Source organism: Apteryx mantelli, chromosome 15 (assembly GCF_036417845.1).
Source record: "Apteryx mantelli isolate bAptMan1 chromosome 15, bAptMan1.hap1, whole genome shotgun sequence".
Taxonomy (NCBI): Eukaryota; Metazoa; Chordata; class Aves; order Apterygiformes; family Apterygidae; genus Apteryx; species Apteryx mantelli.
Window position 1 is genome coordinate 4,412,298 of NC_089992.1, and position 110,173 is coordinate 4,522,470.

The following is a 110,173-nucleotide window of genomic DNA, read 5'->3' on the forward strand; positions in this document are numbered from 1 at the left end:
GAGCAAAAGAGTTAAATGCTTCAGTCCAGGCTGTTTGGGGAAACATGTGGCATAGGCAGAGCAGAATTCAGCTCCATGATCTTAGCTCATTCTCACTGGCTCCACTACTTTTGCTTTCAAAGAAGCAAAAGCTTTTTTTTTTTTTAAATGTACTATGGTTTAAAAAAAAAAGTAAATTCATATAGAATAAGTACGCTTTCTTACTCCACACTTATACCAACATACGGAAAGACTGTATAATCTCATTTGTCAACAGCTTGTAAATCAATTTTTTTAAAGTAATAGCATCAATCATTAATTTTTTTAAACTTAACAAGTGAACACTCAATCAGGAAATATGATACATAAACAGGAAAAGTCTTTAACAAAGCATTTAGTAAATACACTAGTCAAAGCCTGGTCAGTCTGTTAGTAACTAGCATCAGCAGTTCTAAACACAACTATTGTCTTGTACGACTTATGTACACCCAATGATGCTTGAATACTTTGCTGCTGGGCAACAGAAAACATCTTTTCCACTACCTTTTAGCAGCAATAGTTAAGTCTTTATTCCAGTTTCCTTCCTCTCCAACTTTTTGGGGTGCAAAAACTTATTGCAATTTTTGTTTGTACATCACTCTCAAGACTGGAAACACTTGCTTCCAGTTCCCACTTGTGTGCCAGGAATATTCAGATATATCCTCCTTACTCCACTTTAGTATTAGTAAATGGACCCAAAACAGACTTATCTACAATATCCGACCTCTGTTTGGTCCATTTTTGTATTTCATTTGGCATAGGAACTTGAGAAGGAAGGGTATACCTTTTAGACCTTAAAGTGGCCGTACTGGAATCCAAACAGGGAAGAAAGAAATATTCACAGCTAAAGACTAGTTTGTTCCCTCCCTTCTGCGGTCCAGCTCTAAGACTGAGTTTTATTCCCTGATTTACTGGTACAAATCCCATTACAATCTGTGAGACATGTGAACTCCTATCCGGGGTGGCAAATCTGAGTACCAACTGCGTTACCAGAGTCGCAAGCACTGGAGAAGGGAAAAGGAGTAGAAGAGACAAACATTGAGAGAAAGTGTGTAAAGTGATATTATGTTATTAAAACATCACATCAGAAATAAACAGAACATAAACCAAAAAAAAAGGTTTTAACCAGCTTGAACTTTTTTTTTTTTTTTTTAAGTTTCAAATTGACCCAAAGCAAAAACTTACATTACAAAGGAAGAACAAAATACATTATGATATCGGTAACACAGAGTTGCATGGAAGCTAGATTTGTGGGCAGGTTGTAAATTGCTCTTGTCACAATGACATTGTGGGCTCTGGACAGATTTAACTGAGAGAGTTAGGATCCAAAATTTTTCATCTAGTCCAGGTCCACCCTGGTAACATGCTACATATTCTCTTTGCTTCAGGGTATGCGTCTGACAAGTCTGTCCAGATGGGTTCTCTTACTATTGCCAACTAGAGCCAGAAAACTAAATTTTCCACATGATCCCAAGGAAGCCAGAGTTATTCCAAGCATGAGTGATAATGAATTTAAAAAAATCCCAAAAAACAAAAACAAAAAACACTCAAGAGCTTTTCAAACTAACAAGCATTGTCTATAATGTAAATAGTTTAGAAATATGGTAATTAAATAATCTAAAAAACACTCTTACTCTGCTGTACATTTATAAACATAAATATTTACAAAAACTTTCTGCTTTGTTTTAAAGGATGAGGTTTGCAGTTTGTTAATGATCAGAGTCTTTTACTCATATTGTTTCTTTGGTGTATTTGCCAATTTTTAAGGTTTATTACAAGTGTTCAACTGTGAATTTTAAGGTAATGGAACTAGGCTACATAACAAATTTATATTATGCACTTATCATTCCACATTCTAGTCCAAACGAAAAAAAGTTGAGTTTGTTTTTCAAAGTATTTGTGCACAATATTCAAAATAAAGAAAATGACCAAATTCCCCATTACTGAAGTTTGGGTAGGATTAATGATGAATAAACTCTTGCACTTCACTCCCTCGAGCACAGGGGTAACTCGGAACAGCCAACAGCTCAGAGCTACGCGTGTGCTGTAGTGCTTTGCTGAATCAAGGTCGGAGAAACCAACTACAAGAGATGGTTTAGCTTCGTAAGAAAGGATGAGGGCTTCCCCCTGCCTTAGGGAGGGGAAAGAGGATGGGATGGAAATGAATTTAAAAGAACGGCTTTTTACTGGCCTGAAATGCATGTGTGCTCCCTTTAGATGTCAGTTACTCAAAAGAAATATCCAAAAAACAAACCTCAAACAATAAATAATGGAATTACACGTTTCTTCATTAAATAGCATTTTTGTTACCAACAAAGTCTTCCATAATTTTCTTCAGTCACAGCAACAGACAGAACAAATAATTTGCCTTAATATAGGTTGCAACTAAAATATACTCTAGATTACCTTAGAAAATATTACTGTAAAAATTCAGTGGGGAAGGACATTGGTTTAGACCAACTTACAAATGTAGTGAACAATATTAAGGATTAAAAAAAACAACAACAACAACAACAACAACAACAAAAAAAAACAGAAACAGAAACAAGAAACCCACAACATTAAGGTTCTGATTTCATTTCACAAAACTGAAGACTCAAGCTTAAAACTTGCCAGTCAACTCTTCACTTTTGTCATCGTGTCTCAGTACCGCCGAGGTTTAAAGATCTTAACGGCTGATGCTTCCTGCTTCGATAAAAGCTGGCAGACACCATCACGCACGCATGCTCTCACGCACCTTCCCCACGCTCTCGGCTTGCTGCCTCTACAGTGCTACCACCATTACGCACGACCTGGAGGAAGCACTGTAAAGACGGGAGCTCTGCCGCCCGGGGTGACCGACGCACGGGCTGCACGGTGTTAGGAGCGGACGTACTGGCTTCCTACGTGCTGCTGTGACATTAACTTCTGGTCACTGCTGAAGCTGGCTGGGCTTGAACCGATATGAGTTGGAGATAAAAAGGTTCAATATCCCATTACCAATCCTCTGAGCCAGCAATCTCCAAAATCACTATTGTTTGGAAACCTGATGCAACGTCAGGCACAATAGGAAGAGCGAATCCTCCTCGCTTGCCACAGCTCCAGTGTATCCATTACTAGTGATAAGATTTGTGTTTGAGGAACTGCAATCCAGGGTTATAAAAAATTAAAAGGAATTAGTATCGTTAAATAATATGAGTATACTTGCTTCCCTTTTTCATACTTTTAATATTAAATATTTTGAAAGTGACAGTGTTAAAATTAAAAGCCACCACCGTTCCTTTCATCTCACCGCTGCCGTTGATACAACTGGTACAAAAGCACTCTTGATATTAGAGAGGCTCTTGAGGAGCCAGTAGGATGGCAAAACAAATGTAAAAGACAGTGGCAAGAACCTTACGACGAATCCACAATCCCTTGAAAATTAGGAGAGGGAAACAATTGCAGATTTTGGCCCACTTTTTTCATGGCAAGAACGGTGTTTTTATCATTGGAAACAAAACTCTTTAACAGATCTTTTTAATACCTATTATGAAAAACACATTCAGTAGCCAAATTTCAGTACTGCTTGCAGTTGCTGCTTTCAGATTAATAAGAAACCACTTACTGTTTGCAAAATTTAAAATTTTAATATGAAGGGGACTTTTCTTGTTAGTGCACATAAAAGATGAAAATTAGTAAGTTATGTGCACTTTCCACTCTCTAACCTGAAGCAAATTGAATTTCTGAAGGGGGAAAAAACCATCACTGCCTTTAAAGTAAAAGGGTTTAGGCCAATTTCTTTTTTTTTCTTTTCTTTTTTTTCCAAATGGACACAATTTGTCAGAGAACCCGTAGATAAAATTTCAACTAAAAGTGAAATAAAGCAGGCTATACATTCATGAAATTCCGGGATTAATAATGAACAGCAATTGCTGCATCATTATAGCAATATCATATCAACACTACAGTGAGGCAGCAGTTCCTATTCTTACAAATAATGTACTGAGACTAAATGAGGAATAGTGTGTGGGGGGGAATCACACATAAAGGGAAAATACATCAGAAAGATTATTGCACAGGAGGCACTGTATGAGAAACAGAATACATTGGCTTCAAAAATCTAAATTTGTGTACTCTTAAGTTAATGTAAAAAATACAGAGGCTATGCCTCTGTGTAGTGTACTGTCACTGTTAAAAATAGACTTACAAACAGCCGCCCATTTTATAGGGAATGTCAGGAAAGCAGAGGGCCCAAATTTTATCGGCATCCAAACTACAGTATTTAGGAAGAGAATAATACAAAAAGAGTCAAGGCTTACGCCTATGAATTGAACAGGGTACCTGCATTTGTTTTAAATTTCCAAGTGACATTTGAATGGTACTCCAGGACATGTTGTTTACCAACTCTACCCTCTATCCTGCAAAAACATACAGCCAGGCAGAGACTTACAGCTACAAGAGCCTCAACATGGCCCTGAAGATCTTCCTATAGGTATCCTTTTGCAGGACTGGTGCCTTGGTTTCCAGACTTTATTTTGTTTAACAATTGCTCAGCCTGCCAATTCGAACCAATCACTTCCCTTGAAAGGCTATTTTCCATCTCCACTGCAAGTCTGCACACTTAATTTGAAAACAAACAAACAAAAAACCAACAGCAATTTTTAAAATGTAATATTGTATAGAAAGCTTGGACCTTGTAAACTTGGACCAAGAAACCAAAAATTAAGACCTTCTAGCATGTGGTATAAAAAACCCAAGGAAGTGTATACCTGCCTTCTGACTTCACAGAAAAATCAGAACTTGCATAGGATATACTTTGTGCAAGGCAACAAGCCTCTTAAGTATCTGGAATATAACTAATCTTGCTCAGAGTTCTTCTCTTCATGGATATCAGATATCATCAAATTTGTGTTTTAAGTAGTCTTTCATGACCTTGGCAATGGGTAGTTCATCAAGTAGTTTTAGGTTTTGAAGGCCTATACACTGACGAATTTTAATTCGGCATAGATCTTGCAAGTTTCTGGGTTGTCCTGAAAAGACAAAAGGAACACATAAAAGTAAAATGATCACATTTTAAACATAATTCAAGAGAGCATTTACTTATTGAAATCACAGATGTTTTTTGCTTTCTTGGAGGAAGAGGGCAAGGGCACAGGCAGAGGAAAAATTAAAAAAGTGGGGTGCAAGTTAGTAGCTTTCTAACAAACAATAATTCAACAAAATCAAGGGATGAATCCTAAAAATGTTGACACTTATATGCAAAGAATTTTACTGACATCAGTGTAAAGTGACATTACTCATGTAAGGAGTTACGTTCATTACATTCACAGGAGGAAGCAACATGTGCTCAAGTGTTTGTAAAACAAAGGCCTAGAATAGAGTAGCTACTTTACATAACTTTTTGTGCATTTTTTTCTCTCCCTTTATCACCTGCGAAAAAGCAAACTCAGCCTTGACTCTTTTAAAACATTAAGGCAAAAATTTCTACATTCAACTGTAACAGGAAGAGGTAGTCTCCTTTGAGAGCAAGGCTTACAAGAGTCATCCAAGGATCCAGGGGCAGAGTTAAAGATTACTTTGTTTTTTTCCCCCCTCTCACCTCCTTCTAATGAAAAGGCAAGGACCTTGGATGCAGCCACAACCTTGTCGAACAGAAAGAGTTGAAAATATGAGTTAACCACTGTTCACCGAGGAAACACTTTTCTGATATTGCATGAACTTAAGGTCAAAAATGGTCCCCCATGCCACGTAGCATAATAAAGGCTAATCTAGCCTTGTCTCAGAAAGCAGCCAGTAATGGATCCCAAGGAAGGAGGAGGGGAAAAAAAGAAAAAAACCCAGAACAACAGACATTGAGAAATCCTGTCCCAATACATCCTTCTAGCTTTCAGCACCGGTGGCTTTGGGCCTTCCTAAACCAGCGACTGCACACAGATCAATGTCTTTACTAGCCATGAATGCGTGCCCTCTGCAAATCTGCCCAATGTTTTCTGCACCCATTCATACTTTCAGTATCCAAAACATCCTGTGGCAACAAATTTCACAATATAATTAGGCGTTGGCCGGAAAACTACAAAGTACTTGTATTTATTTTAGATCTCCTTCCTGATCGCTTCACCAAGTGCCTAGCATTCTTCGAGTTACGAGGCCTAATGAAGAATCGTTCTCACGCCAGTCCTGACTTTACATACCTTTACATTATTCGCCTTCTGCCACTCCTGCCTGGTACCTCTTTTCAAAGCTGAAGACTTTAGTCTATTTAATCTCGTCCTACGGAAGCCACTCCAAAACCGGGACCAAGCTAGCTGCCCTCCTTCATGCTTGTCCTCATCCTACGGTATCTTTATGGAGGTTATACCGATATCACGCAGCGCATGTGCTAGTCAGTGTTTTGATCATTACCTTGTGTGTGTCATGGTCTAAACCTGAAAAATGGGCCTAAACAGTTATGTCACCAGATGACTGCGCGAGTGGAAACAACGCAATGAATGGTGTAGGTGCTTTGGCCGATACCAATATAATCCGTCGCCAATGGAGCAGGTTGCTGCAATCTTTTACTATCTACGTAGTTGTTAATGGCAAAAGATACCGCTTGCTTTTGAGAAGGAAGGCATGGGGATTTAACCGAGCTGACTGTCCGAATCCATCATTTTCTTTAAAAAGGTGGACGAAACAACAAAAGCGAATTTAAGTAACTCAGGTGGCCGTTTCCAATTTGATTTCCCGAGCCGCCACCCATTAAACAAGACATTTGCAAAACAGGAAACACCTTCGCCACCGCGCACGTGGGTTTTACGGCGAGGAGCCTGACGATGCTCTTGGCTCAGCGGGCGGCAAAGCGATGAGCGGAGAGGGAAGGGCTCCACGCGGTGCCCGCACCAGGCTGCCCGCGGGCACGGCCCCGGCAAGCCGTCCCGCCGGCCCCGGAGCTTCCCCCGGGAAGCAGCTGCCCTTCTACCACCGAAGCAGACAGCAACACGACGAGTTTATTAGACGATCCTGGTTAGAGCAAAGGCATTATGAAATTGTTTCCTGTTTTCTGCTTCGGAAATGTCCCTATAGTGAGTTCCCTTTTTTCCCTGTGTAGGTTTTCCTATAGAAATGGACTGGCAGACCTGTATATGCTTGCATTTATCCTAAACACTAATTATCTGTGGTAAGCTGGCAGAGGTAATGCATGAAATTAGTTTTAGTCTGTTTTCAAAGAAATTAGATTTGAAATTAAATAGCATGAAAAATGGAGTTTCCTTCATATCAGCTTATAATACTTTTATGATATTTATCACCAGAGTATCTAAACGTCAAATTCTTTTTAATTACATACTTCAGCCATGATGTTGTAACTTTGAATACTGATGATAAATTACTTAGTCCACTGGTGTTTTTTTTCTTAGCAAAATTTTGTTTCACCTGAAGGAATGAATTTCTACAATTCAGTAGACAACTGAACGTTCAAGTTCCAGCTACAGAAAAGTCACTTTTGGTAAGAAATCAAACAGAGGAATCTTAGGATGACAAAGAAATAGTTCTGATACTTTCAAACGTGAATGAAAGCAAGGTTCAGAAGGGAAACACCTTTTTAAAAGGTAATTGCAAACGTCAGTGTTAGAGGCTACAGAGGACTATAAATCTGTATGTACATTTTACGTATTAGAGTACACAGTAATACAGCTATGAGACAATGATTTCTGGTTTCAGAAACGAACGTCTTTAATTAACAGCCTATGTTTTGTGTGGGAGTAAAACAGAACAGACAACTTAAAATACCCAGACGAAATTGGTCATCGGTTAATTCAAAAAGACCTGATTATCAAATGTATGACATTTTCCCCTGATAAGCCTAAAAATATTTCCTGGGAATGTGCTAACAATGAACATTTCCAGTGTTAAGCACCAGTTGCTACATCTAGTGGCTGTTAGTGTCTTAGGTCATGCCTTGCAAATTCCAGGGTTATTAATGCATTTGTGATTTATTAGAAACGGTGTCTAGAGCACTTACTCATTCTTGGTTGCATCTGAATGAAAAAGAAAAAAAAATAAAGGATTACAGACCAATGTCAGTGAACCTTAGTTTGGCAAATGAAAAATGTTATTAGTAACTTGGCAAAGTAAGACAAGTTAAATGATGAATAAAGTTCTGTCTAAAAACGATTAGGAAGTAACAACTTTGGGTTACATCCTGCATCACAAGTTTGGAAAGATGTTTAAGCAAATAAGCTAGAGAAGAAAGGAATTAAGAAAATAGCGCAAAAGGTAAGATTGACCAAATTACCACCGTTGTGCAACATGGCAACACAAAAATAGTTCTAGTACTTATCCAATGTCAAAGGGACACCTCAGTTACCGCAATGCTGTCATGCTGGAGCGGTTAGTTTTTTGTCGGATTTTTATATAACTCTGGTTACAACTACGGCAGCAAACACTGGCAGTTGCTGGAAAGCTGCAGGTTAGCTAACGTGCTCGCCTGAACAAGTTAGATGCTTCAGTATATTTATTTTGCAAGCTTTATAGCAATAATCAAATAAATTAGAAGTATTAATTACTGGAACAGAAAAGGAGATCTCTATATTTCATCTGTGTCTTCCACAGCTACGGCATGTGCCATAATGGAAAGCACAAAGCCCCACCAAAACACTTTTTGTGTATAGTTTTCCAAACATGACAGAACAGTTTCTTCCCTACAGAAGAAATTATGTGAGAAAAAAAAAAATATATATATAAAATAAAGAGGGCTATTGCTTTCCAATTTTATTCTCTCTACAAGCAGCAGACTCAAATATGTATGAAATCTAACATTTTCCTAACTCAGTTCAACAGATCACAAAACAATTTCCAGAACTTCTTTCCTTAAATAATCTTAAATAATTCAAAGCAATTATTTCCTTCAATAACAAAATAAACTTTTTCCCTATTATTTTTAATAGATTGGCCTTTCCTGTTAAAACAAGGGGAAAAATAATGTGTTTTAACTGCGAGAAATTGTTACAATTAATCCTGCATTTCCACTCACTACTTTATCCCTTCTCCTTTTTCAATTTTAAGATTTTCTGCTATTTTCTTTGGCAGTTTGTTGTTCTATCCCAAGGACAGAGAGGCTGTTTCAAACAGAGCTAGTCTCTGTTTAAGCCCCAGGTTCAGTCACGGAAGTTAGAAGTCACGGTACTGCTCATTATATCCTACAATAATTTACCACCAGGCTCAATTTTAACATAGTTAAACTTGGGCCTTTTTTTTAAATAGTAGAGCACAAACAATTTCTCTAACATCTGTACGCATTAGTTACAAGAGTTGGAAGGGACGAGGTAAACAGTAATCTTCAAAGCTCTTTAAAAAAAAATCACGGAGTAAAAGGTTCCCGATTTTTGCTGTAGAACATTGCAATAGTTTATTTCCAGCCCTCCTACATGATAAACCAGCCAAGTTTTTCTTTTAAAACGTGCACGTAAGAGCTGTAAATAGAGGAACGCTGACAGCTTTGTAAAGGGGATGTTTACAAAACAAGGCAAGTCCAATTTGCACCGAACGGGATCGCTGGAAGTTTTTATTTTTGTGAATGCCGTACCGTTAAGTTTCATCTCACATCAGTCCACTGAACACTAATTAGATGGATGCGATTGGAATCTCTCCCCAGCATATTATTTATTCGCCAGGAGCACACAGATTTTAGGAGATTTTTTTCCTAGTGATCAAGATCTGAGGAAATCGCATCTCAGACTTCAGGCAAAAGAGACACTGATGAGAACCGAGGGGAATACACGGCTTTGTGACGGCCACGCTGCAAAACGATATGCCATTCAGAGCACTTTTAATTAAAACTTGAAAAACGCTAGGCTTCTTTAACAAACGCTAGTAATTCTTGCCTTGTATTTGTGTAATTTGCACTTACCAGAGATCTTTCGGATGAAACACCCTATTTTTCTAGGGAGGGCACACTACTGAACAGGGACACGTGCACAGGAATACTCACACAATTCCTCCACGGACACGGTCCTCAAGAGCACAATACTTGAGCTCACCCAACAATTTTATATTTAAGGATCATTAAGGCATAATATTTAGAGCTAGCCCCTCTGAAAACAAAGATGTTTAAGGATGGTCTCACTCACTTTTAAGAAAAAGGGATCCAAATATTGTAAGAGTACAGTGAGGGAACCCCCAACCACTGTCCTCCACTAGAAGATATGAGGACATCTGCACAAAGCAAAGAAATCATGGACTGACCTGTTCTGTTACCCAAGAGAAAACTTAAGAGTAACTGAAATTAATGTGTTCATAGGCTGTTGGACAATTCTCTCCCTAATGTTTTGTTCCACTTACTTAAAAAAACATCCTTATAAAAGCTAACAAGCAGCGTCATTGGCTTCCCATGGATAGGCAATTTCTGAAGAAGTTAGAAAATAAAAAAAGAAATGTCAGTTTTATATTTGGGAATCCGCCCACAGTTTTCTTTGCAATATTAATACATTTCTTTAGAAACAGCTTACAGCAGTATTTCTCAAACTGAGCCTCTGATTCCCCTGAGAATTGTGAAAGGCTGAAAACAGCAGCAAGAAACCATTTAGTAGTTTCTTTTTAGCTACAAAGGAAACTTAAATAAAAGTTTTGTGAAACATTAAAAAAAAAAATTTTGAAACCAGGCTGACTTATAGCTGGCAACAGCTCAGTTCCTCTAGGACACAGGAATAAATATTTCCTCTACAGCTAACTAAGAATCCAGTTTTATTCCACAACTGTGGAGGAACTGAGCTGCTGCCGGAAACCGAAGTTAGTTAAGAATTCACTGGTTTTGGGGGTAAAAAGGGTCAGGGAGACCAGAGAAGTTCAAAAGGGGGTCATAATCACACACACACACACGATGTAAAGAACTAACTTATCAACTGGAACCTCGCATTCAAAAAGCCACCAGCATGGGCTAACACACACTCCACCAGCCGAGCAAGACGCTGATGAAGTTGCATGATTGAACAGGGTCACGCTGAAAGGCTGCAAGCACCTAGCACACTGCTGCTGCGGAGCTGAGGAGGAATTCAGTCCTTCAGTTCAGCCAGAGCAGGTCCTCAACAGTTTAAAGACTCCAGTTTCTTGTACCCTAGTTTTTTTTTTTTTTAAAAAAACAAGAGCTAAATAACTACCAAAAGTATTTGGTTTTGCAGCATTCTAAATGCCAGAAAAAACCACTACCAAGAATCTATAGGTCTGAAGTATAAACTCAGTCCTGCATGTCATATTCATATATATGTTTTTATATTTACATAAAAAACAGGCATAACTCAGAGAGATTGCGGGTTCAGTACCAGACCACCGCCATAAAGCAAATACCGCAATAAAGTGAGTCACACGAATTTTTTGGTTTCCTAGCGCATATAAAAGTTATGCTTACACTATACTGCAGTCTGTTAAGTGTGCAATAGCACTACATCTAAAAGAACAATGTACAAAATGTGACACAGAGACACAAAGTGAGCACAGGCTGCTGGAAAAATGGCACTGATAGACTTGCTTGACGCAGGGCTGCCAAAAACCTTCAATTTGTTAAAAAAAAAAAAAAAGCAGTATCTGCAAAGCACAATAAAGTGAAGCGCAAGAAAACAAGGCATGCCTGTAAATATATATATACACACACATATGTACGGACTACTCCTGGTCCTGCCACAGTCAAAATACTAGAAATTTTTGAAACTACAACTATGCACTGTGAAACTGAACAGACTCCTTGAACTAGTAACTGGTTCAACAGGAGAAAGGTATCTTTTAATCCTTTTTTAAAATGGATATCATACCAGCCGTTTTCAAAGTTCTAGCTTAATTTTGTGTTCAGTACGCCTCTGCTAGAATAGTTCAAATTGAAGTATGCTTTCATTGCTTTTTGAAAAAATAATTCTCCAGAATTTAACTTTGTTAAATTTCAATTTCTGGCACAGAAAATATATACCAAGGAGGAGTGGGTTTTGGACTGAAAATTGATATATAGAAAAGCAGAATGCCAGTAAATCACAATGTTAGGTATAATGGGTGTATTTGGCAATAAAATTAAGATCTGAATATGATAAACTATATGCCTGCACCAGATTTTAATATTTTGCAACTTATCTATAAATTTAGTCTTGGCTGAATTCGCACAGCAGTTTCAAAGAGAGCTTCAATAGCCTAATGCTTACCTATTTTTATGAGATAGTAAGTAAAGTGGCCTGAAATTTATGCCTGAACTGGTAGGCGAATGTAAAGAAAGGCTTAAGCCACATTGTTACACTACTTTCATGTTATAACATAGAGTACAGCATAAATGTGTGAATAGTGCCTTTCACCCAGGGGGGGACACCATACCTGACACACAGTAATATAAATTTTATTTTACATAGGCCTCTTGAAGGAACTATTCTAAGATATACATCTAGACGTATAAAAAGGATTCAACTATTCAATAGTCAACTGCAGTTTGCTTTGCTAGCTACATTTTTAGTATCACACTAGGTTTAGCCAGGTAATTGTGACTTAATCACAGTCAGACAGCGCTTTGAAAGTTATCTTCCCTTTTTCTTGAAAGAAAGGAATCGGGTTAGGTCCGTTCCCTGAAAAGAGAATTTGAACCAACTTTGTTTGAAAGGTATCAAAAACTACACTGGTCTTTAAGAAATAATTACGTGAAATCAGCAGAAAGTAATCATGATTTAAGCAACATTTGTGCATCACTGAATGAGCTAAAATTAAATTTATAAGTTAACTGTGCTACCCTAATTTCCTGCATAACACTGGATGACAAAGCAGATCACATTTATTAGTGCAATATTTCCAGCAGCACCAAAAGCAGCAATCAAAACTTCTAATTCCAGTAAATTTCTTCTGTAGTGTAGCAAACATGAAGATACCGTTTCCTCAGCAATTATCCACACAGTGAATTAAACAGATCGCTACATATTTTATTATGACATTTTTGTATTCATAAAAGTTTAAACTATGCAAAGACTCTTTTTAAAATGCTCTTCCAGTAAAGAAATCCTAGTGAAAAGTTATCTTTATTTAGCACAGACATCAAGACAAAGAAAGTATATGGGTTTCCATACTGGACTTTTGTCTAATTTTTGCTGCACTTTGATAGTGCTTTATAAGTGCTCTAAACATAAATTAAAATCTCTCGTCCAAGCCAATGATTTGCTCTTTGGAAAATACAAAACTGAATGCAGATGAAATACCTGTATTTCATTTACCTGCTCATTTGGGGACCTTTAGATCTCATTCCAGATCTAAAGTTAGTTGTCTTTGATACCTGCTAACGTACACGCCGTATTACACTACCGTGGCCATATCCATTTACTTAGTTATCTGCCTCCACAGAGCAGCAACTTGCACAGCCAGTTATAGGCTCTCTTCTCAGCTACGTTATCTGAACAGCGATTAAATTAAATGAAGCTATGGGGAGGGATTCAAAGGTTCAAGATTTTTCAAGATCATAATTGAATTTTTAATATGTTAAAGTTTAAATTTTAAAGTACTTTCCTAATACTTAAGATTTTTATTACCTGCAATATTCTCTTTATTATTATTATTATTATAATATTCTCAAATCCTGTTCAACCTCAACTTAAACCTTTCCATCCAGGACTGTAATCCCAAATGTAATTCTCTAGATACATTCACTGCCAAAAAAAAAAAAAAAAAAAAAGTATGTGTGTGTATATGTCTATATAAATACACACACACACATATGCATCTGTATTTTAATTTTACATTAATTTATTCCAAGCTTAACCCACTGACATCCCTGAAGAGGCAAGTCTACATCCCGTATCTTAAGCCTCTGACAGTCTGGGTCGCAAGCGAATTGTCACTGCTTCTTTGCACAACTGAAACGTCACACCAAAGGGCTCCAAAACGACTCTTTATTAGACAATTTTGGCTACCATGGTGGCTACCAATAAATATCTTTGAAGTGGGAAAGCATAAGCCGTATTACATGAAAAGGAAAAGGAAGGTGATTAATAAAGTCATTAAGCACTCATCTTCAAAACTGCTATTTCATGGAGAAACATTAGTCAGCTTTTGTGTTGGGGGGGAGCAAAGGAGGGGCAGAGAAGAGCGACTGCCTAAACACTGAGTCAACAGCAGACTCACGATGAAAAACTTCACTTTCCTAATTTCCAACTTCGTGCTTTAATACTGAGAGGCAACTACAGACTAACTTCGTTCCTACTAGAATTAAGAGTTAAAAAAAAAAAAAAAAAAACCTCTCTGCCTGTAACCAGGAAGAGTATCAGACGCTTTCCCTCAGGGTCAAAGAACAAAATCTCCAACATGCCAATCTTCTTATAGACTTACGGAGTCAGTATTAAGCGTTTCTGAGAGCCTGGTTTCTTGCCTGTTCCTCAGAACGGGGGACTAGACTAAGATTGTGGTTATTGCCCATTACAGCATCTACCAGAGAGCCAAATGCTTTAAAGCAAAGCGTTTCATATATGCTGGCTTTTGTGGACTTGAAACTGTACAAATATGTTATTTGGGGATAAAAATAATAGCAACTTTATCTTACATATAGACTGCTAAATACTATTTCTTTTATCTGAAGCGCACAACTGCTTTCTTTTGAAGACACATACCAGTTTGATACCTTTCATAATTTACATACACTAAGCCTAAAAAATTGAGTCTACTGCAAGTAAATACTGGTTTCTGTTTTATTATCAGAGATACCTTTTCTAAACTCTGAATGCATATATAAAAACTTACAGCTATGGATTTCAACATTAAGCATTTAGTCTAACGCTCAAATAAACAAACGAAAAACTCCCTTTCAAGCCCTAAAATCAGGGCACTGTTACCAACCACAAGAGATAATTCCAGTACGACTACCACTCGAAAAGTTTTGTAGAAGTTTTTCCAGGAAATACACAATGCAATAGTCTCAGAAATAATTTTCTCCCCTAGCGTGCCACAGTGTAAGATTTCAAAACTCCTCTGTACATCATCTGAGCTAGCTGGGAACTCCGCTATCAAAACTCCAGCCGAGTCTTTCCCTGCGTCCTTTCTCCATCGTCTCACGGAAGAGATTATTTATGAAAACAGTGGAAGACAGTATTTGGAGATTTATAATAAGGGCATCAGTCTGTTTATAGCTGTTGTAAACTGTATATGAATATTAATTTTGCTCAGAAGCACAAAGCTGAAGTGTTTTTGTCAGCATCAGACATTCCTCCTTTCCCACTTCTCCCTCCTTTCCACGCACAGAAATATAAGCCTTCAGCACAAAATTGGGATAGTTCCAAGATTATAATATTGGCCACAAATTGAATCTACAAAAGAAGTTTCTGTAGATCTAGCAGAATTTGCTTATTACTTTAATGAAATCATAACTTTAAACCCTTAAAATATGGAATCTGCAATCTAAAAATACGTTAGACTACCAACTTCTGACTTTCTGAATTAGTCTTTAGATATCACAAAAAATCTCTGAAGCAATCTAACCCTTCAGGTTTACAGATAAGTTTTAAGACTGAAATATTGCAAGTCTCGGTACTATATCATCGATCAATAACCCTGACTTTGCTATTATATAATATGAAGATGAAAGCAGGAAAAAATGTGTTCGAATACGAAGGGGCAGGGGAGATTCTATAAAACCAATTAGTTGCTTGTATTTCTTACTATATACTTCCTCAGTTACAAAAATTCTCTTGGGATTTCAGATATACTCAAAAACAACAACACAAGTCAGGAAGACAAGAATCAAATTCCAAATGCTTGTTTGTGTCAGATACTGCCAGATCTCAGCTGATTTGTTCCTCCACCACCCTCACTAAATTTCACGTTCTTTGTAGAATATATAGGGTACTTACCACACTAAAGATAAAAACAAAAAAAAGGAAGGGGGCAGAGGGGAAGCACAGACCAAATACCCTGTTCTTCTCTATAATTCAAAGATAATCCTCGTAGGATGATACATTATTGGGACAGCTTAATATGCTCGAATGAGCAAACTCCTGCTAACTGCTAATCACCAAGTCCTAAATGCTTTAAGCAATACTATAACTATGAAGCACTTTATTATAGCACTGCATGTGCAACGAAAGAGTAAAAGAAAACTTTCAGTACGTCTAATATACCAGAAAGTGACAATCAAAACTGAACAGAACATCAGTAGCCTCTATGTTCTCAGCTGTTAAATATCAGAAGTAATGAAAAGTTCAATTCTCTCTCATATCAGAGATACCAACAAAATCAAATCAAAGCTACCCAGCCTATGAATCCCCAACAAGTTGCATGAATAAAAAATGCCCATTTTGTTGTCTGGTTCGAGGAGAGAGAAGGCGAGATAACATGGGAGAACATAAAGCAGCAAAAGCTCTTTTTTCCTCTAGTCACAGTGCCAGATGAAACAGCCCCCAACTGCAAAGTAGTGGCATGGCACTAACAAGAAAAAGACCTTAAAAAACAAACAATCCCCCCCCACACACACACTCTTGTGCTAAGACCGTTAATAAAACTAGATTTTACAGTCCATTTTTTTGTTTAAATGGATGCTTCCTGTGGATATTTAAACAAAACGAATTTAAATGACATATACTTAACATTAGCACCTTTGCTGAGTAGGACAGCAAGAGATTCCCGGTACCACTATCTCTTCACTTTCCCAATAACTTTATAGTGCATTTAAATAGCCTCAAGGGGCAAAGAGGAAACATTTTCTCTGGGACTAAACTCAAAGAAGGCTTTAAGAGGACATTGTGTCCTGTGATTAACTTTTCTTACATACATACTTGTCACTTCCTGTAAGAAATCCAGACAGGGTCGGCTACTTCCAGAAATACTTATTGAAACAGCCAGTGGGGTCTGTCCTTCATAGTTCCTTGTGTTAGTGTCTGCTCCATAATTATACAACATTTGTGCACAAAGCACATCATCTCTAAGAGCAGACAAGTGTAAGGGTGTCTGTCCGTCTTCCAAGCGACCCAAGTTTGTATCCGCCCCTCTCTGAAGGAACATTCGGCAGTAAGAGTGATTGCTTTTGATCACAGCGTATCGTAACAGGAAACCATTTTGAATGTCGATGTTGGCATTGTGATCCAGAAGGATTTTCACGCAGCTTGACCTCTCTCGGATAATGGCCAGCTGAAGCGGCGTAGTACCTTTATCACTGAGCGGATCAACCTCAGCCTTGAACTCCAACAGGAGTCTGACAAATGAGTCTCTGCCGTAGTGGGCTGCTACATGGAGGGGAGTCCAACCATCGTTGCTTTTTGCATTAATAATGTCACTTCTATATTCAGACTCCAACATCAAGCGTGCAATCCTCGCTCGGCCATGCATGGCTGCATAATGCAGAGCAGTGAAGCCTCCAATTAAGTCCTTAACAGTGGGATCAGCTAAAGTTAAAAAGAAAAGAAAAAAAAAAAAATTAGAAGATGTTACTGTAATCTGGTTCTGCAAAAAAAATAATCAAATGGTTGAATGTTATTATTTCCAGGCATAACATTACACAGGTTTTTTTTAACACTTCAAACAAATTCTTGCTTTCACAAACAAAAATATTTTTAAGGAAAGTTAAATTACATTTAAGAAATAATTACACAAAAAAGCTTTTGTTTTTTGTTTTTTCTTCAAATGCATGTTTGCATTTGACTAATAGTTTTCCACATCATCTTAGCACTCTTCAGCTAACTACTCAAACCTCTCTGTCCATCCAGTTTTCCTTCAGCTCTACAATATTACATTTCTTTCTCAGTGTTCAATTTTTTGCTTTATTTTCCCTTGTGCTGCTTCTTGGTCTTAAAAAGAAGCATGTGTAGCAACATCTGCTGTCCCAAATTGCGGATGTTTTGTGGTCTGGCAGGATTGTATTGTTTTTAGGGTGTAATACTGTATTAGGTAAAATGTTTCTCTGTGGTCTGCAGGATTTCCAAAGCATGTAGGATATATGTTATTTTAGATTATCTTGATAAAGTCTGTTTTTATAGATGACAAATCTGTTCTGAATTTATAGTTTTATAAAAATTTAAGATTTTACAAGAACGTAAGCATCCCATTATGGAAAGAGTCAGGAGACGTTAGTAAAGAATACAAGTGATTAGACAGATTTTATTTTCCAAAACAGCACACAAATTCAGTGCGCTTTATGAGTTTAAAAAATAAAACAACCAAGCCAATTTATTTAAGTCAATCCGCTCAGTACACCCAGATTTCTAAAGGAAGCGACTGTTCACGTTTGCCACGTTAACTACCGAAGGAAAGGTGCCTGCCTCATTACCATTTCTCAGCTATAGAGCAAGCCAGGCCGAAAGGTTTCTCCTTCCACCGTGCGCAGATGTCGCCTGTGGGATGGTAAAAGGGGAGCATACTACAGTTTGGATGTTCGAGGCACTTTCCCAACTTAAGTCTACTAGGTGGTAAAGAGAGATATTACCCGCACAAGAGATTAGCCTGAAGTCAACACACGTTCAACATGCCGGTATACCTATCGGAAAAACTGGTGAGGTCTGTCCTTCACGACTCCTTGTGCAAGTGTCTGATGTATAATTATACATTTGTGCACAAAGCACATCATCTCTAAGAGCGGACAAGTGTAACGCTGTCCATCCATCTTTTTCATAACCTTGACAGACCTGTCCTTGCATTCTGGCATTGAATTCCCTCATCTATACATACTGCATTTTAAAGAAAAGCAGGGCTGGTCAGGGGGGAGAATAGGACATTGAGACTACTCAAGTTAAAAACAAACTTGGCTGAAGGCTATAAACACCCAGTGATCAGATACATCACTTGAGAGGAACACTTGGTCTGCTCTACTATATAGAAAGGGCAGAATTTTTTGTTCAGTTGCCAACATATTTCCAAAGTGCAGGGGGAGACCAATTCCCATCTTAAAATTCTGGCCTACTGTGAATTAAGTTCAAAGTATAATATTAATTGCAAGCTAGTTTAGTCTAGAGGTCTGAATATGTAAAGATTTTATTGCAGAACAGTAAGAAAGGGCTTCCCAATATAGATCTCCTGTGACCATATCTGGAAAATGCACTGAGATAGAGGCCTTACCAAAATAAAAGGACGGGCAAGAAAGTTCTGAGTACAGCTGCAAAAGTCATCCAGCAACTTTAAGGATTTTTTTTTAAATTTTAAATAAAGACTGAGGAAAAAACCACAAACCAAGACAGCCTGGCTACACAATTAAAACAGCATTCAGAGAAATAAAATCGGAGAACTGCCTCTAGTAAATAAATAGAGTAGGTACCTAGAAATAATGAGAGAAAAACTAAGGAAAGTTTAGACCCCTAGTGGCAACAGCCTTCCTGTCTTCTATGAAAGGCAGCAGAAGTTTCAGCACTCTGCAAAGTTACACCTCAACTGAGTGAAAATAATTGCTGAACGTTGGTAGGAAGATGAAGTCAGTGACTGAAAAGCTGGTTCCTGAGCTGCACTATGATGAGGTCCAAAACACAGCAGAGAATCAGAAAACCCACGAAGCCACTGAAGACTAAGGGGAGTATTTCAAAGTGATGAGAGCCGCTCTCAGGGTCTGTTTCTTCCCACTGCTCAGACTATTCTAGGCTGCTTCCTGATTGGTGATACATACCTTAAGTGAGAAGCACAAACATGAAAATTAAGATGCAGAAGGGTGATGCATTTTGGAAACTAGAATTAGTGAGAAAGGTGGACATAATGGAAAGGAGATAGCACCAGTGAGGGCCGTTTACCACCCCAAAAAAGTTTAAGTTTTGACAACCACCGTTTCATGCTGTGCCTCCTCTCTTCTGTGCTGCATAGGGCATGCACGTCAACCATTCCTACCCTCCAACTGAAGTACAGGCCACTGCTGCTATCTTGTTTAGTCTACACCATTTCCAAATTGAATTAGATATGGCCCAACATTTGCATGCATGTATTTTTGATACAAATTTTTGTATTTTAGCTCACAAAACAAAGATGCCCTTTCCCTGTGGTCTAAAGTAGCTTTCCCTGCCTTCCCTCCTCACAAAATTGGATTGCTTTTGATGACAACGGTCAACCAAAAAAACCCCCCAAATCATATAAGTGATAAGTGTCTCAAGAACAGCAGGAAAAAAAACCTTCAGTTGGGAAAAAAAGCAACAGAAATAACAAAACTTCCAAAAGCAAGTCTGGAAACAAAACCTCATGAAAAAATATTGCAATTTCTGTTAGGATTATGGGCTTCTAGTGAGCTAATGGTACCAGTCACCTCCTCAATTAGGCAAGTAATTTAAACAAGACCAAAACATTGTCCGATACTGTTCAGTAAATGTTTTGCTGCCATCTCCTGGACAAACTATTTTTAATTGCACAGGCACATCTAGCAAAAGTTGAACCTGCATTATGTTGCACACAATTTCCATCTTTTCAGTCCCTATGATGTTAGTAAAAGTATGCTACAAAGCTGATATTGCCTTAAGAACTTGGGATTTTTTTCTTGACTTCAGTATTTGCTTCATATCATGAAAAAACTCACTACTCCTGGAACACAAGCAAGGTAGAAACAAATTTGGAAAAAAATTCTCTTGCTTACCTTCCAGAATCTGCAGAGGGGGAAAAAAAAGTAGCTGTTACTAGTATATTTAACTAGGAAGGTATGAAGCCAGCAGTTTTCAGCATTTCTTTATCTTGCCTCCAGCCTGACTGTCAAGCAATTATAGTTATTCCTTCTCAAGCTTCCCATTAATTTGGGGATAACAAAACCTAGAAATACGAACAACTGCATTTGGTCACTTCTAATATTCTTAAAGATTAGGTATAATAAAGTGACATAAACCTTGAACTGCTGCATCAGTTTTCAAGGACACCAAATAACTGCTATTGATCTCAAATGAGACAGAATTTGCAACTTTGAATGATATGCAGATTATCTCATTTCACGTTAAAGTTAGGCATCTAAGCTAGTCAATTAAACTCAACCGTTAATGAGAACGAGACTCTTAATCCTCTAATCTAGAGGATACATAGATTCCTAGATTTCGGTCTAAAATTTTAGAGTTTTAATTTACTGTTAAGTGGGACAGACTTTCCCTTCTTCCATGCTACCTTCTTTAGGTCATTCTATCATAGTCTAATTTGAGAAGCCAAGAAAGCAACGCTTCTAGCTCTATAAAGTATGTCTATTATGTCAAGCTGACTCCCCCACTAGGGTTTAATCATGACCTCAAGGTTTAGAAACATGGCTACACACACTTCTTGTTTTGAATTTTCTAGGACAACATTGATGCAAAAGACCTCCAGGAAAGCATTACTGCTGAGGCACAAAAACACTTCATGGGCTGGCTTAGGGGGAGAAGCATTTCCCATTCTCTAGCTTCTCCTGGATTCTGCATGATCTTGCTAAAATTTAGACATCTTGCAGTCAAGACTAAAAATAAATACAAACCTCTATTTGGATACTTCCTTCTCTTACTCTTTCTTCAATTTCTAGGAGCTTTTGTGAATTATTCCTTCATTTTAATACAAGGAACTGGAAACTGTCCTGCTCTGTTAGTGTTAAGATGATTTCACCAAGGGACAAGTAACAGCTGCACACTTTCAAGCCTCTAGTTGGTCCTAACCTTAACAGTGATGGCAGGAATGTGGATTAATAAAATCTATTTTTTGTCCTGCATTGGGCTGTCTAGCTCAATATGTGATTTTAAAAGCAAAAAGTACTTCAGAGAAAAAAAGCTTGTTAGGCCAGAATTCTAGATTTCCCAAAACCATGTCCCTATTTTTGCACTGTTCTCCTAAATTTGAGTTTTGTGACACTAGATATTCTTATGGAGGGGAAGAGCTAATTTCATAGAATCGTTACTCTATTAAAATAAGACACATTCAAAAAAGTCTAATTTATTCTTTCCTACGAAAATTAAGTTTCTACATGATTCTGTTCAAGTTTCTGCATTTCATCACTTGCTAAGGAGGACTCCTCATCTGACCCATTATCTCTATATCTGGTTGTTGTTTCTGCTGGCTCCATCCTTAAATTTGGACTAGCTATATTATGCATTTTCCCCATCTATCTGTATCTCCCTCTTGTTTAACAGATAATAAAAAGCTTGCTCCTGTTCTGTCCTCTCCAGTCAGTTCAGCCAGCCTGTGTGCACAAGCCTGTCCCATGGCTCTTCCTTCACTGGTGAGCAATGATGGAAGAGAAGAGTGAAAGAAAAACCAGGAGGCAGCCTGGTCATAACTCCCCATAAAGTTACCTTTGATTTCCAGGTCAACGATCAGATCCTTTCTCAGCCTACATTAGCCAAACTCCATCTCAACCCCATTATCATTCAAGACTATGTCAGTAGTGTTCAGTGTCCCAGATCTGAGGCACAGCACTTTTCTCTCAGCAGCAGCCCAGCATGGTTTTCCTCCCTCCTGTACTATGAAAATATTTCCAGCTCTGCTAAACTTCATCATCGATCTAGTTGGCCACAACTATCACGAGTCCCCATCCTTCCCACTAACGCCTCGGTCCCTTCTTCTTCAGTGCTTCGTCCACTTCCCCTCACTATCTCTTATTACAAATATATACAGCCAGTTCAGTACTCTGTTTATCATAAGATTCACACCAGAAAATGACTTTGTCCTTCACCGCAATATCATTTTAGTCTGCATGGATTAGCGCCCAGTATCAAACTAATCCACTTCCTGAGTGGGAGGAAGGTGAAAAATTGTGTGAAGAAAAGTAGACACAGACTTCTCGGTAATGAGGTAGGCATGATTAAATTTACCTTTAACAGTCAGCTCATTCACTGCTTAACAGCTCATTTGTGACATTATTATTTTTTAAATACTCGTTATCTTTTATGCCTCTGTTTTGAGGGAAAACAAGGCAAGGCACAAAACAGTGCCAACTTTCTGAAGCAAGGCTCAGCTAAAGAAAAGCTGCTGTAGATGACTAACCCTCACACTATTTGTTACTCAACTTTCTAGTCCTGGTGATTAAATTCCATGTTGCTTCCAGAACAAGGATGTTTCACTACAAGCATTTCTCACCAAGCATCCGATTCAGTCGGTATTTCATTTAGGAGAGAGAGTAACAACAACAAAAATAGAAACAAAACAAAATGCTAAGCCAGCGGCTATCTAATATTAAAACTTATATAACAAAAAAAATTTTGAGATTTACTTTTTTTTTTGGAGATCATCTTCAAGTTTACAGAGTTTAAAACAACTTATTTCCAGATTTACAGCCTAAAAATGTAAAATAATGAAACTGAAGACTTGGGATTACCTACATATATGACATTTAAAAAATAGAATTTAAAGTTATTTATTTATTTGTGCAATCTGGTAGCTTCCTCTCCCTCCCCCTCACCCAAATAATGACATGGGGGGCTGCCAATGTAATATGGTTAGAAAACTGTAGTAGGTATATGAACAGAGCCCAGTTGTTCAGGCTGTATTTCACTATTACTCTGAAGTAACGTACCACTAATGGTACAAATACAACAGCCTACTAGTGCCACCCGGCTTTAAGTATGATCTATACGTCTAACAAACAATGCAATACAAATGAGGGGCCTGTACAGCCTCAGGTATAAATAAAGCATCAAAAAGAGAACTCGAATAGTTTGCTTGGGACTGAAAACATCTTACTTCATAATTTATCAACTTAGCTGACAGGAACAGTGCTAGACTACAAAATGCTGTTCTCTTAAGAACTCTACTCAGAATGTGGAGAACCTTTCCCAATTTGTTTTCCATCCCTAGTGACAGATTAAAAGTTTAAGATTACCAATTTCCAAAACTTTAGGTGATCTTGTAAAAAGCTACAGCAAAAAGCAATTTTGACTCTAGCATTTGAGGGGGAATAACCATCAGATGAAGGACTATACCACTTAAACTGACAAAATTCAATCAGTTCTTCAAACAAAGTGTCACTGTTCCTGATGGATGCAGGAGAGGCATAAACTCAACTGGACTAGCTGACACTAAAATCTTAGCACAAAGAGTACCGTCTTCAAAGTTTAGCAGACTGTGTTAAAGCCTACATGGAAGCTTAGTCTTTAATCTGACTTGTTGACTTGTTTGAAAATTATGAAACAATCTTCCCTAGGATTTCAATTTGAGGACTTGCCTTCTTCTAATAATCCCCCTAACAGTGAAGGAAGGCCTATAGTGAGCGCATCTAAGTTTATAATGAGCTCTTCTGCCCTACTTTTATAATGCTTATTCATTCTTACAACAGTTCCTAGCCAATTCTGAAAAAAAATTTTAAGGTATTAAGATACAAAGCTAATCTATTACCTCATTCACAGAGCATGCAATAGATGGAAACAGAAATGAAGCATCACTCCAAAGCAAGAAAAGAGGAGGAAAAAAGAAAATCAGAAGTAGTCTGGCACTTAACTGGTGCTGGAAAGGCATACAATAGAAATTGAGATAGAAAGCTGCAAGATGGGTATCAAGATTTTTCTCTAATCTACTTACCTCCATGTTCAAGAAAAACACGGACACATCTCTCTTTCCCTCTTGCTGCAGAGAAATGAAGCAAGGTCCAGCCATTGGCATCTCGACCATTTGGAGAATATCCTTGCTCCAGCATCTTGCGCACGGTGTGAACATCGCCAGCAGCAACTGCAGCCTGAATCTGCAACTCTTCCTGTAGTTCAGGGTTTCTCCGACAGTGATGGTGTAACATCCTAGCTGAATCTGGCTTTTACAGAAGCGTCATGAGGTCATACTAGTCACCTTGAATCAATATAAAACATGAATAAATTAGCACAGGGACAAGGAAAAGAGGTATCTAGAAAGAGTCAATACTGGTGAAAAGCAATGCTAGGATTTACTCTCCATATGCAGAACAAAGCCATCTTATGTATAGGATAAGAATTATAGACTATCTCACTACTGCTAGCAAAAACATAGCACATGGTTCAAATCACTGAACTGCAAGAAAAAAGGGACGCATACACATTATAAATAGAAAACACTTTCTTCTGAAATGACAGCATCAACAAACAGTACGCTGTTAAAGCAACCTGAGTAATAAGCAAAATGAAAAATCCCCACAACCCAACTTTCATTTAAGATCACAGCATGGTTATTATCACTAACTCCAGAGATATTGGCTAAAGAGATTATCTAAACTGTTAAATGAAACAGTGCTGCCTTGCTGGAGCAACTGGACGATGATATTCTTTTCTAGAGTTTTTTCTAGAAATGTATCACCTTAAGCTAAAACGAAAATATTTTCATCTGACTAATATAACTTTTTCTTGCGACACACTGCACAGGAATATTAGTAACATTAACATTCAAACTAAAAACTTTATTTTAAGCTACAGTCTAATGCCTGTATTTTGGCTTGTGGAATTCTTTACTGGCACATAAACACTGTAAAGGACCTTTATAATCCAAGGATAAGACACAAAAATGATCCTATCTGAGACCTGAGAAAACACAGGTGCAGTTAAATACAGCCCTCTCAAACACTATGAGCACATATACCAGAACAATTCAATTTATAATTACCTTGATACAGTATATGAGAGAGCTGGGCCAAAAGGCTATCTAAAATAGCCATTGTAAAAGAGCCTAGACACCAGCATATTTTGGGAAAGAAATAAGTACTATACTCCATGCTCTGTTTGAAAAGTATTCATCTTCAGTTCTACTTGCTACCCAGCTGGGGACAAGAAAAAAATACAAGTATTTAGGGACTCGTTCGCAGTACACAAAGTCTGTCAAACGTTCGCATTTTCACATACGTTATGTATCACATCCCATTAACAGGTATTCCTAGAATGGAAAGGAGTATCAGAAGAAAGTGGATAAACACTAGGTATTAGAAAGGGAATGCTGAGCAGTAGAAATCTCGGAAAATATTCAGAAACTATTGCAATGGATATTAACACACAACTTCAAGATAAAAAGGGGGAAAAAAAATCTGTTTAGAAAGGACTCCTGCAAAGTTAATTAAGTTACTCTTACTGGTACAAGGAAAAATTCTAAAGACAAAAATGAATTTTGAACTATCTTTAAAATTTACAGCAACCCTGTTTTATTAGGATGTCAACCCACACCATCATCTAACCCTTCATTTATGTAAATATAAGGATTTCCAGATCCTCATGATTCATAGGTCATTCAAAAGACATTGCAATCAGCTCCCCATATCCCACTGGGCACTTGTTTTCCTCTGATCCAGATATACATGCAAACAAGAGAAAAGTGAAAACATCAATCACTGCCGTCCTTTCGGATAAAGGCTTGGATCAGTCACTCAAATAACTTTGCCATGGGCCCAACCAGGTTATAAATGTGCTGCTTGCAGAGATATAAACTCAGAAGTAACAGGTAGCTACAATGACCCTACTTACACAGTGAATATGGAAATTACATACAGAAAATGCCTGTTTTTGACATTTATAAATGCTTCAAGATACCATGTATGGCAACAGTCACCATTTCAGCATGTGGTTATGAAACATTTTCTAGCTCAATAGGTTACATACAGCTTAGGAACTGGCTTTGTTTTGTTTTATAATAAGGATTCCATTATCTGGTACTGGAAGAAAAGAGGCTTTGCAAAACCAGCACCTGCTTACTCAATAGGTCAGCTTTTGCAGCATATCCAAAATCAAACTTGATTAATCAGATAACAATGGAAGTATTTCTATTGACTCTAATAAGCTTTTGCTAAGCCCTTTCTAAACTTCAATTAGCACTTCAGAACATGCTCACCTGTGAGACAGTGAGTTGGATTTGATCTGGATCCCACTGGTAATGGTACCGTTAATGAAATTCCAACCATACGGCCAAGATCTTCCTTTGGATTTACAGGTGAAGACTGATAGTAAAACGTGCCTGATAATAAATATGGGCCATGAGAAGATCCCTCAAAAAACAGAGCATGCCTCTTTGGCCCTACTTTCTGAATGTGTAGAAAAGCAAGATATGAAAACTTTTCCCTCAAACTGAGAACATCTGATAAAAATGAAATATTCCTTGTAAAGGAATAATACTTGCAGGATCTCATACTATCTTGAAAGTGAAGGTCAAACTAGTTACTGAAAATACTACAGAAAGAGATAGGCTGACTGAACAGACCAGGAGAGAAGAAATGGTGTTTCTCATTAAGGGGCCAGCAGTATCCCCCAAAAGTATCTATGAAGACAGTTGGTTAAGGGAAAGCGAAGTTCTTTATATCACACTTCTCAGCTGGTGGGTATATTTGTAATGCAGCATTATAAAAAGTTGGCATTGGCCCCATATGTTGCATGTGACTAGCAGAGTTTATTCAAATTAGCTAGTACTGAAGTATGTAAGTACAAAAACATACAAAACAGAAGACAAAGTCAGGCATAAGCAGCTCCTTTTATCATTTGTGGAGTTTCTCAAAATATCTATTCTATCTCACCCCCATGGCAAGCAATGAAACTCAAATTACAAGAATATTTAACTGTAATGTTGAAGGTTTCAGGATAGTTCTAGACACATACCAGCTTTGAAAACATTTTCACTTCTGCTCCACAGTTCATTTAAAATTCCCGTTTGCAGATTCCCATTTACAGCACCAGTCTTTGGAGACGGAAAAGACTACTGGAAGTCATTAGCCATTTGGCACTTAATAGTTAATGTTTTGCAACTATAATCAATCTCATTCAGAACACAGTATGTGTTTGGATTGCTACATTTTGGCTTTCTCCATCCAAGCAAAAAAATAAAATAAAATGAAGACAAGAAAAATGTACCCAGACATTCTTGGTTATAATGACAATAGCACCATGAAAATAAAGGACAACTACTGAACGGATTTTGCAAGTACAACAGGATAAATTCAATGTGTTCCTGCATTACCTTATAGGAGGTTGTCACTTTGTGATATATGTCCCACTCTTCATTGCCTTCATTATTCATAATCTTGTGTGCCCATGTGTGTCAAACAACCTGCTACCCCTTAAAAAGAATGATATTTCTTATTAGGTGCAAAGAATAAAAGTGAGAGTTTTCTAGTTTTATCTTGAAACTACGCTACAATTCTACATTATAATGCAGTTATGCCAGAAAAGACTCTAAAGCGTGTTTTCTTTCATTATTAGACAGTCCTCCAGAGGTTGGGGGGGTGGGAGAGGCAGGGGGGTGCTGGCGACAGACAAGGAAAAGGCCGCAGAGAATATGTAATGGAAGAAAAGAGAAACTAAAGATGTACTATATCACTGAAGTAAACCTTGAAGAACCCTTCTTCCAGGTTTTCACATATCTTTTCCTGCCATGGAACAAGAATGGATGCAAAGGTTACAGCAGACATTTCTGCCTGACTGCTAACATCTCCGTGTGGGAGCCAGACTCCAGGAAAAATGTAGACGATCCATTTGGTTCCTCCGAAACCATTTTTGTTTCTCTATCATATCTATGTTTCTTTATTTAAAGAATAAAACTTGAGAACACAGAACACTGCCTTCCCTGTCCTTCACCTGGACTTCTCTAGTGCCACCATATAGTCTTCTCTCCCTCACACAACAAACCAACCTAACATACACCGCGTTTTACAAACAGGCAAACATACTTTCACAAAACAAGCAATACCTTCACCTCAAAAATCTTCACCCCTTTCTTCATATATAATACTTTCCCTTTTACCCCTAAGTTTAGTAAATGGCTGTTACAATCCCTATCCAGCTTCTTCCTTCAGATAAGAAGAGCTAATCCTCCTTCTCTGTCATCTATAGTTAACAATATCAGCCCCATCGTCAGACCATTCCTCACAGCACTTTTGAGGGCCTGTGCTAATTAATATTATTCATTAATTCTTTGTATAACTCTTCTATCTGACCTTTCTTTGGCTGCAAGCTCTTTGGGACAAGAACACTTTCAAGCGTGTGTGTACAATGCTGAACACAAAGGGAACTTAGACCATCACTAGGCACTGCAATAATATAATAAATAATAAAAGCATTAATTACTTCATCGTATAGCAGATCATACAAGAACAACTCTGACTTGTTTCTTCTGTAAATGAGTTGTACCAGAATAGTTACAAGAACTACGCAGCTTTTAGCTTAAGTGAAAATTTCTGTCACTTAACGCAACATAAAATCTTGCCTTCCCGATGATAGCTCAGAGAAGAGGATGAAAAAAGCACTCTTCATCCCTCTTATGCACGTTTTCAAGAGCTTTGCTTCCCAAGATAAAACATACAAGGTCTGCAGATATGCTCACAGCCCTGCACAAAATTGCACTGCCATGACCTCATTTGATCACATTTCTAGCCTTGTTTTTTGCATAGACGATCGGTCGTTAGTTCACCTTTTTTTTAATTTTTGCATGATTTTCACTTAAAAACCCACACATTTTTTATTAGCTGATGCAAATTAGAATTGCACTGACTTCACAGACTACAGACAAGGTAACAGATTGCTCCACTAAAAAAGTAACAAGCTTTTTTTCCCCCCAAAGGAAAATTAGCTGCATATGGCAAGAGTAAGATCTGCAACTTTAATAAAAAGAAGTTATATTTTTAGTGAAAGTAAAGTCACTTACTGAAAGACTAGACAAAGTTTACTTAAAATACTAATAATTGTAGTAGAAGTAGCACATCAACTAAAAATATAAGACAAACAGCTTCATTACCTATTGATAATGTCTCATGTTGTCAAAGAGATCTGAGACTTTTCTACATCAATGTGTTCCTTCATTAAACAATTCACTGCAAACATGTGGAAAATTAATTCTGACGTATCTATGTTTTTACTTTAAAGATAGTTCAAGGTTGGCGCTAAAAGCAAGACCTTATAATATAGTATTTTGTTCATTCAGATGGCCTGATAGACCTCAAACCTGGGCCGTAAGGTTACACATTCAAGAGGAGAATAAGGACCTTATCTTACTGATGTCAACCTAATGCCATACAACAGTGAAAGTGTACCATTACACAGGACATTTAATAGCTAGCACAAACCTCATCAATGTAGATCCTAATTGTCTGTGGTTGAGATGAAGTATTCTAAGACACTGGAGGAGAGAGGAAGGGGGGGGGAAAGCCCTGTGGACTAAGGATAATCACATTAGTGTTCGCTATCCCCGCAACCCACTTCTCTCACTCAATTCAAAACTCAAACAAGCTGAACGTGTTCTCACTCAAATGGCATTTTAAAAATGGTCAGCGTGTATTCAACAAGAAGTCTAAATGCAACCATCATCTTCATATGTTGCTTAACTTCCTATTTGCGAAGCTCTTCACAGAGTAAGGCAACACATCATGTTATTATTTGTGTTCCCATATCACAGTAATAAAGTTTGCAAATAACACATGAAATCGCAAAATTTCACAGAGCCTTATAACCCTGAATATATTTTCCAGTAGGTGCTCAACACTACCTCCCAGACAGGCATCAAGCAAAGTATGCCTTATCTATCCACATGGCTGAGATGAAGATTATCAAGCAACACCTGTGTATCGCTGGGTCTGAAAGCAATGAGTGAACAGTGCATGAATCCCCCAAAACATCACAGAGGAACTTGTACTTCAAAGGAAAGAAACCATCACTAAGAAGTCATTAAAAGATACACGCACACTTCTCATGACAGCACCTGTAATGCCATCTTGCAGCTTGGACAAATTTAACTTAAAATAAGTACAATCTAAAACTACTACATCAACAGCAGTTGCTTATGATACTGTATGATGCTGTCTAGTGTTGTTATATACTAATAAGCAGCTTCTCTTACATTCTGCAGGTGGCTGCAACTCAAGTCTAGAGGTATCGCTTTACCAACTATTATCCATTTCACAGAGATGTTGTGAGGTCTGATTTTTGGGCCTGATACAGAATAAGTGAAGTTACACAGCTCAGATAACTTTAGGTCTGCAAACCTGGAGAACAACAGAAGAGACCTTGCCTTCGGAAAGCGCTGGTAATGCATCAGCTATTAACCGCTCTCAAAAATTCCTACCCGTACACTAACAACTTGAACCGCAAGTAGAGCCCAATGAAGGAAATACTGTAAATCCTTCCAAATCAAGGACCTCAATGTACTGCTAAAGCAAGGCCCTATGGATCTTTTTCAATAAAGAACATGGCATTAGTTTTGCAGAGCTACAACTATCCTTCCTCAAAGTCTATACTGACAAACTGTACAGAACTTGTGGTCTGCAGCGTGCTTTGAGATCCTCGTGTACCAAGCATAAGACAATCTCTCTTAAGTTACAGTGGTGCTGTTATTAAGTTTCAAAGAATGATGCAGTATAAGTAAGATGAAAAATTTGTCTTAAAAGTAAGCAACAATTCAGAGCAAGTGCTAGTATATAAGATTTACATAATTTAACATGACTTGCTACCGTTAAAGCATACAAGCACCAACACTTCATTGAACAACAGCAGCAGAAAAAATGCCTAGTTCAAACCTTATTAAAGCAATCACTTCAGTCCTAAAAGTCATAACACAACTGATGAACAAATGAGTGCTGTTTATAAAGCTCATTTCATTCAACAGTCTCCAGAAGACTTAAATTTGCTCTGTTTTTTTTTTTTTTTTTAAAATACCCTAAAAGAGTCTGAGAGGACAAAATTCATTAGATGACTTCAGTGGATAAAGCAACATTTTTTCACTCTGATAGTATCATTCTGTAAGCAAATCCTGGAACAACAGAAAACAGTCTCTCAGTCAGCACATTTTCTTTAAGGGTTTAGAAATCACTATAAGAAGAAAAAAAAAAAACAATAAAATGAGCATATAGACTGAAGATCATAAAGTCTGGATGTGCAACTTTATCTAAGGGGATACTTGCAACATGCTGCATTTTTTCCAGAGAGGAAGAGCAGGCCTTCAGCACATCGTTTACCTTCGTTCCTTGTTTTGACCATGTATAAATTTCTGCCAGAAGGTAATTCCCCCATTTCTGTGAACTCAGTTTCAGTCTCTGCATCTGGATCAAACTTCACTGCATTGGCATTTCACATTAAGAAGCTTCACAAATCAAATGAAAATTGCAATTCATTCTGTGAATAAATCCTAAACATCCCAGGGCTTATCAGCACCAGAGGTATCCTGTTTGAGTAGCTACATTAATGCAAGCCCCTATGTTAGGTGCACTGAATGGGCTGTAAAGAAAGTGTTACAATAAACCAATTTCATATGAAACAGGTGTGGCATAATTGCATTGAAAAGTTTGTACTAATGCACTATTATATTATATTGTTACCAAAAATCCCTCCTGCAATTACACTGGACACGTTCACACGTTCCAGTGTTACACGTGTTTTTATAGTAAGCTATCAACATAACAAAAATATTTCTTCACTGTATTTTTAAAATGTATCTCAAAGTTTGTTGCACTTGTGTTACTGGGGAATGTTTATTTAATCCTTGAAGTTTAACAGCTACTCTTCACCACACCTAAAGATACCTATATTAGAAAAATGATCCATCCTTGACCAAGGTTGTTGGCAACAGGTACTGCTCTTCCCCTGCAACTAATGCTAAAAAATAATTTATTGCTGACAATGAAAAACGTTATGCTACAGTCAATGACATCTCTGAAAACGTGACAAAGACAAGTAGGATATATATTGAGGATATATTTGCCAAAATAACACAGGCTCATCTACATTTAAAATGGATTAAAATGTATTCAGTACAGACTTTACATGAAAAGGATGAGCAGAAACTCCATTATTTGGAGCGTACTAACAGTAGGATGCAAAAAAAGACTGATAGACATCTTTTTCCCCCTCCTTGCTCTCTTTCTTTCTAAAGCCCATCTCTGTATCTTCTTACCACGTAGAACAGGCAATTCGCCCTATGAATTTTTCTTCTTCTGAAACCTAGCCTTTCTCCTTTTAGCAGTAGCATTCAATTTTTGATGCCACCTTTCCTATTTTTCCTTACATATCAAACAGTATTATCTTCTTCTGCGATTTCAACACAAAAAGCCAGCACTTGTAAGCAAACACCCACCCAATTAAATGAGTTTCAATTTTTGCAGCTCAGTTACAACACAATGCAAAAAGCCTGACACATGCAAAAGTTAGATATACCTAAATCAACATAACGTAATTACCATGACCTACCCCAATAATGATTTTAGAATCTGAGCAGCTACCAGAAGTCATGTGTCGTACCCATAAGTCAGTGAAAAGGCTTTAAGAAAATATGCTTTTAACTACTCAGAGTGAAGTCATTTTAAATGACATTCCTGAAACGAGGAGCCACACACACAAAAAAAAAAATTACGTAGCAGATCATAATGAAAATAATGTTTGCAGATTAAATTTAGAAAATGAACAGAACAAGAAGAGACAGGAACAGAACTTCAACTGGGCTTTAAAGCTTTTCAATTTTTAAAGCGCAATAGCAAGTAGGTTTAAGAGAACAAAGAAATCTAATACTACCTATTCAAATCTATCAAAAACATTCACAACACGAGGCCCCAAACCCAGCCAAACCACACATCTAGGATGATTTTGGAGAGTCTACGTGAATTATCACCTTTTTTTTTTTTTTTTGAGCGCTGCTTTCTCTCTTCTGTTTTATTTTGTTCTTTGGAGTCACAATATTTAATTCTCCTTTAAGGCAGCTTAAACCTAAAAAAAAAAAAAGAAAGAAAGAAAAAAGAAAGAAAAAAAGGTGCACTGAGCCACATAATGACATTAGAAAGAGAAATGGAAAGCAAAAACAGTTAATACCAAAGCAATGACAGGCTGGAAGAAGAAAATTCTTCAAAATTTAGGACGGAAAGGGTTATTTACCCAAGCGGGGACCTCAATTTGAGAACAGGAGCGCTCTCTCAGGACACCGAGGAGCCGGAGGGACCCCAGCAGCAGCACCGCCAGCCCTGTCCAGCCCAGTCGCAGGGGAACCGAAGTGAAGGCAAGTATTAAAGAAGGGGACGGGAAGTAACCCGCAAAGCAGCGCTGCCGGGAGACGCAATCGCTCCCTCGCAACGGCAGATGCCTCCGGACCCGTCCAACGCCCGGGAGGAGCCGGTCGCGCCCCAGCGCGGGGCTCCGAGGCCTGGCGGGCGCCGAGCCGAGCCGAGCCCGGGGCCGGCGGGGGCCGGAGGGGCTCGCGGCTCCCCCCGCCCGGCGGCAGAGCGCCGGGGGCGGGCGGGGGGCCCTTCCTCCCCCCCCCGGGAGCACGGCGGGGGCAGGCCCGGGGGGGGGGGGGAGGAAAGGGAGCAGCCCGGCCGCCCCCCGCCGCCGCGGGGGCAGGGGGCTGAGCGCCCCGTCCGTGAGGGGGCGGCGGGGGCGAGGCTCCCGCGGCGGGGAGCGGAGCGGAGCCGGCCCCGGCGGTGCCCCCCACCCCCGCGGAGGGGCGGCCCGGGAGCGGCGAGGCGAGGCCCCGCGGCGGGCCAGGGGGTCGCTCCCCCCCACACCCCCCCCCCCGCCGGGGAGGCTCGGGGCGGACGGGCCCCCCCCACCCCCCCATGGCCGTTACCTGTCTGCCGCCGGGGGGGCAGGGGGGGACGGCGCGCGCCCGCTGCGCAGCCGCCCCCCGCGCTGTCGGCGGCGGCGGCGGGGCGGGGGGAGCGGCGGAGCCGGGCGCGGAGGGGGCCGAGCCGTGTGGGGACACTTTGCACCGAGCCGCCCCCCGCGGCTCGCGGCGGGGTCGGCGGGCAGGGACTGACCTCCGCCGCGGCCAATGGGCCGCCGCCGCTCCGGTCCCGCCCCCGGCCGTGCGCCGCCGCCGCGCCGGGTTGGGCGCCGGGCTGACGGCGGCTCCGCCCAGCTCCCCTCCCCCTTGCCGTAAAGGCGCCGGGGAGGGGGAGGGTTTTGCGACAGGGAAAAGCGGGGGGGAAAGGCGCCGGCTGTAGCGGCGCCGACGTTTAGACGGAGGAGAATTGGGCCTTACCGCGCCCTGTCTCCAGAGGGCGGGTGACTCGGAGCGGTTGCCTAGCAGCGGGGAGAACGGGGTGGGGGGGACCCGTATGCGCGGCGGCGGCGGCTCGGGGTGACTAAGCGGGGCCGCGCGCTGCCAGGTGAGGGGAGGGGAGGGGGAGCGGGGGGCGGAGCCGGGGCGGGGGCTGCGGCGGGCCGAGCTGAGGGGGCGCGAGGCGAGGCCGAGGCGGACCGAGCCGAGCTGAGCTGAGGGGGCGCGAGGCTGAGGCGAGCCGAGCCGGGCCTGGAGGCTGCGGGGGAGCCGCTGAGGGGAGCAGCGGTGCAGGGAGCTCCGGGGATCCCCGGGTTGGCGGGGCCGCCCGGCCGAGGGGGAGCAGGGAGCGGGCCTGCGGACCGCGGCTCCGGTCCCAGCGCCGAGCCGGGCGCTGCCTCCCGGGCAGCTGCCCCGCTCTCGCCTCCTTCCCCTGCCGGGCTGCAGAGCGGCCTTGAGCCAAACGTTTCTGCTCCTAGCGCCCCGGAGGCCCCGGTGTGAGGTGTAGAGGAAGGGCCCGGTGCAATCGGATCGGGCCCCTCTGGGCCTGTCCGCTGTGGCGGGCGAAGGTGCCCGCTCGAGAGCGGGTTAAGCCCCGAGCGTGTCTGAGGTAACTGGCTGGGAACGGACAGCTCGCGGGAGAGGTTGTTTGCAACCTCTGGAAGCAAGTTACATTTTAGAGGCGGTTACAGTATTTCAGCACTGGTTGGAAGCATGTTCTTTAATGAGAGATGAACCTACAAAGTCACTGCAGGTACAAGTAGGTTGAAGTATGTTTTTTTCTGTTATTCACCCGCTGCGTCATAAGGAGATCCGGAGCCTCCAGGCTCATATCCATTAAGTCGTGCACCATGACTGCATTCTCTGTTTTTATTTTATGGTGATAGTTTTTCTCCCAGTTGCTATTTATGTGATAACATTTAATAGGATATACAGCAGGGAAAGACTAATGCAGTATAGGGATTTGACAAGAGTTTCCTCTACCAATGCCTGTTCTTCACCGATATCTTCGAGTAATCATAGTGTGTTATTGTAAGCCATTCATATTATTAAAAAATAAAAAAGTAAAGGTAACAGTAGCATGATATTTCAAAACTGTTATTTTTTTTTCCAGCCAAACCAATGATTTCTGTGACTTCATGCTGAATTTTAAGCATCCTACCCTGGAGAAATACACTGATTTTAGAATTCTGTTTTAGGATATTCTGGGGGCATTTGCAACCACTTCAGTTGTTTGGTTTATGTTGATCCTTAAACCTTATAAGCTTCAGCTGCCATCTGAGCTTTCATTTCTGTTCCTTTATTTCCTTTTCTATCAAATTTCTTCTCTCCTTCCTCTGTCTGCAGCTCCACATGACTTTGTTTTTGATTTTAAAGCCTAGCTAAAATAGTCATGGAAATAATATATAACAGAATATTTATTCTGTTTTTACTGTATAATTATCCCCCCTGCCTGATCTGTCTGTATCTAAGCTCTTTAGAACTGTTCCCTGTTGTTTATGCAAGTGTCTGGCGCTGTGGGGCCTCATCTTAATTGATTTTTAGATGCTGTCATGAATAACACAAATAAATAATACAAGTAAGGGTTGGAGTTTGTCATTTCTTGTTTATGGATATGATTGCTTTTTTTTTTACTCTTCAGCTTTGTGCTTTTCACTGTGCTCTCTCTTACCATGTCTGAAGCAAATTTAGTCATCTGACATTTCCCCCCTCTTTCAACTAAATGTCTTTAATTAGTAAATTTAATTAGTAAATTCCTATAAACAAAACAACCCCCACTCCCAGCTTGGTAGTAGATAAAGATAATGCTTTTCTTTTTATTAAAAGGGTTCCGGGTAGATAATGTGTTAAAACTGTCCTGAAAAGACTGATATTACAGACTAGCATTACTCTTAATACAGCTGAAAAAGAGACCTTGGTAATCTTAAGTATATTCTTTTTGTCTTCTGGTGAGATCTGATATCTGTCTAGCCACTTTTATAATGACCGAAAATTTGTAGGTGCTTAGGTACTCACACTTGAAAGTAAAGAGGGATTTAAATTCTTGATAGATTTTCATTTTAAGCTATCCGGAGTGTTCTCATACTATTGAAAAATGTTCAATTGACTTTGTGATCAAAGTTTTGGGTTTTTTTTGTTTTGGGTTTTTTTTTTTTTTTTTTGTTTTCTAAATATGGTTAAATATTTTTACTGGCTTCCAACGCTTTGGTTTTTTTTAAGTAATTTCTAATTTTAAATTTCTTAGTCACTCGCCCCTTGAGCCCAGGCCCATGGTGTTGTTGGTCTTGTGCATATCTAAAAATCTATTCTGGGTTACAAGATTTAGGGGCTCAGGATGAGAGTTCTGCAGGTGTAGATGTGAAGGAGTTCTGGTAGGTGTTTTCTTCAGTGCTCCTTACTAAATTAAGAGCCCAGTTCTTCCCTCCAGTGTATTCATGTTGCTCGCCTTGTATGTCTATGTGCAGCAGAATACAAGATTTGTTCTTTAGTCTCCATTTGTTTTTTCTTGAGATGTGTTGCCCTACCCAGTCGTAGTGGAGCAATAAACACTGCCTGTTCAAATAAAAATTTTCAGTTCAATTTTCCAGCTTCATGCCTATTTTTGGAGGAATCACACAAAGGAAATGAGGCTTAGGAAGCTGTAACTATGTAAAGGTAGAGGAAGGTTTGATCAAAATTCTCTTACAGTGTTTCAGATGAAGTCCCTAATAGTAGCCATTCTTGTTTGCATTAGGCTCAGCAAATCAGTCTTAGTTTCAGTAGTATCATACTTGGAACTATAAACTTCTTCACTACATGGTTATTCTTGTAAAGTTAAGTCATTTAAATGTCCCACTGGGGCAAAATTTTATGTGACTGTTAGTTTATCACTCTTGCTGTTTAAAAACATAGTGAATGTGTATTTTCAAATTATGTTTAATAAGGGTAGTATTAATTCTAAAAATGTGCGTAGTTCTTTTGTATCTTCCTGCTTATCTATTAAGTTCAGTAACAGTGGAATATTTATTTCTAGGTAACTTAGAAGAGAAGTGCCTGATAGTGCTTCTGTTTCTCTTATGGATAAAAATAACTTTGAAACAAATTTGCAGTGACCAGAAATAATCAGTGAAGACATAACACATTCTCCAGAATATTTGTTGTTCTCATAATGAAGATCTCTCTGCTACAGCAGATGTATAAGGATGTACTGGTAGGCATTCCACTAGCAAAGGAGAGTCATCATTATACCTCTTTCCTCAATCTGAGTATTGAGCAGTCACCAGAAAGAGATGAATTGTGCAATCAGATGCATCTGCCATCTGCTAATAGTGGTATTAGGAACCATCAGGACCCTGATATTTCAGACGCTGTTGTCCCTGTAACAGATGATGTATCTAATAACTTTGCAAACATGAACTCCTCATTGTGTCCACGAGAAGTGATGCTGCTTCAGTTAACCTTGATCAAGATGATGGTGGCAAAAGTACAGTCCCAGGAAATTGAATTCAATACAAGACAGAAGTACTGTGATATCTTTGTCCTTCTTCTGAAGGAGACAAAAATTGACTCAAAACTGGTAAGCTTTTACAAACTTTTGAAAGATTTTTATGAAAAGAAAAAAGGGAATATAACATAGGTACTTTGTTCTTTTCACATGTCTGCAGATTTGTCTGTTCAGTAGTGCTGATCAGCTGTTATCTCACATGGCATCAAAAAGTTTAGCATCTCTTGTGTATTTCCAACTGAAGGAAGAGGTGAGTATGATTAAAACCTTCCACAGCTTAGCAACAATGAGTTAGTGAATGTGTGCCTTCAAGTTCTTTCATTTAACTCTAGAGCCAGCTTTTTGTAGTGCTTATATGGCGCAAAAGCAGGGACTACATGACTACAGTAAAATCTATAAGTACTTCTTAAGATGTGCGTTCCGCAAGTAGACCCGTGGAGCAACATCGGGACTGTTCCTTTCCTGCATGTGTTGCCTGCATGTCTGTTATGCTCTAACTTCCTGAAAGGCAGATCTACGCTCTGCTGGTGTTCAGCGTACTGTATATGTCAGTTCGCTCAATGTCATGCAGTTTTGTTGAGCTGTCTTTCAACCCAGCATCAGGAACAAGGTGAAAGCTATAGAAGATAATAGTATATGGTAGTTTTCCCTTAAAGAGTATCTCAAGGGGTTTGAGGTCAGAAATGATAGATAGGAAGGATATGTAATAAATATTCCAAGAGACTTTTTCAAGTGTGTTAGGAGATGCACGAAGTTAAGAGAATGTGTAGAAAGAAGGGAGGTCAGACGTGTAGTGGGAGTAAAGTTTGGAATGTGAGGAGGAATGTTTTTTCTAAATAAAGATCTGGAGTTGAGGAAACTATTTTAAGGGGAAAAACGTGTCTGAGACACAAAAAAACCCATTCTTTTTAAGCTTGCAATATGGATATTGCCAAAAACCAATAAGCTATATTATCAGTATGTTTACAGTTAATTGAACTGTTAGGTGATGCAGTGATAACAATAGGCAATAACCTATTTAAAGTTAATCAAATACTTTTCTGTATTTTGTTGACTGAATATTCCAATTATTTACTGTTTTTTCTACTTGTTGTGTATTAATGAATATGTATTGCAGGTACCATAGTACCTTCTCTGAACAGGGATTTCTTTCAGAATCATGTTTGTAACATTTCTTGCAAAGTTGTGAGGGACTGTGAATTATTAACTTATTGTGTCTCTACAGTACTATCAGGTTTTGAGGCAGGTCACATGACCCTAGCAGGTTTGTTTTTTCTTTTTTGGAAAATACAGATAAATTCTGTTACCTGGTTATTTGACTTCATGTCTGTAAATACAGTTCTACATACTTAAAAGTATGAGGATATTTTTTTCCACCTGTTTCACTCTATGCCTGTGTTTACATTTTTTAAAATCTACAGTTTTAAATGATTGTATTGTGGCTGAATTTAATTTGCACAATTGTAAAGTGTACATGATTATTTTTGAACTTTTTTTTAGAATGCATTAAATGTCACCTGGCTCACCTTTAGTTTGAAGATTCTGTCAGAATTCCCTATGAATACTCAAATAGCAGAATGTCTGTGGACTCTTACAGCTATTATCAGGGATGTTTTGAAAGACAAAGTTTTGCCTAAAGCAGGTACTGTAGCGAATTTATGATGCTATCAATATACGAGTGCCCACTAGGGGGAGGAATGTTACTTATAATCTCCTCCAGAGCAGCTTGTCTGAAAATATCGATGACACTGGGTTATTTTCTTGGTTGAAAAGAGGGGGGCAAAGTACTACTAAAAATGTAGTGTTTTTAACATGCTTAAAAACTGAAAATAATCACAATGAGCTGTTTGCTGCTTATCTAATGAGGATATTTTAAGTGATATAGCTGACTGTGCTGTACTTCAGCAAGTGCAACTCTGTGTAACGTTTTTCTTGTTGCTGTAGGTATCTTGAAGAAGTTGCTGGCTCCTCTTGATGCTGTGCTTGAAGGATTTTATAATTCCATTTTGTGCCATCATTTTGACAGTCACCACTATACTTCACCTTATTCTGAAGCTGCAAACAATTTGATCAGTTTCATAGATCTGCTTGAAGCTCTTTTGGCTTCCAGAATTGAATTAGAATTACCACTGAGATGCCAGAGAGTATTATTTTTGAAGGTTTCTTATGTCCTGAATCTCATTAGCTCATCAGTTCATTATTTATTCAAGAAGAAGTTCATTATGCTCCTTAAAAAATGCGTCCTTTACAAATCTAGAGAAGATCCTGTAAGTGGATCACTGTTCTTACAAAAGCCGTATTTATATGAGGATATGCTTGCACTGAGTAATGGTGTTCTGCAAGGTGTGAATTTGACTTGGCTTAATCAGATCCCTCTCAGTGGAAAAGTGAGCTACTTTGGAGGCAGTGAACCTCATCCTGGAGATAATACTCACAGTGGTCCTGACCAAACCCTTCTCAGAGCCCTAAGTCTAGTTGTGCTTAAAGCACTGGAATTCAAGTTTCAGAACTCTGCTACAGAAGCTGAAGTCAAAGGTAATGGTCTTTTTGTTTTGTTCATCAAGCAGCAAGAGTCTTAAAGCCTTCAGATTTCTAGGTACAGCTCATTAAAACTGTAAATAGAATTAAGCTGAATTAGAAGTTATTAGTATGAAGAAATTGATTTTCTAAAAATTAAATGAACTGAATGTTAGAGAATATGGGGGGAGGAGGGAACCCACACAGAAAACCTGCTACCGCTGTCACTATGTGACCTGCTTATTAGTTGTCTCCTTGCCTTTGATCCTAGCCTTAGCCTAGGGATATGGGGGTTTGAAACAGCTGCATTTGGGATTGAAAACCTTTCTTTTTGAGAATACTTGCAAATATGTGAAATAGATGAGCCAACTTGAGGAAATCGGACTCCTCTCCAGCTGGGAAAGAAGAGAGCCCATAGAATAAACATCTGCTCTATCTGTGGATGGAGAACTACAGGAAGGGCAGGTAACGCTCTCCTGTTTTCTAATGTGGATGCAGACCTTTAAAGTACCATTATGCCTTTATCTTGATTGAACGTACTAGGCACTACTGTCAGACAAATAATGTAATAGAGCAGAAAATAGCAATGGTGGAAAAGAGAAAAATAACGAACCTGTGAAGTAAAAGACAGGAAAATTATGGGAGTTTGCAGAGGACAGTGTTGTTCTTTAACCTCACTTATAATAGGCCTAGTCCTATAGATTAATAGGTGCTAGGCATTCTTTTCATACTTGCTCAACCTGAGTGTGTTTATTCCACTGAACAGATGAGTTAGATTATTAGAAGAGCAGATCAGTGTCTTGTGCTAGGGCTATGCCACAAGGCAGGCAGGGAGGGCAGGGGAATGCTGTGTAATTTGTGTTGCTGACGGGAGAGAAAGCATTGCTGTGTCACTGGAGCCAGGTTGTAGTCAGCCTGCTCATATGCTGTAATGGAGTGCTGGGGTGAGACCGTCCTCTTCTGCTTGTGAGATACTCCTGGAATTGCATCTTCCCACCTGCCTTTTTGCCTCTCGGAGGTATATGATATGCATCTTCTGACTCTAAGCCATGTGAACGTGCAAATTGTATGATCAAAGCAGCTTGCTGTCCCTGGATTACAGACTTCATGGCAAAAATGGAAAGGTGGCTCTGAAATAGTGTTTCTAGTCAAATACAAGTGAGAATGTGTGCTCCTTACTGTCAACCAGTTGTCAGTGTGGTGAAAAGTCAAAGTTTACTTTTTTTTTTTTTTAACAGAGATGAAATCTGACAGTATTGTAAAAGTACTGGGGCATTTTTTACAAGTTCTAAGTGTAAATGTTATTCTACTTTTTATATTTCTACATTCTGTAGAAAGCATAAAATCCTTTTTTTTTTTTTTTTTTTTCCATCTGACTGTGCAAAAGAGCTACAGAATTCTGCAAGACAGTTTCTGATGCTTTTTCCAGATTTTGGAAGATGTCGTATTTGTGATTCCGGTTGCATTCTTAGAGTTTTTAAGTATTTGTAGAGAGTATTTTCCTTACAGTCCACCTTCTGAAAATGTCTAGAGACTCTGAGATACTCTAAGAACAAGTGAATAGAATAAATGTAGCCTAAAACTATTTTTGACACCTATATAAAAAAAAAAAAAAAATCTGTCTTAAAGAAAAAGTCTCTTTTTTTTCCAGATTCATGCCACAAGCATTTTTTTTTATTAGATTCAAATACCATAACCATCACAAGGAATTTCAAGTTGAAAGTAATGGTGCTTCTATTTCAGTGACATTGAATGAAGTGGTTAGAACAAGCACCAGAATGCTTTAATATGCTAACTTGCCTTCCGGGAAGCTGGTTGATCCTATCTTTTTTTATTAATATGGATTAGAGTGGCTTAACTTTAATTCATTTCAATTTTGAGAGTAATTTCCAAATAGCTTTGATATACAGGAAAGAATTTCAGTCTGAATAGTAACTATTAATAACTAAGATAATTTGCTGTTTGTATGTCTTAGCTAAGAGGAAAAGCAAATCTTAAAATCAAACATTCAGGCAAACCACATAATGCTGGTTTTGTAAGTAAAATTGATTCCCATGTTGCAAGAAGTCTTGTAAAAGCATTAATCACTGTTTATATAAACCATGCAGCTTTGCTCTTCAAGCCATGGTATCCTTCCAGCAGCATGAGAATTCTTGCCTAAGGTGTACCTTCTGGGTAAAGATGTATGTTACTGGTTTTTCTCCTGTCTTCTAAATGTTGAATATATGCTACATTGCATGAAAAACTGGTACCTAAGTTCAGGCATGCAGAATCTTTTTACAGTATGCCATTAGTATTGAGGAGGTAAGTTTCCTGACTTACAGGAAACAGTCTATGTCTCAATTATGCGACCTAACTTTCCAGAGTAAACCACTGCACTAAAATGGCCTAAGTTTTGAGGTGGTTTTCGCATTCAGGAGTGCAATGTTTAGAGTGTGGGAAATCTGTACTGAAGATTTGCAGGAAAAACAGTGCATATATTACCTTGAGGTCAGTAAATTCAGTACTTTTAGCAAGGATTTTGTACCATCACATGAATGTACCTTTACTCCAAGCTAATATGTACTTGAGAAATGTACATGACTGGGTATCATTCATGAAGATTTTATTTTATAAAGAATAGGTTTGATTATGTTACAAGCTTGATACTTTGTTTTGTTGTAGGAATGACAGTTTGTTCCCAGAGACTAAAAATCACTGCAGCTGATTATTTACAGTGAAACATGCAGTAGGGGTTTTAGCTTCAACCCCATTAAAACATTAAAATTGTATTGTTCTTTCATGTGGGAAGGACTGAGACGAAATCTCACCAAAGTGCTCATATTGAATCGTTAAATCTGTGGCTTTGACTTAATTACAATTCACTTGTCTTTAGTTTGCCATGTACCAATGAAGCTACCTAACCAAGAAGCTAAAGAAAAGTAGAAACCCCAGCTGTGTAGGTATATGTAAACTTTTACAGGCTTCCTTTATCTACAGATTTTTGAAAGTGTAATCTTGTTCATTAGGCTGCGATGTTAGGTTTAAGAGGATTCACCCTATTGCACTCAAAAGTTTTTGGTCCTCTCTGATTACTTTTCCTTGAACTCCAAGTGGGATGAGTGACTGGCATCCAAGAATATTACTTTATGAATAGCCTGTATCCATAAGTTTTATATTTGTATTTGCAAAAAAAAAAAAGGGAAAAAAAGTGCTATACCTAATGAGTGAACTCATTTTCTGCAGGATATATGACAGTTAACAATGGCATGTAAACATTGATACATTTAAGAGTTACAAAAAATAGCCATAACATTGAACTTAAGGTTAGGTAACTCTTCATGGCTTTCTGCAAAATATTTCTTAATTTCTTTGGTATCAAGAAGCAAGAACTAGTCCGTAAAATTTGATGCTGTGTTATTTCAGTTGAGCTGTGAAATAAGTATATTCAGTGTTATGCATTGTTAAATTTAAAAAGTGTGTATGTTTAGTAACAAAAAACTATAACAAAATTTAGTTACTTTTTTTTTTCCTCCCCCCTTCCTGTTTTCAGGAGAGTTTCAGAGTTCCATGTCCCAACTGTTGGCGTTCTGGAGGAGTCATCTGACATCTTCCTCACGTTCTCACCCAGTTGTACATCACTGTGAATGGCTTTCCTTGATTTTCATAGAGCAAGATGATGATATGTGGGAAGCTGCTAAAGCATTGTTACTCATTTATTTAAAATTTGATAGGTTAGTATACCTTTTATTTGACAGGACTATGAAGAATAATTCAGTAAGGTTGTTGTGAAATACATAATAATATTTTTATTGATGACTTTGCTTAAAGAAGGTATATTTTTAATAATTTTAAAAGACTCAAAACTATGTAGTAGTGTTTGGTGTAAGAGCTGTTAACTTTTCTGATAATTTGATTAAGTATTTTGGATTGAAGTGAGAGAGTTGTGCAACAGTTTCCTGTCAAGTACTTTATCGTATCTTGTAATCCAGAATAATTGATTTCGCAGATCTAAAATAGTGATTATACACAGGTAAAAGGCAAGACTGTTTTCTTTCAACATTGAGAGTTTGAGAAGAATGCAATATTATAACTAAACTTCAAGAATTCAGGGACTTGTGGCATAGTAGCCCTCTAAGGATTGGACCCATGTTAATTCCAGATATTTGATTAAAAAAAAAAAACACAACCCCCCCCTTGACATTACTAACATCTGAAACATGGTGTTTATGAGTTTGTCATGGACATTCGCTGCTTCACTGCTGTTTAAATTCTCGTACAAGATATTATCCTACTTTATAAGAGCTCAAGCTCTTATCCCTCAAGCTTCAAATTTAAAGATATTGCAAATAGTATCTTAGATATATAAAATTCTTTTTAGGCACATAAATTCAAGTAGGCCACTTTTTCCAGTAGGCTTAGCATCCTGAAAGTTAGTCTGTGTTTAGGTTTACAAAAATGTTAAACAATTCATATGTTGTAAGTAACTTTGCTCGTTCCAGAATGCATCCTGAGGAGGAGTACAATTTAAGGAAGCCTGCTTTAAGTGCTCTGGCTTCCTAAACTCTCTGATCTCACACCTGCCTGAATTCTTTCTCACTCTCATATCAAAACTTTATTTTCTTTTTGGTGTTTACTTTTCAGCAAAATCAGATGTGCCTGGTGGGATTTCAAACTGCTACATACCATAGGCAGGAACAAATTTCAAAACTGTGGGTCTTGCATAGAAAGCCCTTCTAACAAAACAAGTTCCTCTGTTTTCATTCCAGTAGGTGCTTTTCTGCAGATTTTGTTGACTTAAAAATATTTATCTGGAAATGTATCACTGTAAAAACAGTTAATTGCAGCAGGATCTGATATGCATGCTGCTAAAATCTGTGTTTGAGAACACCAAAAAAGATCAGTAGTAATGTTTTCCAAAAATACCTATTTTTAAACAACTCAAGACTTTCATTGAATTTAATCTATTTCACTAACTACTTTTCAGGTTACGACATGATGCTGCTGATAGCTTAAGCCTAAAAGAGGAGGAAACATGGAACTTCCTTACGCATGCAAGTGGCTATAATCCCCACTGTATCTTTTTATTTTTCCTAAAAAATATTGCATTTGATTCCACAGTTCTTCTAGATTTTTTAATTTCATCGGAAACTTGTTTTCTGGAGTATTTGGTAAGGTATTTAAAACTTCTTAGAGAAGACTGGCACCATTTTGTCAATGTCTGTAACCATTTTGATATGAAACATGGTGCTTTTCAATCCATTTCTTCTGACAAGCCACCCCATCAAGGAAAACAAAACTATATGACTGATGCGAGTTCGCAGAATGCTTGTTGTGAACCAGATCTGCAGACTCCATCTTCGGCTTCTTCTCACAATTGCTTAGTATTTACAGCAGAGCAAGGTGATAATGATGTTGCAGAGTCCAAGCAGTCTAACTCATTGCTGTGCACTGATAGTACATCTCTGCTGGGTTCTCTTCAAAGCCTTGTTAATTATGACAGCTCAGAAGATTCTGAATTAGAGTCAGTTGGAAAAGAGTGCTTGGTAAACACAAAGCAGATGCCTTTAAATTACGAGAGCGAGGCAAAGATAAGGGAAGCTGTTTGCAGCTGCGTAGATGATAAACGAAATGCCCTGAAATCTGAAGTGTTGCCTCTGAAACAAAAGGGATCTAATACCTCATCCTTCCTGGCTTGTACGGTGTCTTCAGATAACGTCATTCCCCTAAGAATAATGCTTTACAAATCAACAGCATGTTTGGAAGAACTGCAAATAGCTATTTTGAGGTTGCAGAGAAGAAATCTTTTCCCTTATAATCCATCTGCATTGTTGAAGCTACTGAGTCACATTGAGAAGATCAGTAAGAACATGAATCCACAGTAAGACAAAAAAGTGTTCTTGAGATTTCTTACTAGTATACAAGGGAATGTTCTCATAAGAGAAATGAATTTTAAAACTCGTGCATTTTGGACCTATCATGTATTTGAATTGAACAGGATAAACTTGTTTTTGTTGACACCTTAAAAAGATCTTAAAATCTGCAGTTGCATTCAATGACCTGATCCCGTTACCTTAGAGTCCTAGGCTTATTCACGGTATGTATGTCACTGTACTGTATATAAAGATGAATTGTTACGTATTAAAAATCTGATAATAAATGATTAATCTGAAAGTATATCAGCAGTATACGATATTTAAAGTGATGTCAGTTATACCTAGTGTCATTCTAATGCATGAATTCACTGCCAGATTGGTAGTGATTTATGTATTCCAGTGCAGTGTTACTGCAACACTTAAATGCTTTGAGGTTGAGCCAAATAAAACCTTTTAGTCAGGGACAATTCTTTGTTTTGTGTTTAAGCTTTGTGTTCTGCGTCAGTGCTCTGGCCTAAATGGACACACAGGGCTACTCTCACAACTGCTAAAAACAGGTGTCTTTTCTTGGCTGAAATGGTTAATTGATGTCTAGGATATATGTTTTAGCATTTACTGTTTACCTGATTTAATCAGCGGTGCTACCATTTCACTGAAAGTTGGATTTAGTGTTTCTTAAATATTTTATAGTATATTCCTTTAATTAAAAAGAAAGGTAGATGTTGGACATAAAGCATTACAATGCTCTATGAAATCTAAAATCAAGCTTGGGTAACATGGAAGTGAAATTCCAGCAAAATATCTCACTTCCATTACACATTCTGTATGAAGGGATATTTATTTAAAAAAAGCATGTTAAATTAGAAATAACTCAAATTAAATGTTTGCAGTGCAGTAAGATGAATGTTGAACTTAAACTTTTACACTTACATCCTTTATTAGAGCTAGTTTTAATTACCTGAAAAGTAAGTGCCTAAGACAGCGCCTGGGGAGAGTTAGTTTGGAACAGGATCCAAAACAGTGGAAGCCACCTAATACTGGTACACTTAACATGCAGCTTGTAATGATCTTACAGGGGTTAGGCAATGGGAAAATATTAATGGCAGGGGGGATTACTCTAAATTCCCAGACCTCCTCAGAACTGTAAGGAAGCAGTTTTCCTCTTCTTAAGATGCTCTCCTGAAGTTAAGTGCTCTATTGTCTCAGAGAACTAAGTTGTATCTTCCTTTTAAAATAGGTATTTAGTGTAAAAATTAAAACAGATATTGAGTAAGACAAACAGTCTTTGGAGTAGTTGATCCCCACATCTCTGTGGCCGTCTGCTAGATCAGTCCTGAGCTCTGAACTAGTGAATGGATGGATGTGGTGGATGGGGGAGAAGACTAGGTGGAGTTTATAGAATAATTTAGCTGGAAATTAGGGTGCTCTCCTGAGATACTTTGTGGAGAAAAACTCTAGTGTAGAATTACAGTATCCTTAGACATTTCTGGTTCCTACTTGCATGTGTTGCAAAACAAGCTGTGTCCATCAGCCATGTCCTTTCAAGTGGGGGACCGGAAAAAACTGAAATTGCTGTGAGAATTACACAAAGGCCAACAATGCAGCAAATGTGAAATTCTTGACCAATTTTTTTTAAGTCTTTGTCTTCTCAGGAAAGAACCTAGTGCTAGGTCATCTTCAACAGGATATCGGTCCCTCTAAAGAACTGTTTCTTCACCTAAGTTACAAACATCCAGCAGTATGATGCTAGCATTTTTTGTAATTCTGTATCATGAAATGATGAGGAGGGGGGGGGAATTCTTGATGGCTGAGTCACCAAAGGGATTTTCTTTAAGTTTTACCAAGAAAATGTTTATATTTTGCAGTTCTCTGGATAGAAGAGAGTAAGATATTGATACTATGAGAGTCTTCTACTAATGTAATCAAACAACTTTGACAATATCTTCTAATGTGCAAGTGTTACAAATTGTTGAGGTTTATTTTCATACACTTGTTAAACCAGTGCTTGTAGCCCCAAGGATCAACAATGCAGCTATTTTATTTTATTTTTTTAAATCCTGTATTATTTAAATTGTTGGAAATGAATTTAAAAACTCTCTTTTGAACTACATGGTTGACTGATTGTTAATTGCTAGTGTTCCAGCCAGAATATTTTGTGTCTTGGTTTACTGCATCCTAAGAAAGGAATAGCACATGGGAGTCTTATTTGAGCAAATTAGTAGCACTGTATTTGGAATGGAAAGGGTGAACTATGAAAGTCAAGCCTCAGATACAGTTCTTTTTATTAACATTTTGTGATTACATGCATAAGGCTTAACAAGGATAATTTAAGGACAAAACAGACTAGGAATCTGCATTAAAATGCTGACAAAACTGCAATCAAATGAATTCTTCACCAAAGCATGCATGCCTCTGTGTGCCTCTAGATATAAGATGATTCTTAACTACTGTTGTAGAAGCTTATTAATAAACTGTATGTTCAATATTTAAATGAAATGCAGCAGGAAAAAGCTTACAACAACATGAAAGAGTTAACATAATTGTGGTATTTATAACCCTCAATTGTTAAATGTGTGAGAGAAATTGCTTAGAAGGTGGTCGCCAGGTAATGTCAGTATCATTTCCTGGAGTCTTTTCCTAAGGCATAATTGAAGCCTATTAATGATCCTGGTTTTGCACCTTAGCAAAGCAGTGGTAGCTTGCCCAACAGTAGTGTGTGTTAATGTTCATTCACTGCTTTCCTATCCATTGACTTTACACTTCTAGTATTACTACTGATATCCCCTTTTTATGCAATTGTCCTCTTCCGTTTTGTTATTGAGAATCTGGGCCATAAAGTATTGCATTTCCTAATTCTTACTGAAATTCAGAGGAATCAAGTTTTGAAGCAATAATTAAAAGATGTGTTCAAGTGTGAGTATTCCTGATTCAGTCCTGCAATGCTGTTCATGCACAATAAGTATTTATAATATAAATGTTTGCTTTATTCAATATCAGGTATGTATTCTCCAATTATGACGGAAAGCAATATTAATTAGAAATAAAGTTGTCCTTATCCAAAACACTATGGATTACAAATCAGGTCATATCTTCTAGGCAAGCAAGGTTTTGAGCAGAAAGCTTTGCAAGATATTTTAAATGGATTATTTCATCTCTTTTCTGTAGGGGAAGATTGATATATACAGAGAAGACATGAACCCATGTGAAAAAGAGAAGCTTAGCTTCTAAGCTAGTGATGGCAAGATTGAGTTCTGATAGTGATAGTGCTGTCTTTTTTTTTTTTTTTTTTTTTTGAATGTGTTTCTTCATTCATGTTGGAATGATTCATTTTCAAATATTTGTTTCTAAGGTGCAGAAAGTATCAGAATATCAAGGTCTTTACCTCAGTCTTGAAACAGTTCCAAATGGCATGCAGATGCGTCCCAGTGGTAGTGAAAAGAATTCAGAATACATATTATTATTATTGATACAATTTTGATCTATTTGATCAAATTAGATCTAATTGTCAGATGATAGATTCTTGCTAGTCTTACTAGTTGTATGAGTATCATGATAAAATATGCAAATACCTCTCTACTTTTTTTCTCAGTGAATGCATATTTGACTACGATTTGATTCATTGTCTGCCACTGAGTTAATCGGCTCGAAGAAATGACTAGGTACTAACAGACAGTGTAGTTAGGACATTGATCTGTGGCTCCCCAGATTAATTTAAACTTTTTTTCTTTCTTTTTGTGTGAAAGAAAACAAAAGAAACCCTTGGTGGGTTTTTTTTTTTTGACTCCTCTGCAGGTGCCATCATATGCAACAGCTCTGATCCCAGAAATTTAAGATTTGATACAGTCTAACAGACTAGCTGAGGATGTTTTCTCTACTGAGTTAGTTAACTATTACTTAGAAGCTCAGGTGAAAACTCGCATCCAATGTGTGGATTCACAGGAATTTAATATATGTATTTAGCTGATGGGGAAAAAAAAGAAGTTGTGAATGTTTCTGTTGGGTTTCGTTCTAATATTTTTTCACTGAAAATTTCTTTTATATAAATGTTGCCCTTTCCAGTCATATGTGAAATTAATTATTTGGGTCAAATATATGTCTCCATTATCTAGTTATGTTTAATTGTCATCTGATTGGGTGTTATGCTGCAAGTAAGGAGCGTTTACCTTTGGAATTTTTCCTAATGAGATGTAGAGACTACGATTTTTGTTTGGCTGGCTGGTTGTTTTTCCTTTTTGCAGCATTCAGATCTGAGATACCTCAAGGAAAAAGTGCTATGAGAATGCGGTGATAATTGAAAGGTCACTGGGCAGCTTTGATCAGGAGGGTATGGTTAGCTTGTTGTTTACTATGCAATATCTTTAATCTTGTAATAGAATCCTACGTAGGTGGTGAGTTCTACCTAACAAATGCTCTTCAAAAAAGTAGGTAGAAACCCCATTCTCCTATTTTATTATCTGGAGCAGCCCCAAATTTGCTCCAGTCAAACTAAAGATATTTTTTGCAATTTAGTGCAACAGTGAAGAAACTGTGGATTGAGGCAAAAGAGGTGTTCCCGCCAATTACAGTGCCGGTAACGTAATAGGTATTAGCCAAGTGATATATGAATCAGCTCGCTCTAGGCTTTCCTAATTGGCAAAATGTTCCTAAATCTTCTGCTTGGTTCATTCTCATGGTTCAGATGTGGGAAAGTGTTGAGATATTTTAAAACAAGGGCAAAGCCTTACTACGGCCTTCCTGAAATAATCCTTCATGTTTAATATTCCTTTGGGGCTTCAGTTTATTGAATACTGCTCCCTGTTTTACAATAGGACTGAAGAAATGTAATAGCTACAAAAAAACAATACTTCAAAACAAAACAACAAAAAACCCTACATGAACAAAAGCAAATCTTTCAATCCAAATCACTTTGGGAGAAAACTAGAACTGGATCCAAATATTGGTCATGTGTTCTTTTATTGCAATTTTATGGATTATGATGAAAGTTTCCATATGCTCAGAAGGAGTTGTGGAAATTAAGGAAAAAAGTCTGTCCAGAGCTATTATGTACATAGCCACTGTCTCTGGTTTAGGAAGTCTTTGAGCCCCAGACTACTGAAGGCTTGGGGTGTGTCAGCAATTACCATATTGTGCTTACCCTGTTCTTGTACTCTTCCATAGCCATCTGCTATTAGATGCCTTCAGAGACACGATATGGGGTGAGATTAGACTCTGATCCAGCTTTGACATGTCTGTTCTTTTTGCTTTGGTTGCTGTTTGCTGCAAGCAGGAAAAGAAGTCTAATGAGCTTCTCTGCAGAGTCAAATTGTTGGGGCTCCTAACTTGTACATGGCACTCCTTTCTCCCTTTCCAGTAACATTAACATGTCCTACCATCAAAATACTGAGTAGTCCCAACATCTTTGGATGCTGTTACTTATTATTTGAAACTTGGGGAAGCTGGTGGTGAATGACTTTCAGCCTTATTCCTTAGTCATAGAATTTTAAAAAATCACTTTGGGTTAAGTAAAATTAACATGTTTTTATGGTATCTGTGACCAAACACACATTCAGTTTGTGTAAGTTCCCTCTATTTTAGGAATTTCAAGAATTCCAATTTATATCATCTGGGGAATTGGGACTCTTTCTGTAAAGCATGCAGTTGATTGAGGCAGGAAATATTCCTGAGGGTGGTCAGTTAAAAGGGGAAACCTTTCCCCAACTTTATTTTAAAGCCCATACCTCATTTAAAAATGCATCGAAAAATATTGGTGCAAAGTGATGTATTTGGGGTTTTCTTCTGCACGGTCGGCAGGCGCAGCATCCTCCCATGCATGTCTAGAGCAATGTAAGTTGAGACAAATTCACGTACTGCAACGAAATACCATGTGACTTAGAACATTTCTTCATCTACTGTGTTGAAACAGGCACAAGGGAAGGCGCTCAGCCTTACTGCTCCTGCGTTTCACTGACTGGATACATATGACATCAGGATCGCCTTCAGTCAGAAATCTTGAAGTACGGCTTTGCTGGGTGGGTCTCTGAAGAATTTGAAAGAGTTCTGGAGATAGGGCGTGTTTACCTTGACAAAGTAGTGAGCGTAGTACTTCTTCCCTGCTAATGTGCTTACATTCTGTTTGACTGCAACATCATAAAGGTAGGAATTTCTTTTTCTTGTTTATATTTTTTTTCCTTTTTTTTTTATTTTTAATACGTGGGGTTATGGTTTGAATTGTTAGCGTGTGCTCATCTCTAACGTCTGTTTTATAAGGGAAAGTTTGAGCAACTCTCCTAATAGTCTTAGGATAAGGAATTCTAACAAGTTAGGCATTTGGAACAGGTGCTCGTGAGATTTTATATATTGCCACTAATTATTCCAACCCACGAGAGCTGCTTTCTATTTTAGAGAAGTACGGGTTACAGTAGTAGTTTTTGCTTCTCCTTTTTTACCTCTTGTATCATCATTCTAGAAAGTGTTTCTAAGAATACTTAATTTTGAATGAGAAGGGCGGAAAATATTAACAGGAAAAATGATGTTAGTTAATAATGTAAATGTGTTTTCATTAAAAAAAAAACATTTAATTTAAATTGCTTGAAAAAGCGGGTTCAAATTTTATTCTTTAAAATGCTATGAAAAATCCGTTCCATATGAAAGTCAGTTTAACAGTATAATACATGACTTACTTGCTGAAGATCTGAAGCAAATACTGCTATGAATAATGCACTTTAAACAAGCTGCCACACATGCTTCTTTCAAAGTAATGCTGTAACAGTCAAGTGGAGGAACTCCATGCTTTTTTTCCTCTTATTTTTGTAATGTATACCTATTTTTAGTTAACTTCCTAGCTTGGCTCAAATCTTTGGCGGGGTGACACCACTGGTGAAGAAGTTACACTGGTACACGTTAGCTGAAGATATATTTCTCGCATTTGTTAGGATATGAAGGGGATGCCAAACAGAAGCTGAAATAATGAAATAGCAGTTATATTCTGGCTCCTCCTCTAGCTGGTTTTGTGGGCTGAAAATGTGTGAGCAGGTTAAATTGCAAAGGATGGGATAACCGACAGGAGGAGAACTAGGAACTGTGATGCACAAGAGGCTTAGTTTAATTTCTTGTTTGGGGTGGTGGTGAAATCATTAAAGGCAATGTACTAGTTTGAGCCACCGTGTGTACATGATAGCCAAAGACCTTCACTGTCTGCCCGACTCTGTTTCAGGAGGTAAATAAGACAATTTGCAGAGTGCAACTGCACCACCTCGTCTCGTTCCCTACCTCTCAAGGGCTAATTTAAAACATCGAGTCGTCCACAGTGCAGGCGACGCAGTCAGCATCTTTGCCTTTGCACCCTCAGGCCTGCTGTCCAGTTCCACATATTCTGCTCCCTTCCCATGTTTTGTGGCACTGCTGTACTCATTACTGCTAATAACGTGCTTATTCTTGATGATGCAAGTGTGTGAGTAATGAGATGTTCCCTTTCCTGAGAAGCTTGTAGTTCAACGAGGCAAAGCGAGGAGACTGGGGGCGCAGGGACATTACAGTGCAGTCACCTAAAGTACTCTGTAACACCAACGCTTGCTGTTCTTTATGTATGTTTAACTAGAGGGTCATAGGAAGGAAACATGAAATGGCATAGAAAAGGCAGCAGCAAGAAAGAGCTTGTAGCTACCTTCCATCCTCGATGGAGTTGGCTTCTGGTGTGTCTCACCGCCACCTCCACCTAAAACTCTCCCCTCTTTGCTCTTCACACGTGTGATCTGACGGAAGCCTCTTGCTGAATCTGGCTCTCGTCTCTGAAAGAAAAGCACCTGCCACCTTATTTCCAGTGTTTTCTTTCACATCACAAATCTGGGGTCCATCTACCTCTAGTCTGTTTTTTGGGATGCTTGCCTATGTCAGGCCTTGCTCCCTGGTGTGTGCCTCGTGCAGTCAGCACGCTGGACACTGTGTGCCTGTACTCTCCTGTAGTCTTTTCTCCCCTGGCGTATGAGCAGATGATTCAAGCAGTCTTGTACCTCTGCTAAAATCCCCTTTATGTAACTTAGCATTTTAAAAAGTCAGACCTCAAGTGTTTATTTCAACTAAAATTTTGGTAAATTACAAAAAATAATCATTTCTGTATGTTTTCCTCAAGGTGTTACTGGGGTGGGAGGGGGTCATGCTTGACAAAAAACAAAAACAAAAAAAACCCAGATTTTTGTTACATTCTGACAAGTTCTACTAGCAAGTTCTTGAAGCAACTGGTGTTGCCCCTCTTGGTCTGCTCAAACCTCTTATGAGTTAAGCATCTACCTATGAACCTGTACTTTTGATAGGGCATTTCTTCATACAAATGAGGTTTTATTACTTCAAGATTATTGCAGAGATTTGAATTTTTATCCAACTCGATCAATGTTACAGATTTAAAGCTTAAAAGCAGACATAGTTTGCAGTGTAACAGTACAGTGAAAGAACTAGTTTTCACTTCCCTCAACTGCCTGTTATCAGCTAAACAAATTTTAGACACTTCAAAATAATTCACCTTTAAGTAGAGAAGGTATTGAAAACTTCACCCAGAAAATGAATTCTTTCAAACAGTTCTCTATTTTTTTCTTCTTTCTCCCCACCCCTTTAGAACAGGGGAAAATATAATAAAACTCACTTGCCACCTTAATTGAGGGTTACTGCAAAGCACTATTTTAACATGCTACAATATAGAAACCAAGTTACAAGGTAATATGATAGAATAGTAAAAGACATAAAATATTCTAATTGCCTTATAACCAAGCACTTATAACTGTTTACAGTTGAGATTTGTACACACTGGTGAGTAAACTTGAAGTTAAAGGTCTCATACCAGTCTTAATTTAACTCTTTTTTTTATGTATAGAGTATTTCAGAGTGTTTCACCATAAGAACCTCTAAGTCTGACAGCTCTTTTATTCTGTGGTACCACTGGTTGTGTGCGTAGACTTGATAAGATTCCTTACATGCTGTGGCTCAGGCTGTGTGAAATATAACTGGAATCCTTGTTTCACATTTGAAAAAAAAGGATTAGAAAAGATGGGCAAGATGCAGAATGATTCTAGTATCAACCCAATATTCTTCATTTCAATGCTTTCCTTGAAACCACAATTCAAATTCTGTATGCCGGTCAACTGTGAAACACAATTCAGTCAAATGCAAAAAACTGTGCCAAGAAGCAGAAATCAGCAACGTCTCCGAGAGGCAGATAGCTAGAAGTAACAGTTAGTGCTTCTAACGGGCAGGTACCTAGAACGAACAAGTGATATCTGAGTGGATTTTTTTGGATGGGAGAAGAGGGTGGAGGACAGGGTTGCCCTTATTGCCTCAGGGGCTAATAACTTTTTAGCATAAAAAATTGCCAGTGGAGAAACTAACCTGGGATCACGTCCTGTGATCCTATGAGCGATCCTATGATCGCTCGTAAACTTGCAAGTTTGTATGTCCTGTCTGTACATATAAAGCAGCTGTTGTATCTTTGAAAGGCTCCGTGGCACAGTGTCAGCTGTCGGCACTTGTACGGATACTAACCCATTAGCAAGTTAGGGTTTGCACATGTGAGCTCTTTGAATTTTGTTAAAACCCACTTTTCTCCAGTATTGGGTTTTTTTTTTTTTTTTAAGATATCTCTTAGCTAATGCTTCTGCTATTCTCAGTAGGAAAAAAGTTGCAAAACTGTTAACAAGGAAGTGTGTGCTCTGCATCTTTTTCACCTAATACATGGGATTCTTTAAGCACTGTGCTATCTAGTATTAGCAGAGCACAAATCTGCTGCTTGAAGCTTGTGTGTTAATTCATGCGTTTGTTGCTTACTCTTAAACGAAAACAAAACATGTGATACAGTGGATCAGGACCTTATTAACTCTTTCAGACCACTTTGCTTTAATGTTGATGACTAACAGCCTGAAATAGCCTTGCTATCTCTTTTGATATCTGAGAGTCTTGATTTTTCCCCACAGTTAGTGCACCAGCTTTACTACTTCTGTCACATGATAAGAGAAATAGGAGAGATGTTATTCTTGCTTTTTGCTGATTTTATTCTTTTCCTGTTGCACCTCCAGAATCACACCCAGTAGACAGTCTAATAAGATGCTTAAAGAAATGAATACTTTTCACGTGCATGTTTGTGTTAGTGATCTACTGGGTTTTCCAATTTATTCAACAGATCAGGAAAGGAGGTCCTCATAACACATCCTTCAAATCTGGATATTGCCTTCTCTTAGTTCTGGTCTTGCAAGTTAGGTTTTTGCAAGCAAGATTTTGAGTTTTCTGAACTTTTACACAGGAGCAAAATTAAAGCTTTTCCTCTGTATTTTTTTATTCATTCCCCAGACTGTAGTAGACAGAAATTCTACTTCAAAGCAGCTTCTGACTTTGCTTTTCAAAATCTAACCACTTAGTTATGTCAAACAAAAATTTGTTCTTTGCTTAACAGCATTAAAAATTCTAGGTTAAATTTTTTTTAACTGAATATGTCAGGATCCAGGGAACAGAGCTTTAAAATAGACTTCACTTTGGTACTCCCCAATTGTGTAGGCTTTGATTTTAATTATAAGGGATGCAATTCCTGAACTAATCATTCCTGATTTTCCTGTTTTGCCCTAGCCAATTTAAAACTAGATTAGACAGGTTGCAGAAGAGATTCTTCCGTAGCAAGGAGGTGATTACATTTCCTTATCTGGAGTGTTTAATTTTCAGGATGCAGGGGGACTTTCCAGTTTTGTAAAACATCTTTATTTTATTGTTAGACTGGCTTTTAGGTACTTTTAGAGCAATGGCAAAGATTCCAGTTTTATGGATGAAAATAACATTGACAGTGTTTGCATATGGACGTGAACCCGGGAAGAAGCAGCAGGTTTTTTTTCACGCTGGGTTCAGCAGAATACGGGTCACTTGGCTGCTGTGTGAACCTGACACGTAGCTGCTTCCACAGCTGCGTTAGGAGCTCTAAGAAAAACGCCCTGCGCTAAGCAGTGGCAGCAATAGGAGAGGAGGTTCACGCCAGGCAGGCTTTCAAGTTTCTTGTCAGAGCTGGTCCCAAATCAGGAGAGACTGGGTCTTCGCAGCCGCGGCCAATTCGCTGGAAGCAGCGTGTGCGCGGGGAGGATGACAGCTGGCGATGAAGGGAGACAAACTAAAGCGGTCGCCCTTCTTTGGCACCCAGCGTCGATGGCGTGATCCCAGTGCTGGAACCGATGGCCGCCAGCTGGGGTTACGCTGGATGTATTGTAACAAGCTCCTGACTAAAGTAAGGGCATGTGTGCTCTGGTTTTACGCGGAGGTACTGGGGATCTGAGCCCGAGTCCTGAGCGCTGCAGTCCTGGCACTTGCTCTTCGGGGTGAAAGTTGCTGGGCAACATAAAATGAGCCTGTTGCAAAATACACTTCCACACTTCCCTTAAGTGAGTCATAAGAAACTGGTTCTCCCATTTCCCAACAAGATTCCAGGCACTATCTGAGGAAATGCCTGTCTGCACCATGCTGCCTGCAGCCCCTGTTCCTGGGTGGCAGAAGGGACAGCTGAAGGAAAGACTTCTGCCTATTTACTAGGCCCGTGACAAGAGCATCTATGGTGGATGCCTCCGCTGTCCGTCTCGCACTATGGGTATTTAGAAGAGGTTTTCTCAGTCAGTGTGAGATTATATAGCCAAGCTGTGCTGGAGGCTTGCTGGTCATTCTAAGCAGTTAGCATTTAACAAGCTGCCGGGTGTCTTTGGGTTAAAAACAAAATTAAACAGTGTAGACAAACATAATTTAAAATATGTCTAAGTGCTTGAGACTGGTCTACATGTAATGTGGCAGAACCATATGCCACCCTGATGAAAGAAAGCCTTTTTTTCTTCAGAAAACATCCTGTGCAAACAATAATGGGGAAATTTTCTCTCCTGTGGTGCTGGCAAGGTGCCTTTAATCTGATGCGGTCTGGGAGCCGAGATCGCTCTCTGGCCACTCAGCCTCTGCCTGCTAAATTGGCGTGGATGGGGGGTTCAGGGGGTCCGAGAAGTCCCTCTGCCACGATTGTGCAGGCAGCTGGTGACGGGAAGGCAGTATCGAGTGGCACCGCTGATGGCCCAGGTCAGTGTGTCCAGGTCAAATCACAGCTGTGTGATCAGCAGAGAGGAGGAGAGATCAGCAAAAGCAGCTATGGCTTTTCTAACAGACTTTAAAGCTTGCTAGGGACAAATGAGCAGTGTGCGCTCTAGCCATCTCTTTTTTTTTCCCCCATTCTCTGCCCTCTCATTTCACAACTCACACAGTCATTGTTTAGGGCTAAAAGGATTCAAAGCAAATGATTTAAATTGGAGCAATCAAGTGCTAATGTGGAGAAGCTGATAATGAGGATTAGCATTTGGGGCAGTGGTTGCTGTAGATGTGCTGAGCAAGCCATAGGGCTGGATTACTTGTTTTGGTGATGCTGAGGGAGCTTTGAAACAACCTGTTGGGCAATAGGGATGGGGATAATAGATGGGATCATCCTTGAAAGTGTCACTTAGTTCCGATATTAATTTTAATCAAGATTTCTAGAGAGTAGCAAGTATGTAGCTATGGAGAAGGAGATGATAAATAAAGCTTAGTACTGAGCTATTCCTAATTGCCTCTAGCAGCACTTTCTGCGATGGAGACTTCTGTCAGGCGTCATCTTCCTTTTAACACAGGAAGAAAATACACAGTGTGTGTGCACGCTCCAGGAGGCTTTTCTTAGCGAGCTGGAAGGGCCACAACTGTGGCCTAAGAACTAAAGATCCCTGCTTGTATATGATGTATGCTATGAAATAGTACTTATGGAGTTTCTATATGTTTCAGGATCTCCTGATTTGAGGAGGAATAAGTGTTTGATCACACAGCCACAGCTGTGGAGTGCTTAGGAGCACAGAGGGTAGAAGCAGAAACTGTAAAATGCTCAGTCTGCTGCTGCCCGAGTGTGTTTGGAGGGATCCCCTCACCTTCCAGGCGCTCCAGGAACATCCTCTTGAGACCTGCCAAAGCCGAAAGGAGACAGGAGAACATTCCCAGTACGAAACAGCCTCGTTGATGGCGATCTCCATGACTGCTGAGAGGAACAGCCTGATTTGCTGCAGCAGAAACATGGGTAGGATGTAGGGTAAACAGCCAGTTTAAGGGTAATGAAACATAAGAACAGGCTGCAGACAGACATTGTGGACTCTCTTTCATCAACAGTTTTCTAAGAATAACTTGGACAGCATCCATCAGGGACGGTCTGATCCCCTGTGCGCCGGGTGAGAGCCGGTAGAAACACAGGGGCCTCGACAAGAGGCAGCGTCAAAGAGCCCTGCTTTCCATGACTGCGTTAGGTGTCTGCCAGGAGGGATTTCCGCTGAAATCTGTGGGCCCTGGATCAGATCCCAAGACCCAGAATTCCTTTCAGTTTTAAGATTAAGCATGTGCTTACATGCTTTGCTTAATAGAGGTAGGTCAATGAATTCATCAATGACCTACAAGGGCAGTCTTTGCTAACAGCACTGCAGTAGGCATTCAGGCACTGAAGGAAAAGATGAATTGGTTAGATCCCAAGGATTTATATTCATATTTATACTACTGGGTGTTGCCAGTGCTGGAGTATGCTGCGTCTATATATAATCACAAGCCATCCCTCCATAGGCTGACTGTTAGAGATCTTTACACTGTGTTATAATAGGCTGGCCATTTTTATTACAGCTATGGTTTGTGATAGTTTGCAATGCACAGTCTGGTTTATTTATATATATATATGTACATGTGTGCGTGTGTATACACACACAAATGCACACACAGATTTATATATATATAAAAAAATGTGCTACACACACACGCACATAAATATAAATAAATAAAAAGAAGCACCGCTGTGTAATGAGCGTCTCCTCCTGGTCTTCTAAGGCAGTATGTCTGCAAGTCTTTGTCTGACCTAAAATGTCATGTTTCAAAGCCCTGCTTCATTATCATGGCGCCTGCGAGCTGTAGTTAAGGGTCTGTGAGCAGCCCCATTATAAATCCTGACTTCCAGGAGTTTATAATTCAGCAGTAAAAAATCGCTCTAGGCCAAAACTTGGCATAAAAAGTCTCAGTGCAAGAACAATTGTGATTTCTCCCTCCTTTATTTTTGCATTTGCTTATACACACACACACAGTCCATTCAGTAGGTTTTATTGTCCCCTTTTAGCATTTAAAAAGATTAAATGGCCGAGTTATTAATATCCCAATACTGACTACTGTGTACGGCCAGTAAATTGATTTAAAGTGTCTGTTAACGCAGCTCTGGCTGGTGGATATAAAGTCACCGTTTCACAAACCTGCTGTGAGGCCTCGGCGGAGCCCCGCTCCTCTATGGGAACAGCCCGGTGTGGACTGCAGGGATTGCTCGTAGCTCATGATTAAACGCAGACTTCGGAGCGGGCTGGGTCTGCGTCCGCAATCCTGTGCGAGTGCACTAAGCAGGGTGTCCTGATCCCCTGCGGGTGACAAGCGGGAATGCAGACAAAACCAAATTGTGGCTCTTGCTCAGTTTGGAGAGATCTCTAGGACTTTCTGGAAGTGTGAGAAGACTTGACCTACCATCCGCCCTCAGCAGGGTTTAATCTTATCATTCGATCCTGTACTACTGTAAGCTCTCCCTATGGGAAAGTCTGACACTGGGAGGAGGCTTGGTTGAAATTCTCCCAGCTTAACTGTTTTCTCATTGAAAAGTAGGCTTTGGTGAAATCGGGTATTTCCTTGTAATTTTTCTGCTTTATAGGAAACTTCACTAAGGAAAAAAAGTTATTTCAACTTATTTCCAGAAAAATTACTTATTTCAACCTTATGGAAAACATTATATTGACTTCTATTTTTATTTTATTTTAAAATATTTTTATGGGGTATATAATATGTTTGTTCTGTAAAGTCTTTACAACTAAATGAGGGATAGTAGAAAGCTCTAAATACATCATATAAAATGTAAAAGTTGAAAATGAGACTTTTTTATAAGAATGAAATGTTTTGATGTAAGTGAGATTTTTTTTTTTCCCTCCAAGAATTGATTTTAGACATTTTGTTCTGGCCTAGGGCTTGGCCACACTTAAATCACAGTAGTTCCTGGAAATCCCCATGTAAATTCACTGTGCACTGTAATTTTTATATGCTTGTGCACAGTGGTGTTTGCAAAATCAGGATCAAGGTATTACTGCTAGCCTATTAAGCAGGGGTAACTTAGCAGCAAAATAATGTCTTCGTTATCACAGGACCGAGCGAGGGGGTGCCTTCTCATCTCTTTTCCACCCTCCTCCCCTAATATCTAATTTAGAAACAGAAAACTCAACACATAAGTTAGAAATCAAGTCTCTTGATTATCTTCTTTGTATTTATATGATAGATTATTAATGATTGTTATAAAAGATTTGACCAGCTACTAAATCTAGTGTGAATGACTGCATCCCAGCCGTGGAGCCAGACCTCCCCTGGGTGCTTTTTGCCAGCTCTGTCTCCCACTAGGGTTTTTTCTGAGTAGCTGGGAGATGCGAGGAGGAAGAAGCTCTGGTGGCCCTCACCCTTCGCTTGCCACAGCAAAGGACTTGCCTCTGCGTACGGTGCATGGGAAAGGGCTTCAGATAACGTGAATTGACAGCACTGCAGATTTCAAAGGTTCTGCATCAGTTTATACCAGCGCAAGACTTAGCTCTATGATTTTCTCTTCCCCTGGATTATAATCCCACCTGCATGCTCGAGCCAAGGGGTTTCCAGCTTCCTGCAATCGAGCCACAACTCCACACCTCCGTGGGTTCTTCCCTGGCGCTGCTGCTACTCATTCCTTGTTCCTGAGCTATGTGGCCAAGTCTATTCAGCTTCAGATGACTAATTCTGGAGACACCTGGACATCTCTCCTCTACAGCCGCTGCGGTTTGTCTGCCGGGAATGTAATGCAGAGGGCCTCTGTTGGACCGGCAGTACTAACGCAACCCACGTGTGCCCGGAGAGCTTATTCTCTGGGGACCAAAGCCTTGGCTGAATATTCTGTAATTTGCTTGTACCTTATCTGTAGGAAGTGTCCTACCAGCTTGTAAGCACTGTTATACATAACAAGATTCAGTGTATTTTATTGCATGCATTTTCTTTTTAATATGGCAGGAATAACTTTCAGTTATCTTTCTATTTGCTTAGCATGGCGCACATATTAAAGACACTCAACAGCTGGTTCTGGTGGGAGAATATCTGGATGCCTGTCAATGTCTCATGGGCACATTTTGTAGACCGTGATGGCCTTGTCTTTCCAAGACCACATCAATTATATGCCACAATACCATATGCTTTTGTGTTGCTGATTATTCGATTTTTCAGTGAAAGGTAAGAAACATGCATGCAATTTTATGCTACTGTTAATTCTCATTAATGCTAAAAATATTTGAAAATCAAGATATCTTTAAATCAGTAGTCAGATGTTTTCATAAGGAAGGATTAGCTGGTAGTTAGCTAAAAAGATCTAGTACTGATAATGTGGTGGGTGAAAAATTCGGAAATATTTTCATTATTAGGAACATGTGGCTGTGGTCCAGTCTGCAAAGAAAACATTCCTATCAGGGTTTTTTGGACCAGCATTTTGATACTTCTAATTCTCTGTTTTTACTAGAGAGATAATTCTTCTAAAAACACCTGGTTGTCCTTTTGCTTTGCCCTTTTGGTGGAAGGGTAGAGTTATTTATCCTCCAAGCCAAACTTCTCCTTTCAGTAGGTGCTCTCCCAGAACATTTGTGTGAGGCTGATAAATCCCAAGTGTGCAACTGTCGCAAATCTCAGCACACTGGAGGGATCTCAAAGTTTAATGTGAACGTTTTAGGCAGCTCTAGTAATCCTCATTCCTTTTTTCTCAGTTTGGCACTGAAAGATAGATTGCTTTGCTTCTGCAGCTGGAATCTTATGGGACAGGCAGAGGTTGGCTCCACAGAAGAAGGCTACACACACGAACGTTTTCAGTGCTTTGACTTGTTTATTATTGCTTGACTTTTTTTTTTTCTGCTCTAAAGAATGTGATTAGTGTGTTTTTATAATTATTTCAGGGTAGAATGAGGAAATTTGGAATGTCGTAAGTTGGACACAGTTAAGACAGAACCAGAGAAGATCATTCATGTTAGAGCTCAAAAGTAATCTGGATCATATGCTTGCAACCATTCGCAGTGTCTCCTGAGTAAACGCTTGCCCAGCTGTGTCTCCCTGCACTGCTGTCGGAAATCGCCTGTGTGCGTAATTAGCCCGTACACCTGGCCTGCCATGAATTTGCCCGTGAATGAGGAAAAGTGACCGCTGCTCTGAGTAATGAGGAATCAATTGCAGATATCAGCAGGAACGAGGGGGCTTTTTCAGGAGAGCCTGCCCAAGAGGAAGAGCAGCAGTTAACCTGCTCTGCAGCTCTTCGCGGCAGGCAGCGGAGAGAGAACGAGAGCCTTGGAGGAGGCCGGAGGAGGTGCCGCATGCTGGAGGCTGCCAGCAGGACCTGGTTTTCCTGGCAGCCGCAGTCCTGTGAAGCAATGTGCTAAATGACACTCTGCCAGTAGGAGGAAGTATCCCGGTAGCAATCCTTCAGCTCACATGGAGAGAGCATCTGTTCTTACTTCGCTCTCCCTTAACTATTGCCCAGCTCCAGTCTGCCTCTGAGAAATGCGAGGGCCCAAAAATCGGGCTCTATTCTTTTGTTTTGTAGCGTTTTAGGACCACACATTTAAGTGCTTGGGTTTGCTTTTTGCAAAACTGCTAATATCTATGGTTCCTTATTGAGACTAGCTAGGAAGCGGTTCCTTTCTGTCACAGTGCACAGTTTTACGTATCCTATGGCCGATTTAAATGTTTCAGACTTGTTTTCTTCATATCCCAACATGAGAATAGTTGAGATCTTATAACTGTGTTGCATTTTTAAAGTTTTTCCTCCTATGTCTTTTCAGATATATTGCTGTACCTCTAGCAAAAGCCTTAGGTATAAAGAATGTAAGACGTGTGAAGCCACAGCCTAATCCCGTTTTAGAGAGTTATTTCCGGGAGTGCACAAAACATCCATCCCAAGTAAGGATTTTCATTCTTCTAAAGTAGTTCTGGGTTTGGAAAATCCCACATCTCACTGTTTCAATCAGCCATCAGCAATGACATCATGGGATGAGTTCCAGCTGATTGACAGATAACTTAATTTATTTGGGTTTATGTTGCTGTCCTGCTGACAGGGTGTATGGCATCCAAAATAGAAAAAATATATTTTTAAGATGTTTAATTTTCTGGCGTGCTGTTCTAGGTTATACTGTTAATATTATTTCCAGTGAAGATCAGTGCTCCATCTATAACTCATTCTGCCTGGAGAAAACATAGTTGACATCTGTTGTTGGAAAGTGATACCATATTTATTGCAAGCAATAATATTGGCACACTGGAATGGAGGCCTTCTGGTCTGTCATATTGCTGCTTACTTAATCCTGGCTTACGTGAGAAAGAAAAGCAAACAATCTTTCCATTACCTTGCTGTTGATTTTTAAATTTGAACCAAAAAAAAAAAAAAAAGTCAACATTTACCATCTCAGAAAATGAAGCAACCTGACTGTTGATGGGAAACAGATACCATGGTGCGAACGCACTCTCAAAAAGTTCACTTACGTAACTAAAAATACCAAGCAATTACAGCATTCCTACACAGTTTTGGGGAAGAAATATGTGCTTTCTAATAATGAGGGATTTTGACTTTTGCATGGGACTTCTGCTTTCCGTCTCTCTCCCTGACATGCTCCTCCTGCGACTTTGGCCTGACGCCGTCAGGAGGAGGTGGACTCGTGTCCGCGAGCGAGCTCCTCTCTACCTGGGCAAGTCTCCCGGTCTCTGTTTTGTGTCCTCCTCCTGCATGAGGGCAGCCGGGTGACGCCTGGTGCCCGAGTGGACGTGCAGCACTTCTTGCCCTGCCTGTAAAACGACTGAGCCTGCCTCCTTGAGGTGTCCCGCTCAGAGGACTCGTCGTGGTGAAGGTGGTCCTACTGTCACCCGCGATTTGCACCCTAGCCTTTGGGGAAGGAGCTTCCCCGGGGCGCTCTGAGCCCTGCGCAGACCGTGTCCTCTGCCTCTCCCGACAGAGGAGCCGGAGGAAGCTGAGGGGCAACCGCTGCAGCCCTGATTTCTTTTCAGGTGCCAAAAGGAGGCAGTCTGGGTCTTCCCTCAGAAACACTAGCTAATGTGCCCCGTATCACACACTAGCGCTCCCCTTACTTCCAGGCCAGTGTCCCACCTGCAAGACTCATTTAAATACAGTTTAATAATTAATTTTAATTAGGTGAGACATTACACACTCAATGCCAATGTGTAATACATGGCACGACACAAAATCCTCCCCAGCTAAATCTCTTGCTTAGCAGTAAAAGTTGCATCTTTGAAGTGATCAGAAGTCACCAGAAAGAAAATAGCACAGTTTCTAGACCTGTACATTTCATGCCTGCTCTATTTATCAAAATTAATGTATGTCATGAAAATCCATGACTTCTGTGAATGTCACTTGAAAATTAAAGCAGGAAGCCTGCAAGGTGAACCCTCACAGATAGTTAATGTTAGTAATATTGTAAAGTTCAGACCTCACAACAGTGTGAAGCTGATCTATGAAATACAAAATAAATGAAGATGAGGTCTGGGTAGATGTTGTTGCTAACATTATTCCTTTTTTTGCAGTCAGAGATTCAAGGTCTGGCCAAGAAGTGTAACTGTACAGTCCATTTGGTGGAAAAGTGGTTCAGGAGACGGCGAAACCTTGAGATCCCAACGGTGCTTCGGAAATTCCAGGAGGCTTTGTAAGAGGAGACAGCTTCTTTTTTGTTTGTTGTGGGTTTGTTGGTTTTGGAAAAAAATGATCAAGGTCCTTGGGTGCCTGAGATGAGCTGCCCTTCCAGAGGAGCTCAATTCCACAAAGCTGAGTCTATCCAACTGGGGTTTTTGATTTTGTGCATATATAAGCAGATTGAAAGGAGCTACTAACATTTCTCTAAATGCAGTAACTTCAAGTATTAGGTTAACAGTTTCTTCTCTTTCTTAAAGATGAAAAAAACTCTCCAAAGTATTTCACTGTTTTCTTCACTGTGCAATAGTGGACTTAATTGTAGGATCCTGCTGTGCAGCACTTAATGAAAATATGCAGAGCACAGGAAAACATTTTTCAGTGTGCCAAGATTTGTAGGGGAATAAAAATGCTTATTCACCCTTGTTCAATATGTATCCGTGCTGTCATCTTGGGATGCTAGTATGCATGCAGCAGTTGGTTCAAGAGCAGGAATCATGGCATCCTAATTAAATGGTAGAGGGCCCAGCTTGGACACTGGGTAGCCATATGGAACATAAACTCAAATACGCTAATGTGAAAGGGCCATTCAACAATTGTGAATGATTATAATGAATATTTAAAATGTTTCAAAACCTCCCGCATATGATCAAAAACCAGAAAAGCATTCAAGAGTCTGATTTTTTCATAAGTGTTTGAGAACTTCCTTGTACTTGCACATTTTACTATTTAACTATTCCAGCATTATCCAAAACCTCGTACAAACCCCAAATCCTAAACTGGACAGGATTTTACTGATAAAAACTTTTAACTTGATACAGCTCATCACTTTTGGAAGCTGAAATAAACTGAACCAACATAAAACATCTTCCTAATGTCCTGTATATTTGGGTTTTGACTAACATAACTATACTGGCAAAAATTTCCATGGTTATAATATTTTACCTCTTTTAGTGTAGGTTGTTTTAAGCACAGGAATGAGGGTTGAAAGTACAGCCCCAAAGCTCCAAGTTGAGTAGTTCATCAAGGTTATTTTCAGTGTGAATCAATGCAGTAATGATTTTGTGATGTCCTCTATTGGGCATAAATCCAGTTGATAGCTATAGCTGTGACACTCTGAAGCCTAACTGAGTTGAGTGAACCGTCTTGGCAAACTGACATCCCTGGAGGTTTTTGCTATTGTTTTTTGGATCAGTTAACCTTGTTTTGCAAGCGACAGTAAGATTTCCTGCTATCCTTACATGACCTGCCTGCCATGGATGCATGGCTCTAGTCATACGTGGTAAAGACTGAAATTAAAACTTGCTTGGCAGCTTGAGTGAGAATGAAGCGAGCAGGTTTCTCTTGTGCAATTTGTGAACCTTGGTCTGCTCTTTGTCAGTGAGTTTAATTGGATATAATTCTCAAGGCACCAAATGAGGAACAGAGTTATTCCACTTTAGTAGTCAATGTTATGAGCATTATGACATTTTGAAAGCCTGGAATCTCCAGCATCTCTTTTCTGAATCACAAGGAAAATCTGATGAGCCAGATCTAAAGCATACTTCAGCTATTACTGCTCTCAGTTAAGCAACATTGGGGTTTGGAAAGTCGTTTGCATGAAACCTTCCCTGCCTTAAAAGACTTACCAGCCTTTAACTCCATCCACTAAATTCTTTTTGTTAGACTCAATTCAACAGAAAAGATTCCTGAAACTAAATTAGAAGAATCCTTCTACATAGTTGTTGTTCAATACCCTCCCTAGTGGACACGTTCAGAGATTAAAAGTCATTTGTCAGGTAAAATTTGGTGAGTTTGGGTGAATTTTGCTTCGAGTTTTGTTCACCAGATTCATAAAGAAGCTCGGCTAAATGCAAAATGAGATCGTGCTCTGGCAGACTTGCATGTATAATGAGTTCATCTGAAGTCAATTAAGCACCTGGTGTTTATTGCTAGGCACGGTCAATATATCTTTGCGGGGCTGGGAACTAATGGTTCAGCCTTGTAAGGTGCCCTATGTTTTTGATCTGATCAGGAAACCACTTAAGGAAATGCTTAACACTGAACTCAGGGTCAGTCCCACTCTGTCCTCTGGGCTGCTTACACCTGCCTTGCCTGAAATACGAGGACACGCGCAGGCAGAATCAGCCCCCGCACAGAGGCAGTCCCATGCTAGGGTGTTATTTTCCTAATGTCTCTAGGTTAACCCAAGCCAGGCATTACTTGCAGGTTCCACTCTCCTCTTCCATTTGCTCTGCGAATTTTTGCCATGCACCTTTTAAAATTTTCTGTCTGCACTGTAGGTGTTATAAAGGGTTATTTTCATGTCATCCGAGGAAAGATACCTTAAGGTTGAACAACATAATGATTGTTTATTACCATTTCATCTAGTGGCAATTTTATAGTTTTCTTGGTTTTCTCCGCAGGCATAAGACACATTTCCTTGTCTAGCCTCTGCCCTTCCATGTCCTCATTTTTTGCTTGTTTGTTTTTCCTTTAAAATGCAAGCTAACTCTTTGCATATCTCATTCTTTCACCTGGGACACTCGCCTGCAGGAGGTGCAGGGCTCACAAAGGTGGGGCTGCCTTCACCAGACAGACTCTCATCTTCTCCTCTGACATGACACTTCATTAACGTTTGCCAAAGACCATAATCATCATTTTTATACATCTCTCAGTCCATTAGTACTAGCTAAAGCGCTGTTCTTGGGAAGGCTTGCTCTCCCCCTTTTTAGCAAATCAGTTTTCTGCGAGGCAGTTCTCTGCCCTCCTCCTGGGACCTCTCATCCTACAAGACCATCCCAGCAGGTCCAGGGCCATGCATGTCCCTCCACGACCAGCGTGTGCAGGTGGGCAGTGTTTTCCTCCTGATCCTGCAGAGCTGCTCTGGGAAAGGTTGGGCTGGTGGCTGCCAAGGAGAAGGGTGAAAAGGAAGAAGTTTCCCAGTACAAGAGGGATGTGGCACTACTGGAGCAAGTCCAGCGAAGGGCTACAAAGATGGTTAGGGGACTGGAGCATCTCTCTTTTGAGGAAAGGCTGAGAGAGCTTGGCCTGTTTAGCCTGGGGAAGAGAAGGCTGAGAGGGGATCTTATCAACGTGTACAAGTATCTGAAGGGAGGGTGTCGAGAGGATGGAGCCAGACTCCTTTCAGTGGTGCCCAGCGACAGGACGCGAGGCAACGGGCACAAACTGAAACACAGGAAGTTCCATCTGAACATGAGGAAAAACTTCTTCACTGTGAGGATGACTGAGCACTGGAACAGGTTGCCCAGAGAGGTGGTGGAGTCTCCTTCTCTGGAGATATTCAAAACCCGCCTGGATGCAATCCTGTGCAACGTGCCCTAGGTGACCCTGCTTGAGCAGGGGGGTTGGACCAGATGATCTCCCGAGGTCCCTTCCAGCCTCAACCATTCTGTGATTCTGTGATTCCTCACCTGCAGAGGAGGGAGTGGGAATGCTCCGGCAGTCTCCGGCCGCACCCAGTCCCAGGGATGGTACCTCCCACGCTGGCTCCCGAGTCCTCGCAATGTTGATTGCTGGCTCCAAATCACAGCATCCTCCTCTGACATATATAAGCAGCAATGTAGTTTTGGTTTGCTAAGATACATAGGAACTTTTTTTTTTTCTTCCTTACCAGCTCAGTGATGAAAACCTGAAGGTTTTATCTGCCTTGATGGATATCCATTTAAACCAGAAAAAGCTAAGATGAGGCTTAGCTGAATGCTGGCAAGCCTGGTCAAAGGTTGAGGTTTACAGCTAATTTAGACCTCTGTAGTAACACATAAACTTACCCTGTAATCATTGTGAAAGTTTCAGAGGGCTCCCCTGTTTTTAACAACTGGTGTTAAGAGACACCCAGAGAAATTAACTCAGCAATTAAAACAAGTCGATGCTGGTGCTTGCAGCACTCACCGTATGTGTTCAGATTGGAACGTATGCACCACCTGGCTGAAAGGTCTTCTGGAGATGGGGAACTGTGAGATGTTCTTAGTCCAATGTGAATATTTGAAAAAGATTGATACAGCGGGGAAGGTCGGTGCTATCAAACACTAATAAATTCCCTGAACACCAGATTTACATTTGCTATGGCTGTTCTCTGGATCGGCTCATTTCTGGCTGGAAATTTACTGTGAAAAACACAACCAAGATATCCGTACTGTAATAATGTAAAATTATATACTTTTTTGGTCAGTTAGTCAAAATATAAGTGTTTAGATATTAATAATTCAGATATAATTAATAGATAACTATATCTAATGCAGAGTGTGAGGACGTTTATGTGAAGATTGGCTGTGACATACAATGATTTGCTGTAGTTCTGGCTCAGGATAATATTTATAAAGAAAAAATAATGTTTTGTTCTTATTCTTTCTTTTTAATTTTGCAGCTGGCGATTTTCATTTTATCTTGTGTCATCCATTGCTGGACTTATATTTCTATATGATGTAAGTTAATTTTGTAAAGACTTGACATTCTTATATTTTTAATGAAGTGAGGACCTATTTCTAGAACTTTTTCAAGTCCATTGAAAGACTCACTGGCTTCAATGGCTCTTTGGATTCAAATCTCCATGAAGCGTGCAATCTAGATGGTAGGCTGCAATGTGCACTTAGGTTTTACTTTGATTTTTTAAATTTTCTCTTAAACGTTTGTGATGAAAAATAATTTGTGAGTAATCAGCATTTTTAAGGAAGGCTTTAGGAAGTCACATAGACAGTTTTACAACACGCCTTGTTAACACCTATACATCGCATGGCCGTGTTTTTTGTTTTTTTTATTTTTTATGAGACTTTTCTGGCAGCACTTTTTGGGGTCACAACAACAATGTGTTTCACAGGTGTTTAGTGAGGAATTACTCCCAGCTTCTGACTCAGCAGCAAAGAGCGAGTGCTCCCTGTAACTGTGTGGGCTCTGCCCGGCGTGTCCTTAGGGCTCCTCCTGAGCAGCAGAGCAGCTCTGAGCGTGTCTGCATTCATCAGGCTCTTCTCCCAAACAGTTTATCACGCCGAACCAGTGGTGTGTGTGGCTGGTAAACACAGCAAAATCTAATCACTGTGGCAACATGTCTTGAGTAATTGCAGTAATAAAACACACACCCACTGTTTTGGGTGATGAAATGATGAACTGGAATGTTTCAGGTGTCCTGAAAAGAAGCCGAAAAGCTGGGACCGATAAAATAAATCCAAGATGCAAGATCCCTTTAGAAATCGGTGGAGGACAAAGTTATTGAGAATATAACCTTTTAGCTTGGTTCAGTTAGAGAATTTTAAAGTATTGAGGGTTTTGAGTTAAGATGACTTATTGTTGCTCAGCTGATCAGTCTCTGAATCATCTGTCTTCCCCAGAAACCTTGGTTTTACGACATATGGCAGACATGGGTTGGCTATCCATTTCAGGTGAGCTTTCTGGCATCGGGCCATTGGCCTTGAGGCATTCCTGGTCTTTCCCAGTTGGAAGGGGTGATCCAAGAAGTGCTTCTCCCTTCCGGCCGGTACCACGTCGGGAGGTGCCGCGCCAAAGCTGTTGCCCATCCTCGGTGCCTCCTGCTGACTGCTGCAGGACTTGGCCGTGATCTGGCTCTGCTGCAGCTCAGTCCTCCAGCCAGACAACTACGACCTGCACCCGTCCCAGCCACCCAGTCGCCCACAGCAGTTGCTGTGTGCGTTACGGATTTCAGAGCAGAAACCCTAAGCTGTCAGCAGTCACGAGGATGCTTGGAGGCGCTATGCAGAAGGCTCCAGGCACCGAGCAGCCTGGTGGGCCCTGTCCTCAGTGGGCCCTGCTTTCAATTCCTCCCTCTGTGGGTCGTGAGGCTCTTGTTCTTTCTAAAATATTTTACTAACAGTCCCCTAACAAATGACTCCAAGCAAACTGCCGCCTTGTTGGAGGTTTTTGTGTCCCCCCCCCCTTCCCTCCTGCTCTTATAAATCTGTGTCCCATCACGCTGCCTTCTCCTTACTCCTTTCCTAGGCAGTGGCCAAAAGAAAAAAAAAAAATCTTGCCTTCCAGCTGGTTTTTCCCAGCTTCTCTTACTTGTGGGACCTGATAACTAAACCTACCCCCTGCCACCTTGGTGCAGTACAGAACCAAGTGAGCAGCCAACCTCATGTTAATGCAGCATCTAGCCCTCTTGTTCCCTAGGCAGATACGTAGGATTTTAGTGGAAGTAGTGACATCCTAGTCATGAGATGCGTGAATGTTTAAAATGCTAATTGTTCATCGAAATGAAGGGCTTCATTTATTTGCAGTTGTTTGTAATTAAATGCAGGAGCAGTGTGTATGTAGTTCTCTGACAAAACATAGAAAAAGGCATGCTAAAATTTGGAGGTGGGGGAGGAACTGCAGAAACTGAGAGTTTGGTCTGAGTAAAGGTTAAAATATTTGGCTCCCAAAACATCCTCCTTAATGAAGCCCAGAACATGGATTTAGTTAGTTTAATTTTTTAAGCAAGACTCAGCAGAGGAGCAAAAAAAAAAAAAAAAAAAGAGAGAGAGAGAGGAAAGGAAAAAAGAAGTAATTTCATTTGGCATACACCTTGTGCTATTCTCTGTGTCAACTGCGTTTTTCTTCTTTGCAGACTTTGCTGCCATCCCAGTATTGGTACTACATGGCTGAGATTAGTTTTTACTGGTCTCTCTTATTCACGCTGGGGATCGACAACAAAAGGAAGGCAAGTGGGCATGCTGGTTGGTGGCTAGAATCTCTGTTTCTAAGAAAAGAAGAAAAAAAAAAACCAACCCAAACCGAAGCTTATAAGAATAACTACTGCCCTGATACTGGATTTGGTGCAGCCACATGAGGGCAGCATCAGTCCGTCCCTGGCACTGCACACATCTGTGCACCCCTGGCTGCCAGGCCACCTTGCCGACGCTCCGGACAAGCCTTGCCGGTCGCTGCACCCCAGGGAGACCCTCGGAAGCCTTCCTTGCCTGGCTCTACCTCTTCCCTTCTCTTCCTCGCAGGATTTTCTGGCTCACGTCGTTCATCACTTGGCAGCCATCGGGTTGATGAGCTGCTCTTGGTGTGGCAATTACTTGCGTATTGGAACGCTGGTGATGTTCGTGCACGATACTGCGGATTTCTGGCTCGAGGTAACCCTGCCCCCCATCTTTTTTTTTTTTTTATTGCCCAGGTTATATTCGGTGATGTTTTAATCTCTTTGCCATCAGTTCCGTAAGTTCCCTCCCTGTCCCGGCAGAGACACAGCTTCACACAGTCATAAATTGTAAGATAAAAAAGAGCATCTAGATAATTTAGGCTGATATTCCATTACACAATCGGTTATGAAAAAAGAACATAACAGAGAAGTTCTGCAGTACAGAACAGGGACTGGAAATACAGGTGCCTCCCTGGATTATTCTTGTTTCACTGATAAAATTAGCCTGAGTTGGCTAGCCTGTGAACAGCTTGTCATGATACCAATTCTCAAGCAAATTTAGCAACTAAAAACTTGGCTGCTTCTTCAAACTGTCTTAATTTTGTTAGCATTCACACCCCTGTGTTGGTCCAAGGGGTATGGCTACATCATACAGTGCTGGCTGGAGATACTCAAACTGTTTCTGAATGAGATATTTCAGGTACTGGCAGAAGAAAAGTTTCTCACTTCTTCTCCATCCCTGCACTAAATATCACTTAAGAAATGCTTTAAGATTAAGAAGTGTCTTATTCTGCAGACAGCTCTGTGGTCCTAGAAACATGCGTTTGGGTTTCTCCAAAGAGAAACACGCACTTTGTTTCCTTCAGTGGAGTTATTCTGGGTTTATAACACCAGGATTAAGGGCACAGTTTTGTCACCTCTGGTGGTGGCAGTGCCAGTGCACGCAGCCTTTCTAGGCTGCTGTTTCTCGCTACTCAGTTCTGCTCCCGATACTGTCAGTTGTGCTGGAACAGCTAAATGTGGGGTCATGCAGTTGGTCTTATCCAGATTAAATACATATACACAATTTTTTGCTGGCATACTTTTAACCCTGAGCTGTTTTGTGACCCCATTCATTCTGTGGCCCCACAAATGGTTGTACTGTCACCTGGTGGGACAGCACCAAGAAGGATGCTTAAGCTGGGTATGGGAATAACTGAGTTCAGCCCTGCCACTTAAAAAAAAAAAAAAAAAAAAAAAAAAAAAAAAAGTTCATCAAGCAGCTGTTTAGGAGCTGGGCTTGGCACCTGAAGCTTTGTTCACACTTGGGAACAGCTGGTTCATCCCGTGGTGGCCAGGGTGACTCCTAAACAGAGCAGGGGAATTGCATGTTGCAGCTGGGGGGAAGCAGTAATTAGGATCTTTCCTAGTGGGATGGAGACCACAGCAAGGACCTCCAGCCCTCCAGGAAGAGGAAGCAGTGGCTGTAGGAGGCACAGAGGAGGGTCTGTGACATCGAGTTGCTAGCGTGCCTGGGTGCAATGGGCCGCAGCGGCTCCTTGGGCTGGTGGATATGGCTGGGAGCCCATTCCCCATCTGCTCCGAGATAGAGGGATGGACCTCTGTCTCCAAGAGCACTTTGTGTTTCCATAGTACTCTTGTATTCTGATCAGAAAGCTGTTCTTTAGGCCTTTGATACAGTCCTTTCATTTAAGATGAAAGGAGAAATATAAACAAGGAATCTGTTTTGATAATGCTTTATTAGGTATAAGTAAAATGATTGCTCTACATGTCAAACGCGGAGGAAACTTTCTTCCTGCTTAGGTGGAAGATGACTTCTTGTTTATGAAAATACTAGAAAGGGACTTATTTCACAGAATATTTGTAATATGTTTGATGGTTTTTATTTAATGCAGGCAGCCAAAATGTTTAATTATGCTCACTGGCAGAAAACCTGCAATACGCTCTTTATCATCTTTGCTATCACATTCTTCATCACAAGAATCATCCTGTTCCCCTGCTGGTAAGCAATATTTGATGTAGTCACAAGCTTTTATTTCATTCCCATTTCCAGTGAGAGGTAATTATTGGTTGTGATGGAAAAAGAAAAGGAACTGATTGTGCTTTAAAGAGCAGAAGATGAGCTTTCATTATTATTGATCTTAGTGGCCACCTAGAAGGGTGGATGAAAACTGTCATTTTCTTTAAAGTAGAAATTTAATTTAAGTAAAAATGGTTTAAAAATGAATCTCTTGAAAATGTGATACCTTAGTAAAGGCTTTCACTTATTATTTAACTTATTTACACAAACTGTAGTTAAATACTATGTGCTGCTGTGTTTCCAAGGGAACTGAACTACTTAACTAAGAGAAATCACTGTGCCTTTCATTCCATCCCTCCTGCTGTAGCTGCAAAGTCAAACTAAAGTGAAAGTCCTATATGATTATATTTAATTTTTGTAGCGCCTTCTTTTTGCTACCTAGTTCCTAGGTAGTAACCCACCTCATTTACATGGGGAGCATTCAGAAAAGGTGAACCAATTAATCTATGAAGTCAACGCACATAAATTAGAACTTATTCAACGCTCACATGACTTCAGAGTGCTATGACTTAATCTGCTTTGGAGTATCCACACGGGTGCTTAGTGTGCTTAATGCTTAACATGTTTAGCTTTCAAAAAGTGCTTAATATGTTTCACATTCACCGTTTTACTGATTTGCTCTAGCTTGCCTTCATGCCCCTCCCTGCATGTGGACAAACCCTTAGAGACTCAAGCTGGTTAAATTAATAGTTCTGAACATTGATCAACACAAGGTTTTAATTTCCTGTAGTATTCTCTTTCAGAAATGCTGATGTCTTTTACTTTCTTGTTATTTTTTGATTAACTGCACAAGTGATCTCCAATCATTTTGCTTCACTGAGTTTCTTGTTCTTGAGTTCTTGAGCTTGGAAGCAAAATGTGATGAGATTAAAAGGACTCAAAAAAGCCCCAAATAATATGGAAGAAGTGAAGGCTCAAGATGGACAAAACACATGTTAATTAACAAAGAGCCCGGTTGAAAAGCTTGTAGGAGTTTCTCTAGAGTGTGGATTTCAGATTAGAGGGAATTTGCATGAAAAAAGATGGTATAGACAAGCTCTGAACTGCATTATATCTTGACCACACAGAGCTCAAGATTTAAAAACCTGGGATTTTTCTAACCTTATTTAGAATACTTTGATGCAAGACTCAAATTTCTTATCTTGTGAAGTCTATGTTTTAATTGTGATGCATAATCTAGTTAAACCGAGGTTTGTTAATTAATTCATCATCTTTGCAGGGCTTTTTAATATTTTGTGGAAATAGTTAATCAGTTTGGAATGTGAAATTAGAAATTGTTATAAATAGCACAGAGAAGGAATCTTGCACCGTAACAGTGACCTTTGTTTTTTTAGGATTCTTCGTGCCACATTGTATCAGCCTACATACTATTCCACGACTCCTGTCATAGCGTATTTTTTATTCAATGGGCAGCTATTGATCCTTCAAGGCTTGCATTTATATTGGGGGTACTTAATTTTCAAGATTTTGAGAAGGTTCATTTTCGTAAAGGTAAGCAATCTCGCTTCTGCAGAAAAATATGTGAGATGCCAAAAACAGGTACTAATACCTTTAGCAGATTTACTCAGAATGTCTTACTGTTTTCCTGAACTTTCAGGTCAGATTTTTGATAGTGATCTGCAAAGTATAAAAATGTTCACATGTCCTTTCTACCTCCCGTTATCATGTTGTCACATGTAAGGTCATAGATCAGGACACCAGAACTTTGGCTAGAACCTTTTGTCTCTATCTGATGACTTGCTCTGATATGTAAATAAGAAGTGAGCTCTCCTGAAAACTGGAGCCTAAAGATGGTGCAGAACTCAAAATCTTGTGTTCAGAGTGACAGAAATTATTCCTCACTGGACCTTCTATGAACATTACAAAAAATGAGAGGAGAGGTGAAAACTTTTAATGCTACAGAAAACTTGTGGTCAAAGTTCTCCAGGTATGTCCAAATCTGAATTCAGCTATACTTATACATTATGTTTTTGGATTAAGAAAACCTAACCAAGCTGGTCTGGTATTATCTTATGAGACAGTGAAATACTATTGTATTCAACTGGAGTGGAGAAACAGTGCAGGTCTGAGGCATCATAAGCTGCTTTCACTCTGTACAGCAAATTCATGCGGGGAAAAAGCTGTAAAAACAATTTTGCTGCGATCTAAGTCTTGTTTGATTGCCTGAAGTAGTAACAGTTTCGCAAGGTCTTGTCACGAAGCGTGCAATGTGGTGTAGTGTAGGTAAAGGTATCAGCAGCATTTAGCAAAGGACTTTGGAGAATGTCTCTTAATATTTGGCATGACCATTGACAGGGATATTTTGCTACTTAAGATGAAGCTTATGTTGTGCTGTTCACAAATAGTATTTCTTTTGAGGATCAAGGCAAGAAAACATGAAAGGACAGAGTCATCTCAGTTATCTCAAGCAGTTAATGCTGTGAAGCATCTTAGGGAAATAGAAATATTCCTTTCTACCCATATTAATTATTATTTGACTGAGAACAGAAACCATCCTATTATTTACATTCCGGAAATAACTAGCAATGAACTTGGCAGAAATACAATTATACCCAACCTCGTTGCCCAGGCGTGGACCCTACCACAGCAATAATGACCTGACCCAAGCCTCTTTGAAGTTGATGGAAAGACTGCTGCTGATTTTAATGGTATGGATGAGGCCCTAAAGTAGCAGCCAGTTATTCTGGCTGTCACTGCACAAATGAAAGAGACAGGTCAAATATCTTTGTTTTGAACTCTCATTGCTAAACAACTGGCAGGGCAGTGTTGGATCCAAGCTTGTTCTGTAGGCCAAGTACTCCCCTACCCCTCGTTCTTTTATTAATTTCAAGCAATATGAGCAGTTCTCCTCATCAGAGCTGGTCTTTCTAAAAGATCCTGCTTGAAACCAGAGCTTTTGCTTTAGCTTTCTTGTTGATCTATTTATATGTCACAACCGTGAACTGCAAATAGTAGATCACGGTCATTTAGGCCCAGCTGGTTTTGATGAGGAGGCCTGACTGATGCAAAGGATTGCTGAGGGATGAAATGGCTGATTCAGGGTAGCTTGGCCCAGTGACCAGAGTGGCTGTTCCTCGGTGTCCCGTATTGCAGTAACTGTGTGCCAAGCAGTATTGTTTATTCCCCAAAAGATGGTGGCTGGGACTGTTTGTGCTTTTGTTTTTCCCTCCTTCCACCCCACTGAATTTTCTTCATGAGTTTGACATGGATCTGAATGAAAAGTTTCTTGCTTGATTAGGTACTTTGAGGGGTGATTTTGTTGTTGTTGTTTTCTGATTTATTTAAACCTGACTTCTCACAGAAGCTCATGCAGTCAAGTTACGTATGTCTTTGATCCTACTGGTCAATCTCAACCATATTTGATGGGGTTATTTGGTTCCTACAAGCCTTATGAAAGTAGCTAGATAGCATAGAGAGACCCAGTGTCTCCCCTAAAAGAAGACTGCAGTTACAAACTCAACCCTTGTTAGACAGCAAACAGTTCAACACAAGGGAAAATCTGTAGGAGAAATGGCTTGCTTTGTTCTTCTTGTAAAACTACATATTTCTGTGTTTCCTTATACACCAAAAATTTGTGCTTTTCCATGTCACCTAGCTCTCTTAGATTAATTACAAAGTCATTCCTGGCCAGGTTTATCGAGTGTTATCAAGTGTTTTGCCTCTCCTCATTTTCTCTTTAGGTTGTGGCCTTGTCTCTGTGCTGAGCTGGAGTGTGTATCTATGTTCTACATATTTCACTGTAATTTGACAGAATTTCTGTTTGACATCTGTTTTAGCTCACTGTTGTCAAAATATCAGCTGTCAGGGCTTTTTGTCAAAAGTAGCCCCATTGACCAGCAGTTCCTATTTATCTTTAACATCCGATCTTATGTCACTAAAGATGCAATTTTTTTGAGAAATAAGCATTTTTCTTTTAAAAGAAGTTGTTTAAAAAGAAGAAAGAAAATAAAGTACTTCAGCCACTAGAACTGAAGCTATTAGATTGAGATTTGTACTCTGTGCGGAGGTGTGACCTTGGATGTGGAAATTCCACAAGAAGCACATACAGGTCTACGGGAGAACCTGGTATGACAATGAATATGGTCGGAACAAGACCGTAGTTCAGAAAGAGGAAGAAAACAAATTCCATGTGAATCACAAACCTGTAGATGCTCGGAAAAATTTCTGACCATATTTGAGAAGTCAAAGGTAGGGGCAGGTAGAGATAACACAAAACACCATGAAATTAGGAGGGGTATCTATTCCGTACACGTGGAACGAGTGTTCACTGTATGCAGAGCCTGCGATAATGGTGGACCTTTTCACACAACTGTTTCTTGATGAAATCAAGAGAGAGCTCCTGCCTGCTTTGCAGCTGAGGAAGAGGAGGGCATTGGCATAGTTTCCCATCCACACTGGCTGAGGTTATGAGAGTGCATTGCAAGAATGTCTTCAGATACAGTGGTGAAAAGGACATTTTTTGGCCAGCTATTTAAGGCCATTCTGCCCTGCCTGCTTCTATGCCTTTGTAAGGGACAGAAATGCTTTATTTTGAGATAAGAGCTTTTTTGTATTAGTCATTGCTAAAAAATGGGAGAGCATCGAGCCTCCATCCTTACCGTGGATTTTTGATTCCTTATACAGCGCTCCGAGAAGGCGGTTTCCAAATAACATTTTTACAGTGGCAGCAGCGGCAGCAGCCCTAGCCCTTCTCAGTCTGCATGACTTCAGCTGGCTTGCATGTGCAGCCTGTTTTCCATAGCAGTGGCAAACTTGGCTGTGAAAGCAGCCAGTGCCTCCAGAGCTGTAAAGGCAACGTTGAAAAGAATGGTGTGTGCAAGGCAGCGTTTTTATACCAACACATTTATTACAGACATACTCCACACAAATAGCTGTTGCTATTTTAGCGGAATACCAGTAAACCATCGCCCTCGTATTAGGAGGGTTTTGTTTCTGTGCCCGAGACTTTAAAGCTTTCATTCAGAAAACAGGCAATTTTTGACATTTTTTTTCTTGAAGCAACAGTCAGCTACTTCAAATGGAAAAACAAAGTCATGATGTAACTGGGAATAGGGACTGATGTTGTTGTTTAACTATACGAGCCCTGCAGAAGCTCTGAGTGCAGCAAGGGTGTAAGGGATTTTTTCAGTGTCCTGAGCCGTGTGTGTTGGCGGGTCCCTGGGGAGAGTCACTGCAGCGCAGCAGCCAGCAGCTCCTGCATCCTTCCAGGAGGCCGGTGTCTCCCCTGGTTGTACCCTTCTGACCCTATCACCGTACTGTCGGAAAGTCAATGGACTTTAATGCATTTATTCTCCATGGGAAGTGCTGTTGTCCCTTGCTGAAGCACAGGTTAAAGGACTTTCCGGGTCACCTCTGAAGTCTGGGACTCAGCAGGGAACGTAAGTGAGAGAGCCCAGCTCTCCAGCGAGTCCTATACCCCCCCCCAAAAGTCTGCATCTTGGCTGCCCCCTCCCCTCTGCACTAATAACGGGGAAAATCATCCTTGGTCTCTCTGGAATAATTGCTCAGCTGACTCGTTTGAATAAAAACCAGCTTGGACTAAAAACCTTGCAATCTCCCTCCTCCCAAAAACCGCAGCCAGAGGCAAACAAAAACAAGGCAGAAAGGGAAGACGGGAGGAGAGTCTCTTGCTCTGTCCCTCTGCATCGCGTTTCCTCGGGTGCCTGCACCGGTCATGCGGCGCAGAAATGATCCCTGCTCCGCGGAAATCCGTCGCCGCAAGCTGAGCGATGCTTACGGCTACTTTGCTTTAAGTTTGCATACTTTATAGCTCTTTGTTTTCTGTGAGGGGAAAATTTGAGGGAACAGAAGTATTGCATTCTTTTCCAAGCAACCCTTGCTCTTACTTCTGTACAACATAAAAAACACCTGAATAAGGTAAGTTAGGATTTGACTCCTTTCTCGCAGGCCGTTTCATGGCACTGTTTACGAGTAAGGCACACGTATGTAAGAAAAGCCCTTCAAGGTCAGACCTGGAGCCATTTATCTTAGGTCGGTTGTGCTGCAAGAGGAGGAAGGACGTTTTTCAGCGTAATTTCTTTTCAAGCGAGGTCAGGCGATTGCAATGTTAAGCTGCTGGCTGCCATCTTGATGTCCAAGGCCTTTTGTTGCTAGGAGACTCCGTGTGTTTCTGCAATATTGTTCAATTACATGGTTAAATTGCCCACTTGTATCAAGTTTCAAGCACCACTGAAACATGTCTAGTCATCATGTCTGCACATATGAGAATATTTTAGGAAAATTGAAAAAACATATAGAGAAGTATGTGCATATGCACTGATTTAAAATATCTCGCCAGGAAAATCCCATGGAGATTAAACGTTTTATTTCCAAGGTCAGAAAGAGGGAGCGAATGACAGCGGCTTATAGCCACATTATTATGGCAAATTAAGATGTAAAATATATGTTAAAACCATTACTCAGTGAGTTAAGGTTTTGAGACTATGGTGCTTTAAATCTTGAAAAATATGTGTAAGTTGTAGGAAATGGGCATGATGTCCACATGACTCAGATACTTGAGGGCTGATGCAAAGTCCATCAATGGCAGAAGGTAACGGCAGTTTTTAACAGTCCTGTAACGTGACCAAGAGTATGTTTTCCTGCTCATTTTGCTCTTCTAATTGTTTTGCTGCCGTCAGACTGTCTTCAAGCACGGCAATGAGCTTCTTCCTAATGGTGACTATGATTTAGGAGCCATCAGCCACTGTTTTGTTTAACTCACCTTGGTTCTTTCCTTTTCCTGGAATAGAAAATACCCCGGGGGTCCTGCAGCTCCATAGATCATGCTTTTGAACTTGTCATTTGCTTTAAAAACTGGCTGGCATCACCTCCATATTTGCAAGATTCCTTTGATATTTTGTGCTCAGTAAACAAGTTTTTTTAAAGACTCTGGGCATGTCCTTGCTCATGGTTTATTCATTCCTTTTTCAGCCCCAAATCCTAAGGGAACAGTGGGAGTTAGCATTCAAAGAATGACTAATGATAGAGTATGGATAGCTGAAAATGATAAGAAAATACTATTTTAGAGTTGAAATAAGAGCTGTGAAGTACGTGCTATGATACTTCTGCCCCATCCAGCACTCATTCTTTTACTTCAGCATTTTGTTTTGTCTGAAGATTGCTCTTGTACTGCCATAACTCTGCCTTTTTTTTTTTTCTGCTTATTTACTGATAGTGGCTTGCCAGTACAGTCCTTGCCGTGAAAGTGGTTAGCCATATAAAGACTCCTTAAACCAGTTATTTTCTTTTATGTATCAAAATAGCATATACTAGAAAACTGGATCCCTAAAAGTGTGCCCATGGACTGCATACTTCAGATGTTTCAATATTAACGTGTAGAAAAGGCTTAAGCTTGACAGTCCTTTGGGACACAGACAGTTTGCTCTTGTAAAACATGCCCTCACCCCTTATATTGAAGAATAACGCTTCTTTACACCTGCAGAAGTGCTGCCCTATGGTTCTTTCTATCTGACCTAAGCTGTTGTGAATTTACCTCTTTAGAGACTTGCTATAACCCTTTGTGCAAGTTTTTCCATTAAGTTTATACAGTTCCCAGAGGCTGTACTACCTGCCCTGGTCAGATGCCTTGATTTAGGCTGAAGCTGTTCAGACCCACCTCGATCAACTTCTGCAGAACTTTCCTTCCCCGGGCCCAGTCTGGAATCCTTTTATTCTTGCTTCCCCTTACCTTTTGGTGCTTGATCTGTTTGCATCAAGCTACCTTTATTTCTAATAATTAATTTGAATGTCATATTTTGTAACCACATGGGCGCTGGGAGTATGGAATTTCAGTGCTGAACTTGGGTGAGAGTTTTCTTGCTCCCCAAACGGAGGCCCAGAGCACATAATTTAAAGCAATGGTTTTCAATTTTTTTATTTTTGGTGTGCAGGTCCTTAAACATTTTCCAATGGAAGTGCAGACTTCTGTAGGACAGATTTAAGCCACCTGGCAGTTGCTTTGCTTTCCTTAGTTACCTTTAGAATTAAACTTTATGTCCTTTAGAGTTACCCCATGGATCCACAGCAGCAAGAATCTACCGGTTCACCTTTATTACGTGACAGTCACTCTTCAGCCTGCGTTCGCCCAGGAGAGCTGCGACTGCCAACACTCGGCTGTTCTGGCAGCGGAGGCAGCACTGACTTTCTCACTGAGCAGTACAATAACTTGAGCTATTTAATCCTAGACAGAAATCTTATTTCTAAACTATGAGGGGAAGGGGGGAACCCTATGTAACATGAAAGTAAAATAGCCTCTAAGAAGATTACATTTTAAAGCTCTTGGGGGGCAAATAAAATTCAAAACAGTGTTCGTGCGCTTGGGTTGTGTGCTGTTCAGTGTGGCTAGAGACACCATAGGTGAACCGAGTCTGAGAGCTCCCAGCTAATAAGCTCAGATTTTTAACTTCAGCTGTGAAGGGTCATCGCATGACCCTGATCATGCCCAACAGCGCTGCGCTTCTAGGCACTGTGCAATTACTGGGATGTGAAAATGAAGCATGAAATGAAATGTATATGCAGTTTTGGCATGCACAGCAGTTTACCCGACTCCTAAAAAGTCAGACTTTCAGCTGATTTTTTTTTTTTCTTTTTGGTAAATGTCCTGAAAACAGTTTCTACTGCTTCAAAATCAGAACATGAAGTTTAATGAGAATTAACACGTTCAGCAAGAAGCGGTCCATTTCGGCAAAATGCCATTCTGCAGGAGTTACACAGAGGGCAGCGTTTAGTTTCCCAAACTAGAGACATGCAGGTTTTGTCTTTTCTTTTCTTGTAAAGCCGGTACTGTGCCGATGGCAATTAGGGTATTGATACAATGGACCAGAGACGTGAGCCTGCCTTAATTCCGAGTAGTCCTCTTAAAAGCAATAATGTATTGTAGAGAATAATGACAATCTAGCTGGTTACCATTTTAATGACTGTGTGGGACTGGGAAGTTGCTGAAAAGCTTTCACGGCAGATTTTGGGGTGACTTTCGAGACTGGCAAAGGCTAGTACTCACTGATGCCACACTTCAGAATTTGAGTTCCCTGGATGAAGCTTTAGCGCAAACACAAATCAGATTGAACCAGATTAGCATGGGTTGCCTTTCCCCCATTTTAAAGGAAGATAGGTTGTGGAGAAGCTGAATTTGTTGATTCTCAATGGATAAATATTTGTAGCGTATTTTCTCATGAGGATGGCTTATTAGGGGAACAAAATAGGGCAAATAAAAGTCTTCCCTCGTAGAGATGAAAACCAGCCTATCTGGGAACCTTCCGAGTCGATTCAAATTATTGCCTTTGGGACATCAACTTTTTAATAGCCTGGAGATGGGAGCTAGCCAGCCCAGTCAGCAGCATGAAGGCTCATGCCCTAGTAAAGGGAAATTACTTCCTGTTATGACTTTCTTTCATCTGCATATTTCCCATTCTGCTACAGCAATCTCGTTAAGCCCAAAGCCTGGCTACATGTCCCACTTAATGCTGCCAAATTTATCGGGGGGAGGAGGGGTAAGAGGCAGGCAGAAGAAAGCATAAAAGAATACAAGGTTTGCTGGCCAGTATTCAGAGCAACAGGCAAAAAGAAAGCCACTGCACGCACCCTGGGGCACTCGGGAGTCCTACCGCTGCCGGGGGGTTGAAGTCAAAGCTGACCTCAGCAATGTGTAGGTAAAGCTCCTAATCCAGCAAAGTCTGTGAAGGTGAAAGAGGAAAACCCAGCAGTTCTTCTCTGCAGCACAAATGTCACGTACCCATCCGAGAGCGCTGCCTGCTTTCCTTTGCCTCCACCAGCTCACTTCCTGGCCCTGCGAGTCAGAAGGCAGATGACTGTTTAAATCTCTGCTTTTTACTCCAGGTTATGGAAGGGGGTCAGGATCTGAACAACAGCTTCCAGGGTGGTATGTTATACCATACACTAAAATGTGCTTCTCAGATTTCAAAACAGCAGTGATATTTTTTGTTGGAATTCTGATTTTTTTAAACCAACTCTGTTAAAAATGCCCATAATTCCACACCACCTTTCACTTGAGAAGCTTCAAATATTTTATAAATGTCAGTTAAAGTTTAGAAAAATTTGAGTTAAGGACCGTTATGATCATTATGGAGGAAGGAACTAATGAGAAACTGAGGAAATTTATTCCCGAGCATCTGATGGGAATAGGTGGGCTTGCGAACGTACGCTGGGGCAGGAGTGTTAGGATGAAGCGCCCTTCCACAGCCCTGTTATGCACACACAAGACTATGCAAGAGCAGACTCGGTTCCCTGGCCGTATTCCAACAAATTGGGTGTGTGGAGGCTCCCTCTGCCTCTTATATTAGCTGTGCCATAAATGGGGCTTTTATGTATTGCATAAAAATTGTTTAGTTAGTCTGATGTTCCCGAAACTGCTGAGTTTGACTTCAGTAGGAGCTGCAGATGACCACTGCCTCTGAGAATAGAAAATCAAAACTATAAGTAATTGTGAAAACGAAGCTTCCCGCCCCGGCCAGTTCGGTAGGACTGAGAACTGCGTGTTGATGCGAGGCCAGGCTCTCAGCTGGTATAAATGAGCACGGCTCCGCTCCAAGCCGATGGGATTGCGCTACTTTTCACCAGCAATAGCTCTGGCCAAACAACCACCCCCACCCCTCTCTCTGACTGTCTGTGTCTGGCACAAGGCAGCTTTGCTTTTAGTAAATCCCTGATCTAAATGAATTCTCTTTATGTGAAGATTGCTAACTCAGATAAAAGACAGATGCTGGTCAAATTTTTGCTTTCCAATTCATTGATTTACCTTGCTGTCCCCAGAAGGGCATTTGCTGACAGTTCTTCTGGCTTCCATTGTTAACTGCTCATATCTTTTAATTTTCTGGCAGGCTATTTATGAAATCTTCCATTTGTTGCTAGTTTTATATATATGCATCTATATACAAATTATAAATATATATAATATATTTTAAATATATTATATTTATATAAAAAATAGTGTGCATATGTATTTATTTTTTCAATTGCCAAAAATTAGTCCATAGAACAAACCCTCAGCCTCCTACAAAACTTTCTGATCCCTCCATTTACTACTTTCAATATACGCTGCAGATGTTTGCATTGTGAGTTTGTTACAGGATGAGTAATCCTCATACTTTCAGAGGGATTCCCAGTACTGCAGTCTGTTGAATCAAGATTTTTTAAAAAGGAAGAGATATGTCTGAATTAACATTAGTTAATTGCAGATTAACTTCAGTTGATGAAGGAAGTGGTTCTATCTTGTATTTAAAGAAAATATGTTTCGCTGAGTAGACCTGAGAGTGCTCCATAATCCCTATTACGTGAGAATGAGGCAGGAAATCCTAACAGGAGCAGCCTCGACTCTGAAACACACTTCTAAAAACCTTTGATCAGGCACAGCACACTATAAAGTTCACATCATCAAAAAAAAAAAAGAAAAAAAGTCTCTTTTGACCATCCAGTAACTATTCATACATAATTTTGATGTTTTGCCAATATTTATCACTGATAAAAGATTATAGTAAGAGAGTTAACTAACTTCTAACCTTTGAAGAAGTCACTTGGAGCAAGAAGGATTAAGTGTAATGACCATGAGCATAAAACGTAGGGAATGACTAGACATGCCTGCTTTAATTCTGGAGCTGACTGTATTTGCTTTAGGCAGAGAGGCAGTGGTGGATATGCAGCACATGAGGGTGGGATTTGTCTCACCTAACTTCAGCCAGCTAAAAGCTGTGTCTTGCCCAAGATAAAGAGTCCCTCTGCAGTGAGCGGAAGAAGAGAGGCTGGAATTTCTTTAGCGTGTAATTTGCTGTGTCCAGCGTTGCCACCTCACCAGTGGTGGGACAGGTCACCCTCTGGGGACACTTGTTTTCTCTTTCTGTTGGTTACACAGAGGCCCTAAGTGACCTTTGAGTAGATACCTAACTTTTAGAAGGCTGAACTTAGCTGCAATAAACCCCCCCACTAAGTGACTTAAACGCACAAGTCTCAGGGACTTCTGATGCTACTCAATAAACTTTGCTCACTAGCTACTTCTTGACGTGCTCTATATCCAGCCTCGACATCGGGGGGTTAGAAATGCTGTGTTGAAACAATTTTAGGTCTTGTGTATACTGATATGAATGTGAAATGAAAAGACAGTTGTTAAATATTTGACTTGAAAATTAGTTTGATATTTTGTTGTGTGGGGGTAAAACTTTAGATACATCATGCAAGGAATGGAATATCTCCTAACGCTTAAAGCAGAGGAATGAGTGCCTTAAATAGACCCAATATATAGGAGAGAAGTGCCTCTTTTCCCTAGTTTTATACTTGCAGTTTGAGGCTAGATTCATAGTGCTATTAGGCTTCTGTGAGCACATTCTTTAGCAGTTATGGTGTTTCAAAGCATTCAGCCTAAGTGCAGTATCATACCTTGCTAAGTAAGAAAAGTGTGACTGCCTGATCATCTGTTTTGTAGCCAAAAAAGCATTTATAAGGACTAAAATTGCATGTTCTGATAAAGGTTCATAACACTGAACTCCTTGGCTTAATGCAAGTTCTGTCCTAGGGTAAAAAAAAGTTCACTATACAGAACAGCATCAAATGCTTATTATACTGTTCTTTGTTTCTTTGCCAACTGTGGATTTAAAACTGGAATAATTCAAAAAGCAGTGGGACATTATGACTCACTCAGTACCTCCTGGGCTTTTGACATTATCGTAAAGCCTCATACACTTGAGTGCAAGGTTTAGTTAGTGGATTTCAATAACACAGCTAGCAGACTTTATTGAAACCACAGAGCACTTGATTAACTGTAAACAATGATTTATTTCTTCTGAACAGTCAAGGTATTACAGCTCCAGTTACAGATGTGTTATGCTGAGTGATAATGCAAGTGATATTTTCTGAGATTAAATTTATTCCTTCAGTTGAAATCAGGGACGTATTCTAACAGTGACATCTAGTTTTATGAGGTTACTCTTTTCAATATTTGTGGAATTAGTGTGACTTTTCCTTTGTCTTTCACACATCTTCCTTGAGTGCCCTTGGAAAATTCCCAATGGGAAACTTGGGGAATGGATATTCCATAGAAGGGAGAGAGTCAATAAAAGGAGTTTTGGCCACAAGATGTCCAGTATAATTAGTCTAGAGAGTCTGCATCTTCATTTAAAAACTGTAGAAAGCAAAGTCTGACAGCACATCTTCCACTGAAGATTGACATTATTTATGTTGACTAGTGTGTATAGGCTAAAAAGGGAAATATATTTTCCAATAAAATCTTCCAGGCTGGAAATTTAGAACAGTTTGCTTGAATCCAAATGTATATTACTTAGTCTCCGCAGGAAAGTAAAGACATATTAAGTCATATGTCAGCTGAGTTGAATTATTCATGTTGAACTAAACATGTTGAACTCAGAGGTTCATCAACTTTATAGTATTGTTTGTTAGAAAAGTACCCCCTTCTATCTATTTGGACTCACTTTTTATTATCTCTCTTGTTTATTATCTCTCTTATTTGAGTCAGTGGTTGCTGACCTGGCTAATAGCTTTCATCTTTGTATTGCAAGCTGTTTCCATATGTGCAGGTGCTGTGGAATTTATTGACTTTACATTGAGAAATCAAGATCTAGTCAATAGCTATATAGATATTTAAATGAGAATATTCTCAAAGTAGAATTAAGGTACAAGATTTAGGACATGCTGATTGTAATGGAAGATACATTTAAGAGTCAGGCAATTCCAATTTAAGGATAAAAATAAATATTTGAAAATCCCCAAATCTAAATTTCACTAAATCAGAAAACACATAATTAAAATTCCAGATTTAGCTGTGAATGGTCCTTACGTATGTGTACCTGGCAGAAAGAATCCAGCTAATTGTGTGGAGGTAAATTACACTTACCCTAAAAGGCCCAAATGTAGGTCCTTAAACCCTACTGTCTTCATGAGAGCGCCCTGGTTTTCCCTGTGTCTATGATGTGCCAGAGACTACTTGTGGGTTCAGTGATCGTGCACAACCACACAGCTGTAATCCATACATGGAACAAAAATGAAAAAAATACATCTTCTGTGGCAGGTACGAGTTACAGCTGTGTGTTCCTGTGTAAGCATATGACCCAGCTCATCTCAGGTGAAGGGTCGTTTTCAGGGTCAGCTTACGACGAGCTGGCTGATGTCGTGTTTTGCAATATGAGATCTCTGTTATCTGGGCAATGAATGGACTAAGCTGTGATGCACTGGGTCAGCTGTGATTATGGAGGCAGAGTTAAAAAGTGGTACGCCCGAACGGATGTGATTACATCAGTATGAGTATGATTAGGGTGATGTAACCAACAGCTCCAATGGAGAGTGTAACTCTCTCTAAATACTATATTAGCCTGCGTGATGATGTGGATTCTGAGAGGTACTATCAGGGCAGAAGCTGCTACTGGTGTTGCAATTTGTTTATGTGCCAGAACTGTGGCATTTTCTCTGGAAAAGTTAAGGAAGAATTGCACTGGTTTCACTCAATTCAGTTACTGACAACTTACAATCTTTGATGTTTTATAATTCATGGGTTTTTAGCCTCACAAATGCCAAAGTGAGCACAGAAGTCACTTCCACTCTGCTGAAATAACGACTCCCATTATAACCATGTCTAGAATAGTCAGTGAGCAAAAACATGAATCATTATTATTGGACTGAAATGAATGCAACCAAAGTTGCACTGAAGTAACACTGAAGTTGATGCCTGGCATATACATGGCTGTTCCTCCTAGCTGCCCTGGACGTGGCATAGTTATGGTTGCTGTTGGTCCAGAGAATCTGCAAAATGGAGAAAAGGCAGCATGACAAGAGCTTTTTAATTTACAGAATACCATGACAACAGTCAAAGGCTAAATTTTAAACCCTATCAATCCAGACTAGTCTTTGTGTTTGGCTAACTAAATATTGAAGCAAACTTTTAAGGAGGATAGTGGATTTCCCTTCTCTTGATGTCTTCATACATGACATGGGTGCCTTCCTGTTTAAGACGTGTAGGTTAGCCCAGTACCTTGCATCAGTATGAGCACAACTGGGTCACATCTTGTGTTATGCAAGAGGTCAAACTGGATGATGAAGCTGACATACTTTAGCCCGCAAATAATTTACTTATATCTCTCTTGTTCTTGTTTTCCTTTCTTTTCTCTTTCTTTTAATGAGAATTTGGTGAGAAAGGAGGTCTTTCTTTCCCTTAGATGAACAAATTAGACCTCATTCTCATGTTGGCAAAAATAGGGAACAGATTCAACCAAAGTCAATGTTATTAAGGTATTGCACATATGATTTAATCAGGCCCTTCCTCCCTGTTGAAGCTCCTTTACCATTCATGTAATAAGATGTGGTGCAAATGACTTGAATGATACTAACAGCAGTGAAATGCAAGAAGCCAAAATACCTTAACAAATTCAGTTCATTTAACTAAAAGAGGCAGACTGAGCAGCAGGTGGAAGGGTTAAACAAAAGGAAAAAAGATTATAAAAGTTTGCGGCTTTGGCCTCACTACAAATGGCTCTCTTGCAGACTTTATAGCATTAGTGTTGCTTCTCATAAACCTTGAAACCATTCATCCACTTAGAAAGATTAAATTGGTTAGTCATCCAGAACATAAAACATAGACATCCATTTTGTCTGTTACCCTAAACCTTCTGAAGTATAATAAATGCAGCTGATACCATTAAACCAAAGGATTGAGAATTAATGACGGCCTCAGTTGTTGCATTTACAGTTTTCCAGCTCTTGTGTTTTTGATAGTATAATCATCTGTCATTGCTCAGGGACAGTAAGAGCAGAGTCTTTGTGTTGGAAAACAGAACTATGATATATGATGTGCAGGGGTCACAGAAAATATTTTGGCATTAAAGTAGGGAAAACCCTAGAAGTGTCATATTATTTGTCATTCTTAGAAGGTCAAAGTTAACAGAGGCATAAACTTATGATATCTTAATATATTTATAATAGTCTATTGTAAACAGCTTGCAAGGACAGATTTGTTTTGTTTTCTAGTTACAGATGAAGCTACTGCTGTTTAAGGTCTGTCCTCTCTTCACTTCTGTTGCATTCCAGTCACTTAAGCAAGTTGGATAAAAATGGCCAGACTCTTCTGAAATAAGGATTTTTCAAGGCACTTAGTTACAAAGCAGGTTCATGATTGGAAAGATAACAAAAATTTAGATTTGATTCAGCAGCATTTCTTCTAGATCAATATCAGGATTTCAGAAATAGTGCTCTTTCCCAGAATTAAGCAAATTTGCTCTGTAATGGTTGCTTCAGATCACAAAGAAATTTAACTCCTGCTGCCTTGAAATATGTAAGACATTATCTCAAATACAGGGGTTTGTAGTGTCCTGGACGCTAACATTCACGTGTTTTTAAATTACTACAGATAGTGCCTTTTATCAGAGCCTGTAGCTTGACAGCATTAAAACTGGGAAACAGATTATATCTGAGCTTCCAGTTCCATTCCGTAAACACCAACCCATTCCTATAGGAAACAGGAATTGATGCCACATATTAGCTGTTGCTCAAAGCCAAGCAGATCACCAGCTATTCTTCAGCACATGCTTGAGCACCAACAACCTCTGTGGGGCATAATGAGATGCTCAGAATGAAATAGGCACTCAGGAACTTCGCTGTCTCCAGGCCTCTTCAGACTGGGAGCAAAAGCACTCCTTCCCACATTGCTCCCCACATTTTCAGCCCCATCCAGACACTGCACAAGAAGATGAGAGCATTTCCCATGAGTCCAGCAGACTCTGTATCAGACCCTGTACTCACATTTGATTTGCATTTGTTTCTGAAACATTTCCGGTGGCAAAAAAGTAACCTCCCAAAACATTTGTCTTTAACTGTAAATACAAATCACAAAACTAACAGGAGTGAGAGAGGTGATCTGAAAGAGGCAGAACCTCATAAATTGTTTGTGTGGGAAAGGCTGTCTTTTCTTTTCTCTAACTGATGGCATGCCAAGTTTATTTTACAGTATTTACAGTAAGATTTGTTTGTTTTTATACCCGTTATATGTTGTTAGGGAAAAGGCAAAAGAAAAGCTCCAGGAAGTTTATAGTTTCTGATGAGACAGAGTTTAGTTTTAATTTTCTTTCTAGCCCTATACATCTTGCTAGAAATGTAATATATAAAGGGGATATGAAATTGCAATTGGATGAGTTATTACTGAGCTGTCATTTATTTTCTCTGTATAAATTTGGTGCTGAAGAAAGACCCCAGAATAGCAGGCTGCAAGTGTAATTGTCAGTGCATTCAGAGAGCAGATACAGGGTGGGCAGGGACAACACTGGTTTCTCCTCTTTGCATCTCATCACTGACCTTGGCACACACGCTTGGAGCAGGAAGGGCGTGCAGCCTGTGCCTGCTTAGTTGAAGTCCAGACAGATGACAAGGAAAACAGATTTATGAGCAAAGGAGGGGTCCCAGCATGTCTGTAGGGGCACAGCTCTGGAGGGGATGTGTTCTGTTAAGAAGAAAAGCCTCAGGTCACTCCTAGCCGATGGTAGAAACACCGTCCTGGAGCCCAAACACCCTTGCATCACGAAAAGTCACCACAAGACCTGCAGTCTTCAGTATCTGAACACTAACACCACCCAATGCCTGCCTATTTAACTTTGGGAGTTGCCATTAACAAACTAGATACCCGTGTGCTAGTGGGTAAATTGTCAGCCTCAGAGTGTGAGGACCCCAGTTTTGAGTCCCAGCCTAAGGCGAAAGGGGCTATCTATAAAACCATGAGATGGTGGAGAGGGAATGACTGTTGCCCGTCTCTTCCAGCACAAGAACTGGTGAGTATCATGCAAGTTTATCTGGTGCTAAGCTCAAAGCAAACAAGAGGATGGTGCTTTCTGCAACATGGAGTTAGCATGCAACTTTTTTGCCCTGGAGTGTTGTGTGTACTAAAACTCTACATGGGATCTAGGGAAGACTGGACAAGTCACTAGAAGAGAAACCCAGTGCAGGCTGCTAAACACACAGAAACCAATTCTGGCTCAGGAAACAGCTGGAGGTGGGGAAAGTTTCTTTTGTGCCTCCTTTGATCTCCTTTCCATTCTCAGTCATCCACTTAGGCAGAAGGAAGTGTTTATTCTATTTACAGTCTCTTACTAGAGCATCCTACCTTGAGTCTGCGGAGGAGACCATAAGCTGGTATGCAGAGTTGTTATGAGAGGCAGGTACTGCTTTTCTAAGCTTGTTGCACTGAAAGAGAAATAGAGATTTTTGTTTTTAATGCCAAAGCCTTCATTGTTTGAACCAAACTCCTGAACACATTGTAGGACCTGGATTATGGTAGGACTGGAGAAATAAGAGAGAGCAATGTTAGATTTTATTCACTGTCCTGCACAGCACAGAATTCCCTAACTTTATTGTGAAATATCTGTGTGGACACAATATTGTCTCTATGTGGTAGAAACATTCATTAGCAACTGCCATGTTTGACTGTTTGGGTATGAAGAATGACTGCCAAATATTAGAAGCTGTTTCTGTATAGCTGGGAAGGAATTTTCTCAAGGGCAGAATGTCCTTCTGACCCCATTTCATTCCTGCTAATAAAGCAACCATCGCCTCCTCCCTGGCAACTCCCTTAGCAGTCATTCTGACTAGGTGATATACCCAAAACCACAGCTGGATGGGAACATGACCTTCCCTTTGCAAATGCTGATGTGATGTATACACCACCAGGCAGAGAAGAACATTTTAGGGTCAGTAAGTCTCTCTGAGCGAAGGTAATACCGGGAGTTGCTGGCACAACCAGTCACTGTTTAGCTTACACCTGTCAGAAGCAGGCAACCTCTCAAATCCTATGTTTTTGCTAGTGTATTCATCATATTTAGCATTTATACAATGTTCTTTTCATCTTCCCTGCACTTCAGAATTGTTAATCCCACAGCACCCAGGGATTACTCACAACTTTACAAGTGAAAGCGGAAACAAGGAAGAAGAGGTCAAGTGTCTGGGCCAAGGTCATGGAGAAAATTTTGTCTAAAGAATGTTGGGCTCCACAAGATTAAAGCGCTAGCTGGCCTCTTCTTGGATGTCAGCCCCTGTCTTCTTGGGAGGTGGCTTTGGGTGGCAGTTCTGATACTATCTAGTGTTTTTACAGCTCCCCTTTGATTTGTTCCTTATTGCATATTTTTCACTGAGGCAAATGGAGGAGAGAAGAGTTTTATGTCTTCAGAGGATGATGAAGAATTTCCAAGAAGGGAGAGCGTCTTATTATCTGGAACTTTTATGCACCATCTTTTCATCTTGTAATGGCATTGGGGTACTTGACTAATGAAATTAATTGATTGTTTTTTAAAAGCCTCTGTAAAGATACCCAGGTCGCATTGATATGAATGACTCTTTCTTTTCAGGCATCTGTAGGCCTTTTTGAAAGGTTTGCATTGCACTGATAATAGCAATCCTGTAATTTATCTGACAGCAAACACAATGTAGAATATGCTCACAGTGCTTTCTTCTCCCTAGGACTTGAAAGATGACCGGAGCGATGAAGAGGAGGAAGATTCAGTTACAGATAATGAAGAGGAGTCCACAAAGAATGGCAACAAGAATGGCTGTGGGTCGAGCAAACATCCTCTCCTAAACAGCAGTCTCCACTAGTCCCCTCCTGTCTCACCTCCTGCAGTGGTTTCTGGTCTGTTTTCAACCCAACCTACAGGATAAAACTTAAGTCAAAAGGCTTATGAGAGACTGTGATTGATTTATTGTTGGCTACTGGACCTGGAAAAAAGCCCAGTTTAGAGGGGAGGGGAAAATTGCATAACATGACAAAATGTGTTAATGACCCATTTTCTGAACCATTTCTCAGTGTTTGGAAAACCTACCTGGAACATGCTGATCATTCCACTCTTACAGTGCTCAACAAGGTCAAAGCTCAAGAATGACAGATCATTTAGTGTCCTATTGATTCTAATGTAGTTTTTCAATCTAAGCTATATTTTACCAAGCAATTTCATTCACAGATGTTTTGTGGTAAGCGGTGTGAACTCCATTAAGAAGCAAAATTACTCTACGTGGGAAAAATTTCACAGTGGTCAAAAGCTAGTATTTTAGTCTTTACTTCTTAGTTTATGTCCTCATCAAAAAGGCTATTTTTGTGAGATAGTTCTCTTTTCTTGGAGGCCAGTGGAAGCTAACATGAAAGAAGTGAGACTATTTGCCTATGAAGAGTTTGTTTCGCGGTGTAAGTATAGAGCCTTTCTTCAAAATATATTGTATGACATAGAGTTCAAATATTGTGTTTTGAGATTTACCAGTCAAGAAAGTGACTTGTAAAATAGCAAAACTCATCCCCAGCTCTACATTGAGCTCTAGGTTCCAGAAATGTCTTTAACCTCCATCATTTTGCTTCTAGGCCTGGTGCTTGAACAGCGAGTGCAGTGGGAAGGGAAGGAGGACCTGGCCAAGGTGAATGAAAATCAGGTCTTCTCGCAGGTTCTTTTGCACTTCTTATTTGTCTTAAGCGCTGCTGAGTGCCCTCCTGCTCTGGACACATCTACAGACCAGAAGATTAAAAATTAAGCTGGTCCTTTCCCTTTTTGTGAGGTGTCCCAACAAAATGATGCTGGATGATTGTCTTCTCAGGAACAAGTCTACTAAATTCTGTTTTGTTGCTCCTGTATATATTCACTGCATGTATATGGTTACTGGGAGGCAGGCAGGGGGTGGAGCAGGACTATCAAGAAATGCCACATCATCAGTGCTGTCTGTTTAGTCAATACCCAGATCTGTATTTCCATCTCTACTCTTTTTGGTAATAGTGAATCACATCGGTTAGAGCCTAACTTGGATGTGAGTACGTGGCTGAGGCTCAGACCTAGTTTATGCTCTAAGAAGTGGAGGAACAGTGGACATCGTACCAGCTCCTCTTACCAAAAATGCCTCTAGCATTAGTTAGCAGGGTTTGTACCCTTTTTTTCTTTATTGCATTGAAATCTATGAGAAGATCTGTTACCAAAACATCCAGGTTTTGATACTAGTGAAGAGTGCAGCAGTCTTTTCAGTCCCTGGGGCTTTCCGCAGAGAGCCTGGTCCCTTTAAACAGGGTGGCTCCCATCTCATTTCCAGATGCATTTAACTCACAAGGTCCTAAATGATTTATGTCATAGGTTTGAGAGATGAGAGGTTGTCCATGTGGTTCTGCAGTTGCTGAGATCTTCTGAGGTGCCAAATCCAGTAGCTTGACAGAGAGCACAGGGACCACTGCTAAAACACCCTCAGTGTAGAGCTTTAGGTTGTGAAAGACTCTTTTCCCTTTAGGCTGCACAGGCAGGAACTTGATGACCTACAGGAAGCACTATATGACTGACTTGTTTTCTCAAGATTTCCTTGGCAAAGGGAGATATAATTCAGTAACTGAAACATTTGAAAGAATGGAAAATGTTGGGGATCTCAGATATGAAGAAAAAATGTGTTTTCTCTGTGGTTATAAGAAACTGTAGGAGTACTTTGCTATAGAGGCTAGCAGTATGAAAATTTCTGCATATGGTCTATGGCCTGTTGAATTAGGCTGCATTTAATTTTTTAATTAAATTAAATTTTAAGTAATTTTGGACCATGCAATACCCTGAGTGTTTGTGCTTTCTCACAAAGAGGAGAATTACACAGAGAAAGAGGTATGGCATAATGCATTCTGAAAAAAGAGGGGAAATCTGCAGTGGTGGACATCATCCCTGTGTTGTGTCGTTGTAGTTAGGTAGCACTGCTCGGGCCGAGCGGGCAAAGTTCCCTCGGTAGGTGCTGCATAGCACCGTGCTTCCTTACAAAACTGTCGAGAATACCTTAAATACTGCAGTGTGGATTTATTGGAACTGTAAGTACTTATTACATCATCTAAAGCAACTGGTGAGTTTGGCAGGGTCACAGTTGCTTATCGGGGCCTATTTATTGCCTACATGAAAAGAACTGGCTTTTCCGAACAAAACGTAGACACCCAACATCTTGCAGGCTGTACACTCCCTTTGAGAGCAGGGGAGACAACGATGCTTTCTACAAGACGTAAAGTGATTTTGGGAGATGGCCAGGGCATTATCATTTGATTTTGATGCCAGAAAGCTTTTCTGCTATGAATAGGAAAGGAATTCAGGAAAGGAAACATGAAGGATGATGTTGTCACAGGAATGAGCCTCTGAACAACTACGGAGTTTTACACTGGAATTTATAGTCTTGTTGAGGCCAAATCTTGCCCTTCCTACTCAGATAAATCTCCCATTGAAACCAATTAACTCGATGGGAGTTTTGCCTGAGTAAGATACTGAATTGCAGATATCAAGATAATTATAAGACCTGTTGTTTTATACAGATGTGAAAACTAAGGTCTTAAAGGAAGAGTAAAAGGCAGATAAATACCTTCACAAATATGATGTTAAGGCAAATTTGGGGGTGAGTACAGAAGAACATGTGAAGAAATTTTTCATCATCTCCTGAAGGTGAGGATTAAGACTTAGTACAGTAAGCAACTAAATAAATATATCACATTGCAGTTAGGAGTATGGAAGGTAGGAGTGTTATGGAAGGCCATTCTTGGGGGGGTTTAATCTCATGGGCAGCCAAGCCACAAGGCCTAAAAATTCTGAACATAAACCACCCAGATAAATACACCCATCACAGAAAGAGGTGGGAACAGATTGTCACAGTGGGAATGGAGTGTCCTGTGCTAACACTAAATTTGTCATCCTGAAGTTACATGTATTTCATTTTTCCACTGTTTACTGATAGAAACTCAGAAACAAGAAGCTGAGGTTATGGGGAACAAAAATCTTGCTAAAGAAATGAATGGCATTCAAATGGCAAAGAAAGGTGCTTCAAGATTTTTGGTCTACTCAATGCCCTTAACATTTATTTTTTTTAATCTTATGGTGCATTTTACTTGTGAGATTTGAAAGGGTAGGCAGAAGTCACAGTTTATCCAGTGATAATTTTGCACAGAAAAAGATCTCAAAATGCAAGTGCATAACATAACTATCATATCAGTACAGATGAGAGACTATAATGCATCATTTTGACCACTGTCACAAAATGGGTCCTGGTTTAATGTTTTGACCCTGTGCATTTGATTTTGCTATGTCATTTTGACCACGCAAAAATACTTAAGATAGAATTATAGACTGAAAATGAAATCCTGGTCCTGTTAGAATCAGTGGAAACTGATCTGTTTCCTTTAATTCCTCTGAGTTTTGTTCCGGTATTTCTGTCAGTGTGTAGTATGCTGCCTCTGTACCATTTATAAGATTTACCAATCTACTTTGGACTAGATTTACAGATCTCCTTTGACTCCATGGAACTCATCAATTTGAATATTCAGCCTAATCACCTTTTTGTTCTTAGTACCACTGAATTTGTCCGGTCAGTTTTGCTACACTCTATAAATAAATATTTTTTAAAAATCGATATGTATATATGAATTCCCTTGGTTTCACTGCCTCTTACTGTCCACAGCTCTGCCTCAGAATCTTACTGATATCGTGCAGCATCTCAAAAGTGTGATGTGCTGCTGAATGCAGAGCACTGCATGGCTTTGTGTGCAATACTTAAGTCAGTGCTTTGGACTGTTATTTGCTGACAAGGCTGTAGCGTTCCCGTCCAAGCATGTGTCTTTCTCCATTTAGCATTATACCTTGCACTTGGGTACGCCCATTCCTTCTGGACTTTGACCCCGTGGTTTCTTTCTGGTCCACTTTGTAGTATTCCCTCTTCCTCCAAAATGTCCGAGCAAACAATGTTCAGTGTTAACAGCTCTGCTTTCCATTCCCTTGCTGGCTTTAGGGTGAGGGCCCATTCAGGAACAAACTCCCATCTCAGCCTCATTTTTCCCCAGCACAGGAAAGGCTTTCCAGCCACTTTTCAGGAAGAGTCTTGATTTTGCACAGGTCCAGCTGACAACTGGGTGACCTACCCTCTTCTAAGAGGTAATAGCGGTTGCTATAAATGAGCTTTCAGTCTGTGCAGGTCAGATTAGGAACATTATCGCAGAATATATAGCAAACCAAGGTTCACCACCACAGTGCATATTGGACAAATGTCTTAACTCTTAGAGTGCAGAAAGAACCGTTTGCCAAATAATGTTTTAATCACAGATAAATTTGAGAAAAATTCTTGCTCTTTCTGGACAATTCATGAACGGAGAGGAATCAAAATGGATACATTATCCATCATTTGTATTATTCAAGATTTATGCTTTGACAAAAATATTCATAAATGGTCCTACATACAATAGGAGCTACTCACTTAGAAAGCCAACATATTTTTATATTACCATTAATTTGTTTTTTGTTGTGCATATTAGTACTGCTTATAAAGTTATCTGTATTAGAGAAATGTTTGAATAACGTGCAATTACAGAGAGAACGCTGGTTTTCTTTCTGAAGTGCTTCTGTTCATACATAGTCTGAGGCGTCACCACAGAGTTAGATTGCCCTGGGATTGCTACCTAAATGACTAGTCAGCACACTGCAGACAAATTAGACATGGATCTGAAGCTGGCAAAAGCAGAAAAGGTCTATTGAAAACAAAAGAGCTATGCTGATTTGTATCAGCCAAAAAGCTGTTCTGTATTTCTTATTCTTTCCATTTCTGTCTCTCCTGTGAAGAAGATCACTGAGGTTCCGACTTTCTATCTCTTCCCACAGGCTTCTCTTTGCAAACAAACATGAAATAAGATGTTACAACCCAAATAATGAACTGTGGCGGAATACTTTGGTTTTATCACCTGAATTTATTCATTTTTTAAACTCATGAGTAAGAATGGAATTGATAGAAAACAAATCAAACAGGGATCTGTGAGTTTTGGCTACAATCAAGTTGCAAACTGTGAAGAATAAAAAAAAAAAATCTTGCTGATTTAGAAAGAAAAACACCATCTCCACAGGCACTTCCCCCAGCTGCGGGTTCGAAGAAAAACAGATAATCAGCTGCCAGAAATGGAAGTCCATGCTGAGAATAAGAACATAGCCTGGTTGTGAAAAAGCCAGAGAGATGGTTTGATGGCTCTTAGCCACCCAAGAGTTGGGGAGCCTTTCTATATGGAACAGCAAATGAGCCGAGAATTAATTATTCTGAGTTCATTTCATTGGTTGTGCTCAAAATCACTAAAAACATCCTTTTCTCTTTTCATTTTCCAGTAAGTTATATGGGCTTCCTCCTGCTCTGTCCATCCCATATAGAGCTGGGGTTTTGTTTCTTAGGATTTGAGCTACAGACTGTCCAAGGAGGGGACCTAGAATTGAGGAAGATAAACGTGTCTCTGGCTTGTCTAAAGTCACACAGGACATCCATGTTCCCGCTAAGAACATGATTTCTGCTTAGAAAATCTAGCCCACGCTCATGCTTTAGAGGACAGAGGGTTACCAACGTGCGTCAGACAGCAAGACAGCCTTGCGTGCCATCAGCACTTTAGAGAGGGAGCTGACCTTTCCCGAGAAGGGCTTGCATGAGTGAGGAGAAGTCAGCGGGGGTTTGCCAACTCATCACACAGGCGTCTCTTACAGACGTAGGTGTGAAAGACCCTCTTAAACAACAGCTGCTGCTTCCCACAGCTCAGCTCTTCAACAGGGAGCGTTTTCTCTCACTCTTGCTCTGTATTTTCTGTATGATGCTACTTGGTTTATAGAAGTTGCTAGACAAGGTGAGAGCAGCATCTTCCGTTTCTGAGAGCAACCAGCGTCAAATGCTTGCAAAATGGATACCAACTGCCAGACCAAGGTAATCCCTCTCACCCTCTGGTGGGAGATAGACAGAGATAGGTTCATGCTCTGAAGCATGTTTTGGAGAAGAAAGGTGTTATCATGACTTGTTGCAACTCTAGATATTTTTGTCACTGATACATACAACGAACAGCAACTCTGTGCTGCAGGAGCTGGGCACACCTTGACTGAGGAACTTAGTTCAACTTTGGATCATTTCTTTGAATTCCCATTGCCTGACCCATGTTTGCCATCTTACTTGCCACCCACAGGTTTTTGGTCACCTGCTTAACCTGGTCAACAGAGATTGCTCCATGCCCCATCTGTGCTCTGGCTCTGTAGGAGCAGCCGTGTTTGCACGTACTGGCAAGGAAGCACGCTTGCCTACTGAAGTGCAAGCTATTTGGTAGACCACAAATGAGAGCAAAAGCACCATAAAGTGTTGGGACATAATGGGGGGTGGCAGAGTAGGAAAAATCATTGGCCGGAAAAGGAGAACTCCTGCAGGAAAAAAAAATAGTTTCACTTTCCATCCTGTCATCCATGTGTGTCAAGATCTTAAGCAGCAGAAGGAGGTAAAGTCCTGACATTAATCCCTTGTCAAAGAATGGGATTCCCAGTCAAGGAAATGAATGTGATCAAAGCAATATAATCTTCATAGAGAGCTTCAAGTAGGGCTCTGAGAGTTTATTTAACTGAAGTATCCTCTGTGGGATTACTTGAAGTTTCTAGCTTATTAGAAGACAAGGCTGAAAACACAGGTCTAAGCTTCAACATATGACTTTGCAAATACAAAGTCATAACAATCCATGTAGGATGATGTTGTTGATGTTCCAATAGGCCTAAAATTTATGAAAATATCTTCTATTTACTCAGCTGGAAAGAGCCCTGTTCTTCTGGAGTTGTGTTACCCCATAAAGCATTCAGAGGAGACCCCATAACCATTTCAAAGTCTGAAACATTAAGTGGAATAACAAGTATAAACTTAGCTGCAGCGACTTTGAAGTGCAAGAAGCATGTTCTTGTAGCCATAGAATATTACTGTGCTTTGAGCTGGAGTGGGAAGAAACAGCTCCCAGGCAGTTGTTTCAGGTGGTGAAAAGTCCATATTTTTCCTACCACAAAAGAAGCTGATTTAAAATGTTAGAGTTGAGCAGTGAAATAGATGATCAAATTAGCACTGAAATCCACAGGAGCTTTTCCAATGATGCCAATGAGAACTGGGTCCAGACCTTAAGTGACCAGGTAAAATGACAAGCAGCAGGATGGTACTAGCAAAGTGTAATAACTCCATTCTCCAGCTATCAGGAGTGGGACACAGCCTCATCCCATCCTCCTTCTATGGCCCAGGGCAAAATCCTCCCTGTGAAACATGATCTCCCCTCTGCCGGGCCTTCACGTGAAGCCAACTATGCCCAAACTGGGCATGTTCCTCTTGAGAGGCGCCCCTAGCAAAGTGGTCCCTTCCCGATCAGCAGCTTCACTTTCAGCAAGCAGTCTGCCTCCAGTCCTTCTGCGCCATTCAAAATCTCAGCAAAGATGGAGTTGCTGATGTTAAAGCCCAATCCAAGGCCCAGTTTTCCAGAAAGAGGTGAATGATGAGCTGCAGTTATCATAACTCATTTTGGTGAGTGAGAGGGCTGCTGAGCCAGAGAAGAAGAGAGAGCAGAGACAAAGAGAGAACCTGGAGCAAGACGGCTGGGGGAACACAGCAACACTTTAAACATAGAACTGAAATCACAAGAGCCAGAAAGCAAGGCAGTAACATGGTTAGGCAGAAAAGCCCAAAGACGAGAAGGAGAAGAAAGATGGCAGCTCAATAATACTGGAGATTGGCCCTTTTCAAGCAGCAGAGGCTGACATTGCCTGGACTCTGCAATGAAGTCTTTGTAGTCAGGACAACTCCCTTTCCCTAAGCACCAACGGTTTCAGATTGAGCCCAGCTGGTGAGTTCCCATGGCAGGAGTGAAGGCAGCAGGATTTGGGAAATCATGGCAGAAGACGTGCCTGCTCTTACACTCCTTTAGAAAGTTCCCTGTACATTAGTGAGTGGATGTGGAGGGATTCAGCTGGGCATGGGCCAGGTTAGCAGCAAGTCCAGGCTGACAGACCTGTGGCTGTGGTGATAACCTTGTGGTTCACTACCAGCTGCTGGGCAAGCCTCGTGCTCCCTTGAATCTCCAAGATGTTTCTGTGCTTTCCCTGACTCCCTGTGACTCCCTTAGAGTCCTAGAAGAGTTCCTAGAAGATTTGTGAGTTTTTCTATAATGAAGAGCAGAAGAAAGCTGCTAAAATGCCTTTCTAGTGCTAGCACATATGGGTAGGCTTCTTGGCTATGTCATGGATTGTACATAGTATGTGAAAAGTCCTGGGTGGAATATTTCTGAAGAAGAATCCGTGGGAAACAGGAGCTAAATCTTACCAGGCTGTGATAAATCTTATCAGGTCGTGCAAATCCTTCCTAGTTCTTTTCCTATTTTAAAGGAGGAATTATTCAGCAACCAAAGAATGTTTTGTGTTTTCCCCTATCGCGAGAGGCAGTGAGGTCAGTCAGCAGTTGTATTCAAGCTTTTTTCTCCTTTTAAATCTTTTGGATCCCACAAGGCTGGCACTTGAGCAGAAAGCAGGACACTAAGACAACAGCCCTTATGCCTGAAGTGAGGACTAGCCCGTAACACACACAATACTTATTCATGGCATTTATTGGACTTGGAAATTGTCCCCCACATCCACTTATGTGCTGCAGTTCCCCCTTCTGCACCCAACTGTGATTCTGCTCTACCATCAGATCCAAATAAGAGGGAAGCCAGGACGTTCACCCCTTCCTCTACCCTGGCACACATGACCAATGTGAGGCAAACTGCAAACAAGGACCTCCACATCTACACATTGTGGACAGGAGTTTATGGGCAACGACTTTTTTTTTAATATTTAGGGGCTGATCCAAAGCCCTCTGCAGCCAAATTTTGGCACTCAGCCACAGTTTCTGAGGTCAGTCACACATCCTGATGGACAGGGGATCTCAACAACGACAAGGCAGTGGAGCTGCCAGCCTGTGGCTTAGCGTCCTCGTTTTGGGCCACAGAAGAGCCATGCTCCTTTCAGTGAATGCCAGCAAGAGGAGAACAAATTCCTGCTCCATAACACAACATGGAAGCCAGGGAAACCTCCAAGAGGAGTCCAGTATCTTCATTTTACACATCAATGAGGGTTTTACTGACTGCCGTGGGAATGGATGTCCTCCTGTCCTGCTGCATGATAGGACAGTAGGTGCCAGGGGAAACGTTCAGCAAATCAGCTTGTTGGTCTCTGGGCCGCAGCAGACCGTACGGGCAATGGGAGGGAACCCCCAACTTGCAGGCAGCACATGTGCCTCGGGCGTTCCCCCAGTTCCCAGCTGACAGCTCCCTTAAGAGAGCCCAAAACAGCACTGCTGGGCTGTACGTGCTGCGCAGAGTGATGAGAAAGTGAAACTGTCCACCAAGAGTCCATATGCTGTTAAAAATACAGTACATATATTGGGTTACCTGGTTATTGCTGCAAGGGCCCACGAGGTGGCAATAGCAGGACACTGCTCCCTGCTCGGACACGGCTCCCATGTAGCACATTTGCCCATCTCTTTACCCTTGACAACAAATATTTTATTGAAGATCAGGGTACAGAAGTTTTTCTTGGAACTGGCAATCTCCACTTGGACTCTCTTTAACTGTGAAGCAAGTGTCTGGTACCTCACTGGTAAAAGAGCACTGCAAGTTTTACCAAGACCGAGTGTTTGGTGCCAGTCTGAACAGCTGGCATCTACCAGAGTGTCATCAACGAGCCTTTGCCTGGAGATGCTGAGCTCTCCTGGCACCAGCCCTGTGCCTGTTGTAGCTGGGGGTGGGCAGGAAAGGATGTTTCAACTTTTCTGCATCTGCTTCATTGCTAGTGCTTTTTGTATTGTCTATCAAAACTACAAATTTGTCAAGCCATAGTTTTGGCTGCTAGCAAGGGGACCCCCAGTCTTGCCCGGATCTTTAGTGTTTGCACACAAATAAGGATAATATAACTCTCAGGATGATGAGGGTTACTCTGCCATCTCACCTTAGGGGACAGACTCTCCACCTGAAGCCTTTGCCTTTCTGGCAAAGAGAGATCCTTCAGGAGGCAAGTTTGGCCATGTTCCACGTTTCCTACCATTGCTGACAATAAAGCAAAACTCCAAGGGGAGAAGGTTTGGTCCAGGCTCAGGGTGCGTGTGTACAGGGTAGGAAGAGTGGGACATTAGCCTGTGAAATCAAATGGGCATGGAGACTAAGGGACAGTTGCGTACTGAATCCCTTAAATCCAAAGGGGGCTGCGCATCATAGCCAGAACAATCCAAGAATTTGGGAATCCCGAGAAATAGCTTTGTATAAGAAAATAAACTGTGAGTATGCATCGAGAGAACATCCTACGCCGGGTGCTAACCTCAGCTGTGTGCAACCTGCCTCCCTGCCGCGGTTTGAGGGAGACAGACCAGGGCTTGGGAGCTCCCCAAGGACAGCCCATCCCCGGATGGTGGTCTGTCCCCATACTGCTGGGCACATCCCTGGGTGAGAGCGGGAACGCCTGCACTGGGGAGCAGGGTGGGAACAGCCCTCCTCACCTTGCCTGGCAATGTCCCCACTGACAACTGTACAAGGGCAGAAGGATGAATTACTTGGCCACTGGTCACATGCTCGAAAAGACGAGGCATGCAGCAAGTTGTTCAGTGAATGAGGGCTATGTCGCCCTGACAGGTACGATGGGCAAGGGCACGGGTTGAGATTTGGGTTTTGTGGTCCCAAAATACTGCCCTAAACCACCTGAGCACTCCCAAAACCACAGAGCACTGGCAGGAGGCAGCACTGAAAAGTGCTCCCCATTGAAAGCTCTTCTCAATCTTCTTTAATGCAAACAAGTAGTAGTCACTGGAACCTGGGGCCGAGGCTCTAGGCAGCACTAGGCAGTGCAAAACCCAGTAGTGATACTGGACTTGCTATAGATGCAGAGCAGAGAGAAAAGACAGAAGTCTAGGAGCAGTAAGAGTTTTCCCCAAGGATTAGCAAAGAAGGTCTCAGCATCCTGAAGGGAACACTTAGCATTACTGGGGCTGCCAGGAGGAACTTTTGGGCATGGGCTCCACGAAACGTGCACTGAGGAACCCAGCGGCTCCATCGCTGTGCTAAGCCCCGGCTGAATACAGCCCACTGAGCCAAGCAAAAGCCTGTGCACTCCCACGCTCCCCTCGAGTGTCAGCAGGCAAAAGGGATCTTTTGGTATAAACAAGCCGCTTAATCCCATTGGACACAACCCTCCTGGTCTGGGTCTGCTCAGCTGTGGCTGTAGAGAGTTGGGAATTGATTTGCTTTGATGCTGGGATGAAGCATTTGCTTAAGCGCTCTCTCTGCGTGGCTGTGGACAGGCAGGTGCTTGGCGCTGTGAATGGTGGGGGCAACCTCCACGGTCCCCATCTGACTCTGGCTCATCTCTAGAGTTCTCTGTCAGAGCTAGGCAGCTGGAATTGACTGTCCTAGCAGAGACTGAAGCATGTTTCTGCATGGACACAGTGCTCAGCTCAGTCTGCTCTGGCTTTAGGATCATTTCTGGAGAACTCCCTTGGTTTCATCCAGAGATCCTATGGGGCCAATGCACCAGGGCACAGCTCTTCAGCTGGCTTTAACGCTGCCTGCACATGCACTTGCTGTGTGCATGGTGGGTGCTGGGGGTTGGGGGGTACGCAGCCGTTCACCCAGTTGCCACCAGTACAGCTCACAGACAGTGTGAGACTCCTTACTACCAGCAGGGTGACTGAAATGCATCTCCTCTCCATTCCTTGTGGATGCCCAGCTCACTAAGCCTGAGACAAGGCAGTTATAATAGTCCTAGAGTGATGCTAATATTTTGTTTTTATGAACAAATCCTTGGAACCAAGCCAAAGTCAATTGCCAGCTCTGCTGGGGGAGAGGGTCTAGCACCAGAGGGGGATCCTGATTCTGTTCTTGGTTCACTATATGACTTTGTAAGCAATGGCAGTATTGGCCCCAAAGGGACTGGGATGAGGTATTGGTGGCTGCTGTTGACTAGAGCAGGCTGTGTTTCAGACTCCAGACAGGTCACTCCCTGCAGACCCCCACACTGGCCCAGCTGGCTGATTCTTACCTGGCGATGCTGAGCAGGTTTTGCTGATGAGGGCAGCCAGGTTTCCTTGCTGGTTGTGGAGAAAAAGGCAGCTCCTGCAGTTGCTGACAAAAGGGTAACACACACAAACTCCATCAAGGTGCGTAGCCTTACAGGTGCAGCTGTGCAATGGTCTCAGCTCATGACACCTGGCCAGCTCCCTTGTCCCCTGAAAACGAAGATGCTTCTGCTGCTTCAGGTCAGCTCAAGAGCCAGAGCGTGGCAGTCTTGCCCCAAGCAGATGCTTCAAGTGATGCCTAGGCTAGACAACTAGCATAGACACGTGTCAACATTTGGCCAAATGTCCTAGTTTGCTTCTCCAGGCTGTCGGCTCAGGGTAAAGGCTCTGAGACAGCATGCTGGAGGCTGCCTGGCCACAAGTGCCCACAAGCCCCTCCTGGCCTGGGGTGTTCGTCCTCCTCCGCTGGGACAGTGCTGGGGAATTTGCTGACTCCGATGAGGGTGATGGGGAGCGAGCACGAAAGCCAAGTGGTCCGGAGACGGACACTGCAGAGCAGCCAGGTCTGGGGAGAAGGCTGGCAAAGTTGTATCATCAATTTTTAAAGCTCAGCTCCAGGCAGCAGGAGGTTATGGGCTCTGAGTTTGGCACTGCTTCAGACAGCAGCCTAGGAGTAATGGTTGTGCACAGCTCTGCATCCACAATGGGAGGCACCAGGCTGCTGCAAGCACTGATACAAACTTGGGTAAAGGATAAAGTTGGCCCAGTGAGTAATGACAACACTGATTGCTGTTGAATTTTGGTCCTGCCACTGCTCTTGGGTAAAAGGGGAAGGTTTTTGATTGAGCGTTTTAAGTTGGCAGTTTCCCTTATTAGTACTTTCACAGCAGAAGGAAGGCACTTCAGGTCTGTGCAGTTGCTCTGGGCCACCACATCCAGGGTCCTTAGCACACCCACCCAGATGGCTGTACCGAGCCCCTCCGCATCACCATATACTGCCCGCTTGCCCCCTCGGCTAACAAACCTCCTTTTCTGGCTCCCTGAGCCTGCTGCAAGGGATATGACTGATGAATTTTATATGAAATATTTGCACAGGAGTCAATCCCCAGTCCGGGACAGGTGTCAGATACAAAAGGAGGTATCTGAGGAGGAGAAGTAGGAGACCAGATGTAGGATGTAACCAGCTGAAGGATAGGATCAGGGAAGGAGGGTGGGGGAGTCTGTGTGAAGGGCTCTGCTGCTGTCAGCTCCCAGCATTCAGAAAATCTCCCTCCACACCAAAAGAGAAATCGCGGGATCAATTTCTGAGACAGGACGATTTTAAACAGTCCTATGGCTAGGAACCTCTTCCTTTGCTCCCTGGGCAATGATCTCTAGTCTCCTCGCAGCTCATATTTCCCAGCCTGTCACGGGGTCAAACATTCAGTGACAGAGTTAAATGAGAAATCAGTCTTGTGATTCCAGGAGCCAAGGCTTGGAGAGGAAAAACCCAAACAAACCATAAAACTGAACAAAAGAAAGTGCCAGCTATTCCCAGGTTCCTGATAACATCATCAGAGGTGGCAACACTGGACTTCATAAAAAGCCTTGCTGAACTTTAGGGTCAGCCTCAAACAACGACAGCTCTTTCCTTTGTCCCGTCTGTTCCTGCATGCCTGGGGAGTGACGTGTGGCTGATCATTATTGCCTGGGTGATGGCTATCTATGCCGCTGCTCCCAAATACCAAGCAGACCCTGGGCTAGCTTTGTCTGTATTTAAAAATCCCAGTATGGTGTGGATGGAGGCAGTGATACATTCACATTTCTGATCTCGCTGTGCAAAGTAGTACCTGGGCAGTGCTGGTGGGAGCAGCTTCCTTGGCCCCCTGCAGCTCCCGCTGTTGCTCAGTTGTGAACAAGGTCTTTTATATTTAACAGCTTTTCTCACCCACAACAGCAGGTGTGCAATGTGATTTTCTGCTCCTGACAGCGCTGCCTCCCATCTGAAAGTCTGCACCAGGGAAGCGAGATGCCCTGGGAGGTTTGGTTGGCTCCATCGGCTCCCATTCGGCCTTGTGCACAGGTTGTGGACGCCGCGGCACAAGCGTCCAAGGCTGCGTTTGTGCAGGCAGCCGTGGCACTGGCGTGGGGATGTGGCTGGATCTCCTCTGCCACAGGGCAGGTGTGAAGTGACCTGGAATTTCAGGTGTCCATTCTTCAACCCCTATCCCACAGGAATATTTTTTTTCTCTTTCCTCTGTACTCCATAGAAATAGGACGTTTCTCCCCATTGCTGCTGGGTGAAGCTCTGAGGGCTCTGGAGACAGGTGGGACAAAGCGTTTGGAGAGAAGATCTTCAAGGAAAACTACATGCAATGCACTTGCTGTTTGTGAGACAGATGCATCTCAACCAAAGCAAACTCTCTCTGACAAAAAGAAACCTCTGCAGCCCATGAATAAATACCCCTGTGAGGAGAAAGACAGGATCAGGTCTCCTGCCAAGGATTTACCTTAACTGAAGCAGGCTGCATGCTCCCTTGAGAAGGACACAGGCACCGGAGACTCAGCTCTCTCTCTGGGTCTTTGAGATCACACTGATTTTTCCTGTCTGCTCCTTCTTATCCCCAGGAGCTTAGGAACTGGCTTTCCATTTTCAGCCAAACTTGACAGAGATGGCTCAGCGGGAGTTTTTTTCTCACACAAGCTCAGGAGAGTTTAGTCTTCTGAAAAGAGACACCTTGTAAGTGCCTCTGCTAAGCGCTGCCTCGATGGTATTAGACACTGGAGAATCCACAGAAGGGAGCCTGCCCTTAAACACCCTCTATCTAGGGAAGACGTTTTAATCAAACCCTCTGACAACTGTGAAAGACTGATCTGTAGGAAACTCACTTCTGGTGAGCATAGAACAGCTTGTATTTATTTGATTGTTCGCTTTAAGAGACAAAAGAGCCTCTCTTGGTCCCTAGCTGTCCTTGCGATGTCTCTGGCTTGCTTGGGGAGTATTTGCATGTGCAAGAGCAACACCCAGCAGATCCCCCTGATAATCCTGGCCAAACCCTGTGGCCATGTGCAGGTGCCACATGCAGAAGGGAAGGGAAATTGCCCAAAGACTGCA

At 40.7% G+C, this 110,173-nt stretch overlaps 3 protein-coding genes across 6 annotated transcripts; 2 read left to right on the forward strand and 1 right to left on the reverse strand.

Annotated features, from left to right (window-relative positions):
* Nucleotides 1-3,500: 3,500 nt before the first annotated feature.
* Nucleotides 3,501-27,834, reverse strand: ASB7 (ankyrin repeat and SOCS box containing 7). 3 transcript variants are annotated; one of them, XM_067305601.1, is made up of 5 exons: nucleotides 27,739-27,834; nucleotides 26,623-26,745; nucleotides 24,367-24,627; nucleotides 16,728-17,333; nucleotides 3,501-5,009 (listed from the first exon to the last, which is right to left on the reverse strand). In XM_067305601.1, the coding sequence occupies exons 3-5, from the start codon at nucleotides 24,575-24,577 to the stop codon at nucleotides 4,870-4,872; spliced, it is 957 nt and encodes a 318-aa protein (XP_067161702.1). In that variant the 5' UTR covers nucleotides 24,578-24,627; nucleotides 26,623-26,745; nucleotides 27,739-27,834; the 3' UTR covers nucleotides 3,501-4,869. The 3 variants fall into 3 exon arrangements, with proteins under 3 accessions (XP_067161702.1, XP_013811845.1, XP_013811846.1); XM_013956391.2 differs by lacking the exon at nucleotides 26,623-26,745; XM_013956392.2 differs by lacking the exons at nucleotides 26,623-26,745; nucleotides 27,739-27,834 and adding an exon at nucleotides 25,411-25,509.
* A 6,992-nt stretch (nucleotides 27,835-34,826) lies between these two features.
* LINS1 (lines homolog 1) lies at nucleotides 34,827-46,906 on the forward strand. 2 transcript variants are annotated; one of them, XM_067305922.1, is made up of 7 exons: nucleotides 34,827-34,858; nucleotides 37,763-38,305; nucleotides 38,394-38,483; nucleotides 39,734-39,875; nucleotides 40,178-40,768; nucleotides 44,283-44,463; nucleotides 45,717-46,906. In XM_067305922.1, exons 2-7 carry the CDS (start codon nucleotides 37,898-37,900, stop codon nucleotides 46,612-46,614), a joined length of 2,310 nt encoding a protein of 769 aa, XP_067162023.1. In that variant the 5' UTR covers nucleotides 34,827-34,858; nucleotides 37,763-37,897; the 3' UTR covers nucleotides 46,615-46,906. The 2 variants fall into 2 exon arrangements, with proteins under 2 accessions (XP_067162023.1, XP_013811821.2); XM_013956367.2 differs by lacking the exon at nucleotides 34,827-34,858 and adding an exon at nucleotides 35,047-35,503.
* Nucleotides 46,907-50,805: 3,899 nt separating this feature from the next.
* On the forward strand, nucleotides 50,806-98,649 carry CERS3 (ceramide synthase 3). Its single transcript, XM_067305923.1, has 12 exons — nucleotides 50,806-50,929; nucleotides 52,508-52,613; nucleotides 62,716-62,898; nucleotides 64,488-64,605; nucleotides 66,238-66,356; nucleotides 70,707-70,764; nucleotides 71,665-71,715; nucleotides 72,897-72,989; nucleotides 73,282-73,410; nucleotides 75,092-75,198; nucleotides 76,611-76,767; nucleotides 94,726-98,649. Exons 3-12 carry the CDS (start codon nucleotides 62,717-62,719, stop codon nucleotides 94,858-94,860), a joined length of 1,149 nt encoding a protein of 382 aa, XP_067162024.1. The 5' UTR covers nucleotides 50,806-50,929; nucleotides 52,508-52,613; nucleotide 62,716; the 3' UTR covers nucleotides 94,861-98,649.
* Nucleotides 98,650-110,173: the final 11,524 nt, after the last annotated feature.

Bases quoted from the DNA above. Each gene is read 5' to 3' on its own strand.
- CERS3 (XM_067305923.1), top strand. From the start codon at position 62,717: ATGGCGCACATATTAAAGACACTCAACAGCTGGTTCTGGTGGGAGAAT. The intron at 70,765-71,664 runs GTAAGTTAATTT...TGTCTTCCCCAG, and splicing joins GACTTATATTTCTATATGAT to AAACCTTGGTTTTACGACAT. The intron at 71,716-72,896 runs GTGAGCTTTCTG...TCTTCTTTGCAG, and splicing joins GGGTTGGCTATCCATTTCAG to ACTTTGCTGCCATCCCAGTA.
- LINS1 (XM_067305922.1), top strand. From the start codon at position 37,898: ATGAAGATCTCTCTGCTACAGCAGATGTATAAGGATGTACTGGTAGGC. The intron at 38,306-38,393 runs GTAAGCTTTTAC...ACATGTCTGCAG, and splicing joins CAAAAATTGACTCAAAACTG to ATTTGTCTGTTCAGTAGTGC. The intron at 44,464-45,716 runs GTTAGTATACCT...ACTACTTTTCAG, and splicing joins ATTTATTTAAAATTTGATAG to GTTACGACATGATGCTGCTG.
- ASB7 (XM_013956391.2), bottom strand. From the start codon at position 24,577: ATGTTACACCATCACTGTCGGAGAAACCCTGAACTACAGGAAGAGTTG. The intron at 17,334-24,366 runs GTAAGTAGATTA...TTTTAACTTTAG, and splicing joins TGTTTTTCTTGAACATGGAG to CTGATCCCACTGTTAAGGAC. The intron at 5,010-16,727 runs GTATGTATGTAA...TTGTCTTTTCAG, and splicing joins TTTCTTACAGGAAGTGACAA to GACAACCCAGAAACTTGCAA.